This window comes from Miniopterus schreibersii (genome assembly GCF_964146895.1).
Source record: "Miniopterus schreibersii genome assembly, chromosome: 4".
NCBI lineage: Eukaryota > Metazoa > Chordata > Mammalia > Chiroptera > Miniopteridae > Miniopterus > Miniopterus schreibersii.
Genome location: NC_138105.1, coordinates 70,095,926 through 70,220,201, shown reverse-complemented (window position 1 = coordinate 70,220,201; position 124,276 = coordinate 70,095,926). Strand labels below are relative to the sequence as shown.

At 41.3% G+C, this 124,276-nt stretch overlaps 6 protein-coding genes and 2 pseudogenes across 13 annotated transcripts in view; 6 read left to right on the top strand and 2 right to left on the bottom strand.

Annotated features, from left to right (window-relative positions):
* LOC308556375 (zinc finger protein 763-like) overlaps positions 1-1,922 on the top strand; it is a 9,499-nt gene extending 7,577 nt beyond the window's left edge. The window contains exon 4 of the mRNA XM_081135524.1: positions 1-1,922. This exon is cut by the window's left edge and continues 31 nt beyond it. Within this exon, the coding sequence (XP_080991650.1) occupies positions 1-762 (762 nt within the window). The 3' untranslated portion in view covers positions 763-1,922.
* Positions 1,923-5,835: 3,913 nt separating this feature from the next.
* LOC308556680 (uncharacterized protein) lies at positions 5,836-15,770 on the top strand. Of its 2 annotated transcripts, XM_081136116.1 has the most exons (4): positions 5,836-6,000; positions 11,627-11,753; positions 11,951-12,011; positions 12,369-15,770. In XM_081136116.1, exons 1-4 carry the CDS (start codon positions 5,998-6,000, stop codon positions 14,002-14,004), a joined length of 1,827 nt encoding a protein of 608 aa, XP_080992242.1. In that variant the 5' UTR covers positions 5,836-5,997; the 3' UTR covers positions 14,005-15,770. The 2 variants fall into 2 exon arrangements, with proteins under 2 accessions (XP_080992242.1, XP_080992243.1); XM_081136117.1 differs by lacking the exon at positions 11,627-11,753 and having other exon boundaries at positions 5,846-6,000; positions 12,369-14,517.
* An 11,787-nt stretch (positions 15,771-27,557) lies between these two features.
* On the top strand, positions 27,558-37,998 carry LOC308557261 (uncharacterized protein). Of its 3 annotated transcripts, XM_081137560.1 has the most exons (5): positions 27,558-27,721; positions 32,127-32,283; positions 33,895-34,021; positions 34,213-34,285; positions 34,926-37,998. In XM_081137560.1, exons 3-5 carry the CDS (start codon positions 33,934-33,936, stop codon positions 35,914-35,916), a joined length of 1,152 nt encoding a protein of 383 aa, XP_080993686.1. In that variant the 5' UTR covers positions 27,558-27,721; positions 32,127-32,283; positions 33,895-33,933; the 3' UTR covers positions 35,917-37,998. The 3 variants fall into 3 exon arrangements, with proteins under 3 accessions (XP_080993686.1, XP_080993685.1, XP_080993684.1); XM_081137559.1 differs by lacking the exon at positions 32,127-32,283 and having other exon boundaries at positions 27,559-27,721; positions 34,929-37,998; XM_081137558.1 differs by lacking the exon at positions 32,127-32,283 and having other exon boundaries at positions 27,559-27,721.
* A 17,480-nt stretch (positions 37,999-55,478) lies between these two features.
* On the top strand, positions 55,479-56,710 carry LOC308556313 (heterogeneous nuclear ribonucleoprotein K pseudogene; annotated as a pseudogene). Its single transcript has one exon. The product of its transcript is annotated as a heterogeneous nuclear ribonucleoprotein K pseudogene (transcript).
* A 5,950-nt stretch (positions 56,711-62,660) lies between these two features.
* On the bottom strand, positions 62,661-63,140 carry LOC308556124 (ribulose-phosphate 3-epimerase pseudogene; annotated as a pseudogene). Its single transcript has one exon. The product of its transcript is annotated as a ribulose-phosphate 3-epimerase pseudogene (transcript).
* A 2,940-nt stretch (positions 63,141-66,080) lies between these two features.
* LOC308555564 (uncharacterized protein) lies at positions 66,081-79,644 on the bottom strand. Its single transcript, XM_081133989.1, has 4 exons — positions 79,461-79,644; positions 70,559-70,685; positions 70,289-70,361; positions 66,081-69,883 (listed from the first exon to the last, which is right to left on the bottom strand). Exons 1-4 carry the CDS (start codon positions 79,461-79,463, stop codon positions 68,578-68,580), a joined length of 1,509 nt encoding a protein of 502 aa, XP_080990115.1. The 5' UTR covers positions 79,464-79,644; the 3' UTR covers positions 66,081-68,577.
* A 1,968-nt stretch (positions 79,645-81,612) lies between these two features.
* Positions 81,613-98,556, top strand: LOC308555805 (uncharacterized protein). The gene is made up of 4 exons (XM_081134412.1): positions 81,613-81,792; positions 94,847-94,973; positions 95,232-95,292; positions 95,661-98,556. The coding sequence occupies exons 1-4, from the start codon at positions 81,790-81,792 to the stop codon at positions 97,219-97,221; spliced, it is 1,752 nt and encodes a 583-aa protein (XP_080990538.1). The 5' UTR covers positions 81,613-81,789; the 3' UTR covers positions 97,222-98,556.
* A 6,944-nt stretch (positions 98,557-105,500) lies between these two features.
* Positions 105,501-122,611, top strand: LOC308555803 (uncharacterized protein). Of its 3 annotated transcripts, XM_081134405.1 has the most exons (4): positions 105,501-105,663; positions 115,791-115,917; positions 116,120-116,180; positions 116,566-122,611. In XM_081134405.1, the coding sequence occupies exons 1-4, from the start codon at positions 105,661-105,663 to the stop codon at positions 118,250-118,252; spliced, it is 1,878 nt and encodes a 625-aa protein (XP_080990531.1). In that variant the 5' UTR covers positions 105,501-105,660; the 3' UTR covers positions 118,253-122,611. The 3 variants fall into 3 exon arrangements, with proteins under 3 accessions (XP_080990531.1, XP_080990533.1, XP_080990532.1); XM_081134407.1 differs by lacking the exon at positions 115,791-115,917; XM_081134406.1 differs by lacking the exons at positions 105,501-105,663; positions 115,791-115,917 and adding an exon at positions 115,951-116,016.
* The last annotated feature ends 1,665 nt before the right edge of the window (positions 122,612-124,276 follow it).

Sequence of the window (124,276 nt, the reverse complement as noted above, 5' to 3'; positions counted from 1 at the left end):
AAAGAGGGTAGTCAATGTGAAAACAATTTCAGTCTTATTTCAAATATGAATCTGAACAAGAAAACCATTGCAGTAAAACCACATGAATGCAGTACATGTGGAAAAGTCTTCATGCATCATTCATCCCTTAACAGGCACATCAGACGTTACACTGGACACAAATGTTACAACTATCAAAAATATGGGGAGAAGCCATATGAATGTAAGGAATGTGGGAAAGCATTTTATGTTCATTCATCCGTTCAAACACATAAAAGGATTCACACAGGAGAAAAGCCCTACAAATGTAAGGAATGTGGGAAAACCTTCATGTGGCATACGGGATTTCAAAGACACATGACAGTGCACAGTAGGGATTCTCCTTATAAATGTGAGGAATGTGGTAAAGCCTTCAGGTGTTCCTATGCATTGAAGACACATAGAAGAATTCACACTGGAGAAAGACCCTATCGGTGTAACCAGTGTGAAAAGGCCTTCAGAACTTACAGTTCCTTACAAATACATGAAAGGACTCACACAGGAGAGAAACCATATAAATGTAAGCAATGTGGTAGAGCCTTCAGTTGTCCCAGTTCTTGTCGAAAACATGGAAGAGTTCACACTGGAGAGAAACCCTATGAATGTAAACAATGTGGTAACACCTTTAGATATTCCTCTTCCTTCACGCGTCATAAAAGAAGTCATGAGAGAAATCGCATGAATGTAAGCAGTTTGATAAAGTCTACAGAGATTACAGTTCCTAAGAAACAAAAGGATTCATGAGAGAAGCCCTATGAATGTAAGAAAGTTGGAAACGCTTCAGGTGTTAACCAAAGTTTTTGCTGACATGGAAGAAATCACACGGGAGAGAAACCCTATGAATGTAAAAAGTGGTAGAGCTTTCATTTCTCATCTAGGCTTTTGAATACATGAACTCATAGAATTTAAATTCTATGAGTTTAAATGTGGTAATGCATTTGTCACACAGCTATTCAAAGATATGTGTGAATGCACACTTGAGAGACATAAATGTAAAGAACATGAAAAGACTTTAATCATCTCAGTTCCTTCCAAGGTCATAAAAGGACACACTGGTTAAAGCTTTTTTTTTTTATTGATTTTTTTTTTTTTTTTTTTTTAAGTGAGAGAGAAACATCCGTGTGAAAGTGAAACATAGATCAGCTGCCTCCTGTACACCCCCTACTGGGGACTGCGCCTGAAGCCTAGGCTTATGCCCTGACCTGGAATCAAACCTGAAGCCTTTCATTGCACACCAGCCAGGGCTAAAAGTTCTTGAATATAAACTGGGAAGGACTCCCAATGGTCCACATTCTTACATGTGAAAACTTTCACCCAACAGAAACAAAAAATATAACATGAGAAAGCTTAATGGAAATTAATCCATGTATAGTATAATGTTCCAGACAACAGCACAAGTTATTAATAAAATTGTAAATGCTGTGTTTATCCAGCCTCTCTTAATGTGAATCAATGGCATGGGTTTCTATTAATTTCAGAAATGGATATTGAGATGACATAAGTGCAAGTTATCTTCAACAATCATACATAAGATTAATAAGTAGTGCTTTTTTTTCTTAAATCAATATTTCCTTTTAATTTTGAAGCCTGTTGGATTGATGGGTGGGTTGAAATTTATTTCTAATATGCAATTAGGTTTAATTTTTTATAATGTTTTATGTGTTTTGTGCTAGGAGGCCACAGAAATTTGACAGTGTGATATTTGTTGGGATTTTCCTACTGGCTTTTTGGCAGTTCCTGTAAATCCCTAGTTCATTATATATATTCTGGCTTTCATAGTAACAAAGTTTCTCCTTTGGGTGACAAGTGTAAGCTTTTCTCCATTCTCCACACCTATAAACAGTTGGAATAGTTATTGAGAATGGCAAGTTTATGAAAGAATATAGTTTTATGGGAATTATTATTTTCATTTTGGACTTTTCTTTTTTGCTGACTGTTTGCTGAATAGACTTTGACTTAAGAAGAGAGACCTGCCCAGCTGGCGTGGCTCAGGAGTTGAGCATCAACCTATAATAACAGGAGATTGAGGTTCGATTCCCAGTCAGGGCACATGCCCCAGTTTCAGGCTCGATACCCAGCAGGGGGCGTGCGGGAGACAGCCGATCAATGACTCTCATCATTGATGTTCCTCTCTCTCCCTTCTCCCTCTCTCTGAAATCAATAAAAATATATTTTTTTAAAAAAAGAAGAGAGACCTGTGATAGGACAGAAATCTAGAGCTAGAATGTTCCCCTGTGGGTAATGTTATTAACTAGGTTATTAGTCAGATTTTGGAGCTATCATTCAGGGAGAGAGAGATACTTGGGAGTTTCAAACACACCATCTTTTACCTCATTTTCTGGATTTATTTATTTATTTATTTGTACTTCTGATCAAGAGTATCCTCAAAACCTCCACCAACTCTTAAACAATATATATATGTTCTTACTGATTTGGAGAGAGAGGGAGAGAGGGATAAAGACATAGAAACATTGATGAGAGAGAAACATCATCGATGGGCTGCCTCCTGCATGCCCCCTACTGGGGATCGAGCCCACAACCCACGCATGTGCCCTGACCAGGGATCGAACCATGACCTCTTGGTTCTGGGTCAACAGTCAACCACTAAGCCACACTGGCCAGGCTTTCATTGTCATTTATTAGAGAAGTAGATTTCCACTGATATTTTCAGAAGACGCACATCAAAGATCCATCAGAGTTTGGATTTTTCTCTAAGCCCTGTTGTGGTCCACCAGGAAACTGATTCAGACTTGTATTTGGGGATATTGTGTGATTCCCCTCCTTAGATTATATCCATATAAGATCTGATTTGTAGGAGACACCTCATGCTCTCAATGGTGCTAATAAGTATGTGTTCTTGATTCACTATGACATCTACAATTGTATAGTGACAAAGGATATGGGAGTTTGTTTCTTCACTGCATTGTACACTGGCTGCCTTGACCTGATCCTTTCATGAGAAATGCGAGAATAAGCACATTTTTCCTATCTGAAAGATGGAGTTTCCTCTTGTAGCTGAATGTATTCTTTCAATGTTCTTAATTACTTTCATGATATGTAATTAAAAGTATGTGTAGCTTTTTTTATCCAAAAAAAAACTTGTTTTCTACTCTAGAAATGTTTTTCAAGTCATCAAATGCTAACAAATATTACAGACATGCACCACTTAATGATGGAGATACATTATAAGAAATGCATTATTAGGTGATTTTGTAATTGTGCAAACATCATAGATTGTGCTTACACAAATCTAGATGGCATAGCCTACTGCACACTTATACTATATGGTATAATCTATTCCTAGGCTATAAATCTATGTAGGAAATTGTAGTACACTGGAACTTGTGTATTTAAACATCTAAACATGGAAAAGGCACAGTAAAAATATGGTATAAGACATAAAAAATGGTACAACTGTATAGGACACTTAACCATGAATGGAGCTTGCAGGACTGGAAGTCACTGTAAGTAAATCAGTGAGAGTGGTGAGTGAATGTGAAGCTCTTCAGTGTCACCCTCATCCACACCCACATTAAAGTTATTTGCCATCTCAACCACAGTCTTGTTGATTTTAGCAGATTCCTCACCCTTGGCAAATTCTTTGGAGTCATAAATTCTTTTTTTTTTTTAATTTATCTTTATTGTTGAGAGTATGGAGTCATAAACTCTTGAGTGTCTTCTCCCAGATGCCATTTATGCACTCCTTGGTGACATCAACCCCAAGCCCAAACAAGGTTCTTGATGCAGGCATGGCTATTGTAATCCTTTCAGAATTGCATGTGTTTTCTGTTTCAGTAATTGCCTGGGCAAAGGTGATCCTCCAGTAGTAGGCCTGGAAATTCTAGTTCACAAACATCAGTAATGTTTATGGAATGAGGCCCAGCTGTAGCCTTAAAAGCTGCAGCACAAATCTTTTCCATGGATTGGAAAATATTTTCCTTATAGAAGGAAAAGAAATTCAGAGGTCATCGCAGGGAGACTGCAATCTAGGTAAAGGGTTGAGCATGGAGCCCCCAGAGAGGCCCAAGGATGGAAAGTTCTGCCCACTCTCAGTCCTACAAATTATGTCTCTGCCCTTGTCCTCCCCACATGCAGGTTTGCTATTTCTCCAGTGTTTTTTCTACTCAATGCTCATGTAATTCAAAGATTCAATCATAAAACCATAAATTCCTAATACCTGGTCAAAAGAAACGTCAACACGAGAGGGAGAACATGTTCCCTCTGCCTCCAAAGCTGTAGAAAGGCATCCACAGTCCTGGGGTGGGACATAGTCCTGGCAAGTGCTATTTTGAAAGCACCCACATTTCAGAGGTTGCTCTGCCTGTGAAAGTGCCTCCAATCTCTACATCTGGGAGTTCTGAGGGGCTACCCTTGCTCCTGGCCCAGGTGAATGACACAGAAATGAACCTGTCCTCCAAGTAAGGGAGTTTTGGGGGTGTCCTTCAGGAGCCAGGGAGGAGAGCTGGCCCTTCTCCCAGATACAAGATGTGGCCCTGCAAGGTTTCTTAATGCAATGAGGAATGTGAGATTCTGTATGTCATAAAAATGAGCACAAGGAGTGAAAGAATCACACCACAACTTCCAGGCTGTAAGAGAAGCAGGACTTGAATGTAATATTCAAATGTAGTATTTACTATTGATAACGAATCAGTATTACTCCTCCCTAATAGGAAAGCAGGTGCTGGGGTTGACACATCAGACAGTTGGACGGTGTAGTCCTTTCCTCATGGCCTTCAGGGGATCCCAGAAGGGCCCATAATGTTCTCCTTATTAGATGGAAGTAGCTGGCCCAGTGCTGCACTCCACACCTGATGAAGGGTCCCCGCTTGAGTGGGTCTCAAGATAGTCATCAGCCACAGGAAATGATGTAGCCACTATGGAAAACCTGGGAGTTTCTCAAATATTAAACCCAGAATATAATCAATTCCTATCACAGATATATGCCCAGGAAAAATTACAACACATGTTCGAAAAGTAGTTGTACATGAAGTCTATAGCAACATTATTCACAGTGGCCAAAAAGTGGAAACAAACCAAATGTACACTAACTATTGAATAGATAAATAACACGTGTTTACTCCAATGGAATATTTGTCCATAATAACAAATGAACTATTGGTACATGCTACAACATGCATGACTTTGAAAAAGATACACTATGTCAAGGAAGTTAATCCCAAAGACGAGAGAGAATAGAATTCCTTTTATTTGAAAGCCCTGGATAGGGAAATCTTTGGAGGTAGAAAGTAAATTAGGGGTTGCATAGGGCTGGGGATTAGAAAGAAATATGGGAAGATTGGGAGTTAAAACTAAAGAGTAGGGGATCTACAGTAGAAGGGAGAGAGAGAGAGAAACATCGGTAAGGTGCCTGCCCTTGACCGGAACTGAAGCGGAGACCCTGCAGTCTGCAGGCCCACGCTCTACCCACTGAGCCCAACCGGCTAGGACAAGCGCCTGTGATCCTAAACAAGGGTCACAGTTCCGTGAGTGGACTCAGCCTTACCGCCAAGCCCTGACCCCTAGAGGGCATAAGACCCTCTTGTCCAGTGTGGCCTGGCCTGGGCACCCTCACGTCTGTACTTACTTGCTCGATCTAGAAACTAAATCAGGATTCCCTGTGCACACTGTGCCCTCCCCTTCACAAAGAGCTGGGCAGAAACAATACGAGCAGCCCAGGGGCAGAAAAAATATCCGTGTATGCAAAGTCCGGTGCTGCACACGAGCGAAAGCGGTTTCCGAGGAGCCCGGACGCCCCCTCAAGCTGTCACTCAGGCACGGGGGGCGCGGCCTTAGGAGCTGTCCAATCAGCGGCACCGCGGAGGCAGGTGGGTGGGGTTATGCTGTGGACCCTTCGAGTCCGCAGGGTTCGGGGCTGGCGTCGCTGCCTCTGAAGGGCCTGGCGGCTCCGCCGCGTCCTCCGCCGCGCTTTGATCCCCGCTGGTCGTGGGAAGAGCTCAGGGAGACCCAGGAAACCGAGAAATGGTGAGTGTGCTACCCTGAGGTGCGCAGGCCGGGGAGACGGGCCGGTGGAACCTGCCGTGGCGGAGCGCCCCGACCCCGCTCGGCCGCGCGCCGCCGGCCCCTCGGCCCCCTCCGGCCCTCAGCCGGGGGCGCGCCGCCGGGACCCCGCGCCCTGCGCGTCACCGCGCGCGGCGACTTCGGCTCGGGAGCCGCTCCGGGCAGCTCTGCGCCCGCCGCCCCGCGTCTCCCCAGACGGCGCGGTGACCGCGGAGAGGGTCCTCAGGGGACCGTTGGGACTCGGGCTCCGGGGATCGTGCGTGGGAGCAGCTGTAGTCTGTGGGGTCGCCAGTCCCTTCTGTCTCCCGATTTCTTCTGAGTTTTCCAAATGTTTGGGAAGCAGGGTTTGAAATCTATGACCCTGCTCGCACCCCATCTTCCCAGGGGTGGCGATAAGTCCCTAAATTTCCAGTTCCCTCCAGTCATTCCCTGAGCCAGTTGCCCCTCTCCGATTCACAGAATTATTATCAACTATTTGTCTTATGGGTGCATTTCAAACAGACCCAACATTTTAATTGTTTATCTTTCCCTCCCAGAACCTTGCAGATGCTCTTTTTAAAGATTTGTAATTGTAGATATTTTGAATTAGAGGAAATCCGACAAGAATCACCTGGAAGAGGGTTCATGAACTCCCTGTTCCTCTCTCCCAGGATCTTTCCTGGGCACAGACATCCTCAGGGAAGTCCTCTGAGTGGAGGTTCATCTTTGGAGACTTTTCAGGGTGCTGTGTTCTGTCAGCTCTGACCCTCCCTGGGTTTGTCACTTGAAAACATTTATTGACTTATTTAAGTAGAATGTATTTCATCAACAGAGTTTGAAACAATATAAAATAGTTCCAAGCAGTCACGAAAGATGTGATATTCCAGTATTACATTTCTATAGAATTCTTTAATTCTTTCTTCCTGAGCATGTGTAGCAAGTTTCACAGGTTTGTTTTACTTTTTGGTGTTTTACAATTCCAGGGCTTAGCCTGGCAGAGAATTGTTGAAGTAGGATTACTTACGAATTACTTTCTTTCCCTGGAAATATGGTTAACTGACATCTTTTAAAAATAATAATAGTAATAGATATTTAAGGTTTTCTGGTTGAACTAGTAAAAGACCTTTACAATTTTCTTCCTTCCTTTCTAGATAAATACTGGGTTTAAGTGATTTTGGTGGATTGTTTAAACTCTGGGTTTGTGTCATTTAAAATATTGTTAAATGGTGGTCCAAAGAAACTCCAGTATGGAGCAGAGGCCTGTGGTTAGTGATGCGAGCTAAGGTTCCTTTGAACCTGTAAAGTGCTAACCTAGAAAAAAAGTACAAAAACAAACAAACAAAAAACATATTTCAAAGTGAGAGGCAACAAGAATATTTGAGATCAATAAAAATAGCTATTTGGAAAGCACTGATTCAGACAGAAGCTCAAATAATGTTCCACTTAGGAGATAAAGGCAAGAGGTATTTATGAGAAAGGAAAAGGGAACAATTAATCAATAGAAGGAAGGCACTTCTGCTGGTGTAGATGACATAACATAGTTTTTTAAATTTTCAGTTAGGTACTCATCAGTCCAATAGTCATAACATCTGCTTTCTTGTTACCTGTGCAAACAGTTCTTTGGGACACAATGTTGCTTTAGGCCCAGTCCAAAGGTTATTTTGCCCTGTTTTAACATTCCAAGGTTTGAGGCATAAGACATGCAAGGCAGTTCCTCTGGGATGGCAGTTCCAGAAATCATCTGTGCTTCACCTATTTATTTCTCACTCCAACCCCTAAGTCCTTCAAACCCAGAGATTTTTTTATTGGCTCATAATTTTGTCTTTCCAAATGTCCTAAATTGAAGTCATACAGTATGTAGCCTTGTCAGGTTTGCTTCTTTCTCTCAGCAACATACTATTAAGGTTTCTCCATGTATTTTCGTAGCTTAATACCTCATTTATTTTCACTTAACAGTATTTCATTGGATGGATTTACCACTGATTGTATGTTTCCCTCTTGAGGGCATCATGCCAATTGTGAACAAAATGACTACAAATATTCATGTACAAGATTGTGTGTGAACATAAGGTTTCAGTTCATTTAGGTCTATAACAAGGAGTGTGATTGCTGGATCTTACGATATGTAGTAATAGCATATTTGTTTTAAAAGAAAGTTTATGTCCCCAGTGTAGACATGTCCAGTTTTATTCCCACCAGCAGTGAATGAGGATTACCTGCATCTCCACACCCCATCAATACTGGTGTTCTGACAATGTTGAGTGTGAGCCATTTAATCAGTGTGTAGTGATACCTCGTTGTCCTTTTATTTGCACCTAGATTTCCTTTTATTTGCACCTAGATTTCCTCATATGTCAAAAGTTTATTACTTTTGCATTTTACATGTAGATCTCTGTCCGATGTGTTCTGAGTTAATTATTGTGAAAGGCATAAGGCCTGTTTCTACCTTTGTTTTCTGTGTGTGTGTTTGTATGTGGATGCTCATTATTTTCAGCATTATTTTTTTAAAATACTTCCTTTTCCTGTTTAATTGTCTTTCCTCCTTTTTCAAGTATCAGCTGAGTATATCTATGTGGTCTATAGGAAAGCAATTGACTTGTGTATCCTTAATCCTTACTATACTCTCATTAATTCCAAGAGTTATCTCTGTTTTCGTGGGTCCTCTCTGGTGTTTCACATAGGTACTCAAGATACAAGGAGCAAATGGGATGAATTTAGCTACAGGTTTTGAGGATGTTCTTTCTCCCTACTAGAATTTATAATTCATGATGAGGGGATGTTAAAGTCTCTAGCTACACTAGTGGATTTATCCTGTTTCTCCTGTTTTCTATCAGCTCTTGCCTTATATATATTTGCCCCTATGTTGTTTGCACATACATGTAAAGAATTACTATGCATTCTTGGAGAATGGATCCCCTTATCATTTTAAGATGTTCCGCTTTATCTCTGGGTTTTCCTTCATTTGAAATCTTCACTGTCTATAATTTATATACCTGTGCCAGCTTTCCTTTGATTACTGTTGGCCTGGTATACTTTCCTCCACCCCTTGGCCTTTCATCTCTCTACAGCTTTATATTTAAAGTAGGTTTCTTATGAAGACACAAGAACCCAAAAATCTATGGGACACAACAAAAGCAGTCCTAAGAGGGAATTTCATAGCACTGCAGGCCTACCTCAAAAAGCAAGAAAAATTTTTAGTAAACTGTCTAACCCTACAACTTAAAGAATTGAAAAGCTCCCCTGTGAAGCCACCCAGACCAGGGCTTTTTTTCACTGGGAGTTTTTTTAGTACTGCTTCGATTTCATCAGTTGTTATTGGACTATTCAGGTTTTCTGATTCTTCCTGATTCAGTTTTACATGATCTCACTCATATGTGGAATCTAATAAACAAAACAGACTGAGGAACAAAATAGATCCAGAGACATAGAAGCATGGAACAGGCTGATGAATCTCAGTGGGAAGGCAGGGTGGGGGAGTGGGTGGGGAGAGATTAATCAAAGAACTTTTATGCATATATGCATAACCCATGGACACAGACAATAGTGTGGTGAAAGCCTGGGGAGGAGGGGCAGCTGCAGGGTGGAGGGGAATCAATGGGGGGGAAAAGGATATCTGCAATACTTTCAACAATAAAGATAAATTTAAAAATAAAGTGGGTTTCTTATAGACAGCATATAAGTGTGATTTTTAAAATCTAATATTACTGTATCTTTCAATTGTATTTAGATCATTGATGATTAAAGTGGTTATTGATACAGTTGGATTAGTATTTACCAAATCTTTTACTATTTTCTATTTGTTGCCCTTTTTCATTGTTTCTTTTTGTCTTCCCTCTTTTTTCTGACCTCTTTGACTTTAATTAAGCATTTTACCTATTTTTTTAATTTCTCCCATAGCATATCAGTCACACATTTTTTTAAAAACTTTTTTATTGCCTGGCTGGTGTGGCTCAGCGATTGAGCATTGACCTATGATCCAGGAGACTGGGTTTGGATTCCCAGTCAGGGCACATGCTTTGATTTCAGAGAGAGACAGGAAGAGGGAGAGAGAGATGGAAGCATCAGTGATAAGAGAGTCACTGATCTGCCGCCTCCTGAACGCCCCTTGCTGGGGATCGAGCCCACAACTTGAGCATGTACTCTGACCGGCAATTGAACTGTGATCTCCTGGATCATAGGTTGATGGTCAACTGCTGAGCCACACTTGCCAAGCTCCCTTGATTTTTGAGTATACATTTACAACTAACCCACATCCTCTGTCAGGTCACACTGTACCACTTCGCTGGTAGTACAAGTATCTCATACCACACTATTCCCAATCCACCCCCTCACTGTCCCTTGCTCAGCACAGAATTCTATGAAAGTGTTTTTTTAAATTTCAAAATGTTCAATATTTCACTCCATTCAAGTTTTCTTCAGTTTTATTTTTTTTGTTTGTTTGGTTGTTTTTTTTTGGGGGGGGGGGTGTTTTTGTGGTTTAAAAATTCTTTTTAGTGTGTGTGTGTGTGTGTATCTGTGTGAGATTGAGAATGACAGCTCCTAAGTTTTTTAAGTGCCACACCAGAAGTTGACAGGGTAGCGTCTAGAGAGACTTGTTGGTAAACACTTCCTCCTGAAATTAGAGAATGGAAATTTTGCGTTTTTGGGGGGGAAAGCACTGTTGAATCCTATACATGTTAAATAATCGTGGGCAAACTTACCAACAACCAATGTGGACTTCAGTGAAGTCCCTGACAATCTTCAGCTCTTAACCTGTTCCTCAGGTGAGGCCCGGCATACCCTGTTGTAGTTTGATCATAAAGAGCTCTCCTGGCCTATTCTCTCACTGTGTTCTGAAATTGGCTGGAAACAGCCCCGAGCACATGAGTACAGGGATTTTGTGGTCTATCTTGTCAAGCCTTCTTCCTTGTGTCTGAGCTGTAAGTTTTAAATAACTTTCCAATGTCATTGAATTGGACAGAGAGAGAAAGGAAGAACTGAGTCTGTGATAAATACTACATAAGTTAAAAGCTGTCCTTCTCCACACATATTTACATTCAGCCAGCTGCACCTGATGACTGGTAAAGGCCTGGAGGACTTTAGGACACATGGTCAGCTCACTTTGTTGAAAGTTGATTTCCACAGACCTCCTGTAGTCTCATGTTTGGTGATTGGATGAGAAGGAAAAGCTTTCAGTGTTTCACTATACTTTATTCATTAAAACTTTATGCATATTTTACCCTCTGCCTTCTGGAGTGTTGTAAATGGTAGGTAATAAGGAAGAACTGAAAGAAATTTCTTTCATGAAGAATCAATGGTCTTAAAATGATAATAAATGTTTCATCTTTATAGCATTTCAGTTATTTTCCTACATGCTCAGGACCCTCATATTAGAGATAAATAAGATGTAAAGCGAGCACAGGAAAAATGTGTAAGTAATTTCCATGTGTTAATGATGGTGTTAAATTTATGAGAAAGTAAGTATGGACACAGAATAAGTTTTTGATGATCATGTCATAGACGAGATGTTTGGAGAGGAGAGTGTCATACATAACATTCCCATAAATGGAGTCTAGGTGTCCAGTTCTGTCAGTCTCACTTATCCTACTCTACACATATTGGGATGTTTTAGGAGTCAGTGGCCTTTGAAGATGTAGCTGTGAACTTCAGTCTGGAGGAGTGGGCCTTACTGAAGCCTTCACAGAAGAAACTCTACAGAGATGTGATGAGGGAAACCTTTAGGAACCTGGCCTCAATAGGTAAGGATGAGGACATTTCAGTTGTCAGAGAACAATGTATATCTTGTTCATCAACATTGTTCCATGATGTGTAATGTGGAAAGGGAGGATACTGGTAAGTAAACTGGGCATGGTAACTGCTCATCATAAATCTAGAAGCTAATGTTTTTTTAATAATTCTAATAATTTGGAATCATTTTTCTGGTTCTAAATTTTAGGGGGAAAATGGGAAGATCCTGACATTGAAGATCAGTACAAAAACCAGGGGAGAAAACTAAGGTGAGTTGTACAATAGATAGCAGTGTCTCATGTGAGAATTCTCATTTCATATGAAATTTTAAAAAGAAGCAAACAAAACTAAAAAATCCTGCTTAAAATGTCTTTCTTTTTACTAAAAATACTTTCTTCAGTGTAACATACATGTTCAATGTTTGCAAATTTTATCACTTGGAAACACTATTAATAGACCACACATATGAGTATCACAGTTTGTTAATAGCATGGGTGAAGTCTTCTTGGAGAGCATTCAGTGCATTTAATTTCAGACAATTTAGACAAGACAGAATACCTACATTTTTCGTGTAAATCATAATATAATGAATATGAAATCAATAATGTGCTTCTTTTTTTTTATAGAACTCATATGGTAGAGAAACTCTGTGAAAGTAAAGAAAATAGTCAATGTGAAGAAAACTTCAACTTTATTTCAAATTTTAATCTAAAGAAAACTACTGAAGTAAAATCATATGAGCATAGTCCATGTGGAAAAGCTTCTGTGTATCATTCATCCAGTGAGAGACTTACTAGATGTCATACTGGACAATATGAGTATCTGAAATATGGAGAGAAACCATATAAGTGTAAGGTATGTGGGAGAGCCTTTAGTTATCTACAGTGCTTTGAACAACATGAAAGAAATCACAATGGAGAGAAAACCTGTAAATGTAAGGACTGTGGGACAGTCTTCATGTGCCTTAAAACCCTTCGAAAACATATGTTAACACACACTACAGATTCTCCTTGTAAATGTAAGGAATGTGGAAGAGTCTTCAGTTGTTTGAGTTCACTTCTATTACATGAAAGAACGCACACAGGAGAGAAACCCTATGAGGGTAAACAATGTAGGAAAGCCTTCAGTATTTCTGGTTCCCTTCAAATGCATGAAATAACTCTCAGTCGACAGAAACCCTATGAATGTAAGGAATGTAGAAAAGCCTTCAGATATTATCAAAGTTTTCAAACACATGAAAGAAACCACACTGGAGAGAAACCCTATGAATGTAAAAAATGTAGTAAAGCATTTAGTTGTCTCAGTTATCTTCGAAAGCATGAAAGAACTCACATTATAGAAAAACCCTATGTATGTAAAATATGTAATAAAGCATTCCAATATCCCAGTTATCTTCACATACATGAAAGAACTCACACCGCAGAGAAACCCTATGAATGCAAAATATGTAGTAAAGCATTTAGTTGTCTAAGTTATCTTCGAAAACATAAAAGAACTCATACTGGAGAGAAACCATATGGATGCAAGGAATGTGGAAAAGCCTTCAGATGTTATCAAAGTCTTCAAACACATGAAAGGAGTCACACTGGAGAGAAACCCTATAAATGTAAAATATGTAGTAAAGCATTCAAGTGTCTCAGTGATCTTCGAAGACATGAAAGAACTCACACTGCAGAGAAACCCTATGAATGTAAAATATGTAATAAAGCATTTAGATGTCCCAGTTATCTTCAAATACATGAAAGAAATCACACAGGAGAGAAACCCTATGAATGTAAAATATGTAATAAAACATTCAGGTATCCCAGTTATCTTCAAATGCATGAAAGAACTCACACTCCAGAGAAACCCTATGAATGTAAAATATGTAGTAAAACATTTAGATGTCCCAGTTATCTTCGAACACATGAAAGAACTCACACTGGAGAGAAACCCTATGTGTGTAAAATATGTAGTAAAACATTTAGGTATCTCAGTTATCTTCAAATACATGAAAGAACTCATACTGGAGAGAAACCCTATGAATGTAAGGAATGTGGAAAAGCCTTCAGTTATCACACAAACTTTCGAAGACACCTGACAGTGCACACAGGAGAGAAACCATATAAAAGTGTAGAATGTGGGAAAGGCTTTAGTTATCCCAGTTCCTTTCAAACACATGAAAGGACTCACTGGATAAAACCTCTTGAGTGTAAACAGCATGGAAAAGACTTGAATTGGCCCTCATCCTTACATGTGAAAATTCACATGGGAGAGAAATAAACATGTAAGTTACATGAGAAAGCTTGATAGAAATTAATCCCTGTATAAGGTTCCAGAAAACTTTCAACATAAAGTTTTTCTTGAAGTTGTAAATACATTGTATTTATTAAACCTTTTTTAAAGTGCATTATCTGACCTTGGATTTCTACTAATTACTTTCAGAAATAAATATTCAGGTGAGATAATTCTAAAAGTTATCTTTCAACTATAGTACATAAGATTAATATTCCTTTTCCCTTAAAATGTTTAATATTTTTCTCCAATGTTCAATGTTTCACTGTTCAGTGTTTCAGGGGGCCATTTAAAAAAGAACAGTTTGGGCCCTAGTTGGTTTGGCTCATGGTTAGAGTGTCTTCCCGTGGACTGAAGGGTCCCAGGTTCGATTCCGGCCAAGCACCAGAACCATGTACCTTGGTTGCAGGCTCAATCCCTGGCCCCCGTTGAGACTTGTACAGGAGGCAACCAATCAATGTGTCTCTCACATTGACGTTTCTATCTCCCTCTCACTTCCACTCTATGAAAAAGCAATGGAAAAAATATCCTCGAGTGAGGATTAAAAAAAAAAAAAGAACAGTTTGGTACTTCGATTTTCTTAGTGGCCTTGTAGCAATCCTTTATAGTCCTAGATTATTATATATATTCTTCCTTTCCCTCTGACAAAGCTCCTTTTGGGGATGATGGGTATAAGAGCCTTTCTCCATTTTTATACTGGTAAATATATTTAGAATAAGTTTTATGTATGGCAATTTTATGAAAGTATGTGCTTTTATGTGAATACTATTTTTATATTTGTGCCTTTGCTTTTTGTCCTTCCTTCTGACTGGTGTTTGGAATTGACTTTGATTTAAGAAGAGGGACCTGTAATAGGGGAACAAAATCTAGAATTGGAAATATTCCCCTTGTGGGTAATGTTAGGAACTTGATTTTCCAGAATCCATCTCCTTTATAATTCCATATTAGAATTTATTAATAGCCCCACTTGCATTAGATTTGGAAACCAAAAACAAAGAAGGCATTAGTCAGATTTTGGAACCACCATTTGGACAAATAGGTACATAGAATCTTCCAGGACAACATCTTCCAGCCAATTTTTTTTTATTCTTTGATTTGTCAATCAAGACTATCATCAAAACCTTCACAAACTGTCTGATATACATTTCTGAGAGTGTAGGTTTCCACTGATGTCTTCACAAGATCCACATCAAAGATCCATCCGACTTTGGATTTTTCTGTGTCCACCAGGAAACTGATGAGACTTTCATGCTTATGTCTGATTCCCCAGTTCTCTAGATTATACCCGTATAAGGTGTAATTTGTATAGGAAACACTATGCTGTCAACAATGCTAGCGAGTATGTTTTCCTGATTGCCTATGACATCTGCAATGATGCCATCAAAAAAAGCAGCATGGGAGTTTGCTTCTCTGCTGCATGTCCTTCCATGAAAGAATAAGCACCTTCCTCCTGTCAGGAAGACTCTGAGTGTTTCCTGTTACTTGTAGCTGAATGTAATCCCTCAGTACATTTTCAATTATGTTCAATTGCATATGATTAAAAGTATGTGCATTTAGCCCAGCTGGTGTGGCTCAGTGGATTGAGGGTCGTCCCATGCACCAAGAGGTCTCTGGTTTGATTCCCAGTCATGGCTCATGCCCGGGTTTCGGGCTTTATCCCCAGTAGGAGAGCAGGCAGGAGGCAGCCAATTGATGTTTCTGTTTCTCTCCCTCTCCCTCTTTCTCTAAAAATCAATAAAGACATATTTTTTAAGTATGTGCATTTAAAACATTTTTTATTGATTGATTTTGAGAGAGATAATGGCGGGGGGGGGAGAAGCATAGATTTGTTGTTCCACTTATTTATGCGTTCACCGGTTGATTTTTATATGTGCCCTAACTGGAGATCGAACTCACAACGTTGACATATTGGGATGACACTCTAGCTAAGTGAGCTACCTGGCCAGGGTCATATATTTAATTTTATATGGCTTATAAATTTTGCCATTATTGTGTAAAGTACTTAAATCTTAGAATGGTTTCCTGTGTACAAAAGTTAATAGAAGAGTCCGACTTAAGGAGACTCACTGCCCACATCCTGGTCCCTCCAGTAATGTTACTCCAGCCACCACCAAATGCAGAGTTTTTATTATTTATTGAGCCTCCTCTTAGTGTTTCTTTATATAAAAACAAGCCATTGCAAATGCTTATTGTTCTTCCCCATGTTTGTCCTTGGAATGAGCAGTCAGACTCCAACCTGTTTGATATTTGCTGGCAGCTTAGGCCTCCCCCTTCTACTTCCCCTGTGTCTACACCTGGACAGGCTGATGAGAAAAGTTCGGCTCCCTCCTCTGGCACTGGCTTCAGATTCCAACCACACAAGCCCCTGTCTGTGTGCAGAACTCTTGTCCTGGCCCTGCCCCTGACAAAGATTCTTTGCTTGACCAAACTTTGTCAGGCTCCTGAACCTCCTCCCAGGCCTAACTTTGTAATTCCTTGCAAAACCCAGTTTTAGCAGAAATCCTGCTGAGTCGGGGGATCCAGAATCCTCCACCCGCCTATCTGACCACCCTCCATATCTGACCAGGTTCCTCCTCTGCCATCAGGTGAATGGATCACCCTGGCCTGTCTGCAGTGAGAACCCTGTTTGGTGGGTTTAGCAGAAACCCCCTAACATCTTCATTCTCTAAGTAATTTTCCATCCACTGACCCCCACGCTGCTCTCTGGCCAGGAAGTCCCACTTGCCCAATCTCATTTTTCCCCACTGTGAAACCCCATCACAATGGTCTCTATACCTGTCACACAAGGGGTTCTGAATAAAATCTGCATTTTCTACAAGTGTCATTGAAATACAGATACATATTTTTTTAATCCTCACTCGAGGATATTTTTTCCATTGCTTTTCAGGGACAGTGGAAGGGGGAGAGAGAACATCAATGTGAGAGAGACACATCCATTGGTTGCCTCCTGCATTCGCCCAACCAGGGCCAGGGATGGAGCCTGCAACCGACGTCCGAGCCCTTGACTGGAATCAAACCCAGAACCCTTCAGTCTGCGGGCTGAAGCTCTAACCACTGGCTAGGGCTGAATTTTTTTTTCTTCTGCAACACCAAATCACAATAAAAACCCAGCCCCCCCTTTTTTTAACTTTCTCAAGCCATTTCAGAGCTGCTTCAGTAGCTTGCCCTGCCCTCTCAGACACTTGTTATGTGAGATCTAAGCCATTTCCTACTTTCTCGCCCACACCAGCATGAGTCTCAATGTGGGAACCATCCCTCAGCAGGTGATCGTGACAGTTGGCTCCATGAGCAGCATGTCCAGACTTGGGCACCCTCTGTGGGCTGTCCCCTGTTGCTCTCACTTGCTCGCCTGCTCTGCTGCCTGATGGTGGCCTGCACTGTGGCTGCTGGGTGCTGTGAGCTGTGCTGCCCCGTGTGGCGTTGCTGAGACTACCAAGCCTCAGTTCTGTGTGCAGCCAACCAGAGTGTGCAGTTTCCAGGATTTCTAGGCATTTGGGAGGTTGAGTATGGGATTGGGGCCCTCCTTAAAGTGGTCCTGGAATAAATTTTATGTATGGTCAGTTCGACTCCATCATCTTTATGGTTCCATCTTAGAATTCACAGGTAGCCTCACTTGCATGAGACTTGGAAGGGAGAAATGAAGACCATTAGTCAGATTTTGAAAGCACCTCGCGGGAAAGAGACAGATGTATAGGAGCTTTGGGTACTGAATCTTTCACCCCAATTTCCATGTTCTTTGCCCTTCCAATCAAAACTATCCTTAAAACCACCACCAGTTACTTGGTTTACACTTTCTTAGAGGTGTAGGTTTCCACTGATGTTTTCTTAAGATCCACATCAAAAGTCCATCAGAGTTTGGACTTTTCTGTAAGCCCTCTTGTGTCCACCAGGAAACTGATCACACTTTCATGCTTATGTCTGATTCCCCTCTTCTCTAGATTACATTCATATAATATCTAACTAGTATAGGAAACACGTTCTGCTGTGAATAGTGCTCGTTCGTGTTCTTGATTGACCATGACATCTACAATGTTGCTGCCGAAAAGGACCTGGGAGTTTATTTCTCTGCTGCATGTGCAGTGGCTGCCTGGACCCAGTCCTTCCATGTGAGAATCTGCACCTTCCTCCTGTCAGGAAGACTGTGGGTGTTTCCAGTTACTTGTAGCTGAGCTTAATCCCTCAGTATGTTTTCAGTTATGTTTGTATGTGATTAAAAATATGTGCGCTTTTTTGTCAAAATAACACTTCTGTAGTTGTTTCATAGAAATGTTTTGTTAACCATTTTCTAAGCAGTTGTATGCCACCAAATAATTGTTTTTCATTTCCTAAGAGGATGTATGAAAATGTCCCCTTGTAATTATGGATATCTGGATAAACTGCAAGTCTCTCCATTTCATGATTGCACTTTGAGTCAATTTTATCACGTGCATTCAAGTTCAGGTAATTTTCCCTTAGGCATATTTTACTTTTATAATTACCATTCTTTTACTTTTATAATTACTTTTACTTTTATAATTACCATGTCTTTATAGTTACCATTTCATAATGAAAGTCTCACTGATTGTTAATAACCAAAAACTTCAATCATGGTGTTTCAGTGCCCTCTTGCCAGTGACCTCAAATTGTACCTACAGTCAATGGGGTAATGAATTCTAATAATAACAGTGACCACAAAGTACACATGATTGTGGGGCATAAAAGAAAAGTTTGCACAAAACTTTTATAGCATTTTGGCTTGTCCTAGATGATTTCATGGCTATTGAAGTCATCAGGATATTTTTGTGTATTGAACACTGCATGGTGGTAAACTTATTGTTTTTTAGAAGAGAAAAACAAGGTAATGTAGCTAAACTTATTTTGTAAGAAGTCCCCGTCATTGATTAGTAAGAAGAAACCTGTATGTTTAGGTAAATTTTGAGGGAACACAACCGTAGCAAAGGAGAAAGACAGGACCACTTGTCCAATCAAGCCTTTCTTGATAAAAGACTGTACTCTTGACATTAATGTTTCAGCATCGCTCATTGCCATGCACCTTAGAGTCAACACACCCAATTGAGCACATAGAAGAAACTAGGATTTGGATATGAGACAAGAAACAAATACTTGCAATCCTGGTGCTTATATTTTTGTTAGGAAAAAAAAAAGGCTGAATAGCAAATCCTAAGGCTTTGTTTCGTAAGGTGGTAATGAGCTTTGAAGGAAAGTAAAAAATGACATGTGACATAATAGGGAGTCAGGGGTGTGTATATATTTTTTATATGATGGTGGCCTCAGTGAGTGAGGATGTCATTATTAATCACTTGTATTTCCACCAAGTTAAACACTGTTTTAGGAACTGCTAAGGTGTAAAAGTAAATAGAAGGTGGCACCACATAATGTTTGGCTCTTTTATTAACAGTAATGACCCCCAAATAGCCAAAGCAATCTGAGAGAGAAGAACAAAGGTAGATGTGATCATGCTAGCTGGTATCAAACTGTACTACAAAGCTACAATAATCAAAAAAGTCTGGCAATAGCACAAAACAGACACATAAATCAATGGAATAGAACAGAGTCCAGAAATAAACCCTTGCTTATATGGTCCACTAATCTATGACAACAGAGGTAAAAATACATAATAGAGTAAGGACAGTCTCTTCAACAGTGGTGCTGGGAAAACCGGACAGGTGCCTGCAAAAACAGTGATGCTGGACCACTCTCTCACACCATATACAAAAATAAACGCAAGATGGGTTAAAGCCTTAAAGAGAAGACCCAAAGCAGACTCATAGATGTAGAGAACAGACTAATGGTTGCGAGAGGGGAGCAGGGTTGGGGGCCTGGGTGAAAAAGGTGACGGGATTGAGAAGCACACTTTGGTAGTTACAGAGTAGTCACAGGGATGTAAAGCACAGCATAGAAAAAATAGTCAATAATATTGTGAAACTATGTAAGGTTCCAGGTGGGTACTGGACATCTCAGGGGGAACACTTGGTTAAGTATGATTGTCTAAACATAAGACCCTAAACCATAAAACTTCTAGAGGGAAACATAGGGAGTAAACTATTTGTCATTAGTCTGAGCCATATCTTTTGGATACATGCTCTTGAGTAAGGGAAACAAAAACAAAAATAAACAAATGGGACTTCATCAAACTAAAAAGCTGCTGCATAGTGAAGGAAACCTTAAACAAAACAAAACAAAACAAAAGTCAACCTACTGAATGGGAGAATATAGTCACAAATGATATATCTGATAAGAGGTTGATAGCCACAATATATAAGAAATTAATACAACTCAAAACTAAAATATTAAAAATCCAATAAAACAATTGCAGAGGACATGAAAAGACATTTCTCCAAAGAAAACATACAAATGGCCAACAGACACATGAAAAGTGCTCAGCGTCTCTAATCATCAGGGACATGCAAATCAAGACCAGTGAGATATCACCTCACATCAGGCAGAATAGCTGTTCTCAAAAAATTTACAAAGAGCCTGCTCTTCCTCCCGGGCAAATGCCCGAGCCCTTCGCTTCTTCCCCCACAGGCACACACCTCCTAAGCTCTAAGGGTCCCCAGGAGACTTGCAACCAGGGCACCAATGGGCAGCAGCAGCTCCTCCTGGGCTAACCCCCGAGCCTGTCTCGAAGGCCCCCTTGTCTCTGGCTTCTCAGCTCTGCTTAGACTCATTTCTTTCCTATAACATTTCTAAAGACCCAAAGCAGCCCTGCCTAGCCCCTCTCCTGTTGCTTCTTCTGTCACAACCCCTTTCTTGTTTCACTGTCTCCAGCTTCCATAAACACACTCTCAAAATAAAAAGAAAAATTTACAAATAACAGGTGTTGCAAATGTGGGCAAAAGGGAACCCTTGTGCACTATTGGTGGAACTCCAAACTGGTGCAGCCAGTATGGAAACAGCATGGAGATTCCTCAGGAAATGAAAAATAGATATGCCATACAACCCAGCAATTCTACTCCTGGGTACTTATACAAAGACAATAGAACACTAATTTGAAAAGATATATGCACCCCTATGTTCATCCAGCATTATTTACAATAGCCAGGATATGGAGGCAACCTAGGTGTCCACAGAGAGATGAATGGATAAAGAAGATGTGGTTCTTACATACAGTGGAATATTACACAGCAATAAAAAAATAATGAAGTCTTGCCATTTACGACAACATGGATGGATCTAGAGGATTATACTATGTGAAATAAGGCAAGCAGAGAAAGACAAACACCATATGTTTTCACTTATATGTGTAATCTAAAAAATACAAGATATGAAAAGATTCAGGGAAACAGAGATCAAAGAGATGATTAGCAGGAGAGAGGGGGTGGGGATGGGTGAAAAGGGGAAGGGGAATACAGTTAATATTGTGACAAGTTTGCATTGTGACAGATGAATACTAGAATTAGTGGGTTGAGCACACGGTAAGGTATTAAAATGTAGAATCACTATATTGTGCACCTGAAACTAATATAAACAATATTGCATGCCAACTATACTTAAATTAAAAAAATTTTAAAAAGAAAAATGTAAGTTCTAACTACTCAGTCTGGGAAATCAGAGTTGGCCAAGGGATCTGCATTTGTAACAAACATGAGTGAGTAATCTGAGCACCGCTGTTTGAGAAATGTTGGTTTAGCCAAAACGAACTTCTTGAAGTAGCCCAAGTAAATGCATTGTGCTACTTTTTAAAAAAATAACTTGGGAAATTTATGTTCACCATGGGTGATTTTGATGCATAAAATAAGGCTGCTAAAGCCTCTTATTGTAAAGGGGTATGGGGAACGAGATAATAATAGTGACTTATTTTGACAGATTCTAGGTGCATTTGTTTCCCCTTTCAAAGTCAATAATTTTTTAAGTGTTGTGTTATTAAATAAGCAAGAGATGTGATAAGTATGTGAATGGTGGGATTGCTGTCACCTAGGACAGTGTGTCCAGGACATAGGTTCTGCATCTGCTTCTGTCACCCTCTCAGCTCACAGATGCCTGACGTTACCAAGATAAATTTTCCATAGTGTCATGTGCATGGATTTTAAACTTGTTTCCAAGTAAGCAGGCACAACAGGCCTGAGTTGGGAAACTAAAAGCTAAAAATGGCATAGATGGCAATAGACAGAAAAGATGCTGATGCACATGACTGAGGGTGTGTTCAGAAAGAATCCACTTGGGATACACCTTTATGTTTAAAACCATAATACTTCCTAACATCCGTCCATGGAACCTAATTTAAATTTCAGGACAGATTCTGGGGGCTCCCTCACTTCACTCCTCGTTATGTGCATGAGATGGGGCAGTGCAATCCTAGAGGGGGTTTTCTCCAGACAGGGTTGCAAGAAAGGCCTGCTGTGGCCCATGTCCTACTTTCCAGTCTTTAATTCTTCCTACTAAGGATCCCACAGTGCTGGAAAGAAGTGTCGAACACATAAAAATCAAGTTGAGCATCAACCTATGATCCAGGAGATCAAGGTTCGAATTCTGGTCATCGCACATATGGAAAGACAGAAATTAGAAAAGAAAAAAAGTCCACTCAAACCCCTTATTTGCCTTTAGACATTTGCAGATATTGTAAAAACATTAAATTAGGATATTGGAGACATAATTGTCCTGCAGTTAAGAAGGTAAATGAAAAAAAAGAAGGGGCAACATCTTACTTAAGGAAAACCTATAATCTTATGTCCTAAGAATTTGGATTGGAAGCTCCAAAATGTGCCAGACAGAAACGTGGGCTAAACTCCGTTTACAGCTAGGGTCCTGCCAAACTGCTGCCAGTCCCAAGGAAAGTGTAATCTAAAATGTTCAATGGCCATCGTGAGGAATGTGCCGATTCGAAATAAAAAAGAGCTAAATGAAACCAACATCGACAGGCTTAAAACAAAAGTTTTAGTAGAGTATACCAAAGGCTGAACGGGCCAAACTGGCCCCCTGTTAGCCTCCCAACATTAAATTGCCCCCAACAAGTCTGCTCTATTTTCCCCAGTGTGGAGAAATTGAAAAGACTGCAAGGAAGCAATTAGAGTGAGAAACCTAACCAGCAATCACTCGGGGCAGCATTCAGGCCACTTAAAACAAGTTCAAGACTGATAACAGGGCTAGAGCTCCTTGGCTTAACCCCTCACTGAGGACCCAAAGCCTTTCTACTCAAGAGCGGTAGGGGATAGAAAAGAGAAATGTCCAGGAATCCTTAAGATGGGAATTCCCAACTGTGGTACAGAAGCCCAATGGTGAAGCCCTGACTCAGGCTGCAATTAGATTAAAAGAATTTGTAGCCTGGCTGGTGTGGCTCAACGGTTGAGCATCAACTTATGATAAAGGAGATGACGGTTTGATTCCCTGTCAGGGCACATGCCCAGGTTTGGGCTGGATCCCCAGTAGGGGGTGTGCAGGAGGCAGTTGATCTATGACTCTCATCATTGATGTTTCTGTCTCTCCCTCTCTCTTCTTCTCTCTGAAATCAATAAAAATATATAATTTTTAAAAAGAATATGGGAATGTAAGAATTGAAAAGATTACAAAAATTGGAATGTTTAAGCAAGGTTTATGTTTTAAATGTTATGTCAACTTTGCCTCTCTTTTTGTACTGCATTATATTTTGGAAGTAGACATTGTGTCTCACTGGGGAACTGGGCCATGAAGGCTGTCAATTCTTCCTTTTGGCTCTGAGGGTCAGATTCTCTTACTATGTGCCCTTAGGGTCCACAGGATTGCTTAATACAACCAGAAATACTGTTTGTCCCAGCTGAAATATAACAAGATATTTGAAAGGATTTAAATAATAAATTTGATCAGATATTTGGCAAAATCAGAAGCTGAAGATTCAGAGCCTGATAGGAATTTTTTTGAGACCCCTCTCTAAGCTAAAATAAAACTCTATACCCAGCTGGAAAGAAGGAAATTAGGGATTATGTAGTTAGATAGGTAGGTCAACCTGTGATGTCATTAAAATACAGAGCGAACTATGGGAGAGAAAAGAACTTTACTCTCAAGGTTGTTCTGAGTGGTCTAATAATCAAATAGACATGAGACAGATTAGCAAGAGAAAATATCATATTTAATTATACATACATGTGGGAGCTCTCCATACATGAGAGAGTCAGGAACCCCACAGGCAGGAGAGGTTCAGAGATAGAAAGGGATCTAGGTGTATAAGACCCCCAGAGCTAGGGATGAAGAAACACACCTTGTGGGCGTCAAGGGTCATTGCAGGATAAGAACAGCAGATGTTTAGTAAATAGAAGTTTCCCCCGCCAAAGAGAAAAGAGATTATTGCTGATAATCCTTTATTCTGGCCAAGGTCCCTGATTCAAGTTCCTCTAGGTAGTTAAAGGGAAGGGCAGAAGTTTCTCTTGAGCCTGCTGGTAACATTGCCCTTAGCTCAACTTAATCGGCATACACAGAAGCACAACTTGGGGTGGCTTGTTCTGAACTCCCACAGGCTATTACACTCTTTAAAAAATGTATACATACTCCAGCCTCGCTATTATGTCACATGTCATTTTAAACTTTTCTTCAAAACCCTTCTTTCCATAAACAACAGCTCTGCTTCCAAATATCTTCTATGAGCACTAGGCTGCCTGGCAGTCATTGCGCTTGAAAGTGACCACAGGATTCCAGCATCAAAAAAATGACTGACAGCACTCTGGAACCCTCTCAGGTTTCAGCCAAGGGCAAAGGAAATCTATTGAATAGTGTGGGTTTTAACAAGGCTTGTGAAGAAATAAGCTTGTTTCTGATTCACACCAAGGACTCTGTCCTTGTCAATCAACCATTCATCTTAATTTCCTAATAAGAGGTGAATTGTGCTGGGCGGCAGTGCTTGACATTCGAGTCCTCGTGATGACTCTGAGCTCCCCTCCTCACTGCCCACGTAAGGTTAGGGAAGTCCTTTGGCTCCCCTAAGTCTCAGTGGCCTCTCTAACCAAAGGTGATCGTATTAGTGCTTCCATGTTTAGAAGTCTGTGAAGAAGAAAAGGAATGAGCCACCCCCCCCCCCCATGGTGCTGAGTGCCTTACACTCAGCAAGCCTCTCTAAAGTGCTTTATTTTTATTAGTTTTCTTATGTATTGGTTTGGGGTGTACAGCTTAGTGGTGAGACAATCACATGCTTTACACAGTTTCCCCTGGTTTAAAGTGCCTTATTATTAGCGTTAGCATTTCTGTTCCTATTCTCATTGTCATTGTCAGCACCATCTTATACAGACTTAAAATGCACAGCTTTTCTCAATGGAATCCGCATTGTACTCTACAGATGAATCTATCGGTCCCTGAAAAGTAAAATTGAAACTGGTCTGTAAAACTTCTGAGAAGTAATGCTTTTAATAAAGTGCTGTGATGACTATTTTGATTTCATCTATGGGTGTTTACTTTTCATGCTTCCAAATCTTCAAAATAAATGCTGAGATTAATATTTATGGTAATTCATGCCTTCAAGATAGAAGATTTTGGTTGATTCTCCCACTACTATCTCAAACTTCATGTTACTGTTTCAGCCAGACCATGAAAAAAATATATATATTTTTAAGTGCAAACATATATCTTGATGTTCTGCCACTTAAAGGTACAGTTTTCAAATGTGATCTGTTCTGGAAGAGTGTTCGGGTTCAGAAACGTTGGAAAACCGCGGGATCAACAGCCGACAACCGGGCCTCAGGGTCTTGCCCTCAGAGGAAGCCGCATGGCATGTTCGACTTCCGAGGCGTGTTTGGAAACTGAAGCATTTACTGCAAGGTTTAAACCGAAATGTTCATCTACCGAGACCGAGGTACCACTGTACTTCATGCTTTAGACCACAAAAAGGATAAATCTCTCCTTTTTTCAGAGCCAAGAGCACCTTCTAGAACTTTGAGTAATTTATTCCATTAGGGTCATTTTCCAAGGTCATGAGGAAACTCTCTCCATGTATACAAAGGACTCCCTGAGCTCCTTCAGTGGAGCTCACTGGCTGAAAAGACCATCTTGTAGTATGTCCCGGGTTGTCAGGGGTTCCCCGTGTGCAGGTGGACACACTAGCACTCCAAGTCTATTCTGGCCTTTGGGTTTGCCATGATGAAGATCACAAGAGCCACCTCCTCTTTCCAAACACAGTTTTGTGATATCAGGTGTACAGTGATGGCCACAGCAATAAAGGACCTTCCCCAAGCAGAACAGTCCCTGGCCATCGATGCAGGAAGCACATCAGCATTTTCTGCCCACGTAGGGCCACAACTGGAATTGTACAGTTCCCACAGGTGCAAATAAAAGCAGGGTGGGGAAGGGCAGGGATGAAACATAATCTCCTCAGCATCCTGTTTCTGAAGTCCAACAGCGTGAGAGAAGAGTCCAGACTTATGCATCTTCCCCAGCGAACCCACATTCTTAGTAGGAGGTTATTTAGTTGAGGTGGAGCTGAAAAGTTAAGAGAGAAAACAAAAAACCAGAGGTATAGTAGACCTCAGGAAATCAGAACACTTTCCAGAAAAACTGCTTTGAGGCTTTGTCTCCAGATAGCTGTTGAAAGGAAGGTGAAAAAAGGTTATGAAATGGAAATATATTCTCCATCTCTCAATTCTTCATGCTGAATATCCACAGACTTTCCTTCCACAGTGGATGGTGAGTGGTGCTACTACTCCCTGTGGCGGTCCACCTCGCATGACGGGTACTGGTGGGAACGTGTGCCCTCCTTTTCTCTTGCCATTGAGGTTACTTGTGGTTCTTTGATTCTGGCCCTCAGGCTCCCTGTGTCAGATGGCCTCCAGGGGTTGTTCTGTGTCCCCAGGCATCCAGGGGTTGTTCTGTGTCCCCAGGCATGATGGAGTTGTTGCTGCAGTGTGGGTGGGGCTGTTTGTTTCAGATGATTCTAAAGGTGAGCATTTCCCCAGGCAATGGAGAGAGGATACCTGTCAGGACAGGTATCTGTGCATACGATATGGAGGGGAGGCCTGGCAGGGAGTGATTCCATCATTGCCAGAAGGAATGCTATGCTAGTATCTCAGACTCACCACGCAGGGGGATTATTTAGGTGAAACCCAGGTTTCTGATAAGTCTCATTACTGATGGATTAAACAGTGTAGCCACAAGTAAGGGGTGGCTCATGACCTCAGGGAGTGATTGAATCTCCAGTGAGAAAACATAACGACCTACTTGTATTTTCCATGGCAGAGAAATTTTTTCATATCAGGAACAGTTTCTAAAGTTATCCATTCTAAATATCCTGAAGTCATTTTTTCCCCCTCTGAGAAGGATGACTTGTTCTTGGTTTCAATGCTCTTTTTCGGAATCTGCCGTAGTTGTGGAAGGATATCTACCTAATACATCCCTCCTACCTGAGCCTGTGCACCTTTTTGGCAAATCCAGACGTCACACTCCAGTTGTCAAGAAAGATCAGAATGGAGCCAGATTTTATGTGTGTGTGTTTGCAAGGAAGGATCACAGTTCCTTGGTGGACACTCAACCCCGCTTTTCAATGCAAATGTCCCCGGACAGGAGGAGCTCTGGGTGCTTTGGGCTCAGGCCTGCGTCAGGCACCAGGGGGCGATGTCTTGCGAACTGTCTGTCATCTCGGGAGCGCGGGGAGGTGGGCGGGGCCACGCCCGCAGCCACCCGGATGTTCTGCGACCTAGGCTGCGCTTGGGGTCGCATCTCTCTTGTTCTGCGCGCAGCTGTCCAGCTGTGATCTGAACGGGTCGTAGTTGTTGTAGGAAGGACTCAGGGAGACCCAGGAAACCTAGAAATGGTGAGTGCGCGGCCGGGTGCCGAGCCCGGGAGGAGGGGCTGGTCCAACTGCCCCGGCGGGACCCTCTCCCCAAGGTTGGATCCCGAGTCTGCGGACCCAAGGCCCCGGGGCTCCGCTCCAACTTCAGTCCCCTCGGGCTCGCCGTGTGGGACCGACCGCCGCCGCGCGGGGACTTGGGCTTCGCGGTGTGTCTGGGCAGCTCCGCACCCACATTCCCGCGTCTCCCCAGTTGGTGTGATGACCGCCGGCAGGGTCACTGGGGACAATCATGACTGGTCTCCGGGGTTCGTGCATGGGAGTAGCTGTGGTCTGTGGGGTCCCCTGTGCCTTTCTCCCCAGAAGGATCCCGTTTTCTCCTGAGTTTTCATGTTTGTGGAGCCAGGTCTGAAACCCACTCCAGGCCTAGCTCTGCGACAAATGCCAGCATTTCCAGTCTCTCTCCCATGAATCCCAAAAGCCATCTTCCCGTCTCTGAGTCACAGCATCTTTATAAACAATTTGCTTTTGTGGTGCATTTCAAAGTGTTTAAAACACAAAATCCAACTGAGTACATTTGAAGATCTAATTGGCTTTATTCCCCATTCATGAGCGGGGCAGCTTCCCAGTTAGTAAATAGAATCTCAGAGGAGCTGTATGAAATGGAAGGTTTTTAAAATAGGCAGAAATGTAATGTGACTAAGAGGTTAATAGCAAACGAAAAGAAAGGATTGTTTCAGGCAAGGTCACCCTACCTTAGGAATCTTATTCGGCAGATCAGTGTTGATCAGAAAATTTCAGAGTGATTGGTTTAAAATTTTATTCCTGGGAAAGGTTGAAACCACAGTGAGAGAGTCATGCATCCCTAAACCTGGGGAGTACATCCTGAACAATTTTGTTGTTTTGAGTTCACTTACACAAACCTGCATGGTGTAGCACTGGCCAGTTAGCTTAGTTGGTCAGAGCATCGTTCTGATACACCAAGGTTGGGGGTTCAATCCCTGGTCAAGGCACATACAAGAATCAACCAATGGCCTGGCCTGTGTGGCTCAGCAGTTGAGCATCGACCTATGACCCAGGAGATCCCTATTTGATTCCCAGTCAGGGCAGGTGCCCAGGTTGCAGGCTTGATCCCCAGTGGGGGCTGTGCTGGAGGCAGCCGATCAATGACTCGCTCAACATTGATGTTTGTATCTGTCTCTCTCTCCCCCTCCCTTCCTCTCTCTGAAATCACAATAAAGATATATTTTTTTAAAAAATCAACCAGTGAATAAAAATAAGTGGAACAACAAATCAATGTATCTCTCTCAAATCAATAAATTAAAAAAAAATTTTTTTAAACCTGCATGGTGTTGCCTACCACATACCCAGGCTATATGGTATAGCCTATTGCTCCTAGGCTACAAACCTATACAACATGTTACTGTACTGTATACTGTAGGCTATTGTAATAGTAAATATGGTGTACAAGATAAAGAATGGTACGCCTGAATAGGGCACTTCCCCTGAACGGAGCTGGCAGGACTGGGGACTGCTCTGCATGAGGCAGTGGTTGGTGAGGGAATATGAAGGCCTACCATGATACTGTACAGTACTGTAGACTTCATAACACTGCGCACTTGGGCCACGACATTTATACAACAACAGATTAAATCAAGCACAGGAGAAAATGATGCAATCGAAAGACACAGCAAACACAAGATCTCTGAGGCTGCTGCCTGCATAAAACAGCATATTGTTTCACAGCAACCTTTTTAAAAAATATATATGTATATTTAAAATATTTTTATTGATTTCAGAGAGAGAAACATTAATGATGAGAGCCATTGATCTGCTGCCTCCTGCACGCCCCCCATTGGGGATCAAACCTGCAACCCAGGCATGTGCCCTGACCTGGAATCAAAGCTGCAACCTTTTGGAGTACTGGACAACATTCCAACCGAGCCACCTGGCCAGGGCCAAGTTCATTATAATGTTGTGGGACCATCATCCTATATGTGGTCTTTTGTTTTTTAATCCTCACCTGAGGATATTTTTTACATTGTTTTTCAGAGAGCAGAAGGGAAAGAAAGAGAAATATCAATGTGAGACAGACACATTGATTGGTTGCCTCCAGCATGTGCCCCGACTAGGGAATTAAGCTTGCCACCAAGATATGTGCCCTTGATCAAATTCAAACCCGAGACCCTTCAGTCCGAGGACCGATGCTCTAACCGCTGAGCAAACTGGCTAGGGTTGTGGTCTGTTTTTGACTATATGTGGCTCATGACTGTAGTGAGTTTTGGTTTTGGTGATGTGACTTAGTACAAGTGATCCATTGTGGGTTTGTTGTCTCCTTTTTATTTTTACTTTTTAAGGTTTTTAAATTGAGAGAGAGGAAAGGAGATGGAAAGAGAGATAGAAACATCAATGATGAGAGAGCCATTGATTGGCTGCCTCCTACACACCCCTTACCCAGGATCAAGTGTGAAACCCAGGCATGCACCCTTACCGGTAATCAAACCAGCAACCTTTTGGTGCATGGGACAACACTCAACCAACTGAGCCACACCAACCAGGGCTTATTCTCTCCTTTTTAATAAAACAGATTCAATATTTTAATTGTTTAGTATTTTCCCACATTCAATGGGTGACTGTTTTTAAAGGGTTTATTTTGTGTGTATGGATATTTTATGTGAGAGAACAGTTGCTAATAACCACCTGGAACTACTTTGCATAAAAGCTTTGTGCCTCTCTTATCCAGGACCTTTCCTGGTCACAGGGGTCCTATGGGAAGTCCTTTGGGTAGAGGCTACTCTTGGGTAACTTTCTTGGGTGTTCTAGATTAGTGCTGCCTCTCCCTGATATGTCACCTTTAAACATTTATTCACTTTATTTTAGTCTCAGGTTTGCAATGAATAATTATTTAATCACTGCAACTTGAAATACACTATAAAATATTTCCAAATATGCCAGAGAAAAGTGACTTACAGAGAAATAAAATATGTCATTGTTACACTGCAGGTATTAAATTCTTGTTTCCCTTTTTTCCTCCCAGTGTAGGTAGGTATATTAAAACGTTTATTCTTTTATTTTGAGTGAGTCAATGGATTTTCAAGGCTTAGACCAAAGGTGTTGAAGTATGATTAATAGTTTATAAAACAAAATCTTGCCCTGGCTGGTGTGGCTCAGTTGGTTGAGCTTCGTCTTGTGCACCAAAAGGTCACCAGTTTGATTCCCTGCCTGGGCACCTACCCAGATTGTGAGGCGATAGCTCATTGTGGTTTTAATTTGCATTTCTCTGATGATTAGTGACATTGAGCATCTCTGCATATGTTTATTGATCACCTGTATGTCCTCTTTAGAGCAGTGTTTATTCAGGTCCTTTCCTTCTTTCTTTCTTTCTTTTTTTTAAATCCTCACCCGAGGATATTTTTTCCATTGCTTTTCAGAGAGAGTGGAAGGGAGAGAGAGAGAAAGATCAACGTGAGAGAGACACATCGATTGGTTGCCTCCCACTCTCACACCAGCCAGGGCTGGGGATAGAGCCTGCAACCAGATACGTGCCCTTGGCTGGAATTGAACCTGAGACCCTTCAGTCCATAGGCCGATGCGCTAACCACTGAGCAAAACTGGCCAGGGCCCTTTGCTTATTTATTTATTTATTTTAAATGTCTTTATTGATTTCAGACAGAGGAAGGGAGAGGAAGAGAGATAGAAACACCAATGATGAGAGAGTCATTGATGGGCTGCCTCCTGCACTGCTCCGACTGGGGACCGAGCCCACAACCCGGTCGTGTGCCCTGACTCGGAATTGAACCATGATCTCCTGGATCCTAGGTCGATGCTAAAACCTCTGAGCCACGCCCTGCCGGGCCCTTTGCTTATTTCTTAATTGAATCTTTTTTGTTTTGTTTTTTGGGTCGAATTGTATAAATTTGGGGTATTAACCCCTTATCAGATGTATCATTGGCGAATGTTCTCCCATTCAGTGGGTTGTCTGTTCATTTTGTTGATGGTTTCCTTTGCTATGCAAAAACTTTTTAGTTTGATGTAGTCCCGTGTCTTTATTTTTTTCTTTTGTTTCTCTTGCCGTAGGAGATATATCAGAAAAAAATATATTGTTACAAGAACTGTCTGAGATTTTACTGCCTGTGCTTTCTTTTAGGATTTTTATGGTTTTAAGCCTTACATTTAAATCTTTAATCTATTTTTACTTTATTCTTGTGTACGGTGTAAAAAGGTGGTGTAATTTCAATTTTTGCACATATCTATTTAATACTCCCAAAACTATTTATTGAATAGACTATCTTTAGCCCATTGTATGTTCTTGCCTCCTTTGTCAAATATTAATTGAGCATAAAGGTGTGGACTTATTTCTGGGGTTTCTATTCTGTTCCATATAGCTATATGTCTGGTGTTTTTTTAAATATGTTTTTATTGGTTTTAGAGAGAGAGGCAAGGAGAGGAAGAGAGAGATAGAAACATCGTTGAGAGAGAAACATCAACATTGATCAGCCGCCTCCAGCACACCCCCTGCCGGGGATCAAGCCCACAACCCGGGCATGTGCCCTGACCCGGAATCGAACCAGTCTCCTGGATCCTAGGTCTATGCTCAACCACTGAGCCACTCCAGCCAAGCTATATGTCTATTTTTATGCCATTACCTTAGCGTTTTGATTACCGTGGCCTTGTAGTATAGTTGGATATCAGATAATGTGATTTCTCCAACTTTTTTCTCTTTCAAGATTGCTGTAGCTATTCATGGTACATTGTGGTTCCATATAAATTTTTGGAATATTCATTCTAGTTCTGTGAAAAACAACATTAGTATCTTGATAGGAATTGCATCGAGTCTATAGATTGCTTTGGGTAGTATGGACATTTTAATGATATTAATTCTCCCTACCCATGAACATTGCATATGCTTCCATTTGCAGTTTATATTCCAATTACAGTTTACATTCTATATTATTTTGTATTAGTTTCAGGTGTAGAGCATAGTGTTTAGACAATCATATACTTTATAAAGTGTTCCCCCTGATATTTTCAGTGCTCCTGTTACCTTATGTAATTTGTAATCATGTGCTAATTCATCATGAAAATATTGTGGATTTCAATAATGGGCCTTGCAAATAACAAATTTTATGCTGCTCCTCAAGGTTGAGGCCCAAGTTACAGTGTTGCAATTCAGCTGGAAAGACTTTTTTTGTGATTTATCATTTAGGTATATCTGTCTATGTGTTCTAAAAATTGGTAAGCATTGGTGGCTCTCTTTATAGAGCATGCCCATGCTTTTCCCTACCTCTTTCTCCACTCAGGGTTTCCTTGCCTTTCTCTTTCTCTCAAGGTCCATGGGCCCTTCTTTTGCCTCTTGTTTCCTTAACCCATTTCTTCTATGGCTCACTTATTCTACTTCTGTGACTTTCTAAATAAACTTTCTCTTATAATTTGAAAAAAACAAACAAAAACGATATGAGGTAACCCTGAGGCTCATGACTATAGGAATTTTGTAGAGGTCTAAGTTGTCCTGCCTTTCTTATACCTGAGCTCTAACTCTGGTAACTTCCTAGCTCCATGAAATGAGACAGACAAAAGAAAGTCAACCTGACTCAGTAATAAATATTATATAAACAAATTCTAATTCATACTCCTCCACAAGAATAATTTTAGTTAGGTGGATCTGACTACTTCTAATAATCTAGAGTACTTCAGGGCAATATGGCCAGCTCCATTTTGTTACAAGTTGAATTTTCCACTGACCTCCTGGCCTCTTGTGTTTGATGATAAGAATAGAAGAGAAAGCTTCCAGGTCTTTACGTTATTCATAGTCATTAAAACTTTATGCAAATATAACAGTATCCTTCATGGAGTACTGCATTGTATGGTAGTTTTAAAGGAGATGAGTTTTCTCACAGGGAATTAATGTGCATAAAATAGAAATAATTTTTTATTTGTATATAACTTCTTCAAAGGGCTCTGTACCCTGATATTGGAGAGTAATGAAGACTTGAAGTGATCACAATAAAAAATGTAGCAATAAATACCATGTGTTCATGAGGAAGTGAGTGTGGCCAATAAATAATAGTCTGATACCCAAGTAATAGAATGAATGTTGGGGACCATGTGTCATGTGTGAACTTGTTATGAATTATGTATAGATCCCTAGTGCTGCCTATCTCACCCATCCTCCTGTATACATTTGTGGGATGTTTTAGGACTCAGTGGCCTTTGAGGATGTTAATGTGGAGTTCACCATGGAGGAGTGGGCTTTCCTGGATCCAACCCAGAAGAAACTCTACAGAGATGTGATGCAGGAAACCTTCTGGAACCTGGCATCAATAGGTAGTGATGACAACTTCTTACTTATTTAGTCAATTAGAACACTAATGTTACTTGCTCATCAGTGCTGTTTCAAGAGCTGAAATGTGGAAAGAGAATACATTGATAATTAAATTGGGCATGATCACAGCTCACTATGGACCTAAAATCTAGCCATTTTCTATAATTTATTAATATATGATTCTTTTTTCTAGCATGTATTTTAGAAGAAAAATGGGAAGACCATGACAGTGAAGATTATTATAAAAATCCTGGAACAAATCTTAGGTGAGTTATACTGACATGAGAAAACAATGTCCCACAAGAGAATCTTAATATGTCATCAAATTTTAAAAACCGGCAATCCAATTATATCAGTCCAGCTTCAAATTTCATTCTGAGAATAATTTCATTAAAATATTCTTCTCAAATGTGACCTAGTTCTTTAGCGGATAAAAAATAAGTACACTTGAGCCTTGGTTGGGTGGCTCAGTTGGTTCTAGCATCATCCCATACACCAAAAGGTTGCAGGTTCAGTTTTCATTCAGGGCACATACTTAGGTTGCAGGTTTGATCCCTGATAGGGGCATGTATGGGAGACAACTGATCAATGTTTCTCTCTCACATTAATGTTTCTCTCTCTCTCTCTCTCTCTCTCTTTAAAAATCAATAAATACATATCCTCCAGTGAGGGTTAAAAACAAAGTACTTGGAACAGTAGTAAGAAACACCATTAATGAATACAACTGTTTTCATAATATCTATGACTGGGACCTCCTTCAGGGCTTTTATTAAATACACTTTCAAACAGTGCAAATATGCAGAAACCCCACACTTTCCTTGAAAATGATAAAAATGTCATTGTCATCCTATAAATAAATATAAGATTGTGAATAAAGTATTAATAATATGCTTCTGATTTTTACAGCAGTCATATGGTAGAGAGACTCTGTAAAAGGAAGGATGGTAGTCTTTGTAGAGAAACCTTCAGCCAGATTCCAAATCATAATGAGAAGAAGAAAACTCCTACTGAAATAAAACTGCCTGAATCCAGGTTGTGTAGACAAGTCTTCATGCATTATTTATCCTTTAATAACCACATGAGTTCTCACACTGGACCCCAACTAAACCAATGTCAGGAATATGAAGAGAAGCCTTATAAATGTAAGGAATGTGGGAAAGCTTTCAAACATATCCGATATATTCATGTACATGAAAAGAAACACAGTGGAGAAAGGCCCTATGAATGTAGAAAATGTGGTAAATCCTATAGGTACTTAAGTAACTTATGTCGACATGCAAGAACTCACACTCAAGAGAAATTCTATGAGTGCAAGAAGTGTGGGAAGGCCTGGAGTTCTCTCCCCATATTTCAAAGACATATGATCAAGCATACTAGAGATGGACCTTTTAAATGTAAGGAGTGTGGGAAAGATTTCAGGTGTCCAAGAAACTTTCGACGTCATGAAATGATACACAGTGGAGAAAAGCCCTATGAATGTAAGGAATGTGGGAAAGCCTTCAGTTTTCTCAAGTATCTTAAAAATCATAAAAGAACTCATGATGGAAAGAAGCCTCATGAATGTAAGGAATGTGGGAAAGCATTTCGTTATCCCACTTCCCTTAAAAATCATGAAAGAACTCATACTGGGGAGAAACCCTATGAATGTAAGCAATGTGGGAAGGCCTTTAGTCGTCTCAGTTATTTTCAAATTCATGAAAAAACTCATAGTGACGAGAAACCATATGAATGTAAGCAATGTGGCAAAGCTTTCCGTTGTCTCATGTATTCTCGAGTACATGAAAGAATACACAGTGGAGAAAAGCCCTACGAATGCAAGGAATGTGGTAAAGCCTTCGGTTACTCAAGTAGTTTACATAAACATGTGAAAAGACATTCTAGAGATAAACCCTGTTGATGTCAAGATGTGGGAGAGCCTTCATTTACCATTCTGCTGTGAAGTCACATATAATAATCCAGATTGGAGATCGACCCTAGAAATGTAAGGAATGTTAGAAAGCATTCATTTCTTCCAGTTTATCATAAAGAATGAAAGAACTCACACTGAAGAGAAGTCCTGTCAATGTAAAGATTGTAGAAGGGTTTCAGTCATCTCAGCTCTTTACAAAATCATGAAAGAACTCATGCCTAAGAGAAAGTCCACAATTATAAGGAATGTGGGAGAGCCTTTCATGGACATGTGAGAACGTACATGGAGAGATAGCATATAGATGTAGAGAATGTAGAAAAGCCTACAGCTGTCCCCGTTCCTTGGAAATGCCATGAAAAAAGCTAACAGTGGAGAGAATTCTATTGAATGTAAAGAATATAGGAAAACCTTCATTTTGCCTGATAGCGCTACAGTACCCTGTGAGAATGTACACTGGATAGATACAGTATAACTGACAATGAAGACAACCTTTTAATTGTTAGCATGCTTTCAGAGTAGCTTGAAAACTGCACTGGAAGGAAATCATATTACTATAACTAGTACTTGAAAGCCTGGTGCAAATTAATTCATATACTCCCCAAATTTCACAACATGAAAGAAATGCTATAAACGTTAGACATATATGGTCATTATCATGGACTCATTCTTAAAGTGATTGGTATGGAATTCTACTTTTGCAAGTAAACATTGAGGTTATATAATTCTGTAGGTACTCTTTAAGCCACAGTTTCTAAGTTTAGTAAGTATTTTTTCCCCTTTTAGTCAGTTAATAAATATTTTGTGTTTCAGTATTGAAGTTTATTACAGCCATGGGTGAATGGCAGTGGGTTACTAATATGAAAGTAGGTTTAACTTTTATGGAAATTTGTAATTGTTCTGTAAGGAAAGGATACTTGGATATTTGTTCATTTTCCCTACTGGCCTCCTGTGGCAAGTATTGAATGAAAATGCCTCGCCCACATATATATTCCATCTTAACACAAAAGTGCCTTTTCATTGCCTGAAGAGCCTTACTCCATTTCCTCATCAGTACATGTCTTTAATTTTTCAATTACACTTGATATTCAGTATTATTTTATTCAATAAATATTTGCCATATATTTACACATACGCAAAGGTCATTGTAGAGTCGAATCCATGTGAATTGTTTCATCTATTGTCCTTTGCTTTTTATGATTGCTTTTGGCTGGGATTTGGACTATGGAGTTTGCATTAAGAAGAGAATACCTGTGATAGGACAATAAGATCTAGAGTTGGAGATGACCCTTCCTGGCTCTGTTATGTCCATGTGAGGAATGTTGTGAACTACATTTTCCACAACCTATTGCCTTTTGGGTTGCGTGTTAGAAATCACCAAGGCCTAACTTGAGTGCAGAAGTGAAATAGGATTAGACTGGCTTTGAAGCCACTTGTGTAAAGGAGACAGACAGAAGCATAGAGCTTTTGTGAACCTTTGCTTTTGGTTTTCCTCAGTCTTTGCCCCGCCAGCCAAGAATATCCTGAAGACCACCAGTGACCCCTTCACTTCATTGATGTCAGGTGCAAGCTTTCCAGGTGTGCAGAAGTCAACAGGAAAGGTCCCGCCTAGGTTGGGTTTTCCTGCAAGCCCATAGGTGTCCATCATATGGTGGCAACAGGTGTCGACTGTCATGGTTGAGAGTGTTTTGTAAAGGGTAGGCACTCTTCTCTAGATTGTATTTGTATGAGGTCTCATTTGACTAGTAACCACCTTGGCCTGTCGCTATTACTACTGACTGTGATTCAGATCCCACTGTGACAGCGACAGTGGCGCAGTGCCAAGGAGCCGCGTGACAGTTTGTTCTTCTGCACACTGTGCAGGCCCTGTCTGAGGCGTCCCTCCAGGTGAGAAACAGCACTTACTTCGTTTCAGGCTCAGTCTGGATGTTTCCTGTAACTCAGAGCTGCGTGTAACCTCCCAATGTTTTCAGTTATCTTTGGTTGTATGTAATTAAAATTATGTGTGTTTTCCCTCTAATAAATGCTTCTGTACTTATTAAAGAACTATTAACTGTTTCCCAAGCACTCTTATGCTAAGAATTATTGTTGTGTTTATTCTTTCCTCAGGGTATATTTAAATATCCCATTGTAATTATGTAATTTCAGATCAACTTGTAATTTTTTCTACTTAATTATACATTGTGTCACAATTATATGTGTACAAATTCAGACATGTTTTCCTCAAATTACATTTTAATTTTATATACTTATAACTTTTGACACAGACCTCTTTCTTATTCATCCATAATATTAAAAACTTTCATCATGGTTTTCTTAGTCCCCTCTAGCCAAAGACCAACCAAATCACATCTGTAGTAAAAAGGGATGTAATGAAATGAATTCACATAATAGGAATGACCAGGGACCATACGTGACTGTGGCGTGTAACAGTAACCACACCTAACAGGATTGCTGGTTGTATTTTGCCTTGTGACAGATGATGTGATTGCCATTGAGAGAAGCAAGACATCTTTGTGCACTGGATTCTGAGAGGAAATGAATTTAATTCTACCTTGGGTGATGATACTCATTTTTATTTAGAAGGCAGAAAAAAATAATACTAAACCTAAATCGTAAGACGCATAAATCATAATAGTGAGACAAGGGGAATGTTTGTTATTTTCACTCTTTGGAAACCTGTTGTCTTCCATCACGTCTAGACGTGAATGCCTTTGCTTTTATCCTGAGTCACTGTGGCCATGGAGTAGCTTCGTGTGATGACGGACACGTGTGACATTTTTCTTTTCAACAAGATATATCTAGGGCTGGCAGGGAGTGCAAGGCCAGCAACCAGTTGTCTGTAACAGCTTTTGCTTTTCTTGTTATCTAAATATGGAAAATATTTCCTATAGTGTATTGGACGCATTTCTAAAAAGTACCTCAGTTTTTTGGAGGAGAAACAAGATGGAGACGCAGGTAACAGCTGCACCCGCCGCCTCCCGCAACCACATCAAAATTACAACTAAAATACAAAACCACCATCACTCAGAGCCTCCTGAGATCTGGCTGAACAGAAGCCCCACAACCAGGGAACTGAAAAAGCACCGAGACAGTAGGAGGGGCGGAGACGCGGGCGGGTCGGGGCTGAATCGCGGAGATGCAACCACCGGCCCACACCCTGTGCCGCAGCTGAAACCCAAGAGGGAATCTCGGTGGTGGGGGTTTCCCGGAGGAGGGAGGGGTCCCAGCCCAGGGCTCCAGGCCCGGGAAGAGACGTCCCCACAACTCCGGGCTGTGAAACCAACGGGGACTGTCCCTGAGGGTCGCGGAGGCTGCGGGAGCCCCAGCAGCTCCTCTTAAAGGGCCCGGCACGGACTCACTCGGACGCTCCCTCTGAGCCCAGCGCCGGGCAGCAGCTGAAAGGACCCGGGACACTCGGGGAGGAACTAACCTGCCTGAGATCCGGGCGAGAGGTGGAGGGGCAGCTTCCTCCTAGGCAGAAGGGCTGGCGGAGGCCATGGCTCCTTTGGCAAGTCCTCCCCGCACACAGCCGGCAGGCAGGCGCCATATTTGAATCGCCAGCACCTGACTCACGCCTTTGGCCCCGCCCCGTGATTCCCAGAGGCCCCGCCCCTCCCCACCTGCAGGCTCATCCAGGCCATTTCCAGGGGCTTTTCTGTGCAAGGGGCCTCTCGAGCCTTATGCTGAGGACTTTCCTAAAATCTCTCAAACAAGCAGCAGAGGGCCCCATACGGCTTGATAAGCCGCCCCAGGCCTGGCACTAGCGGCAGCCTGCATTGGCTCATAGCTTGGCCTCTCCTGGACACCTCCAAGCCCAGCACAAGGAGCAGCCAACTACGGTTTGCTGTGTAGCTCATGCTGGGTGGCCCTGGGCAAGGCACTGGCACAGGCTGACTTTGCACCTCTGGGGAGACCTCAGAGACGGTGCACCTAGTGGTCAGACTCGACCACACTGGATTACAACCCTACCACATCCACGAGTGACACACTCAAGGTGCCCACTTGGTGAACACCAAAGGCCCACTGAAGTAAATCCTGCTCCATAGGGGTGTCTCCAGCACAGCAGCTCTCTGGCTGTAGTTGCAGCTGGTCCTCACAGCTGATTGGCCTGGGGGTCAGTTCCTCCCAGGGATGCCAACAGCAACCAAGGCTCAACTACAAGAGAACAGTACACACAGCCCACACAGGGGAGCACCTAGAAGGCCCAGCTCAGGTGGACTGGGGAGGCTGAGCCCCTGGACCCTACAGGACACCTACTACACAATGCCACTCTACCAATTCCAGGAGACATAGCAGCTCTACCTAATACATAGAAACAAACACCTGGAAGCAGACAAAATGTGGTGGCAAAGAAATATGTCACAAAGGAAAGAACAGAAGAAACCTCTAGAAAAGAAAATAAATGAAATAGCTCCAAGCAAGCTAACAGAGAGTTCAGAATAATGGTTATAAGGAAGCTCAAGGATATTAGTAAGAGTATGATGAAAATAATTGAGAAAATCGATGACAAAATAAAGGTCCAATTTGAAATGAAGGCTACACGAACTGAAATGAAGAATAATTGACAGGGAATCAACAGTAGAGTAGAGGATGCTGAGAATCAAATCAGCAATTTGGAACATGAAGAAACAAAAACACTCAACCAGAAGAGCAAAAAGAAAAAAATCCAGAAATATGAAGATAGCATAAGGAGCCTCTGGAACAACTTTAAGAGGCCCAATGTTCATATTATTGGGGTGCCAGGAAGAGAGGAAAGAGAGCAAGAAATTGAAAATCTATTTGAAAAAATAATGACAGAAAACTTCCCCTACCTGGGCAAGAAATAGACTTACAAGTGCAGGAAGCACAGAGGGTCCCAAACAAGAGGAACCCAAAGAGTCCCACAGCAAGACATATCATCATTAACCTTTATCCGATGAAAGGGAACTTTAGTTCCCAGCAAGGAGTGGGTCCCGCTGGCCGAATTTAAATGCTGACGGAATTTAAATGCCGTCTTTAAGGTTAAATACTCAGAAACCTAAGCATATACGTTCTTTTTTACAGGCAAAAGGAATGAAACCATTATTTGTACAGTTGATCCTGGAAAATATATGGAGTTTGTATGATGCTGTCTTTTAAATGCCATCTTTTAAAGGTTAAAATGCCAAAAGTTAAAGACAAAGAGAGAATCTTAAAAGCAGTACAAGAAAAGCAATGAATTACCTACAAGGGAGCACCCATACGAATGTCAGCTGATCTCTCAAAAGAAACTTTGCAGGCCAGAAGGGAGTGGCAAGAAATATTCAAAGTGATGGAAAACATGGAACTACAACCAAGATTACTCTACCCAGCAAAGCTATAATTTAGAACTGAAGGTCAGATAAAGAGCTTCACAGACAAGAAAAAGCTAAAGGAGTTCACCACCAAACCAGCACTACAGAAAATGTTGAAGGGTCTTCTTTAACAAGAAGCTAATGAACAAAAGAATCTGATTAACTAAATAGATCCAGAGACATTGAAGCATGTAACAGACGATCATATTTCAGGGGGAAGAGGAAAGGTAGGTGGAGGGTGGGGAGAGATTAACCAAAGAAGTTATATGCATATATGCATAACCCATGGACACAGACAATGATGGGGTGAAGGCCTGAGAAGGGGGTGGGAGGGAAGTGGAGGTGATTAATTGGGGGGGGGGGATGGGATACCTGTAGAACTCTCAACAATAAAGATAAATTAAAATAAAATAAAATAAAAACAACACAAAAACTTTCTAACTAAAAGCAGGTCACGGTGGGCAGTCATGTCCTAGGCTAGAATCTTCCCGGACTCCTTACCTTAACTGAGCCTGTCTATTGTCTTTTGCATCTACAATAACATACCACCTTTGGATGTCAAAGTAACTTCCCCTTTTCTGGACCCCTCCGGGCACAACAACCATGACTAAGCAGAAACCACAAATCCCCTAATTGTTATTGCTATCATGTTAATTGTTGACTGTTTACTATACTGCACCCACCTGTATGTGTACTGTGCTCCATTTCCACCCGAGCCTCTCTGGGCAGCTCTGTTCCCACAGCCTGGGGTCTTGCCAGAAGGGGTGGTGACCAAGGGGACAATCATGACTCATTAATCAGCAGCTGACATTTACAGCATATAGAGATGTTATTTGGGGAACAAGGTAACAATGTGAGGTTGGTTTTGTGGTCTTGTGCTCTGGTGGTGAGTGTACCCTGAGGGGTCTGGAAAAAGGGGTTTACTTTGAAATTCCAAGGGTATGTTGCAAAAAAGACAATAGACTTGAGGTAAGATTGATGTTTGTAGAAGCTACAGGCCTAGGATGTGACTACCTGCAATGACTCACTTTTTTAGTTAGGAATTTTTATGATCAGACCATCCGTTGTGGTTACTGTTGGTTTCTGTTTGCAGGGCCCACCATTCAGGCCTCCCCTGAGCTGGTCAGGTTTACTGTGGCTTCTTTTTCATCTTCATCAGTATGTGTGGTTGGCCAGTTTAATTTATGTTGTTTAATCAGAGTTACAAGCTTCTCATCTAATTCTTCCAAATATGCTGAATTGAGCAATGAAGCTGTTTGGGAACAGTCCTGAATGTTGTGTGAAAATTTTCTCACAGTGTTCATAGAAATCCAGTATGATTTCATCAGGTGTTTGCTTACACTGCTGAATTTTCATGCCCTCCATTTCCTGGGGAAAATGTCAGGGATGGCTTGGTAAAGCCAGTGGGCTAATTCACTGCATTTTTCCTGTCTGTTTCTCTTTGTCTTGAAAAACCCTCTATAGAAAATTTCCAGCAAACCTCACCCATTCTGCTGCTTTGCTCTCAGAAACCAATAGATGTATTAGTTGGAACAAGTCAGAATAGTTAGGATTGTATGTTCTAACAGTTGAATCAAATTCCTTTACAAATCCAACAGGGTCTTAAAGAAGATCAGGAAAATCTTTAGTTAGATTCCTTAATTCTGTTCTAGTCCAAGGAAACTACATTACTGTTGGTTCCCCTCCTCCTGAGACTGGCTTTACTCTAAAGGGAGTTGGCAGAATATCTGATTTTTCTACTATATTATGGTCCAGTTTTCTATTCTTGTTTCCCCTAGGTGAGTAGGGAAAGGAGAAAGAAGGGGGTGGGGTGTAGAGGAGAGAGGAAGAGGGGAGAGGAAGGACAAGTCCAGACAAGGGGAAGCAGAAGGTATAGGATCTAGTGGAGCAGTTGGAGAAATGGGGAAGTGTTGGGGGGTGTTGGCATTCCGCAGTTTTAGAAGCCTTCTATAGTTCAGAGACAGTTTCTAAATTTTTTATTAACTTCCTGGATAACGGAAAAATCTGTGCTTCTTCTAGAGGCTTCTGTTTCCCAATCAAGTTAAGTTTCCCATTCATTCAATATAATATTAGAGCCTGCTTTTGCCACACATTCCGAAATGCTGCAGGGACTGTGGAGTCAGCTGCAGGCCATTAAACAGCCCTCTTTCAGTGCCAGCGTCCCGGGCCGGGAAGGGCGGTCGCCCTGCTGCAAAAGCTCGCGTGGGCTGAGCCGGGGACCCTCCTCCCCCCCCCGCCGGCTGTCGGGCAGTTTGGAAAGGGCCCTGCACTGGCTGTCCAATCAGAGTCTCCGCAGGGCCGGGTGGGCGGGGCAACACACCTAAAGGGCCTATAGGGCTCCTCCCGCCGCAGTCTCTGGGGGCTCACGCCTCTCCCGGTGCCCAGCCGCCGCGGGGGCTGGTTGCGCGGTGACCTGCGCTAATCATGGAAGGCTTAGGAGGAACCCCGGGGGACCCAGGAAGCCGGGAAAGGGTGAGTGTGGGGGCTGGGGACTAACTGCTGGTCGAAAGGAGACCTCGATCGTGTCCCGCACCGCGTGGAGCCTGGGCCTGGAGCCGACCTCCGGTCCCGCGCGTCGCCGCCGCGACTTCCGCGCCTGAGCGCCTGCGGGCGGCGCTGTTCCCGCAGCCTCGGGTCTTGTCGGAAGGGGCGGTGACCCAGGGGGACCGTCGCGTCTCTGTCTCTAAGGGTAGTGGTGGGAGGAGCTGTGGTCTGCGAGGCCCCTAGTCCTTCACTGCTCCCGAAGGGCAGACGTTTTTCTCCTGAGTTTTCCAAATGTGTGGGAGCAGTCTCAAATCCAGGACCCTGCCGGCCCCGCCCCAGGCTTAGATCTTACGGGAATTGACAAGTCCCCGCATTTCCAGATCCCTTCTCTCGTTTCCTAAGCCAGCTTCCCCTCTTTGGTTCACAGCATCACAGTCTGTCCTACGGCAAGCATTTCAGACAGACCCAATCTATTGTTTTTCCCTCCCAGAGCCTCGAAATGGCTAAACATAAAGATGTATGTATACTTGTCTGTGGATATTTTCGGTGAGAGGAAAGCTAACAATAAGCACATGGAATATGCTGTATGAAATCCCCGTTTCTCTCCCCCAGCGTCTTCCCCGGGCACAGACATCCTAGGGGAAGGTCTTTGGATGGAGGGTCCTCTTTGGAAACTTTCCTGGATGATCTCTCCCGTCTGCACTGCCCTTCCCTGGGTTCCTCGCCTTAAAAGCATTTCTTGACTTAAATCTCAGTTTTTCAATAGGAGTAAAAAATATATATATATTTAACTTTTTGAATTTACTGGGGTAACCTTTGTTAATAAAATTATGTAGGTTTCAAGTGTACAATTCTATACTACATCTGCCTGATGTTGTCCCAGACATTTCCTAAACTATTGTTTGTTGTTGTTAATCCTCACCTGAGGATGTTTTTTCCATTGATTTTTATAGCAAGTGGGAGGGAGGAAGGGGGGAGGAGAAAGAAAGAGAAACATTGATGTGAGAAAGGCACACTGGTTGCCTCCCACATGCGCTCTTACTGGGGCCAGGGATCAAACCTGCAATCCAGGTAGGTGCCCTTGACCAGGAATCGAACCCTTGACCCTGCAGTGCATGGGCGGACACTCTAAACACTGAGTGTCTGCCCAGGGACACTCATTGTTGAGAGTGTCCTAAACACTGACCAGGACTATTTTCATTTTCTATATTCTTTTTCCTTCTTGCTGTTTCCATGGCATGTTTTCTGCTACCTTGCTTCCAAATTACTAAATCAATCCTCTGCTTTATTTAATCTGTTGATTCCTTCTAGCTTACTTTTCATTTTAGTTATTCTTTTCTGACTCATTCTTTTATGTCTTTTATATTGACTATTTCTTTGTAGAAGTTCTCACTGAGTTCTTTTTCTAAGTTTATTGAGCATCCTTATAACCAGTGTTTTGAACTCTGTATCTGTTAGATTGCTTGCCTCCATTTTGCTTAGTTTTTTTTCTAGAGTTTTCTTTTGTTCTCTCATTTGGGACATATTTCTTTGTCTCCTCTTTTTGGCTGCCTGTGTTTGTTTCTACGTATTAAGTAGATTTGCTACATCTCCCAGTCTTGGCAGGGAGGCCTTATGAGTTAGGTGTCCTGTGAGGCCCAGTGGTGCAGTCCCTCTGATCACCTAAGTTATGTGCCTGAGCTCTAAGTTCCAAATAACTCTCTAGCCCATCAACTCAGAGAAAAAAAGGAATCTGTGATAAATACTACACAAAGTAAAAGCAATGCTCCCTTACAATAATATTTTTATTCAGCCAGCTTCATCTGAATACAAGCATACCCTGGAGCTATCTTGGGTTAGCCCTAGACCTCTGCAATAAAGTAATTATCACAATAAAGTAAGTCACAATTTTTTTTTTGTTTCCCAGTGCATATAAATGTTATGTTTACACAATACTGTGGTATATTAAGTGTGCTGTAGCATTATGTCTAATACACTAACTTACGTACTTTACTTTAAAAATGCCTTATTGCAGGACTGTAGAGTACAGCATAGGGAATATAATCAATAATATTGTAATAACTATGTATGGTGTCAGGCGTATACTAGACTTACTGTGGGAATCACTTTATGTGTTACAATAAATGTCTAGCCATTATGCTATACATCTGAAATTAATATATTAAACTTCAGCTGTAAATTTAAAAAAATATTTTAATGCTTTATTCCTAAAAAATGCTAACCATCATCTGAGTCTTTAGTGAATCATACTCTTTTTGCTAGTGGAAGGCCTGGTCTCGATGTTGATAAAAATGCAATTTCTGTGAAGTGCAATAAAGATAAGTAAAATAAAATGAGGTGTGCCTGTGCTTCTAATGGCCTGGAGGACTTTTGGATGACATGGCCACCTGGACTTTTCATTTTCCATGATGGGAATAGAAGGAAAAGCTTCCAGTTTTTCACCGTATTTTTTATTGACTGAAACCTCATGCACATGTGACCCTCTGCCCAAGGGAGTGCTGTAAATGGGAGTTAAAAGGAAGGAAATGAAAGATTTTTTTCTCACAAGAAGTTGATGATTTTTAAACATATATATATATACTTTTTTTATTGAACTAAGAGAGGAAAGGAGAGGGAGAGAAACATCGATGTGCACACAGAAAGAGACAGAGAAATATTTATCGTTTGCCTCCTGTACACACTGGACTGGATTGAACCCACATTTTGGTGTACGGGAACATGCTCCAACCAAGCAACTGAGCGACACCATCCAGGGCTAAACTAATATTTTTTTTATTTGTATAGCATTTCTGTTCTTTCCCAACATACTTACTCTGCCATTAGAGAAAAATAAGATATAATGTGATCAATGTAAAAGTGTGTAAATTATTTCCATGTGCTTATGATGCATTTGATTTATGAGAAAGTAGGAAGACAGTATGTTTCTGATGATCAGTTATAGAGATAAATGTTTAGAAATGACAGAGTCATACGTAACCTTCCTATAAATGGAGTATCAATGTCCAGTGCTGTCTGTCTCAAGTGTCCTACTATACATACATGTTGGATGTTTTAGGACTCAGTGGCCTTTGAAGATGTGACTGTGACCTTCACCCTGGAGGAATGGGTTTTACTGAATCCTTCACAGAAGAAACTTTACAGAGATGTGATGAGGGAAACATTTAGGAACCTGACCTCAGTAGGTAAGGATGACAATCTACCTTCACCTTGTCAATTAGAAAACAAGTGTTTCTTCTTTGTCAACATTGGTCTAATATGTATAATGTGGGAAGAGAGGCCATTGTTAAATAAACTAGGCTTTGTGACAACCACTCATTAACCTATAAATCTAATGATTTTTTTTATACTTTCTAAAACTTTGGATTCATTTTTGTTGGTCTGCATTTTAGGAAAAAAATGGGAAAGTCCTGACATTGGAGATGAGTATGAAAACTAAGGTGAGTCACATTCACAATAGAAAGCACTGTCTTACATAATAATATTGGTATGCTACAAAAATTTTAAAAGTAGCAACCAAAACAACCCCTTCTTCAAATTTATTACTTCTCAAAACATTTTTACCAAATTACTTTTTATATATAATACAGATGTTCAGTGTTTACAAAATAGTTCACTTGCAAAGAGTAGAAATAAACCTTATATATGAGTATTGCAGTATTGATAAAAACAAGGGTAAAATTATTTAAAGAGTATTCTATATGTTCAGTTTTAAACAATTTAGACAACACAGAAAAATCTATATTTTGATATAAGTAATAAAAATATAGTTTAAATATTTTACTAATAAATATAAAATTATTAATAAATCATTAATGTGCATCTTAGTTTTTACAGAAGTCATATGATAGGTGGAGAAAACTTCAGCCTTATTCCAAGTCTCTGTCTGAACAAGACAACTCTTTGTGGAGTACAACCATGGGAATACATAGTGTGTGGGAAAGTCTTCATGCAGCAGTCATCTCATAATAGGCACATCAGATGTCATAATGGACACAAGTCATATGAGTATCTGACCTATGAAGACAAGCTGTATAAATGTAAGGTATGTGGGAAAGCCTTCAGTTATTCAGCTTCACTTCAAGTACATGAAAGAATTCACACTGGACAGGAACCCTATCATTGTAAACAATGTGGAAAAGCCTATAGATATCATGAAACTCTTTTTTTTTTTTTCTTTAAAATATATCTTTATTGATTTCAGAGAGAGGAAAGGCGAGGGAGAGAGAGAGATAGAAACATCAATGATGAGAGAGTCATTGATCGAGCCTGCAACCCAGGCATGTGCCCTGACTGGGAATCGAACCCCGATTGCCTGGATCCCAGGTCAACGCTCAACCGCTGAGCCACGCCCGGCCGGGCAATATCATGAAACTCTTAAAACATATGAAAGAACTCACACAGGTGAGAAACCCTATGAATGTAAACAATGGTAAAACTTTCAGATTTTACATTTCCTTCCAAAAACACAAAATAAGCCATAGTGGAGAAAAGCCCTGCATATGTAAGGAATGTGGAAAGGCCTTGAGTTCTTCATATTCGCTTCAAATCCATGAAACCATCCACACTGGAGAGAAAACCTATCAGTGGAAACAGTGTGCTAAAGCCTTCAGATATTATCAGACGTTTCAGAGACATGAAAGGATTCACAAAGGAGAGAAACCCTATGAGTGTAAAGAATGTGGAAAAGCTTACACATCTTGTCAAAGTCTTCAGTCTCATGAGAGGACTCATGCAGGAGCCCTTTATAAATGTAAACAATATGGTAAAGCCTTTAGATATCATAAAAACCTTTAAAACACATGAAGGGACTCACACGGGAGAGAAACCCTATGGATGTAAAAAATGTAGTAAAGACTTCAGTTCTGTCCCCTCTCTTCAAAGACATGAAAGAACTCATACTGGAGAAAAACCCTACAAATGTAAGGAGTGTGGAAAGGTCTTTAGTGCTCTCTCCAGCCTTCAAGTACACATGATCACTCACACTGGAGAAGGACCTTATAAATGTAAGGAATGTGATAAAGCATTTATTTCTTCCAGCTCATTTAGAATACATGAAAGAACTCACACTGGAGAGAAACCTTATGAATGTAAGGAATGTGGTAAAGCCTTCAGAGTTTACATTTCCCTCCAAAAACATGAAAGAGGTCATACTGGTGAGAAACCTTATGTATGTAAGGAATGTGGCAAATCATTGAGTTCTTTGAGTTCTCTCTGAATACATGAAACCATCCACACTGGAGAGAAAATCTATCAGTGTAAACAGTGTGCTAAAGCCTTTAGATATTATCAAAGTTTGAAAGCACATGAAAGGAATCACAAAGGAGAAAAACCCTATAAATGTAAAGAATGTGGAAAAGCCTTCACATGTTATCAAGGTCTTCAGTCACATAAAAGGACTCGCCCAGGAGTGAAACCGTATGAATGTAAACAATGTGGTAAAGCTTTCAGTTCTCATCTGTGTTTCCAAGTTCATGAAAGAAATCACAGTGGAGAGAAGCCCTTTGAGTGTAAACAATGTAGTAAAGCATTCATTTCGCACAGTCATCTCCGAAGACATGAAAGAAACCACACAGGAGAGAAACCCTATGTATGTCAAAAATGTAGTAAAGCATTCAGTTCACCCAGTGATCTTCGAAGACATGAAACAACTCACACTGGAGAGAAACCCTATAAATGTAAACAATGTGGTAAAGCCTACAGACATCACAGTTCTTTACAAACACACAGAAGAACTCATTCTCAGGATCAACCCTATGAGTGTAAAGAATGTGGAAAAGCTTTCAGATGTTATTCTAGTTTTCAAAAACGTGAAAGAAATCACACTGGGGAGAAACCCTATCAATGTAAAAAATGTACTGAAGCATTCAGGTACCCTAGTGATCTTAGAAACCATGAAAAAACTCACACTCAAGAGAAGCCTTATGAGTGTAAGGAGTGTGGAAAAGCCTTCAGAGTCCAAAGTTCTTTACAAACACATGAAAGAACTCACAGTGGAGAGAAACCCTATGAATGTAAACAACGTGGTAAAGCCTACACAGATCACAAATGCTTCCAAGCACACAAAAGAACTCATACTGGTGAGAAACCCTATGAATGTAAACAATGTACTAAAGCATTTATTTGTCACAGTTATCTTCGAAGATATGAAAGAACTCACATGAAGGGAAATCCATAAAGGTAAAGAATGTAGTATAGCATTCAGATGTCCAGGTTATCTTAAAAATCATGAAAAATCACACTGAAGAGAACCCCAATGAATTTAAAAGATGTGGTAAAGCCTCCAGATTAGTTTCTTAAAAACATTAAACAATTCTATATTCACAGGGTCTGTCCTATGTGAGAGATCCTGTAAATATAAGGAATATGGTCAAGCTTTCAGTTTTCATCTAAGTAATACTGAAGGGAAATCCTATAAATGTAAAGAAATGTAGTAAAAGATTTATGTCCTCCAGTTATCTCCAAATACCATGAATGGACTCATATTTGAGAGAAATATGTGACTGTAAAAGTTGTGGTAAAGCTTTTATTTTTTACACAACCATTGAAAGACATGTGAGAATGGTACACTATAGAGACACCCTATAAATATAAGGAATGTAAAAAAGCCTGTAGATGATATTCTAGTTTTGGAAACATGAAAAAAATCATCCCACTTTTCTCTGAAGGCATGAAAACACTCATTGGATAAAACCTCCTGAATGGCTCAGCCGGGCATGGCTCAGTGGTTGAGAATTGACCTAGGATGCATGAGATGGAGGTTTGATTCCAGTCAGGGCACATGCCCGGGTTGTAGGCTCAATCCCCAGTCGGGGCATGCAGGAGGCAGCCGATCAATGACTCTCTCATCACTGATATTTCTATCTCTCTCCCTCTTCTTTCCTCTCTCTGAAATCAATAAATATATATATATATATTTAAAAACCCTCCTGAATGTAAACAATATTGATAAGACATCAATTGGGTCACATTCTTACAAATAAAAACTCCCACCAAAAACCAAAAACAAATGTAAGTAACATGAGAAAGCTTGATAGAAATTAAAACATGTGTAATGTTCCAGAAAACTTTTGTCATGAAAGAGTTGTTACTAGTTGTAAATACACTGTTTATCAAGGCTCTTTCTGAAAGTACCTTATTAGAGTGTCTATTTCTACTAATTACTTTTATAAACAAAGATTGAGACAAGGTCATTTTGAGTCATCTTTCAACAATAGTACATAAGTTTAATAGATGGTGATGTTTCTTAAAGCAGTTCATATTGTCTGGTCCATTTTGAAGCCTGTTGGTTCCATGGGTGAATTAAAGTATATTTGTAATATGCAAAGAGGTTTAACTTTTTGATAATGCTTTCTTTGTTCTGTTATGGGGCCACTGAAAAATGATAGTTTGGTGTTTGTTAGGATTTTTCTACTGGCCTTGTGACAGTTCCTGAATATCTCTTATTGTATACATTCTGTTTTTCTCTCTAACAAAGCTCCTTTTGGGGGTGAGTGGTATAAGAGACTTTTCCAATTTTCCATTACTAATAAAAATTTGGAATAAATTTTTATGTATGGCAAGTTTATAAAAGAATATAGTTTGATGTGAATTATTATTTTTGCCTTTGGGCCTTTGCATTTTGTCTTTTCTTTCATCTGTATTTGTTGAATAGACTTCGTTTTAAGGAGAGTGACCTGTTATAGAATAAAACTAGACTTGGGTCTATCCCATCTTATACGTAATGTTAGGAACTAGATCTTCAAGCACTCACTCCCTTTATGGTTCCATGGTAGAGTTCACCAGTAGCCTCACTGGAAAGGCAGAAGCAAAGAAGGCATCAGGCAGATTTTGGAGCCAACATACAGGGAGAGAGATAGATAAATAGGAGCTTTGAGGATGCCATCTTCCAGCCCATTTTCTGGAATTTTTGCACTTCCAATCAAGAATAGCCTCAAAACCACCACCAACTGTTTGATTTCCATCTTGTATTTGTGTAGGTTTTTACTGACATTTCACAAGATCTACATCAAAGACCCATCAGTTTGCATTTTTCTGTAAGCCCTCATGTGTCCACCAGGAAACTGCTTCACACTTTTCCTGTTTGTGAATATTCTGATTCCCCATTTCTCTAGATTATAACCACATAAGGTCTACTTTGTGTAAGAAACAACTTAAGATATTAGTGGTGCTAGTGAGTGTGTACTTCTGATTATGATATCTGCATTGGTACATTCAAAACAAATGATATGGTTGTTTTTTTCTTGCCTGTGTTGTATACTGGCTGCCTTGACCTGGTCTTTTTTTTTTTTTAATTTATCTTTATTGTTGAAAGTATTACAGGTGTCCCATTTTTCCCCCCAGTTGACCCCAGGCCTTCACCCTGTCATTGTCTGTGTCCATGGGTTATGCATATATGCATATAACTACTTTGGTTAATCTCTCCCCACCTTCACCTCCCTTTCCTCTTCCCTCTGAAATATGATTGTCTGTTACATGCGTCACTGTCTCTGGATCTATTTAGTTCATCAGATTCTTTTGTTCATTAGCTTCTTGTTAAAGAAGACCCTTCAACATTTCCTGTAGTGCTGGTCTGGTGGTGATGAACTCCTTTAGCTTTTTCTTACCTGTGAAGCTCTTTATCTGACCTTTATTTCTAAATGATAGTTTTGCTGGGTAGAGCAATCTTGGTTGTAGTTCCATGTTTTCCATCACTTTGAATATTTCTTGCCACTCCCTTCTGGCCTGCAAAGTTTCTTTTGAGAAATCAGCTGACATTCGTACGGGTACTCCCTTGTAGGTAATTAACTGCTTTCTCTTGCTGCTTTTAAGATTCTCTCTTTGTCTTTAACCTTTGGCATTTTAATGATGATGTGTCTTGCTTTAGGCCTCTTTGGGTTCCTTTTGTTTGGGACCCTCTGTGCTTTCTGGACTTGTAAGTCTATTTCTTTCCCCAGGTAGGGGAAGTTTTCTGTCATTATTTTTTCAAATAGGTTTTCAATTTCTTACTCTCTTTCCTCTGCTGACACCCCAATAATATGAACGTTGGGCCTCTTGAAGTTGTCCCAGAGGCTCCTTATGCTATCTTCATATTTCTGGATTTTTTTCTTTTTGCTCTTCTGGTTGAGTGTTTTTGTTTCTGCATGTTCCAAATTGCTGATTTGATTCTCAGCGTCCTCTACTCTACTGTTGATTCCCTGTCAATTATTCTTCATTTCAGTTCCTGTAGCCTTCATATCAAATTGGTTCTTTATTATGTCATCGATTTTCTCAATTATTTTTGTCATACTCTTACTAATATCCTTGAGCATCCTTATAACCATTATTCTGAACTCTGTATCTGTTAGCTTGCTTGGATCTATTTCATTTATTTTCTTTTCTAGAGATTTCTTCTGTTCTTTCCTTTGTGACATGTTTCTTTGCCTCCAGATTTTGGCTGCTTCCAGGTGTTTGTTTCTGTGTATTAGGTACAGCTGCTATGTCTCCTGGAATTGGTAGAGTGGCTTTGTGTAGTAGGTGTCCTGTAGGGTCCAGTGGCTCAGCCTCCCCAGTCACCTGAGCTGGGCCTTCTAGGTGCTCCCCTGTGTGGGCTGTGTGTACTGTTCTCTTGTAGTTGAGCCTTGGTTGCTGTTGGTGTCACTGGGAGGAACTGACCCCCAGGCCAATCAGCTGTGAGGACCAGCTGCAACTACGGCCAGAGAGCTGCTGTGCTGGAGACACCCCTATGGAGCAGGATTTACTTCAGTGGAGCTTTGGTGTTTGCTAAGTGGACCCCTCGAGTGTGTCACTCGTGGATGTGGTAGGGCTGTAATCCAGCGTGGTCAAGTCTGACCACCGGGTGCACTGTCTCTGGGGCCTCCTGGGAGGTGCAAAGTCAGCCTCTGCCAGTGCCTTGCCCAGGGCCACCCAGCACGAGCTACACAGCAAACCGTAGTTGGCTGCTACTTGTGCTGGGCTTGGAGGTGTCCAGGAGAGGCCAAGCTATGAGCCAATGCAGCTGCCGCTAGTGCCAGGCCAGGGGCCACTTATCAAGCCCTATGGGACACGCTGCTGCTTGTTTGAGAGATTTTAGGAAAGTCCTAAGCATGAGGCTGGAGAGGCCACTTGCACAGAAAAGCCCCTGGAAATGGCCTGGATGAGCCTGCAGGTGGGGAGAGGCGGGGCCTCCGGGAATCAGGGGGCGGGGCCAAACGTGTGAGTCAGGTGCTGGCGATTCAAACATGGCGCCTGCCTGCCGGCTGTGTGCGGGGAGGACTCGCCAAAGGAGCCATGGCCTCCGCCAGCCCTTCTGCCTGGGAGGCAGCCGCCCCTCCAGCTCTCGCCCGGATCTCAGGCAGGTTAGTTCCTCCCCGAGTGTCCCAGGTCCTTTCAGGCTGCTGCCCGGCGCTGGGCTCAGAGGGAGCGTCCGAGTGAGTCCGTGCCGGGCCCTTTAGAGGAGCTGCTGGGGCTCCCGCAGCCTCAGCGACCCTCAGCCACAGTCCCCGCTGGTTTCACAGCCGGGAGTTATGGGGACGTCTCTTCCGGCCCTGGGCTGGGGCCTGCTGTGGGGCTGGGACCCCTCCCTCCTCCAGGAAACCCCCACCACCGAGATTCCCTTTCGGGTTTAAACAGCACAGGGTGTGGGCCCGGGGCTGCGTCTCCACGATTCAGCCCCGACCCGCCCGCCTCTCCATCCCTCCTACCGTCTGGGTGCTGCTTCAGTTCCCTGGTTGTGGGGCTTCTGTTCAGCCAGATCTCAGGAGGCTCTGAGTGATGGTGGTTCTGTATTTTAGTTGTAATTTTGAGGTGGTTACGGGAGGCGGCAGGTGCGGCTGTTCCCTACGCCGCCATCTTGTTTCCTCTATTGACCTGGTCTTTTCATGTGATAATAAGCACCTTCTTCCTGACAGAAAAACTTGAGTGTTTCCTGCTACTTGTAGCTGAATGTGATCCCTCAGTATGTTCTCAGTTATGTCTGATTGTGTGTGATTAAATGTATGTGCATTTTTTATCAAAGGAATGCTTCTCTTGTTTTATAAAAATATTAACTTTTACTAAGCCATCTAATGCTAACTAATATTGTGTTTTCACATAGTGAGAGGATATATAAAATCCCATTTTAATTATAGATTTTCAGATGAACATTGTTTTCTTTATTCCATCATACATTATGAATCAATATTGTCATGTACATGCAAGTTTAGATTTTTTCCATCAGCGAAATTATATTTTTTAATATTTTATAGTTAACATTTTTTTGGCATGAAACTCATTTCTTATTCTTTTTTTAAAATATGTTTTTATTGATTTCAGAGAGAGGAAGGGAGAGTGAGAGGTAGAAACATCAACGATGAGAGTCATGGATTGGCTGCCACTTCACACCCCCTCCAGGTATCAAGCTTGCAACCTGGGTATGTGCCCTGACCAGGAATTGAACTGTGACCTCCTGGTTCATAGGTCGATGTCAACCACTGAGTCATGCCAGCTGGGCTTATTTATTCTTAATACCAGAAACTCAAATCATGGTTTTTATCAGTGCACTATTGCCAGTTGCCTGCACGATGGCATATGTAGTGAAAAGAAGAGAGGTGTAATGAATTATAATAAGAATGACCACAGTCCTGGCTGGGTAGCTCAGCTGATTAGAGCAGCATCTCAATACACCAAAATTGCAGATTCAATCCTTGGTCAGGGCACTTACAAGATGCGATCAATGAGTGCATAAGTAGTGGAAAAATAAATGATTCTCCCTTCCCATCTCTAAAATAAAAAAATAACAAACAATGACCACAAACCACAATGCACTGTGAGTATAACAGTAACAGGGTGCTAGAAAGGACAGTGATTGGAAAAAGAGGCAATAATATTAAGGCTGTGTATAGACGACAATGCCAGTGTTTCAGTCCCAGGCAGCAGTGGCCCCAAGCCCTGCTGATATTGAAACAACTGGAGAAATTCTGAAGAAAATGATCCCTACGCAGGAAGAGGGTGTGCAGTTGCCATCACCCACTTCAACCAGCCAGCTCCCACTCAAATATGGTGCTGTGTAATGCCCAAATTACCAACACAATAAAGGAAGTGACTTTTCGACTTGAGACTTGATTCATCAGAGTCTGGGGTCAAAGGTGCTAAAATCAAAGAACATGAACTTTGAGGGAACACTCACACAACAGTCAAGCTTTTCCAGGAATGGTGTCCTCATTCCACTGACAGTTGTTCTTGGAGGAAAACCTGACGGGGTTGTAGAGTGCATAAAGATTATCCTTGACATCCTTGATGTTATGTCAGAGTCTCCCATTAAAAGGTTCACAGCCTTATGATGCCAATTTTTACAATGAAGCATGATTATGGGGCCTCTACCATGGTGTTTGATGACCGCTGTGGATGTCCCATGGGATTTCCCATGCAAGGAAGAGGTAGTTTTGACAGAATGCTTCCTGGTTGGGGTGGCATCCAATGTCACCATCTAGAAGAGATTATGATGATACGAGCCCTCAGGAGGACCTCCTCCCCCTCCTCCTGGACGAGGTAGTGGGCATAGTAGCAGAGCATGGAATCATCATCTTCCACCACCACCACCTAGAGGAAGAGATCTAATGCCCTAGGACATAAGAGGAAGACCTGGAGACTGTTATGATGGCATGGTTGGTTTCATTGCCAATGAAACTGGGACTCTGCAGTCGATATATGGAGCCCTTCAGAATGGCAGATGGCTTATGAACCACAGGGTGGCTCTGGATACGATTATTCCTATGCAAGTGGTTGTGGCTCATATGGTGATCTTGGTGGACCTATTATTACTACACAAGTTAACTATGCCCAAAGATTTGGCTGGATATATTATTGGCAAAGGTAGTCAGAGAGTTAAACAAATTTGTCATGAGTCAGGAGCTTCAAGCAAAATTGATGAGCCTTTAGAAGGGTCCAAAGGTCAGATCATTACTGTTACAGGAACACAGGACCAGATACAGAATGCACACTCTTTGTTGCTGCAGAACAGTGTGAAGCAGGATTCTGGAAAATTTTTCTAAGACTAGTGAAGAACTGCAGGAGTCCTGCATCTTTTTTTTTTTTTTAACCTGCTTTTGTTTTAAAAGTCAACATTCCTCTGCTTTATAGGTGTTCTGCATTTGAAGTGTAGTGAAATCTTTTCTGTTCACCAGATGTAATGTTTTGGTTCCTTACAAACAGGGTGGGTAGAGGATGTGTGAAAGCTAATGTTGAAATTTGGAAACAGCAGCAGAATGAGTGAATTTTAATTTTTGTTCATTGTTGGTCATTAAAAAGGAAAATTCCCCCGTGTAATTGTTCTAAACACTTAGCTTTGTGGTCACTGTAACATTGGGGGTGGGGGTGTACAGGGAGTAAAAGTGACAGTAGTCCATATTGTCCCTGGCATCTATTCAGAGCAATGTGCTGAATGTAATGCTCTTTGGTAAGAAACATTTTATGGTTTTTAAAATATATTTAGCCCGGCCGGGCGTGGCTCAGCGGTTGAGCGTCGACTTGGGATCCAGACGATCAGGGTTCGATTCCCGGTCAGGGCACATGCCTGGGTTGCAGGCTCGATCAATGACTCTCTCATCATTGATGTTTCTAGCTCTGTCTCTCCCTCTCCTTTCCTCTCTCTGAAATCAATAAAGATATATTTAAAAATATATATATATAAATAATTTTTAGTGAACCCGGGGGAAAAAAAAAACTTCTTGTAGGGTTTTGGCTTGTGTTCAAGGGTTTGGTTTGTGTTCAAGGGTTCTTTCATTGGTGGTGATCATAATCATTTCCTACAAGGTAAAAGCGATGCAGTAGAGCTAAACTTAATTTGTAAGAAGCCCTAGTTAGTCACATTAGGAAGAAGGGAATATTAGTGATTTTTATGATTTGAAACTTGATTGCATATTGTGATATGTGTCTTAATATTTGATTTCATTTTAGGTAGGGTGTTAATCCTGCCCCCTAAAGGGCTTTTGATAAAACAAAAGATAACCCATAGAAAATGTCTTTCACATGACACACGGGTCTTCAAGGTAGGGAAAGAAATCCAAATACTCAATCCCAGTATAATAACATTGTTTAGATGCCTCAGTCACAAAAGGAAAATTTGTACACCACCCCCATAGGCACTAGCAGTAGAATTAATAAATAAACACAGTATAGTCTTAAAAGAGAAAAGTACAGAGCAAAAGAAGTGAATGGGTAGTTTCTGTTTGAATATGTAAAGAACTTAGAGTCATCTTTCTAATTTTCAGAACAGGAAAAAAATGCTCAACAATCTGAAAGTAGACACCTCCTTTTACCATGAAATATTTGAGGTCATATGGCAAACCAGTGCCCCTAAATGAGAGGCTAGTGAATATGGAGAATTGCCACTTACTAAGACCCGAAGCCACTGGAGCCAGCAACCTCCGGGAACATGAAAACTAATAGATGAACCACTGGATGTATAATATGGAGTAGTTTGAAAGTTAAAAGATGTATGGGGGAGGGGAGAGGGTAGCCAATTTAATGCACCCTGTCCCCAAATTTGTGAATTTTCCTTGGAAGAGTCCAAAAAATTTTCTCACTATGAAGACTAGAAAAAAATTGCATCATGCTTCATGCAGGAAATAGGGAGAACATTTGACCTAGACACTAAACCTTGTGTTCTCTCTAACGTAGGCCATCCCTCAAAGAAAACTACTTTGCCAAAGCCCTGTCTCATTGATGAAAGTACAGTCAGACAATTCCCAGATCCTTCATTTCCCCTCTGACAAAAGGGAAGGAATAACTGCTAGAACCAGCTCTGATGATCATAGTTCAGAGATTCTGTCTCACCAAAACATTACAGATACTACCATAACATAAGAGAACATTTTCCCACCCAAATATTTGACCAACATTATCAAGAGGGCTTCAGTGTAAAACCAGTGGATTAAAACAGAGCTAAAGATCAGTCTTTCCTTAAGGTAGAGTTTCTAGGGATGTCCAAACGCACCAGAGGAGAAAAGCAGGACACTTACAGGATACTGAAGCACTTAAACTGACACCTACAGCAAACATTGAACATAGTCTAAGGCCTAGTCAAGATTTTATAAAACCTTACATAAATGACAAACTTAGCTTAAATTTGACTGCAAAAATTCACAAATATGTGGAAGTTAAATAACACACTCCTGGACAACCACTGGGTCAAAGAAGAAATTAAAAGGAAATTTTTTAAAAAAGGCATCTCAAGACAGGAAGAGAGTGGCCAGTGGTGGTGTCGGCAGAGGCAAGCAGGGGCCAGTGGAGGCCAGCATTGCGTGGGCCACCATGGCCACAGACAAGTTGGCCAGCAAGCTGAGTCGGTGGCTGAAGACAGTGGGCGAGGGTGGCAGCTGGGCACTGGCCGAGGTGCTGGGAGCAGGATGAGTTGAGCGTCCAGCTGCTGTGGTGCACCGATCTCAATGAGAGCATCTGCAACCCCAGTGGCTCAGCCACTGTGTCTTCAATCCCTACACGGAGTTCAAGGAGTTCTCCAGGAAGCAAGTCAAGGACATGGAGAAGATGTTCCAGCTGTAAGATGCCAATCCAAATGGCTTCATTCATCTGATACATCTGAAGTTCCTGACGGAGAAACTTGGAGCCCCCCAGACCCACCTGGGCATAAAAACCATGATCAAGGAGGCCCTGGCAGGGTAGCTCAGTTGGTTAGAGCATAGTCCCCATATGCCAAGGGTGCGGGTTTGATCCTCGGTCAGGATACATACAAGAATCAACCTGGCCCTGGTCGGTGTGGCTCAGTTGGTTGAGCATCCTGCCATGCATGGAGAGGTCACGGATTCCATTCTTGGTCCCCGCACATGCCTGGAGTTGCAGGCTCCATCCCCAGTAGGGGGTGTGCAGGAGGCAGCCCATCATGTTTGTCTCTCACAGATGTTTCTCTCCCTTTCCCTTCCTCTCTCTCTAAAATCAATAAAAACTTATTTTTTTTAAAAAAATAATCAACCAATGAATGCATAAATAAGTGGAACAAAATCGATATTTGTCTCTCTCTGTAAAAATAAAAATAAATTAAAAAACAATTAAGGAGATGGAGGACTGCAGAGGCTGAGAGCAAGCTCAGCTTCTGGGAGTTCCTCCTGATTTTCCGCAAAGTGGTGGCAGGGGAGCTGCAGGAGGACAACGGTGCACATGCCGGCCAGTTGGCCAGCCTCCCCCACATAGAAGGCTCTGCAAAGGGCATCAAGGGGGCCAAGAGCTTCTTTGAGGCCATCAGTGTGCCCAGGCACTTGGAGGAGATCCAGGCAGGGCAGCAGCGGAGGAGAAACAAGCGGAGGAGATAAAGCCAAACAATCGAATCTGCCTGACTCACTTGTTTGCAATATTTGCTCTGTTGCCTTGGTCTGGAATCAAACCTGCAGTATCTCTGAGGTATTCCTATAATATTGGTTAATACAAAGTTTTGAAAACAAGAAATGTTAGCTCTACCACTTTGTTTTTCTTTTTGATTTGGCTAGTCTGGTTCTCTTGCAGCTCTCTCCAATTTAATAAAACAGCTCGCCAGTTTGTATAAAGGAATCTGCCAGCACATGTTTTAATAGGTATTGTGTTGAATATCTAGATCATTTAGGGGAATTTACCATTTCAACAATGTTAAGTCTTCTGATCCATGAAAGTGGAATATTTTCCCATTTATTTATACATTTATTTATTTTGACATACTTTGGGAGTTTTCAGATATGTATAATCTCAATATAATGAACTAATTAAGGCAAGGGGGTGTCCATTAAAGCCAAAAGTCTGTTACATAATAAAGTAGGTTTTTGGAGTGCATATGTTAAAAAATTGACAAATTAGTTAGTATACCTGGTTTTACTTATGTAGACACATTTGTGTAATTAAAGTATGAACGAAAAACTTATTTTCACAGAAAAGTTTTCTATATGTATTACTGTAATTTTATTTATTTTTTTGAAAATTATCTTTATTGTTGAAAGTATTACAAATGCCCTCCCCTTTCCCCCGTTTGATCCCCTCCCCTCTGTACTCCTCCCCCCAGGCCTTCACCACACTATTGTCTGTGTCCATGGGTTATGCATATATGTATGTAAATTCTTATGTTAATCTCTCCCCACCCACCCACCTCCACCTTCCCTCTGAGATTCGCGTCAGTCTGTTCCATGCTTTCATGTCTCCCGATCTGTATTACTGTAATTTTAAATTTGTATTGAATACGTCTAGTAAATTCGTGCATTCACCAGTCACCACGAGTAAACAAATGCACACAGATGGGGCGTGGCTTAGCACACATTGGAACAAAAACGCATTTAAACGGCTGCAGAAATCAGGCCACCTGTGTGTGTGATGCAGTGTGATCACGATGCAATGTGATCACATGGTAATCATTCCCCGAACTTTATGAGCAGTGACTCTTGGATTTAAATATGTATAGTTATAGATATGTAATATTTTATGTTGGCAAAACTACTAGTGTTTCTTCCAACATATGGCCTATTCCATAAAACTTGTTAAAAATAACAGTGAATTAATAACAAAACCCCCTGTTAATTTAATTATAAGTAAATCTTGGTTTAAAGCATTTTAAAATTAACTGGTGTTTTCAAATATGACATACAGACCAGAAATTTTTTTTTAATCTCTACCAGAGCATATTTTTTCCATTGCTTTTCAGAGAATGGAAAGGGAGAGAGAGAAAGACAGAGAGAAGGAGGAGAAACACTGATTGCCTCCCGCACACGCCCCACCCAGTGCTGGGGAACAAGTCTACAGCCTTGGCCGAATCAAACCCAGGACCCTTCAGTCTGCAGGCTGACACTAACCACTGAGCCAAACCGGCCGGAGCAGGTGTTGCATTTAAACCTTTCCCAGAGCAGGGACAGAGTTGGCTTGAGCTGGGAAACTTAAGAGCTGGATATGGCCTCAAGACCTGCTCTGGGAAGAATGCTGCTGATGCCCAAGGATTAACTTAGGACGTACCCAGGCTGACCTCCCTTGTGGAGACCTGTTAGACGCCTGTTTCAGTCTACAGCATTTCCGCAATATGACTCAAGAAACCTGGTGTCATCACAAAGGTGGGTGCCAGGAGCCCCATCGCTGTCTCGGCAGTTTGAATGAGGGCAGATGCTGCCCTAGAGGGTGTTTGCTAAAGTCAAACTCCATACCAGGAACTCCTGTAGTGTCCTATGTTCTTTCCCCAGACCTTTCAGTTCTTTCTAAGGAGGACCCCAAGGTTGAGGAAGGAAGTGTTACACATGTAGCACTCTAAGTTTAGGACAGTTTAACATTCTCCCAGCATGTGAAAACATTTTTGTTGTTTTATAGCATTTGTAGTATTTACACAGTGTTTCAAGAGTAATTATGAGTTTTCACAAATATATAGTTACACCACAATCAAGAAGGAAAACAATCCATTTCACAAAGGAACATAATCATGGTGCCTGTTTATACTGAACCCACCTTTATTTTTTAAAGATAGTTTTATTACCTCCTTTCCAATCTTTTTTTTATATATATTTTTTTATTGATTTCAGAGAGAGGAAGGGAGAGAGAGAGGGAGAGTTAGGCATATCAGTGATGAGTGATTGATCAGCTGCCTCCTGCATGCCCCCTGCTGGGGATCGAGCCCACAACCCAGGCATGTACCCTGACCTGGAATTAAACCGAGATCTCCTGGATTATAGGTAGTTGTTCAACTGCTGAGCCACGCCAGCTGGGTCTGAACCCACCTTGATTTTTTTAACTTTAATACAGCCATATTTTTACTGTTTATAAAAATCAAGTCTCCCAGTAAAAATGGTATTTCACCACACTAATCTTTAAATCGCATCACTAAGCTTCTAACCTCCTGGAACATTCTGCACAACAGATGCCAGTCACCAGAATGAGTAATTGCTCAGAAAAGCAGCACTGCCTCAACTGTGGTATGATTTGGTAGTCAATATTCTTGTTTTCCAGCAAAAGGATTTCATGAGCAGAAACTCTGGACTCCTTGTGCTTTCATCAATCAAGAGAACGTTTCTGAGCAGCTTCTAGGCAAACATTTCTTAGCACGTTGGTCACAGATCTGGGGTCTTCACTCCTCATAATGGCACTGCCAGACACAATCATGTTAGCTCCTGCCTCTGCACATTTATGGATAGTGTCAGGACCTACACCACCATCAACCTCTATGTCCAAAGACGGGAACTGGGTCCTCACCCAGTGAACCTTTGGCATCATATCTTCCATGTATTTCTGCCCTCCAAACCCAGGTTCCACTGTCATAACCAAGGCCTTATCTATCTGATTCGCCCATGGTGCCAAATACTCAACTGTAGTTCCTGGCTTGATGGCAAGGCCAACCTTCATCCCATTCTCCCAAGTGTCTTTAACCAAAGCCCCTGGGTTCTCGGTAGCCTCGCGATGAAAGGCATACTGATTAGCTCCTGCGACAGCCATTGGCTATACCCGCTGTTCCGGCCTCGCCACCATCATGTGCATGACAAAGAAAGGGTCCTGGCCAAGCTGCTTTCAGAGGCATTCTGCCACAGGGCGACCAAAGGTGACGCTGGGAACAAAATGCCCGTCCATTACATCCAGGCGCAGATAATCGGCCCCAGAGACCAGCATTCGGAGGCACTCGGCCCCTAAACTAGCCAGGTCGCTGTTGAGGATGGACGGTCCCATCTTGCCATGGTGCCAGACGCCATGGTTCTGGTTCCCAAGAGCAAGTTACCTCATGAGTCCAGAACCCACCTTTAAACATGGGTCTGTTTGAGGTTCCTATACTTTTACCTTTTCCAGGATGCCATAAAAGTGGATCACCATGTCGTATTTTAAGTCCTGTTTAGAAAGTTTGACACCACATTTGTAGAGGTACAAAATTATACAAGGCTAGCAGTGTTCTTCTGAGATTAAAATTTTTCACACTGCACAGTAGAGGGACATATGCCTGCAGAACTAAGAGATTCAACTATTATGACCTACATAAATTTGGGTAAGACTTGGGGTTAGCTTTCTTCATGTGCATGGAATGATGGGGCAGGGGATCATAGGAGATACCAATAATTATAAACCACATAGGCTCTCCACTGCTAGGAAAACATAAATTAGCACTGAAAAAAAGAAAAGGGACCTGGTCTGGATGTCCTTTGCTCTTCAATGAAATAAAAGCCATCACCTTTTACTCCACGTTCCTTAACATCTCCGGGAAGTGTAAACATGGTAATGATCCCTGAGAACAGCAAAAATGAGCATGGAAGGCTGTGTGCCTTCCACTGAAACAAAAAACTTCCAGCTACTCCTCATAAAAAGCCACAGGAAATTTCCCATTTTGAGGAAATCAAATATACTTCTGTTGCTGATATTCTGTGTCTGCAGTTCACCTCAAGTTTTCCTTAGCTCATTGTCTTCTAAACATTGATAGCTTCCTGGTGTTTTACCCAGGAAACCACATTGGACTTGCACAGGAATCACTCTACTCATAGAAAACCATGATGGGCTACCACTGGGCAGATGATTATAACTCTTAAACTGGGAGGAATTCAAAGGTTTCATAAGGTACACAAATCGTGTCAGTCTGAATAGCAGCAAAATATGCCATTTCAAAAGTGAATTGAAAAGTTTCAATTGGTGTTAAATAGAAATATCAATACCACAAATACCATGGCCTAAGGCACTGAGAAATCCATGCCACATACCCACAGCCATACTAATAATCAAATAGCACATGCTCTAAAACTTAGAACCATGCCTCTACCTGTCTGGAAAACCACTGTGGTAAATGCCATGAAGGCAGTATTTTGGTATTGTTGTCCATTGCTTAAACCCACACTTAAGGAGATCTAGTCTTTAACACGTATTAAATGGGGAAAAGATGATCAATGATGACAACGCCATTCACTGGTGCCCCTACCCCACATAATGAAGATATATAATCCACCCCAGTTCCCTACTGTCTCACCTGTCAGTGCTTCCTTACCTGCAATAGCTTTATACTTAAAAAACAAAGCTTTCTCATTTAAACATCTTTTTCCACAAAAACAGAAGCACCAGGAGTGCAAGAACTTTTTTCCTTCATACCTGTATATGCCCAGCCTAGTTGTGCTAAGTATGTGTGGCTCAGTGGTTAGACTGTCATGCAGCAGACTGAAGGGTCCTGAGTTCAAGTCCAGCCAAGGGCAGGTACCTTGGCTGCAGGTTCGATCCTTGGCCCCAGTCAGAGTGCATGTGGGAGGCAACCAATCAATGTCTCACATCCATGTTTCTCTGTCCTTCCCTCTCTCTGAAAAACAATGGAAAAAATAGCCTCAGGTGAGAATTTAAAAAAATAAAGTAAATTAGGTGTGTTCCATTAAACTGCCTGGCATGTGCAGTATGTTGAAAAATTAACATCAAGATCACACTTTCACCTGGCCAGGTAGCTTAGTTGGTTAGAGTGTTGTCCCAATATGCCAAGGTTACAGGTTCAATCCCAGGTCACACACAAGAATCAACCAATGACTGCATAAATAAGTGAAACAGATTAATATTTTTCCCTCTCTTGAATCAATTTTTTTCTTTAAGTAAAAAAAAAAAAAGTCATACTCTCAGTAAGACTCATTTCATTGGAAGACAGGCTTTGTTTTCTTCCTAGGTTTGTATCTTTGTCAATATTCCTAAATTTATAAACCTCAGTTGAATCATAAAGAAGGTAACAAGTATCATTTATCTTTAGGAGTATGTGATAATACATATATATTTAATAAATATATATATTTATTTAACTGAGGTACTTTTTAGAAATGCGCCCAATACACTATAGGAAATATTTTCCATATTTAGATAACAAGAAAAGCAAAAGCTGTTACAGACAACTGGTTGCTGGCCTTGCACTCCCTGCCAGCCCTAGATATATCTTGTTGAAAAGAAAAATGTCACACGTGTCCGTCATCACACGAAGCTACTCCATGGCCACAGTGACTCAGGATAAAAGCAAAGGCATTCACGTCTAGACGTGATGGAAGACAACAGGTTTCCAAAGAGTGAAAATAACAAACATTCCCCTTGTCTCACTATTATGATTTATGCGTCTTACGATTTAGGTTTAGTATTATTTTTTTCTGCCTTCTAAATAAAAATGAGTATCATCACCCAAGGTAGAATTAAATTCATTTCCTCTCAGAATCCAGTGCACAAAGATGTCTTGCTTCTCTCAATGGCAATCACATCATCTGTCACAAGGCAAAATACAACCAGCAATCCTGTTAGGTGTGGTTACTGTTACACGCCACAGTCACGTATGGTCCCTGGTCATTCCTATTATGTGAATTCATTTCATTACATCCCTTTTTACTACAGATGTGATTTGGTTGGTCTTTGGCTAGAGGGGACTAAGAAAACCATGGTGAAAGTTTTAAATATTATTGATGAATAAAAAAGAGGTCTGTGTCAAAAGTTATAAGTATATAAAATTAAAATGTAATTTGAGGAAAACATGTCTGAATTTGTACACATATAATTGTGAAACAATGTATAATTAAATGGAAAAAGTTACAAGTTGATCTGAAATTACATAATTACAATGGGATATTTAAATATACCCTGAGGAAAGAATAAACACAACAATAATCCTTAGCATAAGAGTGCTTGGGAAACAGTTAATAGTTCTTTAATAAGTACAGAAGCATTTATTGGAGGGAAAACGCACATAATTTTAATTACATACAACCAAAGATAACTGAAAACATTGGGAGGTTACACGCAGCTCTGAGTTACAGGAAACATCCAGACTGAGCCTGAAACGAAGTAAGTGCTGTTTCTCACCTGGAGGGACGCCTCAGACAGGGCCTGCACAGTGTGCAGAAGAACAAACTGTCACGCGGCTCCTTGGCACTGCGCCACTGTCGCTGTCACAGTGGGATCTGAATCACAGTCAGTAGTAATAGCGACAGGCCAAGGTGGTTACTAGTCAAATGAGACCTCATACAAATACAATCTAGAGAAGAGTGCCTACCCTTTACAAAACACTCTCAACCATGACAGTCGACACCTGTTGCCACCATATGATGGACACCTATGGGCTTGCAGGAAAACCCAACCTAGGCGGGACCTTTCCTGTTGACTTCTGCACACCTGGAAAGCTTGCACCTGACATCAATGAAGTGAAGGGGTCACTGGTGGTCTTCAGGATATTCTTGGCTGGCGGGGCAAAGACTGAGGAAAACTAAAAGCAAAGGTTCACAAAAGCTCTATGCTTCTGTCTGTCTCCTTTACACAAGTGGCTTCAAAGCCAGTCTAATCCTATTTCACTTCTGCACTCAAGTTAGGCCTTGGTGATTTCTAACACGCAACCCAAAAGGCAATAGGTTGTGGAAAATGTAGTTCACAACATTCGTCACATGGACATAACAGAGCCAGGAAGGGTCATCTCCAACTCTAGATCTTATTGTCCTATCACAGGTATTCTCTTCTTAATGCAAACTCCATAGTCCAAATCCCAGCCAAAAGCAATCATAAAAAGCAAAGGACAATAGATGAAACAATTCACATGGACTCGACTCTACAATGACCTTTGCTTCGTGCAAATACATGGCAAATATTTATTGAATAAAATAATACTAAATATCAAGTGTAACTGAAAAATTAAAGACATGTACCGACAAGGAAATGGAGTAAGGCTCTTCAGGCAATGAAAAGGCACTTTTGTGTTAAGATGGAATATATATGTGGGTGAGGCACATTCATTCAATACTTGACACAGGAGGCCAGCAGGAAAAAATGAACAAATATCCAAGTATCATTTTTCAATGTCCCTTTTCATACAGAACTACAAAATTCCTTAAGTTAAACCTGCCTGGCCAGCATGGCTCAACGACTGAGCATCAACCTATGATCCAGGAGGTGACAGTTAGGTTCCCGGTCAGGGAACATGCCCGGGTTACGAGCTCAATCCCTGTCAGGGGGTGTGCAGGAGACTGCCGATCAATTACTCTCTCATCACTGATGTTTCTCTCTCTCCCTCTCTCTTCCTCTCTCTGAAATCAATAAAGACACATTTAAAAAAAAGTAAAACCTACTTGCATATTAGTAATCCACTGCCATTCACCCATGGATGTAATAAACTTCAATACTGAAACACAAAATGTTTATTAACTGACTAAAAGGAAAAAAATACCTATAAACATGGAAACTCTTGTTAAAGAGAACCTACAGAATTATATTACTTCAGTGTTTATCTGCATAAGTAAGTGGAACACCATACGTAGGAGAATCACTTTAAGAATGAGTCCATGATAATGACCATATACGTCCAACATTTATAGCATTTCTTTCATGTTGTGAAATTTGGGGAGTATATGAATTAATTTGCACCAGGCTTTCAAGTACTAGTTATAGTAATATGATTTCCTTCCAGTGCAGTTTTCAAGCTACTCTGAAAGCATGTTAACAATTAAAAGGTTGTCTTCATTGTTCGTTATACAGTATCTATCTATCCAGTGTACATTCTCACAGGGTGCTGTAGCGCTATCAGGCAAAATGAAGGTTTTCCTATATTCTTTACATTCAATAGAATTCTCTCCACTGTTAGCTTTTTTCATGGCATTTCCAAGGAAAAGGGACAGCTAAAGGCTTTTCTATATTCTCTACATTTATACACAATCTCTGCATGTCATTCTTACATGTCCATGAACGGCTCTCCCACATTCCTTATATTCATAGATTTTCTCTTAGGCATGAGTTCTTTTAAGATTTTATAAAGAACTGAGATGACTGAAGAAGACCCTTCTACAATCTTTACATTGACAGGGCTTCTCTTCAGTGTGAGTTCTTTCATTCTCTAAACTGGGAGAAATTATTGCTTTCTAACACTCTTTACATTTCTAGGGTCCATCTCCAATCTGGATTATCATGTGATTGCAAAGCTGAGACAAATGAAGGTTCTCCCACACTCTTTACATTAACAGGGTTTATCTCTACAATGTTTTTTCACATGTCTACGGAAACTACTTGAGAAACTGAAGGTTTTACCACATTCCTTGCATTTGTAGGACTTTTCTCCACTGTGTGTTCTTGCATGTGCTCTAAAGTACATGGGAGAACTAAAAGCTTTTCCACATTGCTTACATTGATATGGTTTCTCTCCACTATGAGTGTTTTTGTGAATTTGAAAGTATTTTGGACAACTAAAGGCTTTCCCACATTGTTTACATTCATATGGTTTTTCCCCAGTATGACATCTTTCATGATATTTAAGGGAAGAGGGATAAATGAAAGATTTCCCACATTCCTTACATTCATGAGGCTTCTTTCCATCATGAGTTCTTTTATGATTTCCAAGATATCTGAGACAACTGAAGGCTTTCCCACATTCCTTACATTCATAGGGTTTCTCTCCAGTATGTGTTCTTTCATGAGTTCTAAGGGAAGAGGGAAACCGGAAGGCTTTCCCACATTCCTTACATTCATGAGGCTTCTTTACATCATGAGTTCTTTTATGATTTCTAAGATATCTGAAACAACTGAAGGCTTTACCACATTCCTTACATTCATAGGGCTTTTCTCCACTGTGCAGCGATTCATGACTTCGAAAGCTTTTTCGACAGCTGAAAACTTTCCCACACTCCTTACATTCAAAAGTGTGCTTGATCATGTGTCTTTGAAACATGGTGAGAGAACTCAAGGCTTTCCCACACTTCTTACACTCATACAGATTCTCTTGACTATGAGTTTTTGCATGTCTATATAAGATACTTAAATAACTTAAGGCTTTACCACATTTTGCACGTTCATAAAATTTTTTCCCAATATGAATACTTTTATGATTTCCAAGGGACCCTGAAGAACTAGTTTTACCACATTCCTTAGAGTCATAGGATTTATCATGCGTTCTCCCATGTTTATATAAGTTACTTAAATAACTGAAGGCTTTACCACATTTTGTACATTCATAGGGCTTTTCTCCACTGTGCTTCCTTTCATGTATTCGAATATATTGGCGATACTTGAAAGCTTTCCCACATTCCTTACATTTATAAGGCTTCTCTTCATATTCCTGACACTGGTTCAGTTGGGGTCCAGTGTGAGAGCTCATGTGGTTATTAAAGGATAAATAATGCATGAAGACTTGTCTACACAACCTGGATTCAGGCAGTTTTACTTCAGTAGGAGTTTTCTTCTTCTCATTATGATTTGGAATCTGGCTGAAGGTTTCTCTACAAAGACTACCATCCTTCCTTTTACAGAGACTTTCTACCATATGACTGCTGCAAAAATCAGAAGCATATTATTAATATTTTGTACATTCAGGACTTAAATTTATTAAGAGTGTGACAATGAAATTTTTATCATTTTCAAGGAAAGTGTGCAGTTTCTGTACATTCTGATTTTTTGAAAGTAGACATCCCAAAAGCTCGGAAACAGGGCTCAATCATAGATATTATGAAAACAGTAAAATTCATTAATGGTGTTTTTATATACTACTTCCAAATGTATTCATTTTTATGCACTAACAACTAGGTCACATTTGAGAAAATATTTTGATGAAAATATTCGCAGAATCAGTAAATTTGAAGCTTGACTGATATGACTGAATTGCCTGTTTTTAAAATTTGATTACATATTAAGCTTCTTTTGTGGGACATTGCTTTCTCATGCCAGGTGTGACTCACCTAAGATTTACTCCATAATTTTCATAGTGATCTTCACTGTCATGGTCATCACATTTTTCTTCCAAAATACATACTAGAAAAAAGCATCATAAATTATTAAAGAATATAAAAAATGGTTAGATTTGAGGTCCATGATGAAATGTGATCATGCCCAATTTAATTATCAATGTATTCCCTTTCCACATTTCAGCTCTTGAAACAGCACTGATGAGCAAGCAACATTAGTGTTCTAATTGGCTAAATAAGCAAGTAAGAAGTTGTCATCACTACCTATTGATGCCAGGTTCCAGAAGGTTTCCTGCATCACATCTCTGTAGAGTTTCTTCTGGGTTGGATCCAGGAAAGCCCACTCCTCCATGGTGAACTCCACATTAACATCCTCAAAGGCCACTGAGTCCTAAAACATCCCACACATGTATACAGAAGGATGGGTGAGACAGATAGCACTGGGGATCTATACATAATTCATTCGAAGTTCACATATGACATGTGGTCCCCAACATTCATTCTATGATTTGGGTGTCAGACTATTATTTATTGGCCACACTCACTTCCTCGTGAACACATGGAATTTATTGCTACCTTTTTTATTTTAATCATTTCAAGTCTTCATTGCTCTCTAATGTCAGGGTAAAGAGCACTTTGAAGATATTCTATACAAGTAACAAAATATATATGCACAGCTGGTGTGGCTCAGCAGTTGAACATCACCTATGATCCAGGAGACTGAGGTTCATTTCCCGGTCAGGGCACATGCCCAGGTTGCGGGCTCAATCCCCTTGAGATGGGGGCTTGCAGGAGGCAGCTGATCAATGACTCTCTCATCATTAATGTTTCTCTCTCCCTCCCTCCCTTCCTCTCTCTGAAATCAATAGACTTTTTTTTTTTAAACAAATATCAAAATATATTTCTATTTTAAGCAGATCGATCCCTGGTGACAAAACTCATTTCCTTTAAAACCAACATATGATGCAGCACTCCATGAAGCACACTGTCATATCTGCATGAAGTTTTAATGACTATGAATAAAATAAAGGCATGGAAACTTTCTCTTGTATTCGTAGCACAAACAGAAGAGGCCAGGAGGTCTGTGAAAATTCAACTTGTAACAAAATGCAATTGACCATATTGTCCTGGAATACTCCAGATTATTAGAAGTAGTCAGATCCACCTGACTGAAACTATTCTTGTGGAGGAGTATGAATTATAATTTGTTTATATAATATTTATTAATGGTCAGGTTGACCTTCTTTTGTCTGTCTCATTTCATGGAGCTAGGAAGTTATCAGAGTTAGAGCTCAGGCATGAGGAAGGCTGGTCAACTTAGACCTCTACAAAATTCCTATAGTCATGAGCCTCCAGGCTACTCCATACCAATTTTTAGGACACATAGACACATGCATTGAAATGATAAGATCACACACAAAAAAAGTCTTTCTGGAAGAACTGTAACAGTGTAACCTGGGCCTTGACCTTGAGGAACAATTTAAGAGTTGGCATGTGCAAGCCCATCATTGAAATACACAATATTTTCATGTTGAATCGGCACATGATTACAAAATACATAAGGTACCAGGGGTGTATTGAAAATATCAGGGGTAAAACTTTCTAAAGATTTGTGTAACCACTATGTTCTATACATGAAACTAATACAAAATATAATTAAATGTAAACTGTAATTGAAATGTAAAGTATAATGAAAGCATATATGGTGTTCATGGATAGGAAGAATTAATATCATTAAAATGTCCATACTACCCAAAGCAATCTATAGATTCAACACAATTCCTATCAAGATACCAATCGTATCCTTCACATAACTAGAACAAATATTCCAAAAATGTATATGGAAGTACAAACCACCCTAAATAGCTGCAGCAATCTCGAGAAAGAAGAACAAAGCTGGGTGAACCACACTACCTAATATCCAACTATACTCGAGGCCATAGTAATCAAAACAGCATGGCACTGGCATAAAAACAGACATATTGGTCAATGGAACAGAACAGAGATCCCAGAAATAAACCCATGCCTTTATGGTCAACTAATACTTGACAAAGGAGGCAAGAACATACAATGAATAGACTGTTTTAGTCTATTCGATAAATGGTGTTCAGGAAATTGGACAAATACATGCAAAAAACCAAAGAAACTAGACCAGCTTCTTACACCATACACAAGAATAAACTCAAAATGGGTTAAAGACATAAATGTAGCCCTAGCTGGTTTGGCTCAGTGGTTAGAGTCTCGGCCCATGGACCGAAGGGTCCCAGGTTTGATTCCAGCCAAGGGCAGGTACCTTAGTTGCAGGTTCTGCCCCGGTCAGGATGCGAGAGGGAGGCAACCACTCAAAGTGTCTCTCTCACATCAATGTTTCCCCCCCACACCCTGGCCCTCCCTTCAACTCTCTCTAAAAAAACAACAAAATAAAACAATTACAAAAAAATCAATGGAAAAAGTATCCTCAGGTGAGGATTAACAAAAGGGGGGGAAGGGGGATGAAAAGAAAGCAAAAAATCCAGATTATATGTTTTAAAACATGGGCAAAGGACCTGAATTGACACTTCTCCAAAGAGGACAGATGGCCAGTACACATGAAAATGCTAAATGTCACTAATCAGAGAAATGCAAATTAAAACCACAATGAAAAATCACCTCACACCTGTCAGAACAGCTACCATCAATAAATCCACAGATGACAAGTATAAATATGGAGTTTCCTCAAAAAATTAAACATGGAACTGCCTCCTGACCCAGCAATTCCATTCTAGGAAAATAACCAAATAAACCCAAAACACTAATTCAAAAGGAAATATGCACCCCTATGTTCATTGTAGCATTATTTACAATAGTCAAGATCTGGAAGCAGCAAGCCCTGCCGGTGTGGCTAAGTTGGCTGCACCTCATCCCCAGTACCCATAGGTTGCCGGTTCCATTCCCCCTCCTGGACATGCTGGGGTTGCGGGCTGGATCCCTGGTAGGAGTAGTGCAGGAGGCAGCCAATCGATCAATCAGTGTCTCTGTCTCTACCTCTCCCTTTCTCTCTCTCTCTAGAAATCAATTTTAAAATGTTTTTAAAAATTAAAAAAGAAAAAAGGTTTGGCAGCTGCTCAAGTGCCCACCAGTAGGTAGACAAAAAAAGCTGTGGAAAAATGCATTGTATTACCTTCTATTGCATGAACAATAGCCAATTCATTATAGATTTAAATGTGAAAGATAAAACTAGGCCACTTTTAGGAGTCACAGGTAAAATGATTTATTGACACAAGAATGGAGAGAATATTCTCATATAAGAAAATAAGTAAGTGATCAAGCTTGAGACTGATAAATTTAAATATATTAAATTTAAGGTAATTAAAAAATAAGCAAAAAAGGGGAAGAAAAGGATCTGTAATACATGCAATATAAAAGGGTTTCCAGAGTAAAAGTGGACAGACACATAATTTAAAAATGGAAAATGAAACAAAACATAATTAACAGAAGACAAAAGATCATATATAAAAAAAGTTTATTACTTCGGTATTAAGGGAATAGAAAAATAAAATATGTGGTAGGTTACATTTCATAGTGATCAAAACAAAATTAATCAATTTCATAATCTTGTGTTGAAGACCACAGTGAATAAATAATTAAATTGTGCACAAATGGAGGAAGTGTGGGGTGATACATTCCATTGCTGGCTGCCTATAAATGTGAACTTCCTATCTACATCCCTATCTACATCCCAGCAATTTTTTAAGGATGTCCACAGAATTTACTGCATATTTGCATGTGGATATTCATACAAGGGTGGCATAGAACTGATATTAAAAAGATCTGGCCCGGCCAGGCGTGGCTCAGCGGTTGAGCGTCGACCTAGGATCCAGGAGATTGGGGTTTAATTCCCGGTCAGGGCACATGCGCGGGTTGTGGGCTCCATCAATGACTCTCTCATCATTGACGTTTCTCTCTCTCTACCCCTCTCCTTCCCTCTCTCTGAAATCAATAAAGATATATTACAAAAAAAAAAAAAAAGATCTGGTGTAGCCTTAGCCAGTTTGCTCAGTGGTTAGAGCATCGGCCAGTGGACTGAAGGGTCCCGGGTTTGATTCAGACAAGGGCTCGTACCTAGGTTGAAGGCTCAATCCCTGGTCCTGTCAGGGCTCATGCGGGAGGCAACCAATTGCTGTGTCTCTCTCACATCGATGTTTCTCTCTCCCTCTCCCCCACTCTCTCTGAAATATCCTCGGGTAAGAATTAAAAAAATAATAATAAAAAGCTCTGGTGTAAAATGATACTGAATTACAATGTTGTATGCCAGAAATTTATATGTTATTAACCAATGTTAGCTCAATTTTTTCAACAACAAAAAAAGTGCTACAAACTGATTTTTAAAAAATCTGGAGGATTTATCAATAGAAAAATAAAGCAGAATATTGCACAATATGCAGTGTTACCTATTCTAGAACTGTTATGATCTCCTGCACAGGCAGGTGGATATCCACCCAAAATTTGGTTCAGATATATACACAAGTGACAACATACACACCTAGAGGGTATTGAAAGAGCTTGGCACTCATATGGAAATGTCTGGGGAGAGCAGGGCAGGCCTCTCCAGCAGGTGGGAAATGCCTTGAAAGAGCAAGGAAAGGAGCTTGGGTTTTTTACTGAGCTACAGGGTGGGTTAGGGTGAGAGTTCAGGACAGGGGTAGGGCTTTCTGTGAATTAAATCACTTGCCAGAACCAAAGGAAGAGCACCTGGACTTTATCAGTAGGTACACAAGTGGGGCACAAGGGGATGAAGGAGGGATAAAGGTTCACAGCTGTCAGTGGTAAACATCAAGAAAGGAGTCAGAGACACTGGTCTCGGGTCTGTCATAAAGCAGCTTAGTCCTCAGAAGAAAAAAGCCAAGAAACTTAAAAGCAACAACTGTTCTATTAGACGACTGAGGTTACAGGGTCTCCAAAATTAGAAGCGAAAAAAAGGGCTGCACTATTCAGTGGATAAAGAATGCAAAGGAAAGAAACACAAGCACTGGAATCAGCTTAGATGGGCAGCCTGCTTCCCCCAGGACAGAAGGAAAGCCACTTTCAGAAGGTCCCACATTCTAGACTCTCAAGGTTGACACAGAACCCCTGGAGCGGAATAGCCCCTCGGGAAGGAGGGGAGGGACACCTGAGCAGCCCCAGGAATGAAGTCTGGGAGCCCCAACACCTCCTCCCCCTGGGGATTAATGGAAGTATAGTGGGTAGTTAGACAGACAAGGGCAGAGCAAGGACGATGGACCAGATACAGAAAGTCAGCAGGGTGAAAAGCCCTGGATGCCTAGCAACAGACAATTGCAGGGTGGGACCTCATCCCCAGGGTGACATTTCCTCCCCTACCATATATGGCTGGTCCTTTCCTCCCTAGAGATAACATCTAGGCCTCAGTAGTATTTCAGCTCCGGGCCCAGAAAAGCAGCAAAACCAGTCACAGCTGACCTCACAACCAGCTGCACTGGATAATGACCCTCTGCCCTGGTGGAGACCAATCAATCAGTGGAGACCCTGACCCTGAAAGGACACACCAGGAAAGCTGCTGGATAGTCTATTGAGATCTTCCCCTGGGACCTCCCCTAAAATACCCACCCGAAAAACCCTAAGGATGGAGGGCCAGAGATCCCTTTCTCCTCCCCACCAGGCTTGTCACCTTTACCTTCCTCTTCTAACCTCCAAGGGCCCTTCTTTACCTCTATAAATTATTTTCTAAGCCCATTTCTTCTAATTACTTCTTCCACCTCTGTGATTTACCAAATACATGTTCTCTTATAGTTTGAGTCTTGGCTCTGAATTGTTTCCTAGCCAGAACCCAAGTACCAAGGTTGCTGAACCCAGGTCCCCTCTGACCCCACCAGTCTAACACCTGGTGCCCTTCATGCCAACAGAAATGCTCCCTCTCAGGCCTCAGCTCACAGTGGGGAAGTGCTCAGCTGGATTCAGTGTAAGGTTCTGACCCCAATGAACTCCAAAACTCACAATCACTAATCCAGGACAGACTCCTGACTTTCCTATACTTTCTCAATGTGCAGGAATTACACTGAGTGCACCTACACTGTGGATGAAAAAGTCCCACCTATGTCTAGAAACAGGCCCAGGGGACCCACAACTAAAAAACCCCAGAAGGGGCTTCACCTCCTCCCCCATGTGCACCTACACTCCCAGCTTTCCAGGGCTGTAGCTTCTCATTGTAAAGGTTCCTTCCATGGTGGGAGGTAGGACACCTGCAGCGGGAGGCTCCCCAGGAAAAAATCAGTGGCCCTTCAAGTACTTCCTTTTGCAGGCTCAAGGGGGAGGGCGGCTTCCTTAGCTTAAAGTAACTGGCCTCAGACTTCTGCTCCCACTGAAGTGGCTCTGGGCCGCCACTGATGTTTTAAAAGACACAAAGTGAACGTTAGAATAATCAGCAAAGTAGCTCAAACCCAGTGTTCACGTGCAAAGGGGGAAATAAAACTGTGAGGCACTTTGCAGGCTCAACAAGAAAATCAACAAGTATCTACTGCAATGCAAAAAAATAAAAATTAAAAAAAGGATGTTATTATTTCTATGGCAAATTTTGTTTTATAAACTATTAATCACACTTCAACACATCTGGTCTAAATCCTGAAAATCCATTGACTCACTCAATATAAAGAATAGGTCTTTCAATATTCCTACCCCCACTGGGAGGAAAAAAGGGGAACAAGAATTTAACACCTGCAATGTAACAATGACATATTTTATTTCTCTGAAAGTCACCGCTCTCTGGCACCTTTGGAAATATTTTATACTGTGTTTCAAGTTGCAGTGATTAAATAAATTTGTGTTCATTGAAAACCTGAGACTAAAATAAAGTGAATACATGTTTAAAGGTGACAAACTCGGGGAGAGGCAGCACTGATCTAGAACACCCAGGAAAGTTACCCAAGAGGAACCACTCAAAGGCCTTCCCATAGGACCCCTGTGCCCAGGAAAGGTCCTGGATAAGAGAGGGACAAAGATTTTATGCAAAGTAGTTCCACATGGTTATTAGCAACTGTTCTCTCATGTAAAATATCCATATACACAAAATAAATCTTTTAAAAAGTCACCCATTGAGTGTGGGAAAATAATAAACAATGAAAATATTGAGTCTGTTTTATTAAAAAAAGGGACAACAGGCCCACAATGGATCACTTGTGTTAAGTAACATAACGAAAACAAACTTAACATAGTCATGAGCCACATAACAAGGTATGGTCAACAACAGACCCCATATAAAATGGTGGTCCTATAACATTATAACAGATTTGAAAAATTCCTATCACCTAGTGATGCCGTACCCACCATGATATCACAGGGCAACGCCTTACTCAGATGTTTATAGTGATGCTGGGGTAAACAAGCTCACTATGCTGCCAGTTCTATAAAAGTATAGCACATACAATTACATACAGTACATTATACTTGATAATAAACGACTATGGTACTGGCTTATGTGTTTACTATAATATACTTATTATCTTTATTTTAAAGTGTACTCTTTCTACTTAGTAAAAGAAAAGGTTGCTGTAAAACAGTATGCTGTTTTTTGCAGGCAGCAGCCTCAGAGATCTTGTGTTTGCTGTGTCTTTCGATTGCATCATTTTCTCCTGTGCTTGATTTAATCTGTTGTATAAATGTCGTGGCCCAAGTGCGCAGTGTTATAAAGTCTACAGTACTGTACAGTGTCATCCTAGGCCTTCATATTCCCTCACCAACCACTGCCTCATGCAGAGCAGTCCCCAGTCCTGCCAGCTCCGTTCAGGGGAAGTGCCCTATACAGGTGTACCATTCTTTATCTTGTACACCATATTTTTTACTGTACCTTTTCTATGTTTAGAATCACAAATACTACTACTGCATTACAATCGCCTACAGTATTCAGTACAGTAACAAGTTGTACAGATTTGTAGCCTAGGAACAAAAGGCTTTATATATCATATAGCCTAAGTGTGTAGTAGGCTACACCATGAAGGTTTGTGTAAGTGAATTGAAAACAACAAAATTGCCTAAGGTGTACTCCCCAGGCTGAAGGGTGTATGACTATATACTTTTTTAAAAATTGAAATGTGTTTTTATTGATTTTAGAGAGGAAGGGAGAGGAAGAGAGAGATGAAAGAGAAACATCAATCGGCTGGCTGCCTTCTGCACGAACCCTACTGGGGATTCAAGGCTGATACCCCTGCATGTGCCCTGACCAGGAATCCAATGGGCCACCTCCTGGTGCATGTGAGGTTGCTCAACCAACTGAGCCACACCTGCTGGGCGTGCCCAACTATTTTTAACTGCAGTTTAAACCTCTCCCAGGAATAAAATTTTAAACCAATCGCTCTGGAACTTCCTGATCAACACTAATCTGCCTAGTAAGACTCCTGCGGTTGTTCCTTCTCCTAAGGAAAGGTGACCTTGCCTGAAACAATCCTTTCTTTTCGTTTGCTATTAACCTCTTAGTCACATTACATTTCTGCCTATTTTAAAAACCTTCCATTTCATACAGCTCCTCTGAGATTCTATTTACTAGCTGGGAAGCTGCCCCACTCATGAATGGGGAATAAAGCCAATTAGATCTTCAAATGTACTCAGTTGGATTTTGTGTTGTAAACACTTTGAAATGCACCACAAAAGCAAATTGTTGATAAAGACGCTGTGACTCAGAGACGGGAAGATGGTGTTTGAGATTCGGGAGAGATTGGAAATGCAGGCTTTTGTCGCAGAGCTAGGCCTGGAGTGGGTTTCAGACCTGGCTCCACAAACATGAAAACTCAGGAGAAAACGGGATCCTTCTGGGGAGAAAGGAGGCACAGGGGACCCCACAGACCACAGCTACTCCCATGCACGAACCCCGGAGACCAGTGACTGTCCCAATGGCCCTCCCGGTGGTCATCACACCAACTGGGGAGACGCGGGAATGTCGGTGCGGAGCTGCCCAGACCCGCTCGGGAGCCGAAGGTCCCCGCGCAGCAGTGACAAACTGGACGCCGGCGTCACGCCTCGCGGTCAGTCCCAAACTGCAAGCCCGAGGGGACGGAAGTTTGAGCGGAGCCTCCGGGGGCCTTGGGTCCGCAGACTCCGGACCTGACAGTGGAGAGACGGTCGCGCCGGGGCGACTGGACCAGCCCCTCCTCCCGGGCTCGGCACCCGGCCGCGCACTCACCATTTCTAGGCTGCCTGGGTCTCCCTGAGTCCTTCCTCCAACTCCCACGACCCGTTCGGATCACAGGTGGACAGATGAGGGCAGAGCAACGTGGGACTTTAAGGCCAAGGGAGAGCAATCCCAGCGCAGTGGCAGCGAGAGGCCCTTCCGCAACGTTGCAGAGCGTAGCCACACCCACCGCCCCACAGTAGCCACACCCACCGCCCCACAGTAGCCACACCCACCTGCCCACAGCTACAGCTACGACAGACAGTTTGCAAGACATCGCCCCCTGGTGCCTGACTTACACAGGCCTGAGCCCAAAGCACGCAGAGCTCCTCCTGTCCGGGGACATTTGCATTGAAACGCGGCGCTGAAAGTCCACCAAGGAACTGTGTGGATTTGCCAAAAAGGTGCACGGGTTCAGGTACCAGGGATGCATTGGATGGGTAGATATCCTTCCACAATTATACAGTCAGATTCCGAAAAGGTGCATTGTAACCAAAAAGAAGTCATCCTTTCCAGAAGGGAAAAAAATGACTTCTGGGTATTTAGAATGGTTAGCTTTAGAAAATGTTCCTGACATGAAAAAATTTCTCCACCATAAAAAATACAAGTGGATCGTTATGATTTCTCACTGGAGATTCAATCACTCCCTGAGGTCATGAGCCACCCCTTTCTTGTGGCTACACTGTTTAATCCATCAATAATGAGACTTCTCAGAAATCTGGGTTTCACCTAAATAATAATCCCCCTGCGTGGTGAGTCTGAGATACTAGCATAGCATTCCTTCTGGCAATGATGGAATCACTCCCTGCCAGGCCTCCCCTCCATATCGTATGCACAGATACCTGTCCTGACAGGTATCCTCTCTCCATTGCCTGGGGAAATGCTCACCTTTAGAATCATCTGAAACAAACAGCCCCACCCACACTGCAGCAACAACTCCATCATGTCTGGGGACACAGAAGAACCCCTGCAGGCCTTCTGACACAGGGAGCCTGAGGGCCAGAATCAAAGAACCACAAGTAACCTCAATGGCAAGAGAAAAGGAGGGCACACGTTTCCACCACTGATCCAAACCGGCTAGGGCTGGTAATTTGATTTTTGAAAAAGATGCTAAGAATGAGGAAAGAATATTCTTTTTAAAAATTGGTGCTGGGACAACCGAACAGCAACATGCAAAAGAATTAAGTTGGATCCTTACATTACACCACATATAATAATTTACCAAAATAGAACAAAGACCTCTATCTGAAGTAAAACTATAACATTCTTAGAAAACCCATAGGGGAAAATATGACCTTGGATTTGGCAAACAATTTTTCAATATAATACAAAAATGGTAAAATTAAAATAGTGTTTTGTTATATCAGTCCAAATAGGACTTGATTACCTTAGGGCAGCGATTTTCAACACTGGTGTGTGGCAAAAGACAGACTGGTGTGCCACGAGAATTTTTAAGACATGCAATACCTAACTAGTCAGAAGCACTGGCCTCTTTTCCCTTAGATTGTCAAATTAAAATGAGAACCACCAACACAACAATAGCCATCCGGCGTGAATGAATCAAAATTATACCTATTTCTTGGTCAGACTGGCAAACATATATATTTTTTGGTGTGTAGCAGAACTTTAGTCATTAGTTTATATGTGCCATGAGATGAAAAAGGTAGAACATTGCTGCCTTAGGGATATTACAGCCTTTTACATTCCAAAGTTCTCTAACGATACAGTTTTTAAAAATTATCTCAAATAAATTTCCCTCTAGTGTAAACCGCACACCTGAGAATTTAATGAATGGTCCAGGCTGCGAGGTTCCTACTTCCCACCAGAGCCAAGTGCTTGGGAGGCCGGGGATTTTTTTAAAGTACGGAATGAACGGGGGTGGGGAAGTGATGGGTGGGAGACTCCACGCTGTCAACAGTACAAGATCAAATGGAGCCAGACCAATTATATATGGTGAGGTGACTTTTAAGGGCATGTAGTTGTAAAAAAGGATCACAGTTCTACCAGGGACCACGCAACATTGTATTTCAACGCAAAAGTCCCACGGAAAACGAGTTCCAGAAGGCCTTCTGCGCAGCGGAGATAGCTCTGTCCGGCTGTCACTCAGGCGCGAAAGAACAGGGCCTTTCGAACTGTCCAATCAGGGGTGGCCCAGGGCAGGTGGGCGGGGCGATGGTCCTCAACCCGCCCGGACGTCCTGCTCGCTCTGGCCGTCCTGGGGGTCGGGGGTCGCTCGCCCTTAGAGGCCCCGGGCTGCCTTGCCGCAGGCTCTGTGGGGTTGGGACCTGTCCTCTTACCAGAAATCGCCAGGAGGACGCCAGGGGACCCAGGAAACCTAAAAATGGTGAGTGCGCGAGGCCAGGCTGCGGAGGCAGGGACGAGGTACTGGTTGCCACCGCCTTTTGCTGACCCGGCCTCCCCAAGGTCAAGTCCAGAAGCCGGGGAGCTGCCTTAGGACCTCGGTCCGCTCCCGCACGCAGCGTGGGGGTGTGGCCGGCAGCGGGACCCCGCGTCGTGTCCCGTCGCTGCGCGCGGCGGTTTCCGTCTCCCCGGGCCGCTCTGCTCCCGCAGCCCCGCGTCCACCCAGATGGTGCGGTGATCACGAGAAGGGTCGTAAGAGAACAATCGCGAGTTATTTTCGGGTCCGTGCGTCGGAGGAACTGATCTGCGGGGTCCTCGGCCCCTCCTTTCTCCCCAGGGGGCTCCTGTTTCCTCCTGAGTTTTCCAAATGTTTGGGAAGCACGGTCTCAAATCCACAACCCTGCTCCTACCCCAATCTTCCTAACTGCCTAAATTTCCAAATCCCCCCCCCATTCCCAAACGCCAACCTCCCCTCTCCGATTCAAGCATCAATATCATCTATTTGTCTTCTGGGGTGCATTTCAACAGACCCATATTTTAACTGTTTATCATTTTTCCCATAGTCAATGGGTGGCCTTTAAATAGGGCTAATTTTTTGTTTGTGGATATTTTACATGAGAGAAAAGTAGCGAATAACCACTTGCAACTAGGTTGTATAAAATTCTTATGCCGGACCTCCCAGGATAGTTCCTGGGCACAGCCAGCCTACGGGAAGTCCTTTGGGTGTTTGGGTGGAGGTTCCTCTTGGCAAACTTTTCTGGGTGATCTGTCAGCACTGTCCCTCTTTAGGTTTGTCACCTGTAAAAGATATATTCACTTTATTTATGGATTGTTCAAACACTGGGTTTGTGTCTTTTAAAATATCAGTGGTTACCCAAAGCTACTCCAGTGGGGAGCAGAGAGCCCTGTGGTCGGTGATCCAAACTAAGCACACACACACACAGAGCCTGCAAAGGGAAGTACTTGAAGGCCCAGTTGGTTCTTCCTGGGGAACCTCCCCCTGCAGGTGTCCTACCTGCTCACACCCACCATCTAACTTGCCTTTACACCGAGAAGCTACAGCCCTGGAAAGCTGGGGATGCAGGAGCACATGGGAGAGAGGGTGACGCCCCTTCTGGGCCTGTTTCTAGGCATATGGGTTGGAGTTTTACATCCACAGCGTAGGTGCACTCAGAATGTAATCCATGCACATTGAGAAAGTCAGTAAAAGTCAGGGGTTCTGTGTCCTGGGTTAAGGTTCATGAATTTGGGAGTGTATTTGGGTCAGAACCTTAAACTAAACCCAACGGAGCGTTTCCTCACTGTGAGATGAAGCCTGAGGGAAGGAGTGTTTTTTCCTGGGTAGAAGAGGGTATTGGAGCTCCCAGACTTTATTCATGGGGCTGCTCAGGTGTCCCTCCCCTTTTTCCCTGGGGACTAACCCCACTCCGGGGGTTCTTTCTCAACCTGGAGAGTCCAGAATGTGGAACCTTCTGAAAGTGCTTTCCTTCTGTCCTGTGGGAAGCAGAATGATCATCTGAGCTGATTCCAACACTTGTTTCTTTCCTTTGGATCCTTTATTGGAATAGTGTAGCCCTTTCGCTCTAGTTTCCCTGAAAACTTGGGCTCTGAAACTGTGTCATTGACAGATAGGAGGTGAGGAAAGCAAGAAAATTGTAAAAATAGAGTTTTTCTTCTGTTTAGGCAAGAGAACCTCAAGATGGTGAGGTGAGTGTATGTAAGTACATTTTTCTATTTCACATCAGTTTTTATATGTGTGTTCCTAAAGAACTTGTTAAAAAGCTAAAGCAATTTAATTTCTATCTTTTTTTGAAAATATGTTTTTATTGATTTCAGAGACAAGAAGGGGGAGAGAGAGAGAGAGAAACATCAATGATGAGTCATTGATGCTGCCTCCTTCAGACTCCTAGTGGGGATCTAGCCCAAAACCTTGGCATGTGCCCTAACTGGGAATCAAACCATGACCTCCAGGTTCATGGGTTGACCCTTAACCACTGAGCCATGCCGGCGAGGCAAATTTCTATCTTAATTGATGTGAGGAGAACTACTGAAAGCTCATGTAAATCTTTGAAAATCATACTACATTTAGGAGCTAAACTCAAACCCTAATGCATTATAATATGCTACTTACTCCTGAAAATACCCCTGGTGTGAAATATAGGAGGACAAACTATGCTACTGTGTGTCCTTTTGGTTAGCAAGAAATTTGAAAATTTTTATTTTGTATGGTTTACATTTTGTAACTGTTAGTACATAAAGAAATTAAGTGGTTTCCAAAGATTTTCTGACAGACTGTGGCTTGTGTTTTCATTATCTTAATACTGTGTTTTACTGAGCAGAAGTTACTCATTTTATTTTAGTCAGACATCATTTTTTTCTACCTTGGATCTTACTTTTGTTGCTGTATCTGAAAATTAATCACTAAACCAAGGTCATAGATTTTCTTCTATGTTATCTTCCAGAAGTTTTTTAGTTTTGCATTTTATACTAAATCTGTGATCCATTTTGAGTTCATTTTTGTGAAAGATGTAAAATCTGTTTATAGATACTTTTTTTGCTTATTGATGTTTTTCTTGCACCATTTGTCGTAAAAACTATGTTTTCCCACTGAATTGCCTTTAGTCCTGTCAAAGATCAGTTCAGTATACAAGGGTTGGCAAACGTAGATTTACAGTTGTTTGTATGGAAAATAATACAATAAATGATCAATAAATAATATGAGAATAAACTCTGTGTTTCATGTACTCACAACTGAGCCACACTGGCCAGGGCCTGATTGGGTGTTTTTGCTTCCTCATGTTCCAAATGACTGGCTTGATTCTCAGCATCCTCTACTCTACTGTTGATTCCCTGCAAGTTATTCTTCACTTCAGTTCGTGTAGCCTTCATTTCTGACTGCTGCTTTTTTATGGCTCGTATGTCCTTTTTCGTGCTGTTGAAGTTTTCACTGAGTTCCATGAAGTTCTCACTAAGTTCCTTGAGCATCCTTATAACCATTGTTTTGAACTCTGTGTCTAGTAATTTGCTTGCCTCCATTTCACTTAGTTCTTTTTCTGGAGATTTCTCTTGCTCTTTCATTTGGGGCATGTTTCTTTGCCTCGGCATTTTGGCTGCTTCCCTGTGTTTGTTTCTATGTATTAGGTAGAGCTGTATGTCTCCCAGACTTGGTAGAGTGGCCTTGTGTAGTAGGTGTTCTGTAGGGCCCAGTGGCGCAACTCCCGTCACAAGAGCTGGGTGTTCCAGGTGCGCACCTGTGTGGGCTGTGTGCACTTCCTGTTGTAGTTGAGCCTTGGTTGCTGTTTTCTCACTGGGAGAGATTGGCCCCCTAGGCCAATCAGCTGTGAGGACCAGCTGCAACTACAGTAGAGGAGCTGCTGTGCAGGAGTTGACCCTATGGAGCAGGACTTGCTTCAGTGGGGCTTTGGTGCTCATCAAGGCCACCCCTTGAGTGTGACACTTGTGGAGGTGGTGAGGTTGTAATCTGGTGGGGGTCTGAAGCTGTCCACCAGGTGCACTGGCCTCCTGGGAAGTGCAGTCATCCACTGCTTGTGCCCTGCTTGGGGCCACCTAACACAGGCTACAGTGTGATCTGCAGATGGCTGCTACTTGTGTTGGGCTTAGAGGTGCCCAGGAGAGGCCTAGCTGGAACCAAGGCTAGTGCTGGCCCTGGGGCCACTTAGGGTAGAGAGTATGCAGAGGCCAGATGCTGCTCATTTGAGAGATTTTAGGAAAGTCTGAAGCATGAGGCAAGAGTCGCCAGTTGTGTAGAAAAGCAACTGGAAACAGTTTGGATAAGCCGGTAGGTTAGGTGGGACAAGGTCTCGGAATCACCAGGGTGGACAAATAGTGTGAACCAAGCTGATAGAGACTCAAATATGGTGCTTGTCGGTAGGCTCTTTCATGGGGAGGGCTCAGCAAAGGAACAGTGGCCTCTGCCAGCACTTTTGTCTGGCAGAAAGCTATTCCCCAGCTCTTGCCCTGAGGTCAGACCATTTAGTTCCTCCTTGTATGTCCCTGGTTCCTTTCAGGGTGCTGCCCCTGTGCTGGAGCTCAGAGGGAGTGAGTTCAAATGAGTCCGTGCATGGGCCCTTTAAGAGGAACTGCCTGGGACTCCAGCAGCCTCCATGTCACTCAGCCACAGACCCCACTGGTGTTTACAGCCCAAAATTATGGGGATTTCTTTTCCTGGCACTGGAACCCAGGGCTGGGTGTCTTGTGTGGGGCTGGGACCCCTTGCTCCTCAGGGGCGACCTCTGCAGCCAAGATATATCTCCTGATTATAAACCACCACATGTAGGTGTGGGACCAGCCCGTTCCATGGTTCCACCCCTCCTACCAGTCTTGATGTGGCTTCTTCTTTAACTTCCTACTTGTAGGACTTCCATTCAGCTAGTTTTCAGGTGGTTCTGAATGATGGTTGTTCTGAAGTTTAGTTGTATTTTTGGTTTGCTTGTGGGAGGATTTGAATACTGCATTAACCTATGCTGTCATCTTGACCAGAAGCCGAAACATCAATTTTTGTTGTTTTACTTATTTATGCATTCATTGGATGATTCTTGCATGTGCTCTGACCAGGCACCAAACCCGCAACCTTGGTGTATCGGGACAACACTCTAACCAACTGAGCCACCCAGTCAGGTGTCTCATATTTTCTGATTTCTGGTTCTGGCCTTTCCTTTTCTACTTAAAGAAAATCCTTTAACATTTCTTGTAAAACTGGTTTAATGGTGATGAGTTTCTGGGAAATATTCTCCTTCAATTCTGTGTGATAACCTTGCTGGGTAAGTTATTCTAGGTTGTAGCTTTTTTTCTTTCAGCATTTTAAAGATGTTTCTGCAACTCCCTTCTGGCCTGTAAAGTTGCTGCTGAGAAATCAACTGATAGCCTTATGGGGTTTCCTTTGTATGTAACTTATTTTTCTCTTGCTTTCTTCAAGATTCTATCTTTATTCTTAACTTTTGCCATTTTAGTTACAATGTGTCTCCACGTGGGTCTCCTTGGGTTCATCTTCTTTGGAACTCTTTGTGCTTCCTGGACCTAGATGTTCTGTTTTCTTTCTCAGGTTAGGAAAGTTTTCAGCCAATATTTCTTTAAATAACTTTTCTGTTTCTTTCTCTGTTTATTTTCCTTCTGGGATGCAAATATTTTGAGTGTTTGATGTTATCCTAGAGGTCCCTTAAACTATCCTCACTTTTAAAAAATATTATTATTATTATTACTCTTCTGATTGATTACCACTGGTGTATCTTTCAGGTTGCTGACCTTTTCTTCTGTATTAGCTAATGTTGTGTTGATTCCTTCTAATGTATTTTTCATTTGAGTTATTGTCTGCTTGGTTATTATAGTTTTTTTTATTCCACTCTTAAGTTTGGTGAGCATCCTTATGACCATTTCTTTGAAATTTTTATCAGGCAAATGACTTATCTCCATTTTTGTAGGTCCCTCCCTCTCTCCCCGCTGTTTTTTCTTATTTCTTCATTTGAAAGATATTTTCTGTCTTTTCATTTTATTTGACTTTCTATGTTTGTTTATATGATTAAAAAAAATAACCCCTTCTCCCCCAGTTTTGAAAAAGTGGCCTTATGTAGATGCAGCCTTTGTGTAGGCTGTGTGTGCCAGGTGGTTTTGGCAGGCTGGTAGGAGCTAAGCAGGTGCCTAAGGTATCTGTGGGGGATACTGGCATACCAGGCCAGAGCGTCTCTGGGTAGGGAGGCCAGGTGCATGTAGTAATGCCCTGTTGACCCTGCTTGCTTCTTTTATTCAGGTCCAAAATGGTTTCAGGTGATGTGTCCAAAACAATCTACAGTGACATTGCAGGTAGGACAGAGCACATGGATAGAGCCCCCATCCACCTTGTGGAGGTAGAGGGGATGTAAACAATCATGCTCACTGTCACCTCAGACCTCATATAATTCCTGCAGTGCCCGGAGAGCTCCTGTGGCTGCCCAGTTTTTTCTTAACAGTCCCTCGTTCTGTTGTATAGAAAGTAGTTGAGAGTAGAAGCAACCTCTGCATAGACTTTATGTGCCAGGTGGTTTTGGAAAAGTGGTTGGAGCTTACAGTGCCTGGGGCACTGGCCTGCTGGGCTGGAGTTGCTCCCAGGAGGGAGATCAGACCCACGTGGTAATACCCTGTTGTTCCTGCTAGCTCCCTTTTGTTTGAAGGCAAAAGACTTCAGGCAATGTAGCTGTGAACACACTGAGGTGATCTTGCAGGTGGCCAAAGCACCAGAATAGAGCTACCGTTGCCATACGCAAGTGGAGGGGGGGGTAAACGGTGGCGTTCCCTGGCACCTCCAGAGAGCTCCTTCTGCTCCAGCTTCCCAAGGGCTCCTGTGGTTTCCCACCCTTCTCTGTTAGATTTCTTTCTCTCCTTTGCTGTTTAGAAGCTGTTGATTCAGCCATCCGTTGTTTTCCAGGAGTAATTGCTCTCTATGTACCTGTATGTTTGATTTTGCTCATGGGAGGGGGCTAGTTCAGCATCCGCCTTCCCTGTTACCATCTTGGACCTCCAGTTTGTTTATATTAAACAAGAGCCTACTTGATATAGAGGTAAATGTGGGCAGAAGGGGAGCATTCTTAGTTCAGTGATTTGGTCTCAATCTTTTATGAACCTATGTCCCTTGGGTTGACTTTCTGTGATGTAGTAAGAAAGGTATTTGGTCTTTGTCCTCAGTCGTTAGCAAAAACCTCTTGAAGCCCTTGGAATTACTTGAGTGATATGGGTGACAGAGTGTTTTAGTTTGAATATGGCAATTCTTGGCCAGTTCCTAGATAGCTTCAGGATGGGGGTTACACCAGAAATGCCAAGCCTCGATAGAGACTTGGAACTTTCAGCCCCAGGCTCCTAGCCTGTGGAGAGAGGAGAGGAGGTAGAGAGTGAGATAATCACTCATGTTTAGTGCTTTAATAAATTGTGCCCATGTAATGAAACCTTCATCAGAACACGTAAAGACAGGATTCAGAGAATTTCTGGGTTGGTGAATACATCCAGGTTCTGGGAGGTTGACATATCCCTTCATTTCTACCCCCCAGACCATTCCTTTGCCCTATGCATCTGTTCCACTTAGCTGTTCCAGATTTGTGTTGTTTGTAGTTAACCAATACTATAATAGTAAGTAAAAAGCTTTACTGAATTCTCAGAATTATTTTAGTAAATTACCATATCTGACAGAGTGTGGAGGAAATCTATGAATTTGTAGATGGCTGAGTAGAAATGTCAGTAGTCTGGGCACCCCATTTGGGCCAGGTATCTGAAGTAGGGACAGTGTATGGGACTGAGATCTTAATCCGCATCATCTCAGAAGTGCCGCCTCATGTAGAGCTAGGAAGGCTGGAAGAGACTCAAGTTGCTTATTTTCATACCCCCTGGTCAGTTAGGCTTTGGGAAAATCCCAGTCAGTTATGCTCTTGTGAAATAGGTTGTGTTAAGGACATGGCTTGTTAAGAAAAAGAGAATATTCTGGTCATATTTTAAAATGGCTACTTTTTTGTCTCTCTGCCTAACTGCGGAGACAGTGGTTCACCACTTGCCCTCAGTACTTTGATGAAGTGTTGATTTTAAGTTTCTTGGCTTTTCTGAGGACTGGAGCCAGCTTCTAAGCTCCTTACATGAAAGATCAAAACGTCTCTGACTCCTTTTCTGTGTGTGTTTACTGTTGACAACTTTAAAGCTTTACCCCTCCTTCATCCCCTTCTGCCCCACATGTAGTGATAAGAAATGCTGGGTGTTCCTTCCATTGGCTCTAGCATGTTATTCTATCTACTGGAGGCCCTGCCCCTGTACCCAAACTTTCACCCTAGCCCGCATCTGCTAACCTCAGTAAGGCTCTTTTTCTTGCTTTCTGTCATCATTTCACACTTGCTTGTGGGGCCTGCCCTTCCTGACCTCCCCAGTCACTTCCATTATGGAAATAACAAACCCTTTCATTCCCTCTAGGCATTTCTTTGTTATCATCAGTATTAGACATCTAAACCAAATTACCTGTGGGGGTCCACCTGCCTGTGCAGGTGACTTAACAGTTACAAAATATGTAACATGTTTTTATTTTGCTATTCACTTTGCTTTATTTTTTTATTGATAAATCCTCCAGATCTCTTTATAATAATACATACCACTCTTGTATGAGTGTACAAGTTCAAATACACATAAATTCTGTGGATAGTGTTGAAAAGTGGCTGGGCTATAGATATTGATAGAGTTCAAATTTACAGGCAATAACAATGGAGTGTATCAGTTGACCTTCCATTCGTGCATAATTTATTGATTTGTTCAATCAATGGTTCAACACTTGAGATTATTAAATTGACTAATTTTTGTTCAAATCACTGTGAAATTATAGCTACTAGACATTTTGTTTGTCTATTACCTCATTCCCAAGGTGGTGGATATTTTTTCGTGTATTTTTTTTTATCTTTTATTAAATGTTTTGCTTCTTTTTCCACTTTTAAATTGTGTGTTCATTTTTACACTGCCAACTAACCCTTTTTATATTGCATGAATTGCTGACATTTTCTTCCACTTTGTTGTTTGTTTTTTAATAACCTTAATTTTAATATATTTGCGTTTGTCAGACTTTTGGCTTTATAGCTTATTCTTTTTTTATTTTTTATTTTTGTTTAAAATATTACAGATGTCCCTTTTTCTCCCCAATGACCCATTCCACCCCATCCCTTCCCCCTCCCCAGTCCCTCTCCCCACCGTTGTCCATGTCCTTGGGTTGTGCGTATATGCATATAAATTCTTTGGTTACTCTCTCCCCCTCCACCCACCCACCCTCCTCCATCCCTCTGACATTTGTCAGTCTCATCTATGCTTCCATGTCATTGAATCTATTCTGTTCATCAGTTTATTAAGTTCTTTAGATTCCACGTATAAGCGAGATCATGTGATGTTTGTCTTTTGCTACCTGGCTTATTTCACTTAGCATAATATTCTCCAGGTCCATTCATACTGTCCCAAAGGGTACGAGATTCTTCTTCTTTACAGCTACGTAGTATTCCATGGTGTAAACGTCCCACAGCTTTTTTATCCACTCATCTACTGATGGGCACTTGGCCTGTTTCCAGATCTTAGCTATTGTAAACTGTGCTGCTATGAACATCGGGGTACATATATTCTTTCTGATGAATGTTTCAGGATTCTTAGGATACATTCCTAGGAGTGGAATCACTGGGTCAAACGACAGCTCCATTTTTAATTTTTTGAGGAACCTCTGTACTGTTTTCCATAGTGGCTGCACCAGTCTGCATTCCCACCAGCAGTGGACTAGGGTTCCCCTTTCTCCACACCCTCACCAGCACATGTCATTTGTTGATTTGTTGATGGTGGCCATTCTGACAGGTGTGAAGTGATACCTCATTTTGGTTTTAATTTGCATTTCTGATAATTAGCGACGTTGAGCATTTTCTCATGTGTCTCTTGGCCATCCGTATGTCCTCTTTGGAGAAGTGTCTATTCAAGTCCTTTGGCCACTTCTTAATTGGGTTGTTTGTCTTCCTCTTGCTGAGTAGTATGAGTTCTTTGTACACTTTGGAAATTAGCCCCTTATCAGATACATCCTTGGCAAATATGCTTTCCCAGACCATGGGGTTCCTTTGTATTTTGAGGCTGTTTTCTTTTGCTGTGCGGAAGCTTTTTAGTTTGATGTAGTCCCATATGTTTATTTTTTCTTTTGTTTCTCTTGCCCTAGGAGATGTATCACTGAAAAGTCCACTTCATGGGATGTCTGTGACTTTACTGCCTATGTTTTCTTCCAGGATTTTTATGGTTTTGTGACTTACATTTAAGTCTTTTATCCATTTTGAGTTTATTTTTGTGTATGGTGAAAGTTGGTGGTCTAGTTTCATTCTTTTGCATGTATCTGTCCAATTTTCCCAGCACCACTTATTGAAGAGACTGTCTTTACTCCATTGGATACTCTTGCCTCCTTTGTCAAATATTAACTGACCTTAATGGCGTGGGTCTATTTCTGGGGTCTCTGTTCTGTTCCATTGATCTATATGCCTGTTGTTGTACCAATACCAGGCCGTTTTGATTACAGTGGCTTTGTAATACAGTTTGAAGTCTGGTAATGTGATCCCTCCCACTCTGTTCTTTTTTCTCAAGATGGCTGCAGCTATTCGGGGTCTTTTTTGGTTCCATATAAATTTTCGAAATGTTTGTTCTAGGTCTGTGAAATATGCTGTTGGTATTTTAATAGGAATTGCATTGAATTTATAAATTGCTTTGGGTAGTATGGACATTTTAATGATATTAATTCTTCCAATCCATGAGCATGGTATATTCTTCCACTTGTTTAAATCTTCCTCTATTTCTTTTTTCAGTGTCACGTAGTTTTCTGAGTACAGGTCTTTTACATCCTTGGTTAAGTTTATTCCTAGGTATCTTATTTTTTTAGTTGCAATGGTAAATGGTATTGCTTTTTTAGTTTCTCTCTCTGTTGGTGTGTAAGAATGCCATTGATTTCCTAATGTTGATTTTGTATCCAGCTACCTTGACAAATTCCTTTATCAAATCTAGTAGTACTTTAATGGAGTCTTTGGGGTTTTCTATGTACAATATCATGTCATCATCTGGAGCGTCTTCTGTGTGGGGATCGAGAGTGACTCCTTCTCCTCTCTCTCCCTCGACCAGGACCTATCTCGGAGCCTGCATTCTCTGTCTGGGGAAGTAGACCGGGACCACCTCCGCTCCCTCCGCGGGGAGTGGCTGCGGCTGCAACCCATTTGGAGCCCTCCTCTACCTCACACCACCTCGGAAACCACTCTCTTTTTCTTATATAAGAAAATTTTCCTATACTTGCATCACTATATGACTTTTAAAAGTGGCCTAGTTTCATTTTTCACACTTAAATCTACAGTGAATTGGCTATTGTCCTTGGAATAAAGAGGAATACAATACATTTCTTCAGGTTGGTTAACAGATTTCCCTTGGCCTAGGTTATAAAGTGTTCCTTATGTTTGCTGCTGCTTTACAATGCCCTCTCTGTCCTTGACCAACTCTTTATATTAAATGTCAGCCCATGGAAGAACCTTTCCTTTCTTTTGGTCTTTTTGTTTATCAGTAAGAGTGTACTGTCTGGAGTACTAGCTTAAAAACCTTTGGTGTATGTTAGGTAGGCTGCCACTTTGTTCTGTAGAAAACTTTGTCCATTTTTGGACATTTGTACCTCCTACTGGGTCTGTTTTGGGAATTCATGAAATTTTATAAAGATATTATTTGAGAGAGGTGATATCTGGTGTTACCCAAGAAAAAAATTTAAATTTACTTGATCACTAAACACTCATTCGTTTTGTTTGCTACTGAATTAATTTAGTGTGGAGGAACTGAGGAGCAAGGATTCAGATGTTGTCTCTTAATGTAATCAGTCACACAGGATGGACTCAGTTCTTCAAACAAGAAATGTGAATTACTGTCTACCAGGGAAGCTCAGTAGAGACTCAGTGCCCAGAGTGTTGCTGGGGGCTAATTATGTGAGCAGCATCTGACAAATGTAAATTACAGATTCTCAAAAGAACAGGAGTTTACTATATGCCATATTGTTTGCATTAATGCTTTAGCCATACTGAGGCACTATTATTATCTGTGAGGATGTTGGGGTCACTAGTGAAATTTAATCTTGGGCCTGCTGATGTTCACTGTCTTCTGCACATTAGGTAGCAGGACTTTTTTTATGAGTAAGCACTACAGTTTCACTGCAGAAAGAGTAATTAGGGCTGAGCCAGATAGTTCCTTTTACTCCCTGGGCTCACAAGAGAGGTGTTCCTATTTTGTTGTTCTACTGAATAGATCAGTTTTTTGTATTAGAATTGATGAGTGGGAGCCTTTTCTCTGTTCCCTACACATAGACATCCATGGGTTATTTATCTCTTTCAGGGACCAGCATTTAGGGGGATTGTACCACTTGGGTTCCCTTTGCTCAAGGGAATGGGTGGTCACGCTGCTGTTCCTACATGGGAACTTGGAAATGAGAGAAGTTGTGAGGAGAGGCTCTAGAGTGGCTGGTTGAGTATCACTTGCTGCTGAAGTTAGAGAAAGGGGATTTTATGTTTTTGGAGGAAAGCACTGTTGAACACTACGTATTTTATAATCATATACAAATTTATCAAACTCTTGTGGACTTCAGTGAACTCCCTTGGAGTCTTAACCTGTCCCTCAAGGTCATCAAACCCTAGGTTACAGTGTTTTGATTCTGCTGGGAAGACCTTCTCTGTGATATTATCATCTCAGTGTGTGTGCCTGTGTATCCTAAAAACTGGTGGGAAGCAACCCTGAGGCTCATGGGTATAGGGATTTGGGAGATGTCTAAGTTGTCATGCCTTCTTCCTCATGTCTGAGCTGTATCTTCCAAATAATTTCCTAGCCCCATGAAATGAGACAGAGAAAAGAAGGTAAAACTGATTGGGATATTTATTTTACAAACCAATTATAATTCATTCTGCTTCACAAGAGTATTTTCATTCAGCCAACTGGATCTGAATACTTCTAATGTTATAGAGTCCTTTAGAATAATATTGCCTACTGGATCTTGTTCCAAGTTGGATTCCACAGCCCTCCTGGCCTCTCATGTTTGATGATTAGAAGAAAAAGCTTCCAGTTCTTCACTGTGTTTTATTCATTATGAGCTCATGCAGATATGATGCTGTGCTTCATGGAGTGATGCATTATATGGTGGGTATTAAAGAAGGATATGAAAAGTTTTTCTCACAGTGTATTAATGTGCTTAAAATGGGAGTATTTGTCTCATTTGTATAGCATTTCTCTCATTTCCCTAAGATGCTTTGTATCCTAACATGAGACAGCAGTGAATACTGATGTGATCACAAGAAAAAGATAGTAATAAATTCCATGTGTTCATGACGTTGTTAAATTTATGAGGAAGTGAATGTGGACCGATAGTAATAGTTCTGACAACAGAGTCATAAAACAAATGTTGAGAATCCAGTGTCATGTGTGAACTTGTTATGAGGTGAATATCAATTTCTAGTGCCGTTCATCTCACCCATTCTCTTGTATACATATTTGGGATGTTTTAGGACTCAGTGGCCTTTGAGGATGTGAGTGTGAAGTTCACCCTGGAGGAGTGGGCTTTACTGGATTCTTCACAGAAGAAACTCTACAGAGATGTGATGAGGGAAACCTTCAGGAACTTGGCCTCAGTAGGTAGGGATGACAACATTCTTACTTACTTGTTTAGTCAATTAGAAAACCAGTGCTGCTTGCTCATCAATGGATTTCCAAGGAGTGGAATGTGGAAAGTGAATACATTGGTAAATAAACCATAATCACAGCTCATCATGGATTTATTATGTAACAGTTTTTCTATAAGTTCTTTTTCTTTCTTTTATTATTATTTTTTTGTTTTAGTTTTTTTTCCTATGAGGTTTTATAGTTTATAATTTTTCCTGGTCTGCATTTTAGGAGAAATATGTAAAGATCATAACATTGAAGATCACTATGAAAATTATGGGACAGATTTGAGGTGAGTCACACTCACATGAGAAGGCAGTGTCCCATGAATCTTAGTATGTCATGAAATATTTAAAACAGCACATAAAACAGATCAGCCAAGTTTTAAAGTTATTTATTATTATTACAATATTTTCATCATAATTTTTTTTCTCACATGTGACTTAGATGTTTAGTGTTTCAAAATTAGCACATTTGGAAATAGTATTTTGAAACCTCATTTATGAATACACTGTTTTGATAATAGTTATGATTGAGCCCTCTTGCAAAACATTTAGCACTTTCAAACAGTCAGAAAGCACTGAAAACTTATAGTTTCCTTGATTATGGTAAAATTATTAATAAATAAGATATTAATAATATGCTTTTCACTTTTTACAGCAGTCATATAATAGAGAGACTGGGTAAAAGTAAACAAGGTAGTCAGTATGGAGAAAACTTCAACCAGATTCCAAATCACAATCAGAAAAAGAAAACTTCTACTGGACTAAAACTATGTGAATGCAGTGTATGTGGAGTCTTCATGAATCATTCATTCTTTAGTAGGCATATGAGATCTCACAGTACACCCAAACCATATGATTATCAGGAATATGAAGAAAAGCCATATAAATGTAAGGAATGTGGGAAAGCCTTCAAGTATCGCCAATCCTTTCGAAGACATGAAAGGATTCACACTGGAGTGAAACCCTATATATGTAAGCACTGTGGTAAAGCTTTCAGTTGTCTCAGTTACTGTAGAACTCATGAAATATCTCACACAGGAGAGAAACCGTATAAATGTAAGCAATGTGGTAAAGCTTTTAGTTGTCCCAGTTACTTTCGAAAACATGAAAGAAGTCATACTGGAGAGAAACCGTACGAATGTAAGCAATGTGATAAAGCCTTCAGCTGCTTTACATCCTTTCAAAGTCATGAAAGGAGTCACAGTGGAGAAAAGCCCTATGAATGTAAAAAATGTGGCAAAGCTTTCAGTTGTCCAAGTTACTTTCGAAAACATAAAAGAATTCATACTGGAGAGAAACCCTATGAATGTAAGCAGTGTGGTAAAGCCTTCAGTTGTTCCAGATCCTTTCGAAGTCATGAAAGGAGACATAGTGGAGAAAAGCCCTATGAATGTAAAAAATGTGGTAAAGCCTTCAGTTGTCCAAGTTATTTTCGAAAACATGAGCGAAGTCATACTGGAGAGAAACTCTATGAATGTAAGGAATGTGGGAAGTCCTTCAGTTGTCCAAGTTACTTTAGAAAACATGAAAGAAATCATACTGGAGAGAAACCCTATGAATGTAAGGAATGTGGGAAAGCCTTGAGCTCTCTTACCAACTTTCGAAGACACATGATGAAACACACTGGAGATGGGCCTTATAAATGTAAGGAGTGTGGAAAAGTGTTTGATTGCCCAAATTACTTTCAATATCATGAAAGCACACATAGTGGAGAAAAGCCATATGAATGTAAGGAATGCGGCAAATCCTTCAGTACTCCCAGATTCCTTCAAAATCATGAAAGAACTCATACTAGAAAAAAGCCTCATGAATGTAAGGAATGTGGTAAAGCCTTCAGTTTTCCCTGTTCCCTTCAGAAACATAAAAGAAGTCATACTGGGGAGAAACCCTATGAATGTAAGCAATGTGGGAAAGCCTTCACTTACCTCAGTTCCATTCAAAAACATGAAAGAGCTCATAGTGGAGAGAAACCCTATGAATGTAAGGAATGTGGGAAAGCCTTCATTTCTCTTTCCAATGTTCAAAGACATATGATAAAGCACACTGGAGATGGACCTTGTAAATGTAAGGAATGTGGGAAAGCTTTTGATTGTCCTAGTTCATTGCGAACACATGAAAGAACTCACACTGGAGAGAAACCCTATCAGTGTAAAAATTGTAGTAAAGCCTTTAGTCGTCCTAGTTCTTTACGAAATCATGAAAGAACTCATACCTAAGAAAAAGTCTATGAATATAAAGAATGTGTGAAAGCCTTTAGTGGACATGTAAGAATGCACACTGGAGAGATACCCTATGTGAAAAAGCCTTTAGCTGTCTCATTTCTTTGGGAAGCCACACACACAAAAAACCTCACAGTGGAAAAAGTTCTAAATGCAAATAATATAGGAAAACCTTCTTTTGTCTCAAATCCCTACAAAATCATGTGAGAATGAATACTAGGTAGAAATTGTATAAATGAAAAAAATAAGGTTAATTTTAACAAATGTTTTCAAAGTGATGTGAAAACTGCATTGGAAATAAATCATATTAATGTAACTAGTACGGGTAGCCTGTTGAAAATTAATTCATGTAGGATATTCTAGAAATTTAACAATATGAAAAAAATGTGGTAAAGGTTATACAAATATATGTTCTTATAGTTACTGACTTAATTTTTTAAAAAATTAAAGGTTTTTTAAAAATCTTTCAGAGAGAGGAAATGATTTCAGAGAGAGGAAAGGAGAGGGAGAGAGAGAGATAGAAACATAATGATAAGAGAGTCATTGATCGGCCGCCTCCTGCACGCCTCCAACTGGGGATAGAGCCCACAACCCGGGCATGTGCCTTGACCGGGAATCGAACCGCGATCTCCTGGATCCTAGGTCGATGCTCAACCGCTGAGCCACACCTGGCCAGGCACTGACTTAATTTTTAAGTAATTCTCTCTGTAGTGTGGAGTTCTACTTACTTTTACAAGTAAATATTGAAGTGAGGTAATTCTGTAGATCCATGGGTGAATTGAAGTGTATTTCTAACATGCCAGTAGGTTTAATTTTTACATAATTTTGTAATTGATCTATAAGAATAGGACTATTGAAAAAAAATAGCATTTTGGTTGGGTTTTTCCCCCTACTGGCCTTCTGTAACAAGTACTGGATATGTTTTATCCTTTTATATATATATTGTGTGTGTGTGTGTGCATGCGTGCACGTGCATGTGTATACATGCGTATACGTGTGTGTGTATACATATATATGTATATATTCCATCTTTCTTTAATAGAAAACTACCTTTTTATTTGCCTGAATAGCCTTATTTTGTTTTTCTTGCCATTTAATAAATTTGTAAGAGTGCAAAGTTCTTCATAGAGTATAGTCTCGTGAATTGTTTTCATCTGTCGTCCTTCATTCTTTCTGATTCCTTCTGGTTGGGCTATGGAGTTTGCATTAAAAAGAGAGACCTATGATAAGACAATAAAATCTAGAGTTGGAGATGAGCCTCCTTGAGTAATGTTGTGAAGTACAGTTTCTAGACTCTGTTGGTACCATGTTAGAATTCACCAAAGCCTATCTTACGTGCAACTTGGAACACAGGAGAGAAATAGGATTAGGCAGGTTTTAGGGCCACCTGTATAAATAAAACAAGAGATGCAAAGGGCCTTTGCAAACACTTGCTTCCAGACCATTTTCCTCTTTCTTTGCTCTGACAAGAATATCCTCCTCAGCCATAAAAAGAATGAAATCATATCGTTCTCTGTCAAATACCCTGGACCTACAGGGTATTATGCTAAGTGAAATAAGTCAGTCAGAGAAAGACAAATACTATGTGATTTTACTGACATGTGGAATCTAAAGAACAAAATAACTGAATAAACAAAATTGAAACAGACTCTAGATACAGAGAGTAGACTGGTGGTAGCCAGAGAGTTGGGGGACTGGGTGAAAAGGTGAAGGGATTGAGAAGTACAAATTGGTAGTTACAGAATAGTCATGGGGATGTAAAGTGCAGCATAGGGAACATAGTCAATAATATTCTATTATCTATGTATGGTGCCAGGTGGGTACTGGAAATACCGGGGGGAATACTTTGTAAAGTATATGACTGACTGATTACTGTGCTGCACACCTGAAACTAATACAAAATAATATTGAATATAGCCCGGCCGGGCGTGGCTCAGTGGTTGAGCATCGACCTAGGTAGGATCCAGGCGGTCAGGGTTCAATTCCCGGTCAGGGCACATGCCCAGGTTGCGGGCTAGCCGATCAATGACTCTCTCATCATTGATGTTTCTATCTCTCTCTCTCCCTCTCCTTTCCTCTCTCTGAAATCAATAAAGATATATTTAACAAATAATAATAATAATGATATTGAATATAAACTGTAGTTTATATTCAAAACCACCAGTCACTGCTTAACTTCTGTTTGATTTCACCTTTTGACTTCTACAACTGTCTCCAAAGTTCAACTCTAAAGATTCAGTTCAGTTTGAATTCTCCTGCAAGCCCTCATGTGTCTACCAGGCAATAAGTATAGACTCTCATCATTGGGAGTGTTCTCTGAAACACTAACTCCACTCTTCTCTAGATTGTATTTCTCTAGGGTCTAATTTGTATAATAAATACCTTGTTCTGTTAATGCCACTAGTGACTATGTGTTCCTGATTCCACAATGACAGCTGCAATGGTGCAGTCAAAAAGAGCCATGTGGGAATTTGTTCCTCTGCTGCATGTGCAGTGACTGGTCTGAGCCAGTCCTTCCATGTGAGAATCGGCACCTGCCTCATATCAGGCAGATTCTGGGTGTTTCCTGTTACTCAGAGCTGCACTCAGTCCCTCAATATACATTCAGTTATTTTTTATTGTACGTGATTGAAAGAAAGTTTGTGCTTTTTTCCTCCAATGAATGCGTCTGTAGTTTTTCTTAGAAACATTTTATTAACTGTTTAACAGACACTCATATGCTTAGAAATATTATTGTGTTTTTTATTTCCTGAGTTTATACATGAAAATCTTATTGTAATTATGGATTTTTAGGTTATTGTGTAATTTTATCTATTTAATCTCTATATATTCTGAATCAATATTATAATGTGCATACAAATTCAGGTATTTTCCCTCAGGCAAATTATTTTTATAGGTACAATTTTTGTCACGAGTCTAGTTTCTTATTCATTTCTAATCCAAAAAAAAATTAAATCATAATTTTTTCAATCCCCTCCTACCAAAACCCACCAGATCACATCTGTAGTTAGAGGGGTGTGTGAATTTTAGTACAGTAGTCCCTCCTTATCTGCAAGGTAAATGTTCCTAGACTCCCAGTGGATATCGGAAACCATGGATAATACCAAACTGCATATATGTTTACTAATGTTTTTCCTGTACATATATACCTTTGATAAGTTTATTTATAAATTAGGTATAGTAAGGCATTAACAACAACTAATAAAATAGAACAATTATAGGATATACTGTAAAAAAAGTTATGGGAATGTGGCCTCTCTAAATAACTTATTGTGCTGTAGTGACTCTTGTGATGATGTGAGATGACAAAATGCCTACATGATGAGATGAAATGAGGTGAATGATGTAAGCATTGTGATATTGCATTAGACTGCTACTGACCTTATGACAGCACATCAGGAGAATCATCTGCTTCGAATGATCCCGAATTATCGAACCATGACAGTTTGATAGTTGGATGTCAGGAGCAGATGATGATGATGATGGTTGGGGATCCTCCATAGTTGCAGGGGTTCATTTGTGTGTGTGTGTTTGTTTTCCAGTATCTTTTGGAAGAACATTGTGTTCAGAAGTTGGTGTCTTTTCCTTAACTCTGTTGCTTCAGAGGTTGTAACCTTTGGTGATCATACAGGTGACTTTTTAAAAAAAAAAATTGTTGAAAGTATTACAGATGTCCCCTTTCTTCCCCCTATTGACCCCCTCCACCCCACTCCTGCCCCCTCCCCAGGCCTTCACCACACTATTGTCTGTGCCCATGGATTATGCATATATGCACATACATTCTTTGGTTAATCTCTTCCCTCCTCTGTCTCTCCCCTTCCCTCTGAGATTCAGTTTGTTCTATGCTTCTATGTCTCTGGACCTCTTTTGTTTGTCAGTTTATTTTGTTCATTAGATTCCACACATAGGTGAGATGATGTGATACTTGTCTTTCTCTGACTGGCTTATTTCACTTATTATAATACTCTCCAGGCCTCACCATGCTGTGCTATCTCAAAGGGTAAGGGATCCTTCATTTTTACAGCTGCATAGTATTCTATGGTGTAAATGTCCGAGAAGATGCTTGATATGATTTCAATCTTCTTGAACTTGTGGAGACTTGTTTTGTGTCCTAACATGTGGTCTGTCTTGGAGAATGACACGTGTGCACTTGAGAAGAATGTATATTCTGCAGCTTGGGGTGAAATGTTCTGTAAATGTCAATTAAATCCATCTGACCTAGTATGTCACTTAGAGTCACTGTTTCCTTGTTGATTTTTTGTCTGGAAGATCTATCCAGTGAAGTCAGTATGATATTAAAGCCCCTACTATGACTGTATTGCTGTCGATCTCTCCCTTAAAGTCCTCCAGAAGTTTTTTTTAATATATACTTAGGTGCTCCTATATTGGGTGCATATATGTTTACCAGAGTTATATCCTCTTGTTGGGTTGATCCCTTTAGTATTATGTGGTGACCTTTCTTTTCTCTTGTTATGGTCTTCATTTTGAAGTCTATTTTGTCAGAAATGAGTACTGCTACCCCAGCTTTTTCTCATTTCCATTTGCATGGACAAATTTTTTCCATTTCTTCACTCATCTTGTGTGAGTCTTTTGTTCTGAGGTGAGTCTCTGTTATAGACAGTATATATTTGGGCCATGTTTTCTAATTCATTCAGCTACCCTATGTCTTTTTGTTGGATCATTTAATCCATTTACATTTAAGGTTATTATTGGTAGGTACTGATTTACTGCCATTTTATTTCTTTGTGCCTATGTTTCTCTTTCTATTTCAGCTTCTTATTACAGCAGTCCCTTTAACATTTCTTGCAATACTGGTTTGGTGGTGATAAACTCCTTTAGCCTTTTTTTGTCTGGGGAGCTCTTTATTTCACCATCTGTTTTGAATGATAGCCTTGCTGGATAGAGTAGTCTTGGTTTCAGATCCTTGTTTTGCATTACCTTGAATACTTCATGCCATTCCCTTCTAGCCTGTAGAGTTTCTGATGAGAATTCAGCAGACAGCCTTCTGGGAGCTCCTTCGTAGGTAACAGATTGCTTTTCTCTTACTGGCTTTAAGATTATCTCTGTCTTGAATTTTTGGCATTTTAATTATGATGTGTCTGGGCATGGGCCTCTTTGGGTTCTTCTTGCTTGGGACTCACTGTGCCTCCTGAACATGTGTGACTTTTTCCTTCACCAGATTAGGAAAGTTTTCTGCCATTATTTCTTCAAACAGGTTCTCTATCCCTTGCTTACTTTCTTCCCTTTCTGGCATTCCTATAATGCAAATATTGTTACATTTCATGTTGACTCACAGCTCCCTTAAGTTGTCCTCCTGTTTTTTAATTGTTTTTTCCTTTTGGATCTTTGATTAAGTGATTTTTTCCTACCCTGTCTTCTAATTCGCTGATCCAATCCTGAGCTTCCACTAATCTGCTGTTTATTCCTTCCAGTGTGGTCTTTATTTCTGCTATGTTATTCTTAATTTCCTTCATAGTTTCCATATATTTTCTCATGCTGTTGAGTATCCTTACCATCAGTATTCTAAACTCTGTATCTGATAGATTGCTTATCTCCATTTCATTTAGCTCTTCTTCTGGAGAATTCTTTTGTTCTTTCATTTGGGATTTGTTGGTTTTGTTTTTTGGGGGGTCGGCTGCCTGTTTGGGTTTGTTTCTATGTATTAAGTAGATCTTTAGGCCTCCCATTCTCTTTGGAGGGTCTCTGGAGCAGGCCAATGTCAGAGGCTATTTGTGACTGGCCATGAGTACCCTGTTTGGAGCTATCAACAACCCACAGCTTATGGCTCCCTCTGCTGGGGCTGGGTGTGTTTAGAAAGGACCAAGATGCCTACCAAAGTCTGCTTTTCCTAGCCCCAGTTCCAGAAGCCGATCAGGCAAAGACTCAAAGCATCCAGAGATCCACCTTTGCCTCCAGGCTGATTGTTAGTCCCTTAATGAGCCTCAGACTATAGACCACAGCAAAGTGTAAACTCCACAGGGTGGGACAATTGCTTCCCCTCCAGGCAAAAGCTACCTGGATGATGAAGGTCTGCCTGAGAAAGAGGTCTGCTGCACTCTGGGGGAATGACTCATCACAGGAATCCCAGCTCTATCTCCAGAGATCCCGAACCCTGGATTCTCCTCCCACAGCTTTAATCCACTCTGCTAAAGCCCCAGTTCAGTGGCTACATATGAAATATTGTGCATTGGCCCTTTAAGAGGGTGCCTGCACACCCTGCTGTCTCTCCCTAGCAGACAGAAACCCTGCTGCTTTTCACAGCCAGATGTTATATGGGCACCCTTCTCAGTTCTGGTGCTCTGGGCTGGGAAGCACAGCTTGGGGTTTACGCCCCAAAGTTAGTGAGAACCCCCCATAGCTGAGATATCCCTCCAGACCTTCAGCTACTGTCTGTGGGAGGCCAGCCAGCCCTCTCACACCTTCACACTTCCTACCAGTTTCTGTGCCATCTCCGCTTTTTGTCCTTGGCTATGAGGGTGCTCTCCAGCTAATCTTTAGTTGATTATTCAGGATGGGTTTTCTATATCTTAGTTGTAATTCCAGTTTGGTCCAGGAAGAGTGTCAGTGAAGCTTTCCCTTAATCTGCCACCATCTTGGAATCTCTTCTATTTTCCCTTCTTTTTACAGCCAATTAGCCACTAGACTGAAGACATTGCCGTCTACAAGATTTACTTTGATGGCCTTAAATTTTGTGCCTTTCAGTCAGCATGTGATCTAGCAAACAAGACTTTTTTCCGGTGAACCTCCCTCATTTAAGTGCTAAAAAACACATCCCTAAATGGAGATTTAATGTGCTAATAAGGTATGCCATCCCTGAAGAAGCTTGTAGTTCCACTGGCAGGCCCCCAAATTCCCTACCTCTATCTATATACTTAAACATCACACTTAGATGTTATCTTTCCTGCTTCAAGATCCTTAAAACTGTTCCCTGGCTTTTGTTCAGAGAGCAACATTTCTCCTTTTCCCTTTAAATGTTGTCTCCCTTGGCACAAGAGCTATTTAATAAACCTTCACCTGAGTCCTAATTCTTGTGGTAAACTACGTTAATTTCTACCTTGGAATTTCCTTAAAACCCAGATGGCTTAGTGGTAGAATTATCACCTGCCATGCAGAAGACCTTGTGTTAATTCCCAGCCAAAATTGTATATTGGTTTTGGTGATGTCTTTTGATTTCTATCCTGGGAGATCACAAGAACCCAGGGCGATAACAAACACCTGCTCAATACTGATTTTTGGTGGATACAATGGAATATTCTTCAAACATAAAAACAAATGAAGTATTGATACAACCTACAACTGGGATGTGCCTTGAAAAAAAATTATGCTAAGTGAGTGAAGTCAGTCATGAAGACCATGTATTAGACAGAAGGTAGATTAGTAATTGTCCAGGGGATTGGAGGAGGAAGATGGGAAGACTGATAGTGATAGTTAAATTGTACAATGCAGTATATGTATATCAAATCATCTCGTAATCTTTGTAAACTGAGAAAGTTTTCAAGTGTATCGCAAAGTTACATGACGATTTATAATAGTTTTGCTTATACCAGGAATTAAACATTAGGGATATTAAATCCGTTTATATTTTGAAGTTTTCTAGGGACACACGGAGAAACTGACCTAAAATAAATTTCCTTTAGTGTCAAACATACACGTGAGAATGTAATGAACACATCTCACACCTTGCGGTAAGATTGAGAAGAGCGCCGCCAGGGCCAGGTGCCCTGGGATTCTTTCTCTTACGGACCAAATGAGAGGAGGTGGGGCAGGGATGGGTGGAAGGTTCAAGGCTTCCAAGGAGAAAAGACTGAAATGGAGCCAGACTCTATTACAGGAGGTCAGATTGTCTTTTTCTAAAGGGTCACAGTTGCATGAGTGAGGTCGCAGCCTCACGCCAAACCCTTGGTCCCCTGCAAGACTTCGGACCCTCTTGTTTCCAGGGTGGCCTGGCCTAACCTACTCGTTCGTACTCGCTCCATCTTGAAAGGGAACCGGGAATTCTCTGCGCACACCTCTGACCACGCCTTCTCACACAGCTGTGGGAAAGACAAAGGAGTCCGCCGCGGGCCTGGAAAAAGTTCCGTTTAAAAGCAAACGTAGGTGGGGTAGGATGAGGGTAGGGGTGAGGGGACGCGCACTCGCCCCGGGCCTCAGACCTAAGCTAGTTCTGCTAAGCCACAGGTCCTCCCTGCGGTTGTCACTCAGGCACGCGGGGGCGCGGCCTTACAAATTGCCCAATCACAGGCCCCTCTGAGACAGAGGGGTGGGGCTACGTCCCGCACGGGCTTGGGCGTCGCTTCGCCCTCCGCAACGCTACAGCTCGCCCCGGGGCTGCCTTGCACGGTCCCAGGTGCCTCTGCCACCGTCTCAGTCGCGCTGTGACCTGCTCCGGGCGTGTGAGCGGTAGGTAGGACTCAGGGAGACTCAGGAAGCCTGGAAATGGTGAGTGTGCGGGCAGGGTACGGAGATGGAGGTATGGTGCCGGTCGGAAGCGCCGGAGCCGCCTGGCGGACCGGCCTCCCGGCTGTCAGGTCCGAGTGCGCCCACCTGAGGGCCCCGGGCCGCCGCGAGGACCCGTCGTTTCTGGCTCGCCGCGCGGGGGCTGGGCCGGCAGCCGGGACCTGGGGCGTCCTTTTCCCGTCTCCACGCGACGCGCTCGGCCTGGCCTGGAATGCCCCGCGTCTCCCCAGACGTGCCGTGACGGCGAGGGTCATAAGGGGACAGTCGTAACTCCGGCTACGGAGTTTGTGGGAGGAGCTGTGGTGTGTGAATCTCTCCTTTCTCACCGTTAGCACTTGTGGGGTGTTTTTCCCCCCTGAGTTTTGCAGATGTTGGGGGAACAGGGTGTCAAATCCATGACCCTGTTCCCCTAGCCAGGCTCCCCCTGGGGCTAGCAATAAATCCCTAAATTTCCAGATCCTTCCCCTCGCTCCCAAATGCACTTCCCCTCTCTGACTCAGTGTCATTATCCACTATTTGTCATCCGTGGTGCATCTGAAACAGTCCCAATATTTTTCTTTTTTATCTTTTTTTCCACAGTCATGAATGGCTGTTTCTTAAAGATGTATTTTTTGGTCTGTGAATATTTTACGTGAGAGGAGATGGGAGAAAAACCACCAGGAATACGTTGTATGAAATCCCCCCTTCCTCTTCCCCAGGATCTAGTGGGAAGTCCTTTAGGTGGAGATTTTTTTGAAATCTTTCCTGGATGATCTGTCCTGTTAACACTGCTCCTCCCTGGGTTTGTCACCGTGATAAGATTTATTGATTTAAGTTTTCGTTTTTTAATGGGGGTGGAATGTATTTATCAGTAGAGCTTAAAGTATAAAAATACAGGCTGTCCCCCCAAAATGTATACATGTTTAACAGCTGATAGCTCAATTTTGAAAATGAAATGTATTTTAATAAACACTACCTTTATAATTATTCAAAGTGTGTGTATACATTTTTGGGGACACTCTATAGTTCCAAACAGGCAAGAGAATGGTGAATTTCAGGGGGGAAATTTTCCAGTATTACCAATTCATTTGTTAAAAATTCTGGTTTCACTGTTTTCTTCCCTTCAGCATGTGTAGTAAATTTCTGAGGTCTGTTGTTTACTCTTGGGTGCTTTGAAATGAAATTCCAGAGCTTTGACTTGCAGAGCAGACGTGTTCAAGAGTGATTATTATAAAACAATGTCTTGCCATGGAATAGTAATTAACTGACACCTTTTTTTCTGAATGGAACAGATACTTGGGCTTTTCTGGTTTAACTAATAAAAGTGAGTTACAGTTCCCCCCCACACACACACACATTATCCCTGGCCTTGAGTGATTTTGCTGTATTGTTCAAACATTGGGCTTATGTAATTTATTTTATTATTATTATTATTTTTTAATCCTCACCCGAGGATATTTTTTCCATTGCTTTTCAGAGAGAGCAGGAGGGAGGGAGAGAGACAGAGAGAGTGAGAGCGTGAGTGTGTGTGTGTGTGTGTGTGTGTGTGTGTGTGTGTGAGAGAGAGAGGGAGGGAGGGAGGGAGGGAGGGAGGGAGGGAGGGAGGGAGGGAGGGAGGGAGGGAGGGAGGGAGGGAAGAAAGAAACATCCATGTGAAAGAGACATATTGATTGGTTGCCTCCTCCCTCATGTGCCCTGACCTGGGCCGGGATAGAGCCTGCAACTGAGGTACGAGGTACCTGTCCTTAGCCGAAATCAAACCTGGGACCCTTCAGTGTGTAGACCTTCCTATCTTTTTATTTCAGATTGAAGAGCTTCGTTCAGCATTTCTTGTAATGTAGAACTTGTGTTGGTAAACTCCCTCAGCTTCTGTTTGTCTGGAAAAGCATTTGTTTCTCCTTCATATCTAAAAGATAACTTTGCACCTGGCCAGCATGGCTCAGCGGTTGAGCACCCACCTATGATCCTGGAGATTGAGGTTCAATTCCTGTTCAGGGCACATGCCCAGGTTGTGGGCTTGATCCCCAGCAGGGGATATTTCTATCTCTCTCTCCCTCTCCCTTCCTCTCTCTGAAATCAATAAAGATATATATTTTTTAATAGTTTTAAAAAGATTAAAAGATAACTTTGCTGTATAATTATTCTTGGCTGATGATTTCTCTCTTTCAGTATTTTGAATATTTGATTCTACTTTCTCCTAGCTTGTAGGGTTTTTGCTGAAGAATTCAGGGATAATATAATGAATTGGGTTTTCTTTCTGATTACTGTCTTCTTTTGCCTGGCTGACTTGAGAACTCTTTGTCATTAATTTTTGACAGTTTTAATGTGTGTCTTATAGAAGGTCTTTTTTGCATTGAGATAATTAGATGTTCTGTTAGCTGCTTGGATCCAAGGGTCCAGTCCATTTCTTTCTCTAGGTTTGGGAAATTCTCATTGATTTATTTGTTGTTACTGTTAATCTTCACCCAAGGATATTTTTTTCCATTGATTTTTAGAGAGAGAGGGAGGGAGAGTGAGGGAGGGAAAGAGAAAGAAAGAAACATCTATGTGAGAGATAGACATGGATTGGTTGCCTCCCAAATGTGCTGACCGGGCCCGGGATGGAACCTGCAACCCAGGTACGTGCCCTTGACTGGGAATCGAACCCAAAACCCTTTGGTGTAACCACTAAGCCACACCAGCCAAGGCCTCATTGATTTTTGAATAGTCTTTCTGTTCTCTTCTCCCTCTTTTTTCCTTCTGGTATACCCTTTCTTATATTGCTCTTTCTAAGTGGAATCAAATCGTTCTTGTCTGGTTCTTTCTTTTTTACTCTCAATTATCTCTCTTCTTCTGAGTCATTTCTAGATTTCTGTCATCAATGTTACTAATTCTTTCCTCCATCTTGTCTGCTCTATTTTCTAAGCTCTGTAATTTATTTTTCATGTCATTTATTGGGTTCTTCAGCTCTAGATTTTCTGTTTTTCTTTTTATAGTTTCAATCTCTTTGGTAAAGTACTCCTTTTGTTTGTTGATTTTATTCCTGAGCTCACTGAACTGACTTTCTGAGTTTTCTTGTATCTTGTCAAGTTTTTTGAGAACTGCAATCTTGAATTCTCTGTCATTTAAGTCACAGTGTTCCATGTCTTTATTTTCTGGAGATTTTTTTTTTTTTCCTAAACTACTTGTTACCTTGGCTATTTATGATGGATAGTGGATTATTTCTCTCCCTGGGCATTTGATGGAATGAAATCTATTTTTAAGTACTTGTGTATTTTAACTCTTTAGCAGGTTGGTAAGTAGAGGTGAGTTTTGTTGTTGTTGTTTTTATATGAATTTATTGGGGTAACATTGGTTAATAAAATTATATATGTTTCAAGTGTACAAGTCTGTAATGCATCATCTGTATGTTGTATTGTGTGTTCACAACCCCAAGTCAAGTCTTCCATCACCATTTATCCCCACTTACCTTCTACCTGCACCAACTCCCATTTCCCTCTAGTAATCACCATACTGTCGTCTGTGCCTCAGCTCTTTTGTTTCTTTTCGTTAATCCCTTCACCTTTTTTACCCAGAACCCCAGATGCCCCTCCCCTCTGACCACTGTCTGTCTGTTCTCTGTATCTATGAGTCCATTTCTATTTTGTTTATTTTGTTCATTAGATTCCACATATAAGTGAAATCATATGGTATTTGTCTTTCTCTGACCAGCTTATTTTACTTAGCATACTGAGTAGGTGGTGCTATAGTGCAAGTTTTTGTTTGCTACTTGGACCTCTGGGATATCTGTGGGGTGGTGTTGCCTCAACAGTGGAAAAGCCTGAGGTGGTAAATGTCCTCTTTACAGTCCAGTTGCTGATGGGGTCATGGCCTGTGTGTTCCCAGCATCAATTTCCTGCAACCAGAAGCTGCCAGCCACCCTACACTGTGTTATGTGTCACAGCTATCTCTACCAGGATCCACCATGATGGGTGTGGGAGAGGTGGGCAGGGCAAATCAGGTTTGTGTGTCTTTGGCTCTATTATTTCCAGTGGGTTCAATCACTGAGTTTCCAGATTGCTTAGGCTGGAATGTTGTTTCTTCCCTTTTTTTCTTTTTTTTAAAGTATATCTTTATTGATTTCAGAGAGAGAAAAGGAGAGGGAGAGAGAGAGATAGAAACATCAATGATGAGAGAGTCATTGATCAGCTGCAGCCTGCAATCCGGACATGTGCCCTGACCGGGAATTGAACCCTGATCGCCTGGATCCTAGGTCAATGCTCAACTGCTGAGCCTTGCCCGGCTGGGCTGGAATGTTGTTTCTGCCCCTTTGTGATCTGCCAAGTGAGGGTTATAATGCTGGGGGCGGGGGTGGGAGTGCCTCAGAAAAGTAAGGGTGGGCAAATTCCCATGTCTGTGGCTTTGTTTGCCTGGTGATGGTGGCTGGTCCACCACAGCTACCCTTTGTACCACTTTTCTGCCCCTGACCCCAGACTGAGCCTCAATGTATGACAGCCACACACTCAGGCTGGATTGCTGCCTCTGCCCATCCAGTCTGCCCAGTGAAGATGGCACCCCAACCCTTCACTGCACTTGCATCCTCTGGGCATCAGCAAGCCCTAGAGTGCATCTGTGGCTCTCCTCTCTGTAATTTTCCTGCTTCCTGCTTAGCCTCCCCTACTTACTCCCAGATACCCATCTTCATATGTCTAAATGCATGGATCTCTCAGATGTGTTTGAGTGTTGAGCAGAGACTTCTTTGAATTATAGCTGTCCAACTTATAACTTCAAGGGTAGAGACCTGGAGGCCTTCTCATGTTGCTGTGATGCTAAGTGCGGTCTTTATTTCTGCACTCTTTATTCTGTTCCGTTGATCTATGTAGGGTTTTTTGCCAGTACCATGCTGTTTTTATTACTATAGCCTTGTAGTACAGTTTGATACCAGATAGCAAGATAGCTCCAACTTTGTTCTTTCTTTTTGATGTAGTTTTAAATGTAATGATTTTTCTTAATTCCTCTTAATTACATGTTATGGCCTTATTTCTCTGAAGTACACATGATGGTCTTAAGTTCTTCGTAGGCTTTTTTTGCAAGAAACTTCCCACACTATATACCATTAGAGCTGCAGCTATGACTACCTACTGAGCTCTCTTTGAAAATAGAGGCTCTTGTGAGCACTGAGCATGTGATTATCTGCCCAGCTGCCCATTATGCTTTTGGCCCTGGAAGCAGCACTCCATCAAGTAAGCACGCTTACCAACACCTCCATGTGACAAGATGGAGCCAAGTTTTGGCCCTCTGTCTTATGCCACCTGTAGGAAGTTAGCCCCTTTTATGTTCGGTCCACTAAGAGGTGCTGTGGTGTTGGATGAGGCCACCATTCACCCCAGCAGAGAGTTTCCTCAGGAGTTCCTTGGAATTAACTGGATATACAGCTCTGGGGAATACACAGACTTTAAGGACAAGGTTGCACGTTCCTACATGATAGTGCTCAGTGGAGAGTTGCTGCTCTTTATTCCTTAATTGGGACATTCCTCATAAAGGGCCAGTCCCAATAGTCACTAAACATTAAGCAGTCATCTTACTACTGGGGAAAAATTGGCCCTATCTGCATGTATTCACATACATTTTGATGGTTGTCTAAGAGTGGCCCGTTTGTGGTAAAAGAACTACAACAATCTTTTGACTCAGAGATACCCAAATTATAAATCAGGGTAACACTTAGTTCTACATGTACTAGGTCCACAATACAAGGACTCAACAGGAAACTCCTCATTCATGTTGGAGTTCTAGAATACACAGTGCTGCAGGGCTTTCGATGGAAATTTCACTTCCCTTACTGGGCTTTCAATGGAAGTTTCACCTCCCTTACTGTCTCAGGCTCATAGGGTATCATACTGGCTTAGAGAAATAAGTTCAAATCAGTTCAATGAAAAATGTACTATTTCAGTCATAGTTATTAGGGTGAATTGTAATGAGTCTGTCTTCACCTTTTTTTTTTTTCCTACTACACTTCAGGTTTTTTTAGAGCAGTTTTAGGTTTACAGAAAAATTGATCAGAGTACAGAGTGTTCCCACATAACCCTGTGTGTATACACACAATTTGCACTATTTTTTACATCTTCTATGACTGGTACATTTGTAACAATTGCTCAACCAATAATGATACATTAAAGTGCACTGTTTACAATGGCATTGACTTGTATTATAGGTAGGATGTGTGGGTTTGGGCACATGTTTAATGACATGTATCCTTTATTTCTGTGTCATACCATTTCACTTCCCTAAAATTTCTTAAGCCCTACCTGTTGTTTCATCTCTCCTTCCAGCCTCAAGTCCTTCACAACCATAGATCTTTTTATTGGCTCATAGTTTTGTCTTTCCCAGAAGGTCCTATGCTTAGAATCATGCAGTGCGTAGCCTTGTCAGATTGCCTTCTTCTCTTACTAATGTGCTTTCAAGGTTCCTCCATGTGTTTTCATGGCTTAATAGCTCATTTCTTATCACTGAACAGTATTTCATTGCATGGATTTACCACTGATTGTCTGTTTGCCTCGTGAAGGACATCTCACTTAACTCTAATTCTTGCTAATTATGGACTTACAAACATTCATGTGTAGGTTTTTGTGTAAACATAAGGTTTTAACTCATGTAGGTCAATACCAAGGATTGTGATTGCTGGATCTTACTATATGTAGTAAGAGTTAGTTAGTTAGTTAGTTAGTTTGTTTGTTTGTTTGTTTGTTTTGAAAGTACATTTATTAAAGCTGGGACAGTGAAACAAGGAAAGGCTTAGCACAGAAAAATAAACAGGAGAGAGCCTAGGCGGGGCTGCTCTGGCTCACTGAGAAGTCAGAAAAAGGAGGCCTCAGAGACAGGTTCAGAGGGTGAGCTCAGGACAGAGCTGCCACTGCCCATTGTTCCCCTGGTTGCAATTCTCATGGGGTCCCTTAGAGTTTAGGAGATGCATGCCTGTGGGGGAAGGAGGGGGGGAGGTACGGGCATGCTCTCAGGAGGAAGAGCATCCTACCTAGTTTTGACAGAAAGTTCTTGTCTCACGCAACCTAGGTATGCAACCTTTTGGTGTATCAGACCATGCTCCAACCAACTGACACACTTGGTCAGGGCAGGAGTTTTTCATTTTAAATTTTGGTTTCTTATCTAAAAATGTATCACTAAACACAAGGTTACCTAGGTTTTCTCATGTTACATTCTAGGAATTGTTTTTACTTTTGCATTTTACATTTAGATGTATGATCTATTTGAGTTCATTTTTGTGCAGTTTAAGTTCTGTGTCTATATTCATTTTTTTCGTGTGTGTGTGTGTGTGTGTGTGGTATGTGTATATCCATTATTTCCAGCATGACTTCAGACTTTCTTTGCTCTTATAATTGCCTTTACTCATTTGTCAAAGGTCAGTTTACTATAGTTGTGTATGTCTGTAGGGAACCAGTTGACTTGTGCATCCTTCAACCTGGCTATTTCAGGCATTATCTCTGTTATTGTGAGGGGTTTTCAGGTGTTTTGCATAGACAGTTATGTCATATGGAACAAAGACATTTTTTATTCTTCTCAATCTGTGTACCTTTTATATCCTTTCCTATTACTTCGCTAGGGCTTCCAGTACTATGCTGAATGGGACTGGTGAGAGGAAACCTTTCCCTTCTCCTCATCTTAACCAGAAAAGCATCTAGTTTCTCATTATATTAAGCATGATGTTAACAGTAGGTATTGTGATGTTCTTTCTCAAGAAGAGAAAATTCCCCTCTATTACTAGATTATTACTGGAAATGGATGTTGGCTGGTATAAAATCCCTTTTCTTGTTCATTTACCCTCCTTTCACTTCTCATATTAGTCATTTCTATCTTCCCTCTTTTCTTAATTACCTTGACTGGATGTTTATCAATTTTATTAATTTTTTCAATGGACCAACTTTTGGTTTTCCAAACTAGGAGAGTGGTGTGTTTTTTCTCTTTCACACTTTAAACATTTTACTCCACTCTCTTCTGTTTGCATGGTTTCTGAGAAGAAGTCTGATTTAATTCTAATCTTTTTTCTTTATACCTAAAATATGTTTTCCCCTCTGGCTTTTTTCAGTAGATTGTCATCTTTGGTTTTTCTCTAGTTTGAACATGATATATGTACTTGGTGTGCATTTCTGGTGTTTTTCACGTTTAGTGTTCACTGAGCTTTTAATTTTTTTAATTTATTTTAGAGAGGACAAGAGAGAGAGAAACATTGATTTGTTGTTCTACTTATTTATGCATTCGTTGGTTGCTTGTATGTGCCTTGACCAAAGATTGAACCGGAAACCTTGCATATTGGGATGACACTATCCAGCTGAACTTCTTAATTGTATGATTTGCTGACTATGATTAATTCTAGGAAAATCTCAGTGATTACTACTTACCTGTTTTTTCTGTTTCTTTGTCTTTTCCTTCAGATATCCCCATTACGTGCATTTCAATCTTCTGTAATTACTCTACAGTTTATGGATATTGTGTTTTGTGATGTTTATTCTTTTTGTCTTTGTGTTACAGGCCTTGATAAGAGCAGAATATTTGGGCCATATTTTAAAATGCTGTTTTATTTTCGCTTTTGCAATGTTGAAGAGAATGGTTTGATTGTGACCTCAGTCCTTTGATAGTTCCAAGAAAAGTTGTTGATTTCAAGGGTTTTTTTGCTTTTTTATGAGGTCAGTAATGATGGCTTCCAAGTTCCTTAAATGTCCAACCAGAATTCTCTGACTCCAGTTGTTGATGGTTGACAGATGACAACTTTCCAGTCTTATCCCTTCTCATTCCCCTTTGACCCACATCTACACAAAGTGATAAGAGTACCTTGGTGCTCATTCCTTTAAAGGTATCAGGAGATTCAGTCCTGTAAGGTTCTGCTCTCATGTGTGACTCATAACTCTAACCGGTCCACTAACCTCAGTTTTACAAAAAGTCCAGGCATCTCTTCTTGCTTTCTCACGCATTTCATGATTGCTGGAGAGGCCTGCCTTGCTTTCCCCACAGACCTCAATTATAGAAGTAATAAACCCTCAATTATGGAAGTAATAAACCCATACATTCTTGACAGTGTGCGGTGTCATCAGCTAAGGTATTTGAGATGTGCTCAGGTTTCGAGATACCACACTGCCTTACTTCACCTGGGAACTTGGGAATTAGAGAACTTGGGAGTGCAGCCTCTAGGGTGGCTGCTCAGGAAATAGTTTCTTCTGCAATTTAAAAAGTGAGATTTTATGTTCTCTTGAAGGAAAGCATTGCTGAATCTTTCAATATATGTTATACTCGTGGGCAAATTCACCATCAAACCTTTGTGGATTTCACTGAACACAGTTGCAGTCGGCAACTCTCAATCTGTTCCTCAAGGTCAAGAAGGTGCAGGACAGTGTTCTGACATATTTGTTACTGTGTGTGCCTATGTCTGCCAAAAATTGTCTTCAGGCAGCCCTGAGGCACATGAGTGTAGGGATTTTGTGGTCTGAGTTGTTGTGCCTTTTTCCTAGTGTCTGAACTCTGAGTTCCAATTAATTTTCTAGCCCATCAAATTGGAGAGAGAAAAGCAGAACTGAATCTGTGGTAAATATTATGCAAGGCAAAAACGGTACTTCATAAAAATATTTCAATTTTGCAAGCTGTATCTGACTACTTCTAAAGGCCTGAAGTACTTTAGGGTATGATTAATGGCCAGCTACACCTTATTAAAAGTTGGATTCCCACTGGTCTCTTAGACGCTCATTTTTTTATTCATTAAAATTTTATGCAGATTTGACCCTCTGCCCCATGGAGGGCTGTAAGTGATGATAATAAGAAAGGAGATGAAGAGTTTTTCTCCCGAGGTATTGATGGTCTTAAAATGATCATTTTATTTGTATAGTGTTTCAGTCACTTCTCAACATGCTCTGAACCCCACCATTAGAGAGAAATAAGACGTAATATTATCACAGTAAAAGTGGGTAAATCATTTCCATGTGTTCATCATGCTGTTAAATTTATAAGGAAGTAAGTGTGGATAGAGAGTAAGTTTCTGATGATCAAGTCATAGCATAAGTGTCTGGAGATGATAGAATCATCTTATATGTAAGCTTCCTATAAATGGAGTATAGATGTCATGTGCAGTCAGTCTCACACATCCTACTACAAACATACTTGGGATGTTTTAGGACGCTGTGGCCATTGAAGATGTGGCTGTAAACTTCACCCTGGAGGAGTGGGCTTTACTGGATTCTCCACAGAAGAAACTGTATAGAGACGTGATGAAAGAAACCTTCAGAAACCTCGACTCAATAGGTAAGGACAAGGACATTCATCAGTTGTCAGTCAGAGAACAAGTACTTTTTGCTCATCATCTTTTTTCCAAGATGCAGAATGTGGAAAAGGAGGACATTGGTAAATAAACTAGGTGTGGTCATAGCTAACAATGAACATAGAATCACCAATTTTTTATAACTTTTTAATATTTTGGAATCATTCTTCTGGGTTTCCATTTTAGGCAAAAAATGGGAAGATCATGACATTGAAGATCTGTACAAAAACCAGGGGAGAAAACTAAGGTGAGTCACACTCACAAAAGAAAGTAGTGTTGCATGTGAAAACCCTGGTATGTTATGAATTTTTAAAAGAAGAAAACAAACAACCCTTGATTCAAATTTAGTTATTCTTAATTTTTTTTTTTACCAGAAATACTTTCTTTATACGTGACATAAATACTCACTGTTTGTAAAATAGTTTACTTGGAAACTGTATTAATAAGCCCTATATTTAAATATCACTCTTTTGATCATTGCAAGGATAAAGTCCTGGAAAGCATTCAGTATGTCCAAATTCAGAGAATTCAGAAAGGACAGGAAACTTAACACTTTTCCTATAAATCCTATTAAATGGTTTGAAAAATGTCATTTAAAAAATCATTAATAATGTGCTTCTTGTTTTTTGCAGAAGTCAAATGGTAGAAAGACTCTATGAAAGTAAAGAGGGTAGTCAATATGGAGAAAATTTCAGCGTTATCTCAAATCTCAGTCTGAATAAGAAAACTACTGGAGTGAAACCACATGAATGTAGTACATGTGGAAAAGTCTTCATGCATTATTTTTCCCTTAATATGCACATCAGGTGTCACACTGGACACAAACCATATGAGTATCTGAAATACAGAGAGAGGCCATATAAATGTAAGGTATGTGGAAAAGCTTATATTTCTTCAAGTTTATTTCAAATACATCAAAGGAAGCACACTGAAGAGAAAACCTATAACTGTAAGGAATGTGGGAAAGCCTTCCGTTTTCTCACATCTTTCCAAATACACAGAAGGGTTCACACAGGAGAAAAACAATATGAATGTGAGGAATGTGGGAAACCCTTCATGTGGCTCACAAGCTTTCGAAGACACATGGCAATGCACACTGGATATGGACCTTATAAATGTAAACAATGTGGAATGGTTTTTAAATATCATCCTGCTTTTCAATCACATGAAAGGACTCACACAGGAGAGAAAGCCTATGAATGTAAGCAATGTGGTAAAGCTTTCAATTCTCAACGAGGTTTTCAAATACATCAAAGCTATCACAAAGGAAAGCACCCCTATGTATGCAAACAGTGTGGAAAAGTCTTTAGATATCATCATACTTTTCAAGCACATGAAAAGATTCACACAGGAGAGAAACACTATAAATGTAAGCAATGTGGTAAAGTTTTCAATTCTCATCGAGGTTTTCAAGTACATGAAAGATATCACAAAGGAGAGAAACCCTATGAATGTAAGAAATGTGGGAAAGCTTTCAGCTCTCATCAAGGTTTTGAAATACATGTAAGAAGTCACAAGGGAGAGAAACCCTATGAGTGTAAGGAATGTGGTAAAGGTTTCAATTGTTATCGAGGTTTCCAATTACATGAAAGAAATCACAAGGGAGAGAAACCCTATGAATGTAAATGTGGTAAAGCTTTTGTTTATTATTATTCTTTACAATTACACAAAGGAACTCATACTGGAGAGAAACCCTATGAATGCAAGGAATGTGGGAAAGTCCTCAGTAATCACCAAGGCTTAAAGAGACATGAGAAACTGCACACAGGAGAGAAATCCTATGAATGTAAGCAATGTGGGAAAGCCTTCATGCATCCATCAGGATTTCGGACACACCTGAAAATGCATGCTGGAAATAGACCTTATCAGTGTAAGGAATGTGGGAAAGCCTTCATTTATCCATCAGGTGTTCGAGCACACATGATGCAAGTACATGTTGGCAATAGACCTTATCAATGTAAGGAGTGTGGGTTAGCATTTTATTTTCCGAGTACATTACGTAGGCATGAAATGACTCACACTGGAGAGAAACCCTGTGAATGTAAACAATGTGGTAAAGCCTTCAGAGATTACAGTTACTTAAAAATACACGAAAGAAGTCATACTGGAGAGAAACCCTATGAATGTAAACATTGTGGTAAAGCTTTTATTTCTCAGCTAGGTTTCCAAGTACATGAAAGAAGTCACACTGGAGAGAAACCATATAAATGTGAAGAATGTGGGAAATCCTTCAGTTCTCCCAGTTCCTTCCGAAGACATAAAAAGACTCACTGGATGAGTCCTGTTGAATCTAAACAGCATAGGAAAAACTTCAACTGATCCACATCCTTACATGTAGGAAAAAAGGGTTGGGGGATATAAATGTGAGTAACATGAGAAAGCTTGATGGAAATTAATCCATGTTTAAGGTTCTAGAAAACTTTCAACATGAATGAGTTATTATAAATGTAAATATATTTTGTTTATCAAGCCTCCTTAAGGTACATTGTTGGACTGTGGATTTCTACTAATTATTATCAGAGCTGAATATTCAGAAAACTCTGTGACATCATTTAACAATAATATATAAGATTATAGGTAGTGCGTTTTTTTCCTTTAAATCAGTGAATAGTATTTTATATTTCCATTTTGAAACTTGTTAGATTTATATGTGAGTTGAAGTGGATTTTTAATATGCAGTTGGGCTTTTTTAATAATGTATTTGTTGTGTGTTAAGGGAACATTGAAAAATGAAAGTTTGGTTTTTGTTGGGATTTTCCTACTGGTTTTGTGACAATTCCTGGATATCCTTAGTCTATTATATATATTCTACCTTTCTTACTGAGAAAGCGCCTTTTTGGGGGGAGGAGTATAGGAGCCTTTTTTTTTTTTTTTTTTTCACACTAATAAACCATTGGAATAAATTTTATGTGTTGAATATATGATAGTTTCATGTGAATTATTATTTTCATGTTGATTTATCCTTGGCAACCAGGAGGTTGTGAGCTAAAAGGATGACAATCAGTGGCAGAACATACATGATGAGCTGATTCCCCTTAGCCACAGCTGTCACATGTTTATCAGCCCTGCTTTCTTACTTATTCCTACAACACTTAAAAATTGGCTTACTTTTTTTTAATACATCTATTGATTTCACAGAGAGGAAGGGAGAGGAAGAGAGAGAGAAGCATCAGTGATGAGAGTTGTCACTGATAGGCTGCCTCCTGGACGCCCCCAACTGGGGATCGAGCCCACAACCTGGCTATGTGCCCTGACCAGGTATCTAACCTCGATCTCCTGGGTCCTAGGTCAATGCTCAACCACTAAGCCACACCCAGCCAGGCAAAAATTGGCTTACTTTAAGTAAGAATGAGTGGCTCTAGAATTTGTTGAAATAAGTCATTCCATTAGTGTCTTTCTCCCCACACTCCTTTACTATAGAGGTATCCAAGAGTCTAAGTATAGTTCTCCTCATTGAAGAGAAACTAGTATTTACAGCACAGAGTTGAAAATGTCTCTGGTATATCCACCTATAGTAGGAAGTGTGTTTCATAAACATTAATATAGTCTGTTTTGAAGGAGATCACTTTTCTAGACATATTGACCACTTTGGGAATCTCTTGGGAGCACATGAGTGACCAGGGAGTTCATATGCTTTATAGACAGTGTGCCTCTGCCACACCTGATGGAGTCCACTGCAGAGATGGCTTAGATCAAACAGGCCATCTGTGATCAAAGACTGGACACAAACAGCAGATCTGTTAAACTCCAGGCAATCATGTTAGAATTAGAGAACACCCTGGCCAAGAATCAAACTCATTTACAGATTTTTATAGATACTTTGGCTTTTGCCATTATCTAGTTGTTTCATCCCACCAATAGAAACAACAGCTCATCCAATGTCACCCCCTTTAGCATAACAAGCAGAATATCTTGCTTCACAATTACCAAGTACAAGTCAAGGTCACTAGTAAGTGTGCACACATTAAATCTCAACCTGCAGAGCCTCATTTCAGCTCTCAGGGAAATAAACTGAGTCATATTTCTGATCCACTGCCTCCTGCATGCCTCCCACTGGGGAATGAGCCCACAACCCAGGCACATGCCCCGACCGGGAATCAAACCGTGACCTCCTGGTTCATAGGTTGATGCTCAACCACTAAGCCATGCCGGCTGGGCACAAATGGCCTTTCTTGGCTCATGCTTCAGATATAAAATTTCCTAACAAGCATCATCTGGCCTCTGTGTACTCAGTACCTCTTGTTAAGTGTCCCATGCCCAACGCTAGTAGCAACCAGCCATTGTTCACAGCTTGGCTTCTCTTGGGCACCTCCAAACCCACCACAAGTAGCAGTGGTCTACAGATCACTTTGTAGCTCAAGCTGGGCGGCCCTTGGCAGAACACAGATGGTGGCTGACCTTGGTCTGAACCTCCCGGGAAGCCCCAGACCCAGTGCACCTGGTAGGCAGCTTCAGCCCACCTCAAAGCACCACCCAACCACCTAAACAGTGATGCACTCACGGGGCACACTCAGTGGACACCAGATTTCTACTGGTTTAAGTCCTGCTTTGTGGGGTGGGTCCCTGCACAGATGATCCTCCACAGTGTTCAAAGCCAGTCCTTGCAGCCAATTGACGGGTTAAATCCCTCCCATTGATGTGCCAATAGCAATCAAGGCTCAACTATAACAGGATGGTGTACACAGCCCTCCCCAGGGAGATGGGAACCTGGAGTGCTCAGTTGGGATGAGTGGGGAGGCTGTGCCACTGGACCCTATAGAATACTTATCACATTAGACCACTCTACCAAGCCCAGGGGACATAGCAGCTCTACCTAATAAGTAGAAACAAATTCAGGGAAACTGCCAAAATGAGGAGACAAAGGAACACATCCCAAATGCATGAATAGAACAAAACTCCAGAAAAAGAACTAAAAATGTAGACAAGCAATCTATTAGATGCAGAATTCAAAACACTGATTATAAGGATGCTCAATGAACTTAGTGAAAAGTAGTTTAACTTAGAAAATTTCAATGGCATAAATAAAGACATGAATATACCATAAAAAAAAACAGTCAAAAATGAAGGACACACTAACTGAAATGAATAATTTCTAGGGAATCAACAGCAGAGTAGATGAAACCAAGAATAAAATTGGCGCATATTTGGAATATAGGAAAGCAAAAAACACCCAATCAGAACAGCAAAAAGAAAAAAGAATCCAAAAATATGAGGGAAGTATAAGGAGCCTCTGGGACAACTTCAGGCATATCAATATTCACATCATGGGGGTTCAGGAAGGAGAAGAGAGAGAGCAAGAAATTGAAAACCTATTTGGAAAACAGAAAACTTCCCTAACCTGATGAAAGAAATGGACATACAAGTCCAGGAAGTGCAGAGTCCCAAACAAACCCACATCAAGACACATCATAAGCCCTGCCAGGTGTGGCTCATCGGTTGAGCATCGACCCAGGATCCAGGCGGTAGGGGTTCGATTCCCGGTGAGGGCACATGCCCAGGTGGCGGGCTCGATCCCTAGTCGGGGGCGGGCAGGAGGAAGCCAATCCATGACTCTCTCATCATTGATGTTTCTGGCTCAGCAGATGAGCATTGACCTATGATCCAGGAGATTGCGGTTCAATTCCTGGTCAGGGCACATGCCTGGGTTGCAGGTTCGATCCCTAGTAGGGGGCGTGCAGGAGGCAGCCGATCAATGACTCTCTCATCATTGATGTTTGTATCTCTCCCTTCCTCTTTCTGAAATCAATAAAGGTATATTTTTAAATTTAAAAAAAAAATTAAAAAAAAATGAAGTATCCATACATTCTTGTGCATGGATATTCCTTGAGAAAATTATGTTAAGTAACAGAAGTGTTTTACAGACATGTTATACTGTCCTATTCACATATAAATCCAGAATAGGGAAATCTATAGAGTTAAAAAGTAAATTAGAGGGGTGCCTAGGATTGTGGCTTGGAGGAAGTAGATGGAAAGATATGGGGAGTGAAATTAAAGAGCACATGGGTTTCTTTTTGAGGCGACAAAAATGTTCATAAATTGTGATGGTTCAGTACTTTTTAATATACTGAAAACCAATGAACTGTACATTAAAGGGGTTCTTTGTATGGTATGTTTATTTATCAATAAAGCTATTCAAATAAATAAATGCATTAGGAGTTTTGAACCAATGTGTTAAGTATATTAAGAGTTCTTAGGTACAACCCACACTTATGTAACTTTTTATTGTTCTATTCTCATATTGGTGAAAATAGAAATTAAGTTGTCTCAAGGATATCATAGCCCTTTACAAAATCTCTAGGCACACACTCAGAAGCAATCTTCCCTGGCCAGGTTGCTCAGTTGGTTGGACTGTTATTCTGTACACCAAAAAAATTTCAGTTTGATCCCCAGTGGGGCGCATAGGGGAGGCAACCAATCAATGTTTCTCTTTCACATTGATATTTCTCTCTCCTTTCCTCCCTCTCTAAAAATCAATAAAAACACATCCTCAAGTGAGGATTAAAAAAGAGAAACAAGATGGCAGCGTAGGCAACAGCTGTACCCACAGCCTCCCACAACCACATCAAAATTACAACTAAAATACAGAACCACCATCAGTCAGAACTTCCTGAAATCTGGCTGAACAGAGCCCTAAAACCAGGGAACTGAAGAAGCAGCGAGACCGGTAGGAGGGGCGGAGACGTGGGCAGGTCAGGACTGAATCGTGGAGACGCGACAGCAGGCCCACACCTGGTGCTGCGGTTTAAATCTGGGAGGGCCCGGCCGGGCATGGCTCAGCGGTTGAGCGTCGACCTAGGATCCAGGCGATCAGGGTTCGATTCCCGGTCAGGGCACATGCCCAGGTTGTGGGCTGCAGCCGATCAATGACTCTGTCATCATTGATGTTTCTCTCTCTCTCTCCCTCTTGTTTCCTCTCCCTGAAGTCAATAAAGATATATATATTTTTTAAAAATTTTACCTAAACCCGGGAGGGAATTACAGAGGTTGAGGTTTCCCAGAAGAGGGAGGGGTACCAGCCCCACATCGGGCTCCCAGCCCAGGGCTCCAGGGCCAGGAAGAGAAGTGCCCACAACTTTGTGCTGTGAAAACCATCACTGCTGGAGGCGGAGGCTGCAGGAGTCCCAGGCTTTCCTCTTAAAGAGCCCGACCATGGACTCACTCAGACATGCTCCCTCTGAGCTCCAGCGCTGGGCAGCAGCTAGAAAGAAATCTGGGACACCTAGGGAGGATCTAACCTGCCTGAAATCAGGGCAAGAGGTGGAGGGGCAGCTTCCTCCCAGGCAGAAGAGCTGGCAGAGGCCATTGCTCCTTTGGCAAGTCCTCCCCCCACAGAGCCAGCAGGTAGGCGCCATATTTGAATCGCCAGCACCTGACTCACACCTTTGGCCCTGCCCCGTGATCAACGGAGACTGCCCCTCCCACCTGCAAGCTCATCCAAGCCATTCCCAGTGGCTTTTCCCTGCAAGTGGTCTCTCCAGCCTCATGCTTAGGACTTTCCTAAAATCTCTCAAACAAGCAGCCTCGTGCCCCATACAGCTTGATAAGTCGCCCCAGGCCCAGCACTATCGGGAGCCTGCATTGGTTCATAGCTTGGCCTCTCCTGGACACCTCCAAGCCCAGCACAAGGAGCAGCCAACTACGGTTTGCTGTGTAGCTCATGCTGAGTGGCCCTGGGCAAGGCACTGGCACAGGCTGACTGTGCACCTCCCTGGAGGCCCCAGAGACAGTGCACCTGGTGGTCAGACTCGACCACTCTGGATTACAACCCTACCACATCCACGAGTGACACACTCAAGTGTTGCTCTTGGTGAACACCAAAGCTCCACTGGAGTAAATCCTGCTCCATAGGGGTGTCTCCAGCACAGCAGCTCTTTGGCTGTAGTTGCAGCGGGTCCTCATAGCCAGTTGGCCTGGGGGTCAGTTCCTCCCAGGGATGCCAACAGCAACCAAGGCTCAACTACAACAGGGCAGTGCATACAGCCCACACAGGGGAGCACCTAGAAGGCCCAGCTCAGGTAACTGGGGAGACTGAGCCACTGGACCCCACAGGACACCTACTATACAAAGCCACTCTACAAATTCCAGGAGACATAGCAGCTCTACCTAATACATAGAAACAAACACTTGGGAGCAGCCAAAATGTGGAGGCAAAGAAACATGTCACAAAGGAAAGAACAGAAGAACTCTCCTGAAAAGGAACTAAATAAAATAGAACCAAGCAAGCTAACAGATTCAGGGTTCAGAATTTTGGTTATAAGGATGCTCGAAGATATTAGTAAGACTATTATGAAAACAAGTGAGACCATTGATGACCTAATAAAATATCATAAATGAAGGCTACAC

What these genes read in the sequence shown, in the direction of transcription:
- LOC308556680 (XM_081136116.1), top strand. An exon ending in TAGGAACCTGGCCTCAATAG is followed by an intron (nt 11,754 to 11,950) that starts GTAAGGATGAGG and finishes TCTAAATTTTAG; the next exon opens with GGGGAAAATGGGAAGATCCT. An exon ending in AACCAGGGGAGAAAACTAAG is followed by an intron (nt 12,012 to 12,368) that starts GTGAGTTGTACA and finishes TTTTTTTTATAG; the next exon opens with AACTCATATGGTAGAGAAAC.
- LOC308557261 (XM_081137558.1), top strand. An exon ending in CTGGAACCTGGCATCAATAG is followed by an intron (nt 34,022 to 34,212) that starts GTAGTGATGACA and finishes TCTTTTTTCTAG; the next exon opens with CATGTATTTTAGAAGAAAAA. An exon ending in AATCCTGGAACAAATCTTAG is followed by an intron (nt 34,286 to 34,925) that starts GTGAGTTATACT and finishes TGATTTTTACAG; the next exon opens with CAGTCATATGGTAGAGAGAC.
- LOC308555564 (XM_081133989.1), bottom strand. An exon ending in CTGGAACCTGGCATCAATAG is followed by an intron (nt 70,362 to 70,558) that starts GTAGTGATGACA and finishes GCTTTTTTCTAG; the next exon opens with TATGTATTTTGGAAGAAAAA. An exon ending in AATTATGGAGTAAATCTTAG is followed by an intron (nt 69,884 to 70,288) that starts GTGAGTCACACC and finishes TGATTTTTGCAG; the next exon opens with CAGTCATATGGTAGAAAGTC.
- LOC308555805 (XM_081134412.1), top strand. An exon ending in CAGGAACTTGGCCTCAGTAG is followed by an intron (nt 94,974 to 95,231) that starts GTAGGGATGACA and finishes TCTGCATTTTAG; the next exon opens with GAGAAATATGTAAAGATCAT. An exon ending in AATTATGGGACAGATTTGAG is followed by an intron (nt 95,293 to 95,660) that starts GTGAGTCACACT and finishes CACTTTTTACAG; the next exon opens with CAGTCATATAATAGAGAGAC.
- LOC308555803 (XM_081134405.1), top strand. An exon ending in CAGAAACCTCGACTCAATAG is followed by an intron (nt 115,918 to 116,119) that starts GTAAGGACAAGG and finishes TTTCCATTTTAG; the next exon opens with GCAAAAAATGGGAAGATCAT. An exon ending in AACCAGGGGAGAAAACTAAG is followed by an intron (nt 116,181 to 116,565) that starts GTGAGTCACACT and finishes TGTTTTTTGCAG; the next exon opens with AAGTCAAATGGTAGAAAGAC.